This window comes from Pantherophis guttatus, chromosome 3 (genome assembly GCF_059756535.1).
Source record: "Pantherophis guttatus breed Tessera chromosome 3, ASM5975653v1, whole genome shotgun sequence".
In the NCBI taxonomy this organism is placed as follows: domain Eukaryota; kingdom Metazoa; phylum Chordata; class Lepidosauria; order Squamata; family Colubridae; genus Pantherophis; species Pantherophis guttatus.
Genome location: NC_142065.1, coordinates 186,414,407 through 186,558,585, shown reverse-complemented (window position 1 = coordinate 186,558,585; position 144,179 = coordinate 186,414,407). Strand labels below are relative to the sequence as shown.

Sequence of the window (144,179 nt, the reverse complement as noted above, 5' to 3'; positions counted from 1 at the left end):
AATTCAGAAGCATTTATGAAGTGAATAAACATTCACACGCACAAATATTCCCACTTTTTCCGACTCTTTTGGAGGGTACTCAGTATTTAGAGTACCTTCCTCAGAACCAGTGGTTGGATTCAGCCAGTTCGGGCCGATTCAGGCGAATTCAGTTAAATTGTTGGCTGGCCCCGCCCTGTCCCACCCCACCCCTTCCAGGAGTCCCCACGTGCCCCATTCTGGCTCCCAGTAAGTGCAGGGAGGCCTCCTAGGCCCAAAAAGGCTTGGTGGGCATGGCAGGGGAAGGATATTGCAAAATCTCCATTCCCACCCCAATCCGGGGCCAGTCAAAGGTGGTATTTGTCAGGTCTCTGAACTATTCAAAATTTCTGCTACCGGTTCTCCGAACTGCTCAAAATTTCCGCTACCGGTTCTCCAGAACCTGTCAGAACCTGCTGGATTTCACCCCTGGCCTGGATCATGCATAGGGAGAATTGTGTACTGAGAAAAACGTTTTCACTGAAACCAGTTGGGTTGCTGAATGCAATTTAATTGTTTTAAAAATATAACTTTATAGGAATTATTAGTTTTACTTGTTTAAACCCTTAGTTAGGTGTGGATACTACTATTATTTTGTTTTGTCAACAGACAGCAATACATTTAATTTTAAAAAGGGGTGGAATCAGCAATTCACATTCCAATTTTGTTCTTATTGGGAAGAAGCTTTGAGTTTATTATCTAGTCTCAGTAAGCCTTCTATGATGGTTAGCAACTAACAGACTAGCAAACTACATTATTTGGTAAGAACAAGGAAACATATAGGAGAGGGCTAGTGTGATGCAATGGCTCAAGTGCTCAGTTAGGTCAAAGAGACACAGACTTTAATTCTCCCTTAGGCACCGAAATTGGCTGATTGTCTTGGGCCAGTAACTTTCTGTCATCCCCATATTCCATCTCCATCTCCATCTCCATCTCCATCTCCATCTCCATCTCCATCTCCATCTCCATCTCCATCCATCCATCCATCCCTCCATCCCTCCATCCAACCATCTATCTATCTATCTATCTATCTATCTATCTATCTATCTATCATCTATCTATCTATCAATATCATCTACCAACCGGTACCTATCTACTTATCAACCAAGCCACACTGGGCAAGCATGGTAGACTGTAATCCAACACTATCCCACAGTAATTGATTTCATCTCATGATGATTATTTTTTTAAAAAAACTATGCACAGATGTGAATATATTGCTGCAAAAATCTGCATAAGTGATACAGAAATACTCTCCAGTGGAATCACTGACAGCTTTACAGATTGTGATTTCCATACCTCAGAGTACCCCCTACACTAGATAATATTTTACATATTTTTATTAAATTGTATTTATAATATTTATCTGTTTTATATTTTTATATTTGTTGTTTTCCTTGATTGCTGTATACCGCCCAGAGTTGCTTTTTGTGAGATGGGTGGCTGTACACATTTGACCAATAAATAAGTCTTATATCCCAAAATATTATTGTTTACATAGTAAATAAGCAGCAACTCTGAAGAGGGCATCTTGCCAAAGATGACTTCTTATTTAAGCTTCAATGTCAAAAAAAATAAATAAACGCAACCACAATACTTGATTCAATATATTTTGCTGCTGCTGGCAACTTCGTGCAGCAGTTGTAATTCTGAGAATAAGATGAAGCTATTCTAAATTTATCTCACCAACAATTCTGTTCAACGAAGTAAAGGAATCATCAGGAACACATTGTTATAGCACCAGTTAGGATTTCCTTCAAGAAGCCAGAAACAGGCACATTGCGAATGAGCTTCCAAACACTTGGCACCATTCAGAACAAATGTGCATTCACCTGGGAGCCGCGCTGTATCTGCCTTATGGCAGAAGCACAGCAAATGAACAATTTTCAAATGAACATAAAAATCATACTTAAAAGACTTCCAATGAAAAATATCTATTTATTTTCCAGCCTCTTTCTATAAATTAATACATACCATCTGGGTTACATCTGGTGAAATGAAAGTGTTGTCTCATGAGTAGCTGATGTGCGAGAACCATGAAGCAAGACTGAATTGTGCTGGCACCGTTCAGGCTACAAAGGCAACAGTGCTCACACTTCACGTTCAAGAAACTCGTATAACCAGCATATCGGGAAAATTCCTGCACTCTTCTACTTCCATTCCTTAGGACAACTGTGTAAGTGTTGTGGCCCGTACGCGGCCTGTGCAGCTAGTAGCTGATTCAGACAACAAGGAGGCTAGTGTGATGCTGCGCCAGCAGTCTGTGCAGCTGGCACTCGAGTCGGACAATGAGGAGGCTGGAGAAGATGTGGTGCCAGAGGCGAGGATTCAGCCAGGGCCTTCAGAACCTCCAGAAGCTCCTTTAAGTGAAGAGGACGAAGTGGAGGAGCCTCTTCTCGATGCATGGGTGCACAGAGCTGCCAAAAGGCAGGAGTGGCTCCTCAGGAGAAGGTCTCCTCGAGAGTAAAACTTGGGATTAATTGGCCACTCCCTTAGCCTATTTAAGGAGGAACGCTGACTGATGCAATTTGCAGGGAACAACTTAGTTCACATACCTTCGTGTCTTGTCTTGCTTATCTTATCAGCTTCCTGCAAATTGCTTCTGGGCATTCTGCCAACCATAGTAAGTTATTATTCTTTGAATTCTTGGCGGCTGTTAATGCAATTAATTAACAGCCATTGTTGTAAAAGACTGGTTTATTCAGTAAATTAAGGTTTGAATGGACTTTGTGTGTACTGCGTACTTTGGGGTCTGTAGCTGGGGCAGAACAATAAGAGAGTGACAAACCATCTATGACCTAGGTGCAATGGGCAGTCCCTCAAGCTAATTTTGGATGGCCTACGGGCATTTCCCTGGTCCTGCCAGAAATGTGGGTGCCTCTAATGCAGAGGTCCTCAAACTTGGCAGCTTTAAGACTTGTGGACTTCAGCTCCCAGAATTCTCCAGCTATGCTATGCTATGGCTTAGGGCCCGGTTACTTACGAGACCACCTTCTGCCACCAATAACCTCCCACCGGCCAACTCGGTCCCACAGAAAGGGCCTCCTTAGGGTGCCGTCGGTCAAGCAATGTCGACTGACAACCCCCAGGGGAAGAGCCTTCTCTGTGGGGGCACCTGCCCTCTGGAATGAACTACCCCCAGGAATACGACTAATCCCAGACCTCTGGACCTTCCGTCAAGCTTTGAAGACCTTCCTATTTCAGCAAGCTGGGCTGGCTTAAAATTTTAATGGGTTATTTTAAGGGTAATGGGTTTTAATTTTTGGGTAGCCAATTCGATTTAATTCTGCTTTTAAATTATTTTAAATTTTATATTGTATGTATTTTAATTTTGGCTGTTCACTGCCCTGAGTCCTTTGGGAGAAGGGCAGTATACAAATTTAAATAATAAATAAATAAAATAAATATGTCCTATCTGTCAGTGACTACTTCAGCTTCAACCACAACAATACACGAGCACACAATAAATACAAACTTAAAGTGAACTGCTCCAAACTCGATTGCAGAAAATATGACTTCAGTAACAATCAATGCCTGGAATGCACTACCTGACTCTGTGGTTTCATCCCAAAACCCCCAAAACTTTAACCTTAGACTGGCTACTATTGACCTCAACCCATTCCTAAGAGGTCTGTAAGGGGTGTGCAAAAGTGCACGAGCGTGCCTACCATCCCCGTCCTAATGTTCCCTTTAATTGTATTCATTTTATGTATTCAATTCATGCTTATACTTATATATATTATCTAATATGTACTCGACAAATAAATAAAATAAAATAAATAAAAATAAAATAAAGTCTTAAAGTTGCCAAGTTTGAAGACCTCTGCTCTAATGGGACTGAGTCAAGAGCTAAATCAACTGATTCAGTATCATTGAGGGGCAGTTCTCCTTTCAATAATCTCAGGGCAATTACAAATCAGTAGCAAGAATAATTGAAAATAGGGAGATCAGCAATGCAACACTCGTTGTCATTAGAGTGTATATAACACCCCTAGATGGTATCCATGAAAGCATGTATATCTATTTTTTTATTTAAAATTTAGAAATTGGTGGAATCTTGCAAGACTAAAAAATGTCACAAGACATCTATGGAGATTCTTAGTCATCCAAGTCATGGTTGTCCCAAAGGTGTTTTTTTTCCCTTTTTTTTTTCAGGAGTCAGCTGGACTTTCTTGTTTTTCTTTGACAGTGTTTCTCTTTTCATCCAAGAAGCTTCTTCAGCACAAGAAGTCAGAGATCTTAGGAGAGATTGCAAAATCTCATACATCCGTGAACAATTTCTGCCACTTTTTTCAATCGCATTTTCTTTTCTTGCAAGAATCCAGAAAATGTAATAATTATTATCTAAGAGGGTCAAAAGGAGCTGCCATACCTTCAGGGCATAGATGTCATCCAATACCAGTTATTTAGGGACCACACAGTTGGGTTTATATGTACCTTTTCACATCATTGCATTACCAGTGAAAGTGGCCAATGGAGATGGGAATGGAAAATGTTATTACGTTAGTGTATACATGACTGCATAATGATTCCTTGTGTGTGGTGTTTTGCTGGCTTGTATATGCATCTGCATGAATCATTAAGACAATATACATACTGACTTGAAATCATTGTGTCTTGATTTGGGAATTTATTATCTTAATCATGCATTTGAGTGTACACCAAGGAATGGGATACTATATATTAAATCTATGTGATATTACATTGTCATGTTGCATGTACTCCTGCTAATAACTTGAGGATTGAAAACATGATACTCGACAGCAAAATCCACTGATTAGATGTTCCAATATGTTTTCCAATACTCCAATCAATTTTTGAAACTTTAAATAAACTAAATTTAAACTTTAAATAAACTAAAACTTGGCAGGAGTTAATAAGGAAAAGAATAATCATAAAACAATGAGACTGCAATTGAAAGATTTTAAAGGGGAATGACAGGACTTTTAAATGTTCCCTTTTGACAAGTAAGCAAATTCCTAACTTACCTCTTGCATATGGAAGGAAGAAAGAGACCTACCATGTTCCCAATGAAGTCACGTCTGTGGCCTTCTTGATACTCCAATGATCCCCAGCACAGGGGAGTCCAAAGGGTGTAGTCCAAATAGGATGGTAACCACCATGGTGACATGGAAGTTCTGCCTACTCTTTATGTGCATTGTACCCATCAGGCTGAAGTCTTATCTCATTTTCAAAGACAACCTTAGTAATATTCATATTACTGAACAACATTCATATTACTGAAATTTTGTTGTTCAGTACATTACTAAGGTTGACTTTGAAAATGAACATAAGTGCAAACAATGCCAATAATGCAGATCTCCTTCACCTTTTCTTAATGAATACTAATTCCAGTAACTGACTTTTTGTTAAAATGTTGGTAAATTGCTGCTACATTTTTTTAAAATTTCTTTTTATGGGGTTGAAGAGAATCCCATTTAGTTCTCTTTCAGAGAGAGACAAAGATATCAGCCACTGAATAAGAACGCTGAGGCATTCATTTCATTTCCATATATTTTTGGTTCATATGGGGATATTTTCAGTATTCATCAGACATCAACTCTACGGTTTCAGCAGATGAATTTTTGTTGTTATATTATACCTACCTTTGTTTACAAATGAAATTATATTTGAGCTAGACGTACTTTACCAGAAAATGTTGTATGCCAAATAATAATATAATAATACAGTATAGAGAGTTTGATCTAGGGGTTAAGACACAAGGCTAGAAATAGGGAGACCATGAGTTCTAGTTCCACCTTAGGCATGAATGAGTGCCTTTGGGCCATTCACCAGGAGACTGTGAGTTCTAGTCTCTCTTTAGATATGAACATCTGCTGAGTGATTTGGGGCCAGTCACACACTCTCTCAGCCCAACTCACTTCATGGGGTTGTTGTTGTTGTGGGGAATATAGGAGAAGGAAGGTGTATTAGATATTTTCATCACCTTGAGGTATTTATTAAAATAATAAAGGCAAAATTTAAAAACAAATATTTTAAAATATGCTATTCCTATTTACCCCCAGAAAATCCCAAGTCTCTCTGTTTGTGTGGTGCAACCCTGTCAGTTCTGAATAATCAGCCACACACCTAAAACTTGAGCAGCAAAAGATAACTCTTCTTGCCTTGTTTTTAGTGTCGTTGGGTTGGGTTGGGTTGGGTTGGGCATATGAGAAGCTGAACCTTATTAAGCTCACTGCTTACAGATAAAGACTAATAAGCAAAATTATCAGTTACTCTTTCCCTGATGCTACCTGTTTTCCTTATTTGTAATGAATCTCATAACTATATTGACTCAGATACAAAACATGGGTTTACTTTGACATGAGTTCATACAACTCATTAAAGGACAACAATGGGTTATAACCTGGTTCATATAACACTCTAAATCACAATCAAGGACTCCACATTAGAGTTTAAGAGTAACATGGATCCAATTATTCTGATGGAATTTAGGTGATAAACTCTTCAGAGCAAGCACCTGGTCTCTCTTATTTTTTAAATTTTTAATTGACAAGATTGATATTGTCAGTCCTTCAAATCTGTCCAGATCACAAAACAAGATTCCCCAAGAAGCTGGGGGGACTAAACTTTATTGAAATGGGATATATTAGCAGAATTTTGAAAATCTGATTATGTTTCCATCTCTCCTCAATCCACAGACACTTGGTGAAACCAGCATAAAACTTTGCCTAATACTACGTCCTTTCCCAGACCTTAAAAAATGCTTTGCTTTTGTAACTGTTTCTAAATATTTCTCTCAAGACCATGCCTTTCTATACATATATTAACATCCACAATAGGAACTTTATTATTGTTGTTATAAGGTATCTAGACTGCCTTACAATTTAAAATAAAACATTTTTAAAATGATGCACTGTTGGTATCTGTCACCAGATGTACAGTATATATAATGGTATTTCTAATCACTGCTAGAAATATGAAAAACATAAGGAATATTTTATCATGCATACATAGGACTTGTGAAAAAGATACTGGACACAAATACCTATGATGATGCGGTTTTGAAAATTGAGATTCAGATGTAACTGGAACATTTCTTATTAGGAGTTACAGACACTACACTATGAAAGGTTCATAAACAATTGGTTTTGTATATGGTAATTACGGTGAGGTTATTATAAGCACAAAGATGGAATACTACAGAAATACCAATAATGGAAAAATGAATTGGAAAGATGGCTGAGTTTGCAGAAATGGCTAAATTGACTTATTTGATTAAGGAGGGGACTACAATTAGTTTTATAAAAGACTGACTACTATTTATAGATCTTTTGCTAAAAATTGATAAAAATGAACTGCTAGTTTCAAGTTTTATTGATTAAAAAGGTTGGTTTACAAAAAGAGGGGAACTATAATATGAATGGTAATTACTATGTTTGTAACTGTTGCAAAGATCAGAGGGCACTTCTTTAAGTATCTTTCTTTTTTGTATACTTCTTTTTCTTTTATCCTTTTATTCATCTGTTTCTATTTCTTCTTCTATGTTTATTTTATTTTATTTTATTTTATTATTCATATTTCTATGCCGCCCACTCTCCGAGGACTCTGGGCGGCTTACAACAAAGACAGTATACTAAATAGCATATTGCCCCTAACAATCTGGGTCCTCATTTTACCCACCTCGGAAGGATGGAAGGCTGAGTCAACCTTGAGCCGGTGAGATTTGATCCGCTGATCTGCTGAACTAGCAGTCAGCTGAAGTAGCTGCAGTACAGCAATCTAACCGCTGCGCCACCTCGGCTCTTGTTCCTCTAGTTTTTTTAAAAAAATCTTTGTGAAAATTTTAAGCAAAAATATTCATAAAAATATCACTGCTGATAGGTAAAATGTGACACACTACAAGGCAGAAAGTTTTGCAATGTGCACCTGTTGAGGAATATGAGCCACGGTGGCGCAGTGGTTAGAATGCAGTACTGCAGGCTACTTCTGCTGACTGCTGGTTGCCTGCAATTTGGCCGTTCAAATCTCACCAGGCTCAAGGTGGACACAGCTTTCCTTCCTTCCTTCCGAGGTGGGTAAAATCAGGACCCAAATTGTTGGGGGCAATATGCTGACTCTGTAAACCGCTTAGAGAGGGCTGTAAAGCACTGTAAAGTGGTATATGTCTAAGTGCTGTTGCTATTTTGGGGAAATTATGTATTTGTTTAAAATTTAAAATTTAAAATAAAATTAATTTATTTTTTCCTGTGGCCTTAGTCACGTGGAAAGTTATTGGGGAAGGTGCAGCTGTTTTCTTAACGATTGGACTGGTGTGATTAAATTCAACACAGAGGCATTGTGGGAAGGACATAAAAAATGCCATGAAGTTTCCACACAGATGAAATCAAAGGCCTGCCCCTTTTCCACCTGTGCCACAAAGGAGTTGGAGTTTTGATCACATGGTCCAGGTTTTGTTAAGATTTTTTTTTCAGTTTCACTTTCGCCATTGCAACTTTTTTATGCATCATAATAGTGTACAATACTGCTATTTTTATCTTGACCTGAGCAGTAATATATCTTAGGTTTGACCTATGTTTATTATGGACTAAGATTTAAAGTATTCTGGGCTTTTCTTTTCTTTTGGTACTAGGCTACAGCATAATACTTAGCAAAACCAATGGACTGATATTGTATTTGGCTGTGAGTATCCTAGTGGCATTTTCTTAATATTTTAATTGCTAAGTACATTTTACAGTATGAGCAGAGGTGGTATTCAGCAGGTTCTGACTGGTTCTGGAGAACCGGTAGTGGAAATTTTGAGTAGTTCAGAGAACCCGTAAATACCACCTCTGACTGGCCCCACCCCCATCTATTCTCTGCCTCCTGAGTCCCAGCTGATTGAGAGGAAATGGGGATTTTGCAGTATCCTTCCCCTAGAATGGGGTGGGAATGGAGACTTTACAGTATCCTTCCCCTGCCATGCCCACCATGCCATACCACGTCCACCAAGCCCACACAACCTGTAGTAAAAATTTTTGAATCGCACCATTGAGTATGAGCACTATAAATATGTATGACTGTTTGGAAATGAGTAGCTTAAAGAAAGGATTTGATTTATTCTCTCCTCCCCACCAATACCACACAAGGAAGAATTTTTGGTACTATCGTTTCTGCCTTTTATTTAGACTCAGAACTGATTCTTGGTATGATTCATATATAAGAATGAATAACACCCAAAAAAAAAAATCTTGGCAACCTCACCATCATAGACTCACCAAACTGCTGTACTGCAGGTCCTCATTAACTGATTAACATCATATGTTACACACTTGCAAGATGGTAATGCTTAGATACAACATTTTTTACATTGGGAATGATGTACACACTTTCATTTATGCTCCATCTCCTCACCCTTGGGCATGGCCCAAACATCTGGTGGCCTAGATCAGAAGATCTCCCGTCCTGGAGGCTAGTTTCGGGGTTTGGAAAGCCAAAAAGCTTCTCCAAACACAAAGGCATGGCTTGCAGAAACAAGAGACTTGGCAGCAGAGTGAGTGATGGAGAGTATTATAAAAATAAAAGAAACTCCAGGTTTTATTCTGTTTGTGCTCCAGTAAATGACGCTTTCCCCGAAAACACCAGGTAATTGCAACTGCTCCCAGCAAGACAGACAATCTGTTCCTTTGTTCTTTCACTCTTGTGCTTTCTTGTCTCACAATCAAACAAATATCAAACACCTTCACAAAAGTTTTAGGTACATATACCCACATTGTCTAATTAAAGATGTTCTGGATAAGAAGAGGCTCCAGAAAATATCTTTTGTGAATGAGAAAAAAATTTGAAGCCCTTGCGCAAACTTACAGTAGGTTTAAAGAAAACATTAGCAATCATTGGCAAGGATTGACATCTGTAGCAGTGGTAGAATTCAATTTTTTTTACTATTGGTTCTGTGGGCGTGGCTTGGTGGGCATAGTGTGGCTTGGTGGACGTGGCTTGGTGGGCATGGCCGGGGAAGGATACTGCAAAATCTCCATTCCCACCCCACTCCAGGAGAAGGATACTGCAAAATCCCCTAAATCTAACCCTCCCTACTCCTGGGGGAAGGATATTGCAAAATCTTCATTCCCACCCCACTCTGGGGCCAGGCAGAGGTGGTATTTGCCAGTTCTCCGAACTACTCAAAATTTCCACTACCGGTTCTCCAAAACCTGTCAGAACCTGCTGAATAGCACCCTTGATCTGTAGGATGCAAATTAAACCTAGTTTCTCCAGATCATTATGCTCATGTTCCTAGGGTTATTCCTGCAGGCACAGAGTCCGCTTTTCAGATCGTCTAAAACCATCTTGCACCATCAAACAAAGCATCTGGGTCATGTCTGCATTTTGGCGGAGTTGGTTGTAGATTCATTGATTGTGACCAAAAAAAAAAAAATCTGACCAATCAGCTTGTCGCCTTGGCCTGATATCAATTTGGTCTCTCTTAACTCAGCACCACCCTGACAGGCGGTCAATATCCAGCAGCACCACTAGGAGAAGCCGGTCTCATCATCAAACCTAATCTCTGGAGATGTTTCAACATTTAATGCAGAATAGATAAACAGCAAGTAGGTAGTGATCATATCAGAACTGTCATTTTAGTATTCGTAATATTTATGAGAATAACAGAATTGGAAGGGACCTTAGAGGTCTTCTAGTCCAACCCTTGTCTTAGGCAGGAAACCCTATACCATTTCAGATAAATGGTTGTCCAATCTTTTCTTTAAAACTTCCAGTGTTGGAGCACCCACAACCTATGGAGGCAAGCTGTTCCACTGATTAATTGAAGATTTAGGGGTTCAATACTTTTTGTTTTTCCCTTCAAGTCAGTTTTAGTCTCCTGGCAACTGCTTGGACCACAAGACTTAAAGTTGCATTAGAATATACATAGAGAAGTCCTTTTCAACATTAGGATTGCTAGACTTAATTCACTCTGGATGCTTTCTTTCCTAATAGCAGCTATAAGGGGCATGACATGATAACAGTGTTCCAATATCTCAGGGGTTGCCACAAAGAAGAGGGAGTCAACCTATTCTCTAAAGCACCTGAGGGCAGGACAAGAAGCAATGGGTGGAAACTAATCAAGGAGAGAAGCAACCTAGAACTAAAGAAAAATTGCCTGATACTTAAAACAATTAATCAATGGACTTGCCTCCAGAATTTGTGGGTACTCCAACACTGGAGGTTTTTAAGAAGAGATTGGAGAACCATTTGTCTGAAATTGTATAGGGTCTCCTGCTTGAGCTTGACTAGAAGACCTCTAAGATCCCTTCCAACTGTGTTATTTTGTTAATATTCAATCATGTCCAATTCTCAGAGAGCAAGTCCCTGAAATTTTATTGGCAGGGTTTTCAGAAGTGGTCCTCTGAGGACTGGGAGAAAGTGACTGGTCCAAGGTCCCCCAGCTGGCTTTTGGTCTCAGGTAGGACTAAAACTCACTAGATTCTCCAATTTCTAGCCTGATGCCTTAACCACTATGCCCTTAATTTGCCCCAGATTAACAGTGTAAGGACAGCATCCTCCGCTAGCTTTGTTACCGAGACATTCAGCAAATGATGTTGGCATACTTCTATTCTGCTGCACGCCGGGTGGAAAGCTCTTTAAAGCAGCTGTCTGAATGAGCCAAGCTCAGGTCTGCTGTGAGCTGTGAAATGTACTGAAAACATCAGAATCAGGGTGCAACTGGGAATAGGTTCAATGGCAGATTGTTGTTTGCTGCTGACAATATATTCCATGGATTGACTCACAAATACAAAGAGACAATGATTTTATTTTATGTCTCTGCTTTTAGGTCATCTTAGATTGCCCCCCCCCTCTGCTTCCTTAGAATCCATTTTTGTTTATAAAAGAGAAACAGTGACACCATGTGGGAGAGCTGGGTTTTATTTCTTCCTGGTCTCTTCTATGTGAATATATTGTACTTGATCTGCAAGAATGATCTGTTTGTGATTCTTTAGGAATTGCATCTTGGTGAACTTACCAGGTAAAACTAGATCCTAGTTTTCAGTCTTGCTATTCCTGATGACTTCCAATCTAATTACTAACTAGATCTGATCCTGCTTAACCACATAGCACATTTAAATTTAATCCATGCTAGAAAACCTTAATTTGGCATTTGTCAGGTATGGTTTCTAAAATGTTATTAGATAATAGGATATGTGCCCAAATCAATCTGTAGAAATTGTTATGAACACAGTTAGGCAATCCTATGAGCCTCAGGTGTGGGAAACAAGCCATTATTTTCCCACACACAAACAGCAGCAAGATAGTTCTCAACTTATGACTACAATTGGGGCCAGAATATCTGCTGCTGAGCAAGGCAGTTGTTAAATGAGTCACACCCAATTTTATGACCTTTTTGCCATGGCTATTACATGAATCACTGCAGTTGCTAAGTGAACCACATAGTTAAGTGAAACTGACTCCAACATCCCACCCCACCCCATCGCAATTAACTTTCTTGTCAGAAGCTGTTTGGGAAGGTCACATGATCTGGAATGTTGCAACTATGATAAATACATGCCAGTTGGCAAGCATCTAAATTTTGATAACGTGACTGGGGGGGAGGATGCTATAATTGCGAGGATCAATTCGTAACTCTTTTTTTTTCAGTGCTATTGTAATTTTGAACAGTCATTAAACAAATACCCGTGTTTTCCCGAAAATAAGACCCCATCTTATATTTTTTTGAACCCCGAAATAAGGGCTTAGCCTTATTTTCTTATTATTTTGGGGCGCGTGGAGCAAGAATGGGGCTCCTCTTGCCATCTTACCTGATTTCCAGCTCTGCGTTTAAATATTTTTGGGGAGGGCTTATTCTCGGGGGCAGGCTTATTTTAGTGCATTCACTCAAAAGCCCAGTTGGGCTTATTATCAGGGGATGTCTTATTTTCGGGAAAACAGGGTAGTTGTAAGTCGAGGACTACCTGCCGTCCCTGTGGACAAGTCATGGGTTCTTGCTGTTCTTGCTCATTGCTCCCATATCCTTCTGAGCCAGCCTGGTATCTGTTCTAATTTAGTCCTTCTTCCCACCCTTTTAGTGCATTAATGTCCTCTACAGATAATAACTTTACAATCCACATCAGATAATTTCAGAAGAAACAACAACATAAAGAGGTGGTAATTTGAAAGAGTGTGAAGAAACTCAAACATTATATAATCTGGGGAGAAACTGACCCTGGATTTACGGGGGTGGGGGGGATACCTCATCCAGTGGGGAGGGTCATGTGAAAATTCTGCAGCCTCCTCCAAGCTATTCTTCATCTTTAAAAGGCTCTGAATAAAGGGATAGCAGGGCTCAGCTGCCAACAGTTAAGAAGAATCCACATATCTCAAGCAATAAACACACATTTAATTGTTCTTACACGGATGCTGCTTTGAAAGAAAAATCACATGAATGTGGAACATAACAATTTGTTCTTTCTTGCGACACTTTTAGTGCATTCTTCCTTCATTCACTCAAAAAGCCTGAATAGTATTCCATCGTGCTATCAGGCAGGTCTGCATTATCTGTAAGAGTATTTTCCAGGTTATTCTTTATATATACAGTACAGGAAAAATGTTCAATAAAGTTATTTGAAGAATTACAAGAGCTTTCCTCTGTAATTCCCACTCTGAGGTGTAATGGTTTGCAATACATTCAACTTGCTAGAACAATGCAAACATTGCTGAAGTTATTATGCATTCGGTAGAATTTTTACCTTTGCTGTTAAAAGTATGGATCCGGAATGCAATTAGGCATAAAATGTAAATATGAAAGTTGCCCATGGAAACAGAAACAGATTTTGGATGTAAGGAAGATAGGCCAAACTCTTTCCTTACTTGCAAAATTGCTTTGCCAACTATGCAATTAACATTGTTACAGCTTTTCTTAAAATGAACATAGCAGCTCTGAAAAGGCAACCTTAATAAGAAGCAAAACCAGGGGTGAAATCCAGCAGGTTTTGACAGGTTCTGGAGAACCGGTAGTGCAAATTTTGAGCAGTTCGGAGAACCGGTAGCAGAAATTTTGAGTAGTTCAGAGAACCGGCAAATACCACCTCTGGCTGGTCCCAGAGTGGGGTGGGAATGAAGATTTTGCAATATCCTTCCCCCAGGAGGGGGGAGGAAATGGGGATTTTGCAGTATCCTTCCCCTGCCACGCCCACCAAGCCACACCACACCCACCAAGCCATGCCCACAGAACCGGTAGTAAAAAAAACTGAATTTCACCACTGAGCAAAACATTATGTGTCCCCTCTTCCCTGTGTAGCTACTTACTGTATGTAGCAAGAAGTTGGCAAGATATGAATTCTAAATACATTTATGCATGTAAGATCAATTTGCATTTGGTCCTTAAGACCAGATTTCTGCATTCTTGCAAGAGGCAAAGTTGGAAAAGCCACTTCAAAAAAGTAAAATAGATTATTTCCATACTTCAGACCAAGGCTCAATGTTTAACTTTTGGCATTTTCAGGAGGGGGAAAAAAAATTGCTTTAAGATTTTCTTGTCTTTCTTCCAGTACCTGTGACTAATAAGTAGAACTGTACTATCAAACTACTAATGGACAAATTGCAGATTTTATAAACAATAATAATGCTTACATTTGTTAAACAATGTACAAACTACTAAACCAGAAATAGATGAATGGAAGCACTTCACCCCATAATTGCTGCCAGGAAATCCAAAATATTGCATATATTAAAACTCAGCTCCCCATTTTAATGAGCCCAAAGATGAACTAAGATTATTTTTTTTAAAAAAAAGTCGTGATAAGGAAATTTAGAAACCGGGACTCCCTATAGGAAATTGAAATCAAGGCATGGTGCACTGTAAAACCCTACACCAAGATGTTGCCAATTAGCTTCGGCCTAGAGGGAACCTGAAAATTCAGATTTTCATCTCTATTTGCCGCTGCCACTTAATCTGTCAGACTTTGAGCTGGGAAACGGAGAGTGAGAAAAAAATGAAGACTCTGTTAAACAACAGCTTTAAAAACTTCCCCAAGGTCACCATGCAGACTGTAAAAGAGAACAAATGTTGGTCCCTGGGCAACAGAACAAACATCTGCATCCCACATCAGGCCAGGTGTTTTAAATCAGGACAAACCAAAGCCAGGCCAAGCATTAATAAAAGAATGAAAGCAGCAGTAGCCAAGCATGTTTTCCCAGCGTCTTTTACTGTAGTTACAGTAAGGATTTTCCAGGCAACCCTTTCTCTGATTGAATCACACCTGGAGTTGCTGATGAGCTGCGCTAGCTGCCCAACACCCAAAGATGAATGCCTAGGAGGTATCCAATGTTTGCATGACTCTCTCTCTCAAGAGGGATCTTGTTTGCTGTGCAAGCATCTCAAAGACCACAGGAAATTTGTCTTTTCATTAATGTTGTCTATGGAGATTTTCAGTCATCCAGGTGTCCCAAAGGTGCTTTTTTTCCCCAAGACAGAACTGGACTTTCTGGTTTTTCTTGGAAGACATTTCACTTCTCATCCAAGAAGCTTCTTCAGCTCTGATGGACGGTGAAGAATGGAAGGATTTATACTCCTTGCAGACAGCTGGTCATTTGCATTCTTTTAGAGTTCATTGAGTCCATCTGTGTTACCTAAGTGGTGCAAATGGGTGTGGAGCCTTCTTGGAACTGTGTTGAAAGGACTGTGCTGACAACTGGAGATAGATGATGTCATATCCTTCTCCCTTGTTGAGAGAGGACTGTTCAGTTTTGACATAGATGGCCTCTTTGGCCCCTCTTTCAAACCAGTGGTCCTCTCTGTCCAAAATGTGGACTTTGCTGTCTTCAAAAGAGTGCCCTGTGTCTTTTAAATGCAGATGGACTGCTGAGTCTTCTCCTGATGGGTTTGTTCTCCCAGAAGTCTCCACACACATTTTCATTACTCAGGTGGCCCTGATGATATAAACCTCCATATCGCCTCAAAGACTCTCTAAAAGAATGCAAATGAGCTGTTGTCTGCAAGGAGTATAAATCCTTCTATTCCACACCAGTCAGTTTTGAAGAAGCTTCTTAGATAAGAAGTTAAACATCTTCAAAGAAAAACCAGAAAGTCTAGTTGCCTCTTGAAGAAAAATTCACCAATGGAAGGAAAAGATCAGATGCCAAGGGAAAGACTTTTGATTTCTTCACAAGTCCTGTTGAAGACAATGATGCGATAACACTATTTTTTTCAATATACTTGATCGTGAGGAAAGAAAATTGGTACCTGCTTTCTCAAGACTAGAAAAATTAATGCAAACTTCCACAAGAATTCTCAGCCATTGGTTCAACACATCTGGAAGGTATCTAGCTTGGAGAACTTTGATGTAAACAATATTATTTCTCTAATTAGAGAAAGGCTCAGTAATGCTCTGAAATCACCTCTGCTTTATCTGGTCTTAATTATTCAGATTAAAAATGCATTCATTTCCTAGCTTTTTTTATATCAGATGAGGTCACCATATCTGAGGTACAAAAATCCAGATAGTGACATGAATGGTGGCAAAGCTAATTGGAAAACTAGCTCACCACTGCCATCTACTGGTTATCAAGATTTTTTTGCATCCCAGATATAATAATCCTAATATCTCAATTTGATTTGTTTATGCTCTCAGAACTGGACTTTACTATCACATCCAGCAAAGGTAGCAAAAATGGAGACACATGGAGCAAAGTCCCAAAGGTGCTTTTCAAGAGGCAACTGGACTTTCTTGCTTTTTTTAGATGTTTCGCTTCTCATCCAAGAAGCTTCTTCAACTCTGACGGGATGGTGGGGAACGTAAGGATTTAAAATGTCTATGGAAATTCTCAGTCATCCGGGTCATGGTTGTCCCAAAGTTGCTTTTTCAAGAAGCAAATGGACTTTCTGTTTTTTCTCTGAAGATGTTTCACTTCTCATCCAAGAAGGTTCTTCAACTCTGACTGGATGGTGGGGAATGGAAGTATTTATACTCCTTGCAGACAGCTGGTCATTTGCATTCTTTTAGAGAATTGTTGAGGCTCTTGGAAATTTGACTGTGTCCTCAGGATCACCTGAGTAGTGCAAATGGGAGTGGAGTCTTTTTGGAATTGCTGAAAGGGTTCTTGCAGTTAGAGGACCTTGGCCCAGCCACTTTCTCTCAACTCTGAGAAGGAGGCAATGGCAAATCATTTCTGAAATTTTGCTAAGAAAACTGCAAGGACTTGTTCAGGCAGTCTCCAGAACTCAAAACTGAACTGAAGGCACAAAAAAAAAAAAGAGAGAATTCCCTATGACACATTATAAGAGAGAAATATCCAGTATCCATGAAGTGAGCAGAATTCAATGTAAAGAACATTTTAAATTAATGTATCTTAATTGTATGTCTACCAAGCTATATCATGTCTGCATTGTCAGATATTCTCTCTTTTGCATGAAAAGAAGCTTATGTACTTTTATGACTTTTAATGGTCTGATATTTGAATTTCTTTTTTTCATTTACTTCATAATATGTTGGTGAAAATCCCAATGTAGATTCAGAATAGCTTAAACACTTTACAAAATAAAGCTATCATTTTAAAGACAGCCATCAGGGGAAGTAAGTCAACATCCAGAGATGTTTTATATTAAAACATGTCAGTGTTCTATCACTGAATATTGAGTATTAACATGGGGAGGTGGGGTACAGTACAAACAAAGTGACATCTGAAAACTCTGGAAAAGCTTCCATATTCTAATTCTGGTGAAAGGTGAGTTCAGGAAAGACAGCAACAATTTAATATCCCTCAAGAAGCAGAACCTGAGAAGGCTTCACAGGTCCTGTTTGTCTGTAGCAAGCACACGATTAGAGTCTTATCCAAGTTTTAACTTCCTTTTCTTTCTCATGTGTTAAAGCACGAAAACTGGGTAGATGATCTGCAGTTGACACACCTTTCATTCTATTGGCACAAATTTTATCTTGGAGTCCTTGATACTGTCTGTGGTTTGTTGTTTTCATGCAAATGTTTTGTTACCGGAGTAGGTAACCACTTCAAGAGAACACTTTATGGGAGCGTCATGGCACTCCCATGTAACACCTCTTCTGCACTGGCTCCTGGTGGTCCTCCGGGTGTGATTCAAGGTGTTGGTGACCACCTTTAGAGCGCTCCATGGCTTAGGGCCGGGATATTTACGGGACCGCCTTCTGCCACCGAGAGCCTCTCACCGGCCAGTACGCGCCCACAGAGAGGGGCTCCTCCGAGTGCCGTCGGCCAAACAATGCCGACTGGCGGCCCCCAGGGGGAGAGCTGGAGATACGGACGATTCCAGACTTACGTACTTTCCATCGGGGCCTCAAAACCTTTTTATTTCATCAATTCAGGCTGGCCTAATCTCTCCAATTGTGTATTTTAATTTGAATTTTAATGGGGGATTTTAACTGTGGGGCCAAATTGTTTAATTCATTTAAAATTGTTTTTATATTTTGTATTTGATGTTTTTTACTTCTGGCTGTTCACCGCCCTGAGTCCTTCGGGAGAAGGGCGGTATATAAATTTAAATATTAAATTAAATTAAAATTAAACAGTTCAACTCTGAGCTACATGTTTTCTCCTCTGTTGGTACAATTTTTCATCTCCGTATTTCTGGGCCACTACCAAGTCCCAAATGGTCTCCAGGTTGAGGAAGGAATATGCAAGTCAATCAGACAAGCTTCCTCCCAAGGACCAAGGATCCATAACATGTGGGTAAGATTTCCCAGTCTGCTCTCGTTACCTCTTTTCGGTGCCAAAGATGAGGGGCAGGGAGTCTCATCCAGGCTTGGGGCGGGGGGAGGGGGGGGCTAGAAAAGCAAGGCAGGTCAAGTGTCTTCCCCAAGTGGTTATTAAAAGCACTTTGTGTGCCACAATACCAAATTGCTGTTATTTCCCCAGCAACATTTACACTGTCTGTCAAGAGGAATTCCATTTTTGAAGACCAGCTCAAGAGAACAGAAAAAAGCAGTGCAGTGATAAGCAATAGGATGCTTACCAATATATGGTCATACAAGAATGAACTCCACAATAATTTGCAGTCCCATCACCAACACAACATACAGTTACATTTTTTCCATTAACCTTTCTCTTACAACATATCAAGATTTGATGGAAGACTGTTGTGTTGTGTTTGAAGTAAAAAATATCCCTGAAATGTACACTCGCCCACATGCAATCGAATTGTTCAATTTTAACATGGTAATTTAGCTTTAATGTATGAGATTTAATGGTGCCAGTTGAGTCATATGAGATACATAAACATGCATACAAAACCAAGACCTTAGGTGTACAATTTTATGAGAAAAACATTAGATTATTTTCACCTTTCTAAAGGATATAAGTACACTTTCAATTTGTGGTCTATGACTTTATTGGCAAGCCTAATAACAGTGGGTAGCTGTGAACTAATCGATAATAACAAGAAAAAAAGAGCAAGACTCTATCAAATGAGGCCTTAGTTACCCACGAATACAGCTCAAACTTTAAGTATGTTAATAGTTGACTTGAATGTTTTGAATGGCCCTTTCATTCAAATTAAGGGCAAGACTGCTCTATTGATATTGGTATCTGTACCAAATATTTGGAGACTTCAGTGAAGAGGAAAATAACTGCAAAATGTCCTTTTGTAAATGCATTTGGGAAAAGAAGATATTTTGAGGCACATGTGGCCCACATGGAGCCTGTCGGGATCCTTTCCGGAGAACTATAGAATGAAGAACTGGAAGAATCTGTAGCCCACTGACGATAATGTCGCTGCCAGACACCAAAGCTTGAAATCCATGTGCCAATGATTATAACTCTTCCCAGCAGGAACAAGAAACATCTGGGACTAAAGTCAGGCTTTGCAAAAAGGAAACATAGTAGAAAGACGGGAAATAGGGTGGCTTTGCTAAGGATGGGGTTTCACTTTCCTTTAAGGGCAAAGAAACTTATTTTCTTTTGTCTCATTACAGAATTGCATCTTATGTTAAAGCTTTCCCTGGCTTTGAAACTTTCAAATATATTGGGATAAGAACTTCCAGTTGTTTATTCTGATATTATTCTAGTTCAAAGAATCCAAAATTTGGAAAGAGTTAGGGTTAGGACATTTAGGCCATCAAATCTTACACTAATTAAAGCCCCCTGTAAGGAAGCTATTCTGTTCTACTTGAATATACAATGTATTCACTATAAACATTTTCCTATGAAATCTGATAAACAGATCGTAATAACTTGCCAAGCATGGTCTCCACTGTTAAGTAATGATGTACAGCTTCAATAGATATGCCTGTATTATGATAAAGTGTCACATGAGGTGTCAAATATGAAATTGAAGTGTTTTTATTAATAGTCATTGGACTCACTAATTATATGTGGACAAAGCTGTTATTTAAGGAAATTGTCAATTTGTTCTAATTCCCCTGCAGAATCATGGATTATACAGTGTCTCATATTGTTTCAACTTCACATAGACATTTCTGAAAACTAATTTAAAGGATTCATATTGCAATAAGATTTCAAAAAAAAAAAAATATCACAAAGTATCAGGCCCACATTTTTTTTTGTACTGAAATGTTTGAGGAACAAGGTAACTGAGAAAGTTTGAAATTAAAGAGTCCTGAGGGTTGATGACTGACATCAGAATGACTCTAACTGATTTCATTGGGAGTTGTGTGCAAATATCCAAAGAGAATATTCAGCATTTTGTGATTTAATATACAATAGCAGTACATTTGATGGTTTAAAAAAAAAATAAGAACGCTAATATGACCAGACAAATTAATTATGTACTATTGTTGCTAGAGATTTTGGCAAGATATCTAGCTTGCATAATATTTTGGATTTATAAACTACCTAAGTGGGAATACGAGTGGTCAAAGCAAACAAAGGTAGGGTGTTGATAAATGGGTTATAGTCCTCTAAGTCCTTCATGCAAAGACAGGGACAGCATGAAGTAAATGGATAAGGGGCCCTGCTTATCTCAGTTTCTGGTGTAGATATAAAGCTGTTCATCACTGGAAAAATATTCTACCATATCCTGAAATGTTCTTTCTCTCTGTGTGTGTTTTATTCTTTAGAATCTTCCTTGATCATCATTCATGATGTGTTGGACATGTTTGTGTTAGCCAGGCATTTCCTTGGCTGCAAGCAACGTGGCCCACAGAGACATGAATGGTTATTAGATCCTGATGGTGGGAATTTGTTTTACTTTGAAAGGTTAGACAATATGCACATATCTGGTTGTGTTTATTTTCTTTGATTAAGATCAGATGCCATGTTAATAGGTCCCAACTGCAACAAGAAGTCATATTTACTTCCTGTTTACATGTTTCTTTTTAATATAAATTGCAGACAGTAACTTTGAAACATGGTAATGACAGCTATGAGTTTGGTCTATATGGTGTCAAATGCTTTCCCATCTGGTTTTGACATGTCTGTTATATATTTACTAAATCATTGCTACATTTCTTTCAGAACCTCTCCCAAAACTACCCTGAATTTTATATTTGTTTTCCTCAAAACGTTTTCACTGAAAAAGCATTTTGGAAATACGTGTTGTGGGCTCTTTGTATATCATCATCATCATCATCATCATCATCATCATCATCATTATTAACTTTATTCATTAAATATGAAACTCAGTCAACTGAACATTCAAAAATGCATCACAAATACCATTGACTGGTGCTAAAGGTTGATACGGGTTGCTGCCAGTGTCCTAGGTATCAACCAAGTATCTTCTTAAGATGTATGATGTTCCAAGTAGCGCAGTTTTTTGCAGTTCCACTGATGTTATTTCAGGAAGCTGCAATTTCTTGATGTATTTTGTAAAATTCTTGGACATGGTACCAAGTGCCCCGATGACAATGGGTATCACTGTTACATGTTTCATCCATAGCCGTGTAGTTTCGATAGTCAGGTTGCGATATTATATTTTCATATAATATATTATATGAAAATGGGAAACTCATGGTTAGGCTTCAAATATATTTATTTATTAAAGAAAGTATAACTATAGACCGAAAAGAAAAGTAAAAAAGAAAAGAAAAGAAGAGAAAAGAAAAGAAAAGAAAAGAAAAGAAAAGAAAAGAAAAGAAAAGAAAAGAAAAGAAAAGAAAAGAAAAGAATGCTACATTACAAAATATTGAGGGTGAAAAGTCTATTCACGGCAGGAATTAAGCATATCTGTCCAGTACTTTGACACAGGGGGCTGAGGTGGCTCATGTGGTAAGACGCTGACCCTGCGCACCGCTGAGGTTGGCAGCTCGATTCCCGTGAACAAATAAACCATGTAGGGACAAGAAAGGAGCCTCCCCCGACTGCCTACCAACATTCAGGTATCCCAATGGTAAAGATAACACTGCCCGAAAAAAATCCTTTCCCAGAGGCAGCCAGCCATTTCAGTAATCTCTGGCTAACACGTGCCATACGCTAATAAAAATTCCCTTACCATTCAGCAGCCGTCTTGAGGAGGAGTCGTGTAACCACATTTTATGACTATTTTGCCAAAACCTGGCAGTAACTGGGCAGGCTCCATTACAGTCATATGTCGAGGACTATCTGCATCTTTGATGCGACTGAGTGATTATTTGATTTGTGTTTTATTATTATTATTATTATTATTATTATTATTATTATTATTATTATTATTATTATTTATTAAATTTTTATACCTCCCTTCTCCCGAAGGACTCAGGGCGGTGAACAGCCAAGATTAAAATACATACAATATGAAAATTAAAATAATTTAAAACATAATTAAATTAATTTGGCTTCCCCAATTTAAAACCCCTTACCCATAAAATTAACCAGTTAAATTTTTTTAAGCCAGCCCGGCTTGCTGAAATAGAAAAGTCTTCAGGGCCCGGCAGAAAGTATGGAGGTCCGGGATCAGTTGTATCCCTGGAGGTAGCTCGTTCCAGAGGGCAGGTGCCCCCACCGAGAAGGCTCTCCCCCTGGGGGCCGCCAGTCGACATTGCTTGACCGACAGCACCCTGAGGAGACCCTCTCTGTGGGAGCATATTGGCCGGTGGGAGGTTATCTGTGGCAGAAGGTGGTCTCATAGATACCCAGGCCCTAAGCCATGGAGAGCTTATGTATTTGGTTTCTGTAAGTTGTTAGGGGTCTTTGCAATTGAGCAGTATATGCATTTATGTATATCTATTTTCTTACTTCTTCGTAGGATTTATGTGTGTTTTTCCTTTAGCCATTTATGTATATGCATATACATATGCATCTTGACAAATGTATCTTTTCTTTTTATGTACACTGAGAGCATATGCACCAAAGACAAATTCCTTGTGTGTCCAATCACACCTGGCCAATAAAGAATTCTATCTATCTATTTACAAAAGAATAATTTCAATCAGCTTCCTGCTTAATCTTCTGCACAATCAGATATAAACTTCTGTAAAGAATAATTAACTTGCAAACACTGACCTGAAGAATCCTTGAAGCAACTTACAGAAATCAAATACATGCCTTTGTGATGACTCCCCCAGACATGTCCCCAGCAGACAGATGGAGATGATGCTGGAACAATATGTTTATTTCCTAACTGTCTGGTTTCTGGTTGTTGTGATTCCTGCCTTGCTTTGGATTGACACCGTGCCTTGACTTTGGATTGTGCCTTGTGAACTCTGGATTTTTCTGGCCTTGTGAATCCACTTGTGTTGTGAATTTAATTTTTGCCTAATTTTGTTTATCTTAATTGGGAAACTTTCAAGTGCCTTGTGGACTCATTGGCCATTGCTCCATAAACTAGCATTGGTTGGCTTTTGGCTGGATTTAATTGGGACAGTTTTAAATTTTTGGTGAAGGGAATTTCTGGGGAACATTAATAAACCTACTGAACCACCATTACATGTGCATGCAAGTGAGTGGGACAGCACACAGCCTCATGTTATGGAGAAAACTTGCTGCTGATTCCCGTTTTTCCTATCTTATCTTGAGGAGGCATGCATAATTTTGAGGTTTAACTAATGAAACTTTCAGCCTTTGGATCCTGATGCTGTGGATGATCAATCACAAGCAATAGCAACATATGCTGCTCTCTGAAATGCCAGAAGAAGAATCTCCAATTAGAATGGAGATGATCTGCACATCAGCTAAACTGCTATAACTGGCACACATAGAATATCTAAGCTAATTGTGCAGGCAGAAAACCTACATAGAAATCTGCACAATGCAAAAATGGGTAGAGAAGATATCTTCGGTAAAGGAAGATATCAAAATGTTTATATTTCCTCCTTTTAATGAGCAAGTAGTCTTTTCTTCACATGTTAATATGGTATTTCTGTCATCTGCCTCAAACTTACTTTGCTTAGAGAACTGAAGAAGACATTTGGCCTTTGGGAAGTGGTGAAATCCAAATTTTTTTACTACCAGTTCTGTGGGCGTGGCTTGGTGGGTGTGGTGTATTGTGGTTTGGTTTGGTAGACATGGCTTCGTGGGCGTGGCAGGGGAAGGATACTGCAAAATCTCCATTTTCACCCCACTCCAGGAGAAGGATACTGCAAAATCTCCATTCCCACCCCACTCTGGGGCCAGCCAGGTAGTATTTGCCGGTTCTCCGAACTGCTCAAAATTTCCACTACCGGTTCTCTAGAACCTGTCAGAACCTGCTGGATTTCACCTCTGCCTCTGGGAGAGGCTATCTGAAAACTTGTGTGTGTCCTGAGGAGAAAAGTAGCTCTCTTGAGAAACTATAAAGTAATGTTGTATAGATAAATGGTTGGAATGGCTGAGTTAAATTTTATGGAGCAGATATTGTGTCCTAGGGATTCGTAGCAGCATTCCGTTTATTCAGTATCAACCCCCTTGGTAACTGGGTTTTCATAATGAATTTAGCTGATAATTTGCACAGAAAAATCCATGTTAGAATAATGTTAAAGGATTGTTTCAGTGTACCAAAGCAGCATTCCTCTGACAGCTTATTTTCAAAAGCATTAAAACTGAAGGCTGTTACTTATTTATTTTGGGGTAGGGGATTGATAAATAAATCATATCAATTTAGTTATTCAATTATTTGATACTATAACAATAAAAGAAACTGGAGATAGACAACATTCTCCCCTTAATTGCAGGGAGTGAAACTGGCTGGACTACTGTTCTGAATTACTACAGGAGAAGGAAAAATTCATCAATAATTTTCTCAAGGGGATAATTTCCTCTTTGTAGATACCAGAACTGCTGCTGAGTCTTCTCTCATAAACTCTTTCCTTAGGATGTCATAAAAGTGTAGAAAACATAGAGCCTCCTCCACACATGCGCATGCGTAGAGGGTCAAAAACAGTACGTGTTGACGTCCGAGTGGGTGGGTGGAGCCTCCCACCACTGGCGCTACAGGAGCGCACGATCTGGATAGATCTGGCTGAATTTCACCACTGATTTCATACCCCCAAACCATGGGTTTCTTCCTGCATAGTATCATTGTCTTTGACTATTCTCTAAAGCTTATTTTAAGCTTCTATTACATTTTTATAATAAAGCATCTTAAATGTATTTATTAAACTTATGTGGCCACCCATCTCACCTGCGTGTGTGACTCTGGGCAGCATGCTCAATTAAAACATGAACTCAATCATTAAAATTAATTAAAACCAGTCAAAAACTATTGTTAAAAATATAAGCAGGATTCTCTTGGTTTAAGATGGATTTTACAGAGTCTTCTTATGTTTCTCTTATCAATGTGTGGACCATCCTTTCAGCTTTAGTCTATGTGATGTGAAAAGCACAGATCTCATGGATTTTACTCTGCTGTTATAGTGTCTTTGGCTCAAGGCACAAACATCTTATCTTTGTATTAACTACTAATTACCTTTCTTACATTCCTGAGGCTCATTCCAGTGGCTCAGTGGCTAAGATGCTGAGCTTGTCGATCGAAAGGTCGGCAGTTCAGCGGTTCGAATCCCTAGCACCATGTAACGGAGTGAGGTCCCATTACTTGTCCCAGCTTCTGCCAACCTAGCAGTTCCCTTTGGTGGGAAGGTAACACCGTTCCATGCACCTTTGACGTTTAGTGATGCCAGCCACATGACCATGGAGATGCTGGCTCTTCGGCTTTGAAGCGGAGATCAGCACCGCCCCCTAGAGTCGAGAACGACTAGGATATATGCGTGAGGGGAACCTTTACCTTTACCTTTACATTCCTGTTTCCTCCACTCTGAAGGTAAAGGATAAAACATTCCTTTGAGATAGACTAACAACAACAACAACAACAAACCACTCCCTTGGACATTTTAAACTGATAGGATCGGCACTGGAAGAGAATAACTTATAAGAGACTAGATAGTGTGAGATTGGAATGATGTGTGCCATTTTTCTTTGGCTAATTATTTCATCCATTATTGGCATGTGGGTCTCCTGAGCAAATTTGGCCTTATTTATTATCCTACCATAAAAATGGTGATTCTCTTCAAATGATTCCTGCAGCCATTATGCATGCCTATATAACGATATTTGCACACACATACATATAGATACAAACACACCAGTGGTGGGTTGCTCCCGGTTCGGTCCGGTTCTATAGAACCGGTAGTAAAACCAGCGGGAGGTTCTGCCTACCCACCATGATGTCATCATGGGTGATCTGCACATGCGCAGAAGCGCGCTCCCATTGCGAACTGGTCGTAAAGGTAAGTAGAACCCATCCCTGGCGCCACCATATATACATATACACAAACAAACCACATGATTTTATGTCCATTGTCACTTTTTGTGAAATATTGGCTTAGTCCATAATAGAATTCCTGCTAAAACTCAGTGACATAATGTCCTAAAGCAAGTTATAGATTGTTTTTCAATATATAGCAGGTGCTTATCCTACCATCGTGGTTTATTAGGATGTTTGCTGTATAATCTCAGCCAATTTTGGTTTATTCAATAACCCACGTTAAAATGTCTATGGAGAATCTCAGTCATCCGGGTCATGGTTGTCCCAAAGGTGCTTTTTCAAGAAGCAATTACACTCTCTGGTTTTTCTTTGAAGACGTTTCACTTCTCATCCAAGCAGCTTCTTCAGCTCTGACTGTATGGTGGGGAATGGAAGGATTTATACTCTTTGCAGACAGCTGGACATTTGTATTCATTTAGTGGGAGGTTTATCTGTGTCATCAGAGTCACCTGAGTTGTGCAAATTGGTGTGGAACAGTTCCTTCTTGGAACTGTTGAAAGGACTGTGTTGTAGATTGGAGATAGATGATTTATTTATTTATTATTTATTAGTTCAATTTATATGCTGCCCTTCTCCGAAGACTCAGGGTGGCTGACAATGCACTTATAGCAATAGTCTTCATTCTTTTGTATATACCTGCTTATTAGGGCTTTTGGACCCCCATAAGCGGTTTTTCTACAAAGTCAGCTTATTGCCCCCACAATCCGGGTCCTCAATTTACCTACCTCGGAAGGATGGAAGGCTGAGTCAACCTTGAGCCTGGTGAGATTTGAACTCACACTAATTGCAGGCAGCTGGCAGCTAAGTGCTGCATAACAGCACTTAGTCCGCTGCACCACCAAGGCTCTTGCATTGGTGATGTTGTATCCCACCCCCTCTGTTGAGAGAGGGCTGTTCAATTTTGACATAGATGGCCTCTTTAACTCCTCTTTCAAACCAGTGATCCTCCGTCCAAAATATGGACTTTGTTGTCTTCAAAAGAGTGGCCTGTGTCTTTTAAATGCAGATGGACTGCTGAATCTAGTCCTGATGTGTTTGTTCTCCTATTTTGGACCTTAATGACCCGCTAAAAGAATGCAAATGACCAGCTTTTCTGCAAGGAGTATAAATCCTTCCATTCCCCACCATCCAGTCAGAGCTGAAGAAACTTCTTGGATGAGAAGTGAAACGTCTTCAAAAAAACCCCAGAAAGTCCAGTTGCCTCTTGGAAAAGCACCTTTGGGACAGGTTAAAATGAATGATGACTGACCACACTGTACAAATCCACCAATAATCTGTCACTGCATGTCCAAATATCTGTGAAAAGATTGTAGGTCTAATTATGTCAGAGATGATAGCTAAATTTTATTTTGCTTTCTTCACAAGTGATCTTTCCTCATATCTACTCTAATTAGACTTGTTCTACTTCTGTGAATTAAAGCAAGAGAAGGAGTTAACAGAGTCAGATCCTATGGGAGGGTGGGGTTTCTGGTTGTTATTGTTTTAATTTATACCCACCTGTCAGGGGTGAAATGCTCCAGGTTCGGACTGGATCGCCTGATCCGGTAGCAATGGAGGCGAGTGGTTCGGAGAACCAGTAGCAGAAATCCCTTCCCCCCCCCGCCCCATTGCCCAGCTGACCCGCGCAATCATCAGAGGCTTTTTTAAAAAAATTTAAAAGCATTTTTTCTACAACCTCTTTGGCTGAAAAAAATGCTTTTAAAAGTTTTTTTTAAAAAGCCTCTGATGATCGCACGGCTCAGCTGGGATCATCAGAGGCTTTTAACTGGCCGAAGAGGTTATAGAAAAAATGTTTTTAAAAGGAAAAAAAGCCTCTGCTGATCAGGCAAGTCAGCTGGGATCGTCAGAGGCTTTAAAAAAAAAAAGAAAGCCTCTGCCCATCAGGCAAGTCAGCTGGGATCGTCAGAGGCTTTTAAAAGCATTTTTTTTTACAACCTCTTCAGCCAACCCCCCCACACACACCAAGCTACGCCCACAGAACCGGTAGTAACAAATTTTACATTTCACCACTGCCACCTGAAATTTAACTGACCCTTCAAGAGTGCCAATTTAGAAAATGAACCCTATGTTCTTCAGACATCATCAATGTAAACAACTGACGTAATCAAACACAATATGAGGCAACAATTTTAAGTGTGACTAACTGGCGCTCTCTGGGCAGAACACAGTTCTACATTCTTGGCACATTGACTCATCTTAACCACAATGAGGCTAGCAGGGGAAAATTATTGAACTGCCCGTGGTTGAAGTCTCAGCTAACTTGACTTTATACTGTACAAATGTTTTTGGGGTTGCTAGCTATAATTTCTATGAAGGATTTAAATACATTGTAGATAAGACCAAATTAACTAGCCAACCCAGGGAAAATACATGTTAACAGCTATTAAAATTATTAATTGCATGTTATATAAAAGCTAATTCTGTACACATAACACGTTTATATATAAACCAAGAAACCTGACTTATCCTTGCTTACTGTGAAAAAGCACCATGCTAGCATATGTACAATCTATTCTCTTTTTATGCAAACAGAGAATCACAAGGGTAGAAGGGACCTCAGAGATCTTCTAGTCCAGGGGTGTCAAATTCGATTTAATTGAGGGCTGTATCAGGGTTGTGTTTGACCTCGGAGGGGGATGGTGGCCAGGGTGGGCTCAACATCTTTCATCAAGGCTCTGTTTTCGGCCATGACAGCCTCCTGCAGCCCTCTGACAGTGAAAATGGAGCTCCCTGAGCTCCGTTTTCCCTGGCAGAGGCACTGCGGGCCGGTCCTTCGTTGTTTCCAGGGCAGCCCCACGGGCCACATCTAAGTACCTCACGGGCTTGATCCAGGCCACGGGCCTTCAGATTAATACCCCTATTCTAGTCCCTCCCCCTGCTCAAGGCAGGAAACCTTATACCATCCCAGTCAGTGGGATGTCCAGTGCATGCTTTAAAACTTCCAGTGATGGAGCACCCACAACTCCAGGAGACAAGCTGTTCCATTAATTGCTCAGAAAATTTCTCCTTTCTTCTAAGTTGGAGATAAAACCAATGATAAATGGTGCAGATATACCATATAATATATACTTGCTTTAATTTTTATTCCTGGATACAGATACTAATAAAACAAATCATGTAATAGTTATTTAAAACTATACCATAGGAATATAAAACATGTTGTTTTACTGCATCAAATGAAATGGAGTTGCAACGATTACAAAAAATTCTATTGTGGATAAGTATCCCAGAGATATATTGCCAATGCAATAAAGGCTGAAATTTCTACTTGCTACATTTTCAATGCAATTTTTAATACGGTGCAATCTAATCTTTATTGATTTCATGTGATAAACCAAAATCTCTCTATATTTGAAAAGGGAAGTTTTTAAAAGTGAAGATAATCATGTTGTAATAAATTTAATCATAAACTGAATACAATTTGTTTGCAAAAATGTGATTATCTGAAATTAGCCTGGTAAAAAAAGTAGCCATTCTATTTTACTACACCAAAACCTGTTTATATCTGATTAGTAACATTCTTAATGAAGTAGTATTCTTATTTTTCTTTGCAAAGTGAAGAGCTGTTACAGTACATTTGTTCCTAATTGGAAAAACAATGTTCAAACTGATGTACAAAATATTTAAGTAAAAAAAAAAAAGAATTAAATCCATGGCTGTTTTGTTCCTTGTAATAATGGGAGGGTAAGAATCAGTATCAAGAACAGAGTTTTTAATGTAAGTGAAAACCACATAGCAATGGTTACATCAATGCTTAAATATCATAACGTATATCTAATTAAAATGTACACCCCCACACCATTCCATAGCTTGTTTCGTGTATTGGCATATGGAGGGGTGGGCTTCTAAAATTTTAGCAAGGGGTTCTCTGCCTAGTTGCTGGGTGGCCGTGGCCTAGTGGGCCTCTTGCATCGGGGGGGCATTTTTGCCCTCCCCAGGCTCCGAAGGCTTTTTTCGAGCCTCCGGAAAGGCGAAAACGGCTTCCCTACGTTCTGAAACGGTTCACCCTCTGGAGGCCAGAAACGGGCCTGTTTCCAGCCTTCCCAAACTTCTGGTAGGCCTGTTTTTCACCCTCCCCAAACCTCCACGCGCGCCCTGCACTTACCTGCATCCAAAACAGGCAGCGTGGGGACTCCTGGGATGGGCAGGATGGAGTGGGTGGGGCCAGCCAGGAGTGGGATTTGGGGGTTCTCCAAACTGCACAGAATCTTAGCTAGAGGTTCTCCCGAACCCCTGCGAACACCCAGCAGCCCACCCCTGGACATATGGATTTTATAATTAAGCTGACAGTATTTCCTAGCAGGTAACTCCAGCCATAGTCCCTTTGCCCTACTAAATAATAATAATAATAATAATAATAATAATAATAATAATAATAATAATAATAATAATAATAATTTTATTTCTATACCGCCCTTCTCCCGAAGGACTCAGGGCGGTGTACAGCCTATTTAAAAACACAGACAAAACAATGATATAAAATTTAAAATAATTAAATAAGTGGCTCAAATTTAAAACCCCAATAAATTTAAATACCCCAATTTAAAACTATTGTGTTGATAGTCCGGCCTGGCGGAACAACAGGGTCTTCAATGCGCAGCGAAACACCCGGAGGTCGGAGATCTTACGAATTTCCGGGGGCAGTTCGTTCCACAGGGCTGGGGCTCCCACAGAGAAGGCCCTCCCCCTGGGCGTCGCCAGCCGACAAGTATACATTTGCTCTGATAAAAAATCTGTCCCCCAAAAAAACTTCATTCAGCTTTCAAATTAGCAACACTGGGTTCCGTTTCCCGAGTACTCTCCACTACTAAAACCACTTCAGCAAGTTGTTATTTTTGGTTTTGCTAAGCCTTCCCCATTATGCCTGCAGAACTCTGGATGGGTTTCAAAAATATGGGATGTTGGTAGAAGACTACAATTGGGGAATTGGCAGAAATTGGACACTTTACTGTATGCACTTTTTATTAGTAACAGCTGTTACTGATTATAGCTCCATAATGAAAACTGATGTGAGACGCTCACCAACTCTAAATCAGCTTCAGAAGATAAACAAAGTTTCTGATATGGACAATAGTTCAGATTATTCCATGTCCATCTTGGATTATGTTACAGTTCTAATTGTACCTGTACTGGAGTGATTCTTTCCTTGAAAGACCCCTTCAACCGACTGACAGGTTCTCCAGAGTATCTCCTCTGCTACGGGAATTGTAATAAGACAAACTGAAGGTTTGGAAAAAAAGAAGCCTAGGGGACAGTCTGACTTCAGTTTCTGAGCCCTTCCTTACCTGCAAATCTTAGTGAGAGTTTTTCACCATCAGCAACTTTAAAATGTGTGGACTTTCACTTCCGGAATACTGGATGGGCAATTTTGGGAGTTCCAAAATATCCACATATTTTAAAGCTGATGATGAGGTTGAGAAACACTGCCTTAATGGAACCTAGATTGGGTTACGGCATAAAATAAACTGTTGGTGCACAATGCCTTATCCTCTTACTCTTCTCTTTTGTATTTTGCTGGTCTTTTTCAGAATGTAGGAAAACCACAGTTTGGGGATAATGCAAGGCCCAGAATTGTGAGACAGGGAGCAAATTGAATGAGCTAGCCCTCCACATTCAATATAGAAATATATTTTTCCTTGATTGGATTTTAAACAATATTATACCACTAGTTTTACAAGTCACACAAACTGTTTTCAAAACAGCAAACAGAAATCTTGGGTTCATTGCTGCTGAACCCTTTTTTGTGGACTGTGTTCAACTGAACTTCATCTTCGGTAGCTTCAGCCTTAAAAAAAATACCAATGTAAAAGATTTAATTGGTGGACACCTGCAGGCTCTTGGGAATCACTCCCCCCCCCTCCTTGCTGATGAAAAGTAATACAGCCCAATGGGGGACCAGACGATAACATTTAACTAAATGAAGAGACTACTAAATGAGGCATCTCAAGCAAATGCTTTTGGGGAAGGCATTTTTTAGGTTCTCCCAAGAGTTGAGAAGAAAGTACTTTTGTCTTGACTGCACACAGAAAATGTTGATGTTTACATATATTTACATATATTGTCTGCATACTCACCACATCTGACCATAAGACTAGATCAAAAGGCATCTCCTGTTTTAAACAAACCGTGGTTTCATTCAAACTTAAAGCTACACCACAAGCTTTTGATTACTTTTTCACAGTTTTTCTACTGAAGGGAAGGTCTTACGGTTATAATAATTTTCCCTGTGTATGCAGATCACTTTAACTCTTCTCTGCAAAATATATTGATATCAAAATACAAACTCTTTCTTTTACAATATAGTTTTAAAATAAGTCTCATTTAGATCCTCTCACTTTAAATTTGTACATTCCAACGAACATAATGGTGCTAATTTAATTTACAGTCACAACAGTCCAAAATTAAAAAGTAGCAATATATAATTTTGGGGAAAGGAGCAATACATAATTATGTGGAAGAAAGTAAAGTAAAACAAAGATAAATAAGACATGGCTCTGTGCACACTAAAAGTGCACTGTTTTTATTGCTTGCTTTGGTAAGGGCATTTACTAGCTCAGCAGTTTTAGATGAGAATTTTTTTAAAATTAAAAGATACATTAATATGAATGCTAGAAGCTTTCGTCCCATGCTAGATCCATGAAATGCTAGATGGGGAAATAAGTCTGGCTTTGCTATAGCTGCATTTGGCCTTTAAAGGTTGCAACAGTCCCTTGGCAACTTTGTGTGTGTAAAAATAAGAGCAATCTTTATAACCTTTCATATATTTTTTGATAGAAGAACAAATGCTAGTTAGCCTTTGTTTATGGCAATGGTTTTTCCTGCCAGAATTCTACTGATATAGAAACTTAAAAGTTATTCTCAAAGGAATATATAATGAAATTCTTTTATATCTTTCATTTAAAACAATGCAGTAAAGAGACAAAAATCAAAATAATAACTTCAATGTATTTAGCAGAATGTGGAAGTGGCAAGATATAATTGTTAATTCCAGGCATTTAACAGGGGAAAAATGGCTTTTTATTGCAGTTTGCAATTGCAGATAAAAAAGGACAGGTTTTGGATTAGATACATTGCACTACAAAATCCAATGATGTTGCATTCTCTTCTGCACAAACTTATACTTTTAAATTGTAATAAGACAGCTAAAACACCACACATAACAGTAATATCTTAAATTGCTTTCTATTTCTTAGCTCTTCATGCATAGAAAAATATATGATCATTGAAGAAGAATCTAAGTTTATAAAAATAAACCCTGTTGCTGAAGTTAACTTTCAGGAAATCTTCAGGAAATATAGGCAGAAAACACTGCTGTTGTTGAATTTGTTAAATATGCTTGGCAATTATCACCAACAAAATCCCATGTTTAAACATCTGAAGAAATTCTTTGGCACCATTCCTTCTGCAAGTGAGCAGTTTGATAGACAGACTGGAATCAAACTGGCATCAAATCTCGGTACGTTCATTAAGCTTGCAAAAGTTCTGAAATGTAAAAAAATAAAGCCATTTTACTGTGTGCAGCTTTGTTCATATTTCATATTTCTTAACCGCCGGTCTCCCTCAGATATACATGCATATTTCTATCTATCCTCTCCTCTCTCTCTCTCATTATCACTTTGAAAAATGAAAGAGTGCTAAAATCAAAGCTTCCTATTTACGTTCTTCTATCAATGAAAGAGAGTGCGTATAGTCAAGGCTATGGTTTTCCCAGTTGCAATGTATGGCTGTGAAAGTTGGACCATAAGAAAGGCTGAGCGCCAAAGAATTGGGGCCTTTGAACTATGGTGCTGGAGAAAACTTCTGCGAGTCCCTTGGACTGCAAGGCAATCAAACCGGTCAGTCTTAGAGGAGATCAACCCTGACTGCTCTTTAGAAGGCCAGATCCTGAAGATGAAACTCAAATACTTTGGCCACCTAATGAGAAGGAAGAACTCACTGGAGAAGAGCCTAATGCTGGGAAAGACTGAGGGTAAAAGAAGAATGGGATGGCAGAGAATGAGGTGGGTGGATGGAGTCACTGAAGCAGTAGGCGTGAGCTTAAATGGACTCCAGAGGATAGTAGAAGACAGGAAGGCCTGGAGGAACGTTGTCCATGGGGTCGCAATGGGTCGGACACAACTTCACAACTAACAAAATCAATGAAAGAGGTGCATCCTCTATTTCAAGAACAAAAAAACATAGTATTGTAACATAAACCATACTTCTCCAACCTGTTGTCCTCCAGACGTACTGGATTACAGCTCCTATAATTTCCAGCCAGAAAATGTTCAGAAGACTTCCAGTTTGTTTGTTTGTTTATTTATAAAATTTACTGGCCACCCATCTTACCATAAGGTAAGATCTTACCATAAGGTAACTCTTATCCTTACAGACATAAAAAATATGTCTACATTAAAACCTGAATAGATTAAAACCAAAGATTAAAATCAAGGAAACGTGGGGCGAATGGGGGCAGAATGGGGAGAGGTGGGATCTGTTGTTAATCAATCAACCACCTCCACTATGTTGTTCCTCCATTGGGGTCCCAGGCCAATTGGCATAGCCAGGTCTTTATGCCCTTACAAAAGGATAGGAGGTTTGGGGCAAACTTCACGTCAGGGACAAGATGTTCCAGGGGGCAGGAGTAGCAGCAAAGAAGGCCCTCCCCTTGGACCCCGCCAGCTTTCTATTGGGCTGACTTGACCCACAGCATGCCTCCTCTGCTGGTGCAACTGGGAAGGGCCAATCCCAGTGGGGTGAGATGGTCCCTCAAGTAACCTGGGCCCATACCATGAAGGGCTTTAATTCAACATCTTGAATTGCACCTGGAAGCAGACCGACAACTAATGCAGCTTGTGGAGCAATGGTGTTACTGGGGCCATTCTTGGGGGCTTCCTAACAGATTTGAGAATTTCAGTTCCCAGAATTCTCAGCATTGGCTCTGCTGATAGTTAAGATTTGAAACCCACAATCTGGGGAAAAAGCAGTAAGATCTTGTATTTTGTGAACAGCTATCAGAATCAGCCATGCATCATCGATACCTAAACCCAAATCAAGAATATTTTATCTTATTTTATTTTATATTTTATTTTATTATTTATTTATTTTATTTTATTATGTTATTTATTAAATTTATTTGCCACCCATCTTGCAGTTCAAATTCATGACGTCAATGAACGTGGTTCCTGCATTTCAAATCTTCAAGCTGCAAACCCTGAACTTTGCTGAGAGTTATTTATCCGCTAAGAAATCCATCATTGGTATGTTTTACCTTTCATTCCCATCATCTTGTTACCTACCGGTTGGTAGGCAGATCATGTAGCCAACTGTGCTACTGAGTGAATTCATTCACACTTTCCAAACCTATTCCAGGGCTGTTTTGTGTTGACAACAACCCTTTCTCAAATTTTACACTCCATTTGCTAACGATACACAGAAAAAGGCATAATAAAAAAAAAATTCAAAAATAGTGCACAAGGAAATGTGTCTATAAAATATATATAATCAGGAAATGAGCACATAAATCAATAGACATTTTCATGTTTGTTTGTTTTTTCACTGAAATTGATGGAGAAACAAGATGGAATAAATATAACACTGCAAAAATGAGAAATTGAGTGAAACCCAACTTGGCAGATGTACAGTATTCACATCAGTTGCAGTGGGCCCTAGCACTTGATTGGCATGGGGCCTGTTCATTAAATTAGGTATCTATCTCTGGAGTCTGACAACAATTTACAATAATCATAATTGTGATTGTCTAATTTGGGAAGGAAGGAATAAACCATAGAGTTAATTCCAATATTATTACATGGGTATAAATAACCTGTTCTTATTTTTTTGCTACTAAGGGAATATTCAAGAAATATTTATGTTTATGTAAGGAAAAGCAGAGGCAAGAATGGTTGAATGATTAAGTTTAACATGCCCTTCCTTCTGTAATACATTTAAACAAATGTCACTTAATTTTTTAACTTTGGTTGATCAAGTAACTTCAGTGGGGAAAGCATAATAGTTGGGTTTGTTTGTTTGTTTGTTTTAAATAACAGGAATGTTTATGGTAATAAGGTGGATTAATTAGTTTTGCATTTTTCTTTTGGAGGGGACTCTGTCTTAAGCTCAGACCAACTCGTATATCTAAAACAATAAAAATGGAAATGCTCTTCATAGCCTAGAGATGTGGTTTAGTTACAGAAAATGAGTTTATAGGAGTTTACATTCCAAAGTAAATTTACGCTTGTAAAACTGCAAACACAAAAGCATACTTTATATCCAATTATAGGGTTCCAACAGAAATATGCATAATGCTTTTTTTTTCCCCTCACAGAAGTTGTAAACTACTTTTATCATTTGATGGCTGAATTAGAAACATTAATGAATGAAAGGGCAAAGCAAAGGAGATGATAGATCCAAGCATCCAAATTGAGATCATGTGACTCTGGGAATGCTACAACAATCATAACTTGGAAGAGGAGGAGTCATAGGTCACTATTTCAAAAGCCATCATAACTTCAAACAATCATTAAACAAACAGTTGTTAAGTGGAGGACTAACTGTATCCTTCTGATCAGTTCTTCAGCCAGCTGAGCGGTGCTGGCTGTGGGAAACCCTGTATTTCCCTGTTAGATCTCTGATTGTATGGTTGTAAGGTCCGGCCTCTCCTCCTCTTTCAAGAAAGTAAAAACTCTTGAAACTTTTGCATTTCAAAAGAAACCTTTTATTGAACTGGAATGATAATAAGACGAAAGAAAAGCAGACTCTGAATTCCCTCAGGCAATACAGTTAGGATGAAGGAATTAGAAACCCCTCCCTTCAGTCTAATGTGGATTCAGCCAATTCATAGGTGTGAAGATTGTAACAGCAGTCCTGAGAACTTGATAAGGGAACTTTCTCAGTGCCATCCTCTGCCAGCTTGAAGTGATTCAACCCACATGGCCCTCCCTCCCCTTACATTCCCCAAAAGGTGAGAAAATCTCAGGGCACCTAAGCACCGGAATAAAGATTATAAATCAATGGGTTATAGGCTGCGAGGGATATAAGGAAGAAAGTAATAAACTATATAATAAATCCAGGGGGCCCCTCTTACCCTGAAGAATGGCAGCATCACGATAGGGATCTGACAATGGTTCAGCCCTATGCAATCAGAGACTGGTAGCAAAATCGTCAACTCCCCCAACCAGAGCTCCAGTGTTGCCAAAAGAAGCAGATAGGAGGAGATGGTCTCTAATCCCACACTTTTCTTGCCACCCCTCCTAGACTGGGAAAAATATTAGGGAAAGTGGCAAAAGGAAAAAAAAAGGAATGGAATTTGAAAATACCCACTAGCTCTCCAATACCACAATGTAGCTCCTGGTAACCGAAGAATTGATGAAAAAAGAGAAACCTGGTTCCAGCTCTTAGAGGAGTGGAACAGAGATGGGTTTCAGCAGCTTCTGACCAGTTCTGGAGAACCGGTAGTGGAAATTTTGAGTAGTTCGGAGAACCAGTAAATACCACCTCTGACTGGTCCAGCCCCCATCTATTCTCTGCTTCCCAAGTTCCAGCTGATGGGGATGAAATGGGGATTTTGCAGTATCCTTCCCTTGGAGTGGGGTGGGAATGGAGATTTTACAGTATCCTTCCCCTGCTACACCCACCAAGCCATGCCACACCCACCAAGCCACACCCACAGAACCAGTAGTAAAAAATGTTGAAACCCACCACTGGAGTGGAGGTAAGGTGGAGAGAGGTGGCTTTTTGTACAGGAGAAAATTCTAATTGGATAGAACTGTTATCTGTTTGCTTTTGGTACCAAAAGCAAACAGACCTGGGAACTGTGCCAAGGAACCAGGTGAGAGAAGGCATATCCACAGCCACCTATCATGGCCAATTGGAGATGAGTAGTTCTCAGTCACTGACTGCATCAGTAAGCCTACCACTGATGAGATGTAGATCATTTGTACAGCAAGGTAAGTGCCAGGAGGAGAAGAAAAATATTGCTTTAACACAGGGGTGAAATGCTCCCGGTTTGTACCAGATCACCTGATCCGGTAGCAATGGCGGCAGGTGGTTCGGAGAACCAATAGCAAAAATCCCTGTGCCCCCCCCCATGCCCAGCTGAATCGCATGATCATCAGAGGCTTTTTTTTTTTTACTTTTAAAAGCATTTTTTCTACAACCTCTTCTGACGAAAAAATGCTTTTAAAAGTAAAAAAAAAAAAGCCTCTGATGATCGCGCTGCTCATCTGGGATCATCAGAGGCTTTTCAAAGCATTTTCTGCAACCTCTTGGCCAAAGAGGTGGTTAAAAAATGCTTTGAAAAGTCTCTGATGATCCCAGCTGAGTTGCCTGATCAGCAGAGATTTTTCAAAGCATTAGAAAAAATGCTTTGAAAAGTTAAAAAAAAAGTTGGCCAAGCCCACCCAGACACATTACCCCCCCACCAAGCCACGCCCACAGAACCGGTAATAACAAATTTTACATTTCACCCCTGCTTTAACATCAGAAAGATAAGCTGCTTCTATGAGAGCCTGGAAATGAGACAAAGGGGATGCCACATTCTTCAACACTATGTCTTTTAAGTGAAATATGAGGATGAGCTCATAGATTCAGAAGGTGGTTCAGCAGGACAGAGTGAATTGGAAAGCCATAACTCATCCTTCTTAACTCATAAAATTTCAAGCCACCCAATGAAATTAGCAGGAACAGGGGGATTTTAAAGTTCACATAATCTTTAATTCATGTCTGAACTTCGGCTATTGCAGATAGCTACAGTCCCACTGTCAACACTCTAATGAGAGATGAAAAGATGCTGTCAGGGGCAATAAACTATGCAAGCTAGAAACAGATCTGCTTTCTTAGAGTTCCTGAATATTAGATGATGAAAATAAACAAGTAAACATATATATGCACATACACAAACAATAAGGGCTGAGCATTTCCCGTTTCCCCTTTCTATCTGTAAATTGGGTGTCCAGTTTAGAAAGAGGAACTTGACCTCTTAGCATTTGTTTTTCTCATAGACTGAGACTTACCCTGCTAAACTGAATGGCAGCAACAGCTGAAGAAACCGACTCATAGAAGACAGCATTCTCTAATGCTAGCTTTCCGTTGAGTTTCAGTGCCTTTTTCAAAGAAGCTGCAATAAGAGAAGGCGGCTTTGTAAAAGAGGAGCAGGAACACCACAAGTTAAACATAATTCATAAAAGTTATCTTCACTGAAAATTGATACCTGCCTTTGCAATTTGCCAGAGAAACATTTATATTATTTTTTTGAGCATCCGTATAAATCTAAGAGAAAGGAAATATGGATATATATTATGGAAGTTTATGAAGCATTTTAAAACTGTTTTATGTAAATAAAAAACATTAATAGAATTAATTCTTATGCCAAGTAGACAAAGGAATGAGAACATAACCCAAAACCCCAATCTTATTTGCCCTTCATTTTTCAATGGCATTATTAGCAATCTTTTTTCCCAAGTTTCATAATATTCTTGCTATAGATAAAAAGCTCTTCAGATTTTACTAGATTCTAAAACGTTCAGCTCTCTTTTTTTTTTACTCATACTTTAGGTGCCTGCCTTATTTTATTTTGGTGATAAGTGCTTGATTTCTAAATCTAATTTTCTTGTTAATTGTGAGGATTTCTTTTTTAATTACATTAAAATTATTATTTAATTACATTAAATAATTGGTTTATTTATTCTCCTCATAATACCTTGCTTTCATAGCCTCCTATCTCATTTGCTTTGCATCATTTTCTTTCAGAATATTTGTTTAAGACTTAAGATAATTTTTGTTCTGCTGCCTAAGGGCTAATACAGGATTTTTATTTTTTACTTTCATACCAATTACCTGGACAAGTCCACACATTTTCTTGACACATTCAGAAGTGCTTTGCCATGGCTTTCTTCCTAGGCCTGAGAGAGAGAGAATGACTGCCCCAAAGTCATCCAGATTGTATAATACAATGAATAGGTGTGTTTCAGTAGTGGGTTTCACTTATCTTTGCTACTGGTTCGGAACTGTGAGTGTGCACGTGTGCGCACTCACTTCTATCACGCGCAGCACTTCTGCACATGCACAGAACCAACTGCACATGCACAGAGCGTCCGTGATGACATCCAGGCAGGTGGGCAGAGCCTCCCACTGCCGCTACCTGTTTGCCCAAACCAGGGTGAACTAATAGAAACCCACCACTGGTGTATTTGACAGGGAAAATGAAATGAACAATTACAAGTTATGCTAAAAATCAGAGTATTTTACCTTAGTAGAATGTAGACTAATTTTAATATATGGAAATTCTTACAGAAACGTACAGGTAGTAGGTGGCCTGTTGTTAGGAAAGAATGTTTGTCAAAGAAAAATGGCTATTATAAAATAAGATTGCGGTTCGGCCCCTTGTTATGTGAAGTGACAATTGGGTACAACAAGAAAAGCATAGAGGTTGAGGCTGTGGGAATTCAATTCAATTCAAATCAAATCTTTATTGTCAGTGCACAACATATGTGCAATGAGATTGGTTGAGCTCCCTCAGTGCAACACCACCCCCAACACAATCAGATGCTTAACCAGTGTAAATGGTGAACAACAACACCGGAGCTCAAGAAGGAATGGATGCTGAATGTATGTGAATTAAATGCAAAACTAAGTGATCAGTACCCCCAAAAAAATCATTGAATGATCTGGTTACATGGAGAAAATCAGTGACGAGTGAATGACAGTCAATTATATGAGATGGATGGAGTGCATAAAGCAATAATAATTCTTTTTAATGTCCTCCTCTCAAAGTTAGATTTTGGCAAATTAGTACCTCATTCTGCACGAAGTTTATGCCATAATGAGACTCTGAAGAAATGCTTCAGCAGTATCTCATATATCTAACATAATCTACGTTTCCTATCAGAATAATGACAACTCTACTATTCCCTGCTGTATTTGCTTTACAAAATCTTTTTTGTTGGTTGGTTGGTTGGTTGGTTTAGCAATGATTCATTCAACAAATACCCATGAATTTCAAGGCAATGAGCTGAACAGACTCATTATCACCAGTCTAAAGTGATAATGGCATCATTCTACAGTACACCTTATCACATGCTTTAACTTCAGGAGTCAAAGAACAAAAAAATATATATCAAGAAATAATCTATCTGAAATCAGTTCTTAGGTGCAGAAGAAAGAAAGGCATACCAGCATTAGGAAGCATTAATAGAATGCCAAATATGTAGCTACTAAATGAAATCCAGAGAGAGACAAAATCTAGCAAAATATTAACAATCTGAAAGAGTAATTTGAATGGTGGAGGGTTATAAACTAAAAAAGGATGCAGTAATTGATTCAACTTTTATGTGGCCCACTAATTTTTTATATAAATGTTGAAAACAATTAACATTTGTTCTGGACTTGTTCGAAGATTTTACCAAATACATTGCAGATTAAGGGAGTCACAAACTGTATTCCAAATAGCCGCTAGGGGGAGATGTTCTATAATTCCCTAAAATAGCAGGGTTTTGCAACTCACATTAAAACAAATGCAACTTTGTACAGTAAGTACAGTACATGGTTTGATGGAGGAAGGTCTGTCCTACATTTTGTTCCTCAATGACTACCTTTCTTGGAAAGCCAAAAAGGGTGTGTAATTAATAATTATCCTGCAGTTGTCCTCTACCTAATCTGCAATTAATATTCAAAATGTGACTTCTCCACTGAGTGACTTTAAATGCTGACATAGGTTGTTGGTAGCTGTGCTGATACATAAGAATACAATTGAAAAAAGTTTGAAAACGGATTACACTTACTCCAATGGCATACCAAGAATTCCCTCTAGTTTTCTTCCCTGAGTTAAAACCAAGCCTAAAGGGGAATTTTAGAGAACTTCTGCTGGGACAATATATTCTTGAATGTCTCCAATGGATGGGAACTGACAGATATCAGTTACTTCCCCACGGGAAGTGAGGGTTACTTCCCCACGGCCTTGAAAGAGGCGGTGGTGAGGCCTCTCCTCAAGAAGCCTTCCCTGGACCCGGCAGTATTAGCCAACTATCGTCCTGTCTCCAACCTTCGCTTTGTGGCGAAGGTTGTCGAGAGTGTGGTCGCATGACAGTTTCCGCAGTACCTGGAGGAAACGTCTTATCTAGATCCGTTCCAGTCGGGTTTCAGGCCCGGGCACAGCACGGAAACGGCATTGGTCGCATTGGTAGATGATCTCTGGAGGACTCGGGACAGGGGTTGCTTCTCTGTTCTGGCCCTGTTAGACCTCTCAGCAGCTTTTGATACCATCGACCATGGTATCATGCTGCACCGGTTGGAAGAGTTGGGGATGGGGGGCACCGTGTTATGGTGGTTCTCCTCCTTTCTCTCAGACCGGTCGCAGTTTGTGTTGGCCGGGGGTCGACCTCGAGGCCTCTTATATGTGGAGTGCCTCAGGGGTCGGTCCTCTCGCCCCTTCTGTTCAACATTTATGTGAAGCCGCTGGGCGAGATCATCCGTGGCTTTGGGGTGAAGTACCATCAGTATGCTGATGACACCCAGCTGTACATCTCCACCCCAGGCCACCCCAACGATGCCCTTGAAGTGATGTCCCAGTGCCTGGAGGCTCTGCGGATCTAGATGGGGAGGAACAGGCTCAAGCTCAACCCTTCCAAGACTGAGTGGCTGTGGTTCCCAGCATCCCGATATAGTCAGTTGACTCCATCACTGACTATCAGGGGCGAGCCTTTGGCCCCTGCGGAGAGGGCGCCTTCCCTGGGAGTCCTCTTGTATACGCAGCTGTCCTTGGAGGAACATCTGACGGCTGTAGCCGTCAGGTTCGCCTGATTCGCCAGTTGCGGCCCTTTCTTGATCGGGATTCCCTGTGCACAGTCACTCATGCCCTCGTCACCTCTCGCCTGGACTACTGCAACGCTCTCTACATGGGGCTCCCCTTGAAGAGCACCCGGAGGCTCCAACTGGTCCAGAATGCGGCCGCGCGGGTAGTCACGGGAGCCGCATGGCGCTCCCATACAACATCTCTCCTGCGTGAACTGCACTGGCTCCCAGTGGTCTTCCGGGTGCGCTTCAAGGTATTGGTTATCACCTTTAAAGCGCTCCATGGCATAGGACCTAGTTATCTTCGAGACCGCCTGCTGCTACCGACAGCCTCCCATCGACCTGTGCGCTTCCACAGAGAGGGCCTCCTCGGGGTGCCATCAGCCAAACAATGTAGGCTGGTGACCCCCAGGGGGAGGGCCTTCTCTGGGGGGGCACCTACCCTCTGGAATCAGCTGCCCCCAGAGATAAAACCTTAAAACCTTAAAACCTTCTTTTTCCAGCAAGCCGGGCTGGCCTAACACTTTTTAAAATGTTTTTAATTGTCTGTTATTGTTTTTAATCATGGGGCCAAATTTATATATATCTTTTTAATTGTATTTTAATGTTTGTAGTTTATGTTTTTTCTTGGCTGTTCACCGCCCTGAGTCCTCAGGGAGAAGAGCGGTATACAAATTTAAAAATAAATAGATAAATAAGTAAGTAAGTAAGTAAGTAAGTAAGTAAGTAAGTAAGTAAATAAATATATAAATATATAAATAAATAAATAAATAAATAAATAAATAAATAAATAAATAAATAAATAAATATAAAAATTATCATTTTGAAGGCTAATGGTAAGTTTGCAAGGAAATGTGCTTGGCTCTTATTATTACCATTGCTGATACTTTCAGGGAGAGTAGGCGAAGTTGCTTAAGGGGAAACTTTACCATCTTTAACCTGGCAAAGGTTTTCAGAAACACCCACCCAATATAAAGTTCTCCACAAAAAACAAATAAAATAAAATACAAACAAGATGTGTCATATGGCTTGACTCTTTGACTGTTTCTCTCTCACTCAGTTAAAAAGCAATGATAAGGAGCAAAAAATGGCATGTTTCACTCCTCAGATTTTATTATGTAAACTTCCCAGCAGCTATAAATCCAACTCAAGGGGAAAGGGAAGAAACTCTGGAACAGAAACTGGAAAAAAAGAACAAAATTATACTTTGTCAAAAAGCAGAAGCCATCATCATCCCGAAAAAATGAAAAGATCACTTGATAACCTATTTCTGTGATCAGTTTCATGTTCATCCATTCCTGCTTTAGTTTTTGAAAAAAATATTAAAATATGTACTGTATCTGATAATGTACTTGGATAAAACACGCATTACAAAATATGTTCTATTTGCACTATGTTCTAATGTAAATTGTGTCAATTGTAACTGCAAAATTTGTTAATAGTGGAGTTTAAAAGAAAAAAGTTCTGGTATGCATATTAATTTTATAATGTGTAGATTTACTAGGATTCAGTCTAAAACCACTTTCTAGAGAAGGTGGCTGAGAAACAGCTACACTGCAGCTCAAGAGGATTCCTGGATGAGATGGATTTTTACAGATTAACAGAATTGGAAGGGACCTTGTAGGTCATCTAGTCCAACCCCCTGCCCAAGCAGGAGACCCTACACCATTTCTGACAAATGGCAGTCCAATCTTTTCTTGAAAGCCTCCAGTGATGAAGCTCCCACAACTTCCAAAGGCAAGCTGTTCCATTGGTTGATTGTTTTCACTGTCAGAAAATTTCTCTTTATTTCTAGGTTGAATTTCTCCTTGATCAGTTTCCATCCATTATTCCTTGTCTGGCCTTCAGGTCCTTGGAAAATAGCTTGATCCCTTCCTCTCTGTGGCAGCTCCTCAAATATTGGAACACTTGAGTCACTCAAGTGATATGGGCAGTATATAAATGCCCATAAATAAATAAATAAATATGGGCTATTTTTTTATGGGTATAAAAATGCCCATAAATAAATAAATAAAATCTAGACCAAAATTAACATAAGGAAGAAAATAAAATACAGAGTGAAACTTTAATTTAACAAGTCTCCAATTAAAACCCTTCAGTTGCAATGAACCAAATTTCTATCTGGAGGTTATTTCAAAATAAAGTCCTTTGCATCTGAAAAAGAATTCCTTTCTATTAAGTGTATGTAATTTTCTCAATGATACTACTAGGCAAACTATGTAAATTGTCACAAGTATTATTCTTTGGGTTATTTGCATAATAATGACAGTATGCAAACAATATAAAACACTAAAATAATGTCATTTCTGATTTAACCCTGCAATTGGTCTGCAAAATCAAATGTAGCTCAATATGTAAATATACCTTTTAAATTAAGATTTCGTTTCCATGTATACCCTTGTCAATTTATGCCATGAAATGACTCATAGCCTGAAAAGTAAATTATTCTCTTGAAACATATTTTACATGGAAGAGCTAGTTTAATATTGTGATCATCAAGAAATGAATCAGACCTTCTCTAAAATCCAATAATAAGGAACATTACAATAGTTCTATGCCTATTTCAGGAACATTAAGAAATACAGTAGGTGGTTCTGAATTGTGGAGTTGCAATATCCTTGAAGTAAAAAAAAATATTTCAAAAAAGGGAGGCAAATCTATTAAGGTACTTAGTTTTATGTACCAGTCTTCTGACTTTGTTGGCAGCTTCAACCAACTAAATGTAGAATGGGTTTTATTTAAAAACGTAGATGAAAGTGAAGACATAGAAGATCATAAATACCTGAATAAGTACAGAGATACCAGTGTAGTCAAAGAAAGTCAAGCCACTGCAGTCAAATATTAGATTGTGTCTTTCACTGGGATGCTGTTGTAAGGATGAACGTCTTAGATCAGCAAATGCAGGATCTATATTCCCTTCTGGAAGAAGTAGAAATTTCAATATGAATAAATCTTTTGTAGAAATGGAAAAATATGGGCCTTTCCTTCCAGAATAAATGCCAACCTGTGTTATTTTGGGTTTTCTTCCAGATCGTGGACTCTGCAAGTTTGTTAAGCTGCAGAGGCCGCAGTGTGAACAATGTTGCAGACATAAGCCATTTTTCTAATTCTCCACAAGGTCAGTGACATAGAAGAACTGAAGGATTAACAAGCAACCCACTGCTCCTAGAAGTGTAACCAGGGATGAAATCCAGCAGGTTCTGGAGAACTGGTAGCAGAAATTTTGAGTAGTTCGGAGAACCGGCAAATACCATCTCTGGCTAGCCTCAGAGTGGGGTGGGAATAGAGATTTTGCAATATCCTTCCCTCGGGAGTGGGGAGGGAATGGGGATTTTGCAGTATCCTTCCCCTGCCACACCCACCAGGCCACGCCCACAGTACCGGTAGTTACTGAGTGTAACCCATGAAAATAAACAAGATCCAGGCAAATATCTGCTTTAAGTGTGGAGACATAGCAATAGCAATAGCACTTATATACTGCTTCATAGTGCTTTATATCCATCTCTAAACGGTTTACAGAGTCAGCATATTGCCCCCAACAATATGGTTCCTCATTTTACCACTTTGAAAGGGTGGAAGACTAAGGCAACCTTGTGAATTGAACTGCTGGCTGTTGGCAGAATTAGTTACAATACTGCATTCTAACCACTGCGCCACCATAGTAATAGTCCAAAGACATCAGATATTGATACTATTAGACTATTCTAAGCAGTAGGATTGTTCCACTAAAAAAGGAAATACTACTTCTGAAATTACTCTGGTGCACAAGCTAGTTTGTGGGTTATATCTTATTGAAGTCCCCACTTCAGAATTGAAGAAGCTTCTTGGATGAAAAGCGAAACATTTTCAAGGAAAAAAAGCAAGGAAGTCCAGTTGCCTTTTAAAAAGCACTTTTGGGACCTCGTACATGCATGTTGCTCTTTCAGTCTCAGGATTCTCCAGTTTTTATCATTTAAGAAAAACTTTAAGAAAAGTCAAGCTCTTCTTCCACAACTTTTTCCTCAGATACAATAGGGATATCAGTTATAGGTCTACGGTACTAAGGGGGGGGAAAGTCTCAATCAGAACATAATGGGTCAATACATCTAAGATAAACCAATCTAGGAAGATAGCATACTTTATTTATGTTTTACTTTACCATATAAAATCCATTAAATTACAGAATGAAGCATTTTTGAAAATCTTGTACATTTATACTTAGAAAATTCCCTATGTTGCACTTCGAAAAACTTCGAGCCAACCTTGTAAATAAGCTCACAAAGATATTTTCCTGGAAGAATGTTGATTGGCCTCCTGAGAGTTGGCATAGGAGGGACAGCAAGTTTTATAATCTTTTATAGAACTCCATTAAATTCCTATGTTGTGTGTCTAGGAGAGTTTCCCTTTCCACAACAGTCTATTTGGATTCTGGACTGCACACAATGGAAGAATGAATATTAGCAATAAGCAATAACAATAGCAACAGAATTATATACCACTTCACAGTGCTTTACAGCCCTCTCTAAGAATAGAATAGAATAGAATTCTTTATTGGCCAAGTGTGATTGGACACACAAGGAATTAGTCTTGGTGCATACGCTCTCAGTGCACATAAAAGAAAAGATACATTCGTCAAGAATCATAAGGTACAACACTTAATGATAGTCATAGGGAAACAGTCAATATAAATCTTAAGGATACCAGCAACAAGGTTACAGTCATACAGTCATAAGTGGGAGGAGATGGGTGATAGGAGCGATGAGAAGATTAATAGTAATGCAGACTTAGTAATTAGTTTGACAGTGTTGAGGGAATTATTTGTTTAGCAGAGTGATGGCGTTCAGGAAAAAACTGTTCTTATGTCTAGTTGTTCTGGTGTGCAGTGCTCTATAGCATCATTTTGAGGATAGCAGATGAAACAGTTTATGTCCAGGATGTGAGGGGTCTGTAAGCAGTTTACAGAGTCAGTCTCTTGCCCCAAACAATCTGTGTCCTCATTTTACCAACCTTGGAAGGATGAAAGGCTGAGTCAATCTTGAGGCAGTGAGATTTGAACTGCCGAACTGCTGGCAGTCGGCCGTCAGCAGAATTAGCCTGCAATATTGCATTCTTAGCACTGCGCCATCACAGCCCTTACGTTAACTGTCTTCTACAGTTTGCTCACCTTTGCATTCCTTGTCTCCTATGGCTTCCACATAAATTAATAAATCAAAGGCCCTTTAAATTAAATGATCAGCACAATTCCTTCCTTCCATCAACTGGGGGTACATGAATTACACTACAGGGAACAATCTGATACCCTTTTTGGGGGGGATTCATACCACATAGACAAGCCTTCTATGCCAGTGTTCCCCAACCTTGGTAACTTTAGGTTCTGTGGATTTCAACTAAACTTCCAACATTGCTGGCTGGGGAATTTTGGGAGCTGAAGTCTACAAATCTTCAAGCTGTCGAAGTTGAGAAACCCTGTTATACTCCTTTCCTTTCCTATGCAAGATGGAAGATTTTATTTTTATTTTTTATTTTTATTTATTTATTTTTGTCAAGCATATATAAGATTACAGATAAAGTATAAACATGATTGTGAATACATGAGATGGTTATGAATAAAAGGGGACATTAGGACAGGGATGGTAGGCACGTTGGTGCACTTATGCACGCCCCTTACAGACCTCTTAGGAATGGGGTGAGGTCAACAGTAGACAGTCTAAGGTTAAAGTTTTGGGGGTTTGGGGAAGAGACCACAGGGTCAGGTAGTGCATTCCAGCCATTGCCCACTCTGTTGCTGAAGTCGTATTTTCTACAATCGAGTTCGGAGCGGCTTACCTTAAGTTTGTAATCTATTGTGTGCTCATGTGTTGTTGTCATTGAAGCTGAAGTAGTCATTGACAGGTAGCACATTGTAGCAGATAATTTTATGTACTATGCTTAGGTCAGACCGAAGGCGGCATAGCTGTTGTCTAAGCCCAAAAGTTCAAGTTTGGTGGCATAAGGTATTCTGTTGCGAACAGAGAAGTAGAGGACTCTTCTCGTGAAATATCTCTGGACTCTCTCAATTGTATTTATGTCCGATATGCTGTGCGGGTTCCAGACAGATGAACTGTATTCGAGAATTGGTCTAGCAAATGTTTTGTATGCTCTAGTTAGTGGTACAATATTACCATATTAATATGTGGACAGCAGTAAATTGGATTCTTTCCCACGATACAACAACCTGACAATCTCCTTGAGGGAAAAGAGTCTAAAATCTAAAACATGAAATCTAAATAAATAAATAAATAAACAGGAAAATTAAGCACTGATTATTTCTTGAATTATTCACTCACCATGGCAGTTTCCATTGGATAATGATGTGAGCAAAATGTTCTGTTCATACTGAAACAAAAAGCAAAGCAGCATGGTTTGATGGCAATGCTATTTCTTATTTTCTGCTTCAAAAATGGTTATTCTGACTGTTATGAATACAGTGTGTATTTGCCTTGCTAAGGACCCTGACAGTTATTTTTACACTATTTCTGAAATTGTCGAGTTTCTTCATGAACTTGGCTGCCAGAGCAACAATATTATCATTTAAAAGGGCATATTATATACAGATTAAACAAAAAACAAAAATTTGAATACAGTTTCCCTGGAAGCATGTTTACAGGAACAGGTTTCCAAGAATTGCTAAGGCTATGGGGAAAATTTACAGCATTGTTATTACCTGGGATGCAAAACTAATCCATAATGAAACATAACAATGTGAAAGCTGCAAACTTCCCAGGGTATTATTATTATTATTATTATTATTATTATTATTATTATTATTATTATTATTATTTACTGGCAGCAGTGTTGAAACAGAGGCAAAACGCAGTCATTTGTATTTGATTTCTTTCATTCACTGTAGTAACATGGATGGAAAGTGTTGATTAATTTTAAAGTTGACTAAGAGACTGTGCGTGAAATAAGCCAACATGCTTCCCTCCAGATGTAGAAATATCAACATTCAGGCATATGCACACATACATGGTTGACTCAAAGGTAAAATCATGCTATTGTTTTTAGATAGCCTTCAAAAAGCCTAATGTTTATATATCCCACTTTCCACCAACATTGATTTCCTAGTTTCATTCTTGCTTTGAGGCACAATGCTTGATGCATTTCCTTTGCAAAGGAATTACATTTTTATTCTGGTGTTTAGTCACTGTTCGCAGGTAAGTTCAAACCATATCTTATCAGATTACAAAGAACAAAAAACTATTATTTGCTTTAAACCAGGAAGGGAGAGATTATTTGAGAAGAAAAATGAAAGGTAGAAGGTGTGCATGAGCTCAGGAGGCATTTACAGATAGTCCTCACTTAACAACAACAAATGGGACAGCCACTCCATTGCTAAATGACATAGTCGCTAAGTGAGAGACACATGACTCTCACTTCAGCTGCTGTTAAGTGAGATATCATATGATCATGTGATTTTACTGCCAGCTTCTCTACTGACTCTGCTTGTCAGAGGCCTAAGAAGTATGCAAATGATAAAATATGGCTGTGAGGATGCTGCAATAATTGTAAGTGGGAGACCAGTTGTAAAATTAATTTTTCAGTGCTGCCATAACTTTAGTTGCTAAATAGGACAGTTAGTAAGCAAGGACTAGCTGTATGTGTAGAAAAAGGAGTAGCAGAACCTGGGGGCGGAGTTAAAAGAGGGATCAGCCTAGAATCCTTACATAGCCACAAATGAACTAAGCCCAAATCCAACCCCCTTTGAATACCATTGACCCGTATGTAACTCCAAGCAAGCGCTGACCTTTAGTTGAGAAGATTCCTGTGCATAGGTTTTTAGCAATAAATATGTTTAATTAAACATTCGTATGTAGACCTGGTCTTTCTAGCCTGACCGTATGCCTTGTCTGACAAGATGTGTATCTTGCATCAATGCTAACTGCATTTCAAGGGCGCTCTTTTCTAGACAGAAAGGAACAATAAAGTTGTGCAGGCAGATTTGTATTTGTATTGATGGATTCATATTTTGCCCTTAGTCTCTTTTTCGAGAACAATATGCTTTCTTTGGTAATAATTGGACAATTGAAGAGCCACATCTAAAACTGTTACACTCAAGTTCTCAAGCTTTAAATAGAAAGGAACTTGCTTCCATTTGATTCCCTCGCTTCTATTTCTATAGCTATCTACTATATTAAACACCAAATCCATTAAGGTTTAGAAAACAGCTAAATTGTTTCTGGAAGCTCTAAAAGGTTAGAAAGCACTTATTGTTGTCTCTTTAGTAGATAACATCCACTGATATTATGCCTGAGGACTACTTAAAAGGACACTGACAGCTCCTGGTTCTATGAATTTGCCTAATAATCTTCAGAGGATAAATTCTGCCCATCAACCCATCAACTCCCAGCATACGTCATGTTTAATAGAATTCTAGACTTCTACAAGCTCTACAACTCATAATTTAGACAGTTTCAACAGAAGCCTTTGTCAGGTCTTGAACCTAGGCTGTCAGTTTTCCAGCTGACAAGCCCATCATCTTAACTGTGGAGCCATTGCACCCCTCACACCTCCCTTAGTCAGATATTTCAGAAATAAAATTTGAAACTTTTATTGGAGTAGGATAGGATGAATGGGAGGAGAGAAAATGCCTCCAAATGAGTCTAGCTTCAATACTAGACAGAGTCATGTAGGACTCTTTTCAGAAACTTGGAACCTGCTATAGGTCACTGTAAGCAAAAGTGAGCTGGGGGAGAACAGAAGTCCAACTCAGCATTGTATGTCCCCTTTTGACATGCTGTGAAATTCTTAGTCATGATTTCTTCCGAGCAATACAAAATACAATCAGTTAAATGCAAATCTGGAGCCCAAATTAATTTTCATCTTTCCCTTCCCTTTATTAAGTGGATCTTACCTTGGTGATATCTTCTGACAGCTGCTGTGCACATGTCCACTCCTTATAGATTATTTCTAATATATTGGCGTAAAACTTCTTAGCATTCAGAAAGACTAATGGGTTATTCACTGACACTATTTTCACTGGTTGTGAAGATTCCTTTAGAATAAAAAAACCCCAAACTTTAGAAAATAAAATATTTTAAATGCTTTATAACATACAACACCTGCATTATCCACATGAATAATTAGGAGCACAATCAAATGCATTTTCAAATAGATCAATGACAATATGATTTAGGTTAGTACTGGTTGATCTAACAGATCTGAGCTACAATAATGGGGAACTTCTAAGCCACAGTGAAGAAGTTTTTGTATTTCTTGGACTTCTGGATTTTTGAAGCTCTGCAAAATCTGATATCTCTACAATTGTTGACTTTGAGCAATTGTTCTTGATATATAAATTCCTCCATAATATTGTTATTCTCTCAGAATTTGTGCTTGCAATCCTACATTTTTATAGAGCTGCTTTAATTTCATATGTAGATCTGCTGTTTTCTTGGAAATTATTGCTTGTCATAAAGTTCAATAAACTATAATGTACAAAATAAAATATTATCATCCAAGCCCAAAGGAAATCAAGCAGAGATATCAACTCACAGCAAGTTGACAGCCACAAGTTAAGAGATTCCAGACTTCTCCCCAATAATTTTGTCATACTTTAAGTTAAGGGAATGCCATGGGTATGCCTTGAATTGCCATGAAATAGGATTGTTACTAAACTGTGAGTGAACAGGTGAGATAAATAAAAACACATTTCTCTCGTGACTTTAGACTACATATGAGCAAAGCCTGAACACACAGCCCTCACATATTTGGCCATCTGGAAAAAGAACTGAAACCTTTACATTTCTACTCATAACAACTTCAGAGAGAAGGAGCAAAGAAATTTTTCCAAAGATAAAAAAGAACAAGAAAATTAAGCTTACAAAGTCTACTTCTGTTTTGAATCTGCATTCTGTTTCATTCATGTGCTTCAAGCTCAGTGTTGTTGCTCTATGACAAATATATAGAAGAATGTGTAACAAATACATAAAACAGAAAATCTTTAAAAAATCAAGTGTTTTTCTTGTGGTCCTATTCCAAGTGGACCAGATGCTGTAAATTACTTCCTAGCATAAGGTGCTTGCATGTTTAAACCATTGGATTCATATTATATTCTAAGAATGCTTAATATTTAAGATAATCATAGAAGTAGTATATTTATCTAAGTTGTCTTGCTGGTCATGAAAGATAAGCATTCTCCTGGTAGATTTTACATAACTTTTTTATATTTCCATGACAATTGCTAGGGTATTAGCAATAGCAATACCACTTGCAATTATCTTTTCTTTTTATGTACACTGAGAGCATATGCACCAAGACAAATTCCTTGTGTGTCCAATCACATTTGGCCAATAAAAAATTATATTCTATTCTGTTCTGTTCTGTTCTGCTCTGCTCTGCTCTGCTCTGCTCTGCTCTGCTCTGCTCTGCTCTGCTCTGCTCTGCTCTGCTCTATTCTTAGACTTAGGTACCACTCCATAGTGCTTTACAGCACTCTCTAAGCGTTTTACAGAGTCAGGACATTGCCCCCAACATTCTGGGTCCTCATTTTTTTACAGAGTCAGCACATTGCCCCCAACATTCTGGGACCCCGGAAGGATGGAGGGCTGAGTCAACTTTGAGCCAGTCAAGATCGAACTCCAGGCTGGTTTCACTCACCCCAAAATAAGTATAAGTAGTCCTTGGCTTACGATCACAATTGGAACCAGAATTTTGGTGCTAATTGGTGCAGTCATTAAGTGAGCCATCATGTGACCAGATTCAATTTTACAACCATTTTTTACTGCGGTCCTTAAGCAAATTATGTGACTGTTAAGTGAATCACATGGTCATTGAGTGAATCTGGCTTACTCAATTGACTTTGGTTGTTGGAAGCCAGCTGAGAAGGTTGCAAAGGACTGCAAGACATGGCAACTGCTTGAACAGTCATAAGTTAAGGACTATCTGTAATTTCTAACCTCTTTTACGGAGCAGGTAGGAGAAAGAGGCACAGGAATTTGAACACTTATTGCAGTATACATAGAACTGGCATTTGATATACAGCAGCCACTGGAATTTTTTTGAAAATACCCTCTTGACTTTGGTATTATCAATCAGAAGTTCTTGAGTCCTTATGGGCCTATTTATCTGTTCTAATCAAACCTGTCAAGAATAAATCTGACTGAAATAGCAGAATAATTATACTTCCCACTCATTAAAACTTCCAAGATTATTTGTAGGAGGTTACCAAAAAAAAAAAAAAAAGCTGAAGAGTTATACATAACAAAAGCAATTTGTGGTATATTTGTCATGAGCAGAAGAGAATCATTCAGCATTTCCAGAAATCATTTGCTTCTAAAAACATTTTAAAAGGCCTGACCTTGAAAAGCGGAAAACCACTATGATTATTGTGCAGACGACACCGTACAGTAACCCTACATTAGCAGCAAAGCAAACTGTAAACACGTAAGTGCTGACCCATATACTCTGAAAGATACAAAAGATGGAAACATATTTCATAATTAGATACACCAAATTCTTTCTACTGGTGGCTTTGTTATATAATTAACATTTTCATTGCTTTAATTGGAAACAAACACATGTAAAATCTGAAAAGCTATTTTACAAGATATATATATTTTAAATTTAAATAATTTAACAACCGCGTACCTCAGAAGATATTGGCCTTCTAAACTGGTAATTGAAGAATATTTCATTCTTCAGAATGGGGGTGTCAAAACTTGATTTCATTGAGGGCTGCATCAGGGTTGTGTTTGACCGCGGAGGGCTGGGATGGGTGTGGCCAAGGTAGGCATGGCCAGCTCGACATCACTCATGTTAGGGGCACCTGTGGCGGCCCGAGCACTCTGCCAGCAAAAACAGGCTCCTGAGCTCTGTTTTCGGCTGCAACAGCTTCCTGCAACCCTCTGCCAGGGAAAACGGAGCTCTGGAGGGCCACCTGAGGCCCTCCCAAGCTCCGTTTTTGCTGATAGATGCATCATGAGCCGGTCCGCTGTCTCCAGGGGTGGCCCCACAGGCCAGATCTAAGCACCGTGGGGGCTGGATCTGGCCCACGGGCCTTGAGTTTGAAACCCCTGGTCTAGAAAACTGAGCATTTGCTAAAGCATATATGAAATTAAGGCTGTGCAAAGCATTCATAAGGAGTGCTTTGCAAACCAAGTTAATGAAGCCCTGCAGCCGTCCTTTTCAAAGCACTGAAACGATTGCATCTTCTGAAAATTAGAAAAGCAGATGTGGACCCACATACATGTGGAAACAACCAGGGAAAGCATGATTTTATATATTTCAGAATATATTTATATGTATGCCTCTTTGGCTTTCTTAGATCATGTCCTTATAAAGTTAACTGCTTGTGCTCAAAGACTATAGCATTTTGACATCCTTTTGATTTCTTATGAAATAAAAATATCATAGCATGGAAAAGAAGAAAAATCACGAATGCAAAATTAAAAGTGCCTTTTAACAAATCTGGAGTTAAACCATATTTATTTTTTTATTTGCTTGGAAACATTCATACATTTCTTATTTTAATACTATTGTATTTCAGAACCTTGCTTTTCATTTCAAAGCATAATTGTAATGTAGAAATTTTGCTGTAAAGTCAGAGAGAACACTGAGTAAAACATTATATTCTAATCAGAAAAACCAGCTATTTGTGTTTAGAAACAAAACAGAAGCTGGAATAGTTAGGAATTATGACAAAAATCCACTTCATCCCTAGCATATGGAATTTTAAGGAAATCAAAATGATGGGAAATTATCCTCTGGTGACTAATTGACATTTGAATGAGGCAGCCTGATTATTTTCAAACTCTTCTATTGTGGATAAATTCTTATATAAATCATATCACAATGCTTAGTCCTTAGAGCAAATTTGCCAAATTGAAATTATAATCACATCTGGAGTGAAGTCATTTCTTTACAAAAGCACTGAAGCATAGAACTTGGGAAAATGACTGGCTCAGCACTTACGGTACATATTAAAATGTTGACTATGAATTTCAAGTGGAAGACAAGGAGACAACAAACAGAGGCTCAGGAAAACTTCATATAAATTGTGAATAGCAACAAATAAAAATCATAGTTTGAAACAAGAACCCTGGCTAAACACTCTAATGATGAACCAAAGGAGAATGCTAATTTTGCAGCAATATTCTAAGTCTTATATACGGGATGGGACCAGTGGTAAAATCCAAATTTTTTTACTACTGATTCTGTGGGCGTGTCTTGGTGGGCATGGCAGGAGGATACTGCAAAATCCCCATTGCCTCCTCACTCCTGGAGGAAGGATATTTCAAAATCTCCATTCCCACCCCACTCTGGGGCCAGCCAGAGGTGGTATTTGCCAGTTCTCCGAACTATTCAAAATTTCCGCTACCGGTTCTCCAGAACCTATCAGAACCTGCTGGATTTCACCCCTGGATGGGACCTGTAGTAGCTGCTACCTGATGTTGAAAAAAACCATTAAAAAAGTAACTTTTGAAGCCTCCCAGTAATGTCCCAAAGGTGCTTTTTCAAAAGGCAACTGGATGAGAAGCAAAACAACTTCAAGGAAAAAAACAAAGAAAAGTCCAGTTGCCTTTTGAAAAAGTGCCTATGGGACACAAAAGGGAGGATTTATTTATTAAATCTACAGGCCTTCCAGGGCAGCTACAAGGATAAGGAAATGAAACTTTTAAGATTACTCCATATCAGGGGTGAAATGCTACCGGTTTGAGCCAGTTCGCCTGAACCGGTAGTAAAAAATGCTACCGATTCACCCAAACTGGTAGTAAAAAAATGCTTTAAAAAAGTAAAAAAAACACGTTCCGACGATCGCGCAGCACAGCTGATTGTCACAGCTGATCATCGGAACCTCTTTTTTTTACTTTTTTAAAACATTTTTTACTACCTATTCACCTGAACCGGCAGTAAAAAAATGCTTTAAAAAAGAAAAAAAAGGTTCCAATGATCGTGGGCACAGCTGATTGTCACAGCTGATTGTCGGAACCATTTAAAAACTTTTTTTAGTTAAAAAATGCTTGAAAAAGTAAAAAAAAAAGTTGGCCGTGCCTTACCCAGTCACCTGAACCCCCACCAAGCCATGCCCACCAAGCCACGCCCACAGAAGCGGTAGGGAAAATTTTTGAATTTCACCACTGCTCCATATCCTGAAAAAATTGTGCAATAAAGTTCAACTTTACTTACCCATTCAGTTTTATCCACACTCCAGTATTTTTTTAAATCTCGGAACTGCATCAGCATTCCCTTCAGGCCCACCACAATGATACTTGCTAGCACACCCTGGGATGACAGAGACATTCATTATAAGACAAAGTTCATTATTCTGGAGGGGGAATTATTTTGGCAAAAGGACTGGCAAGTCATAAGGCAGGAGCAGATATTGTTCATATATATTTCATTCCCTTTCCCAAATATACATAATGCAAAATTAAAAATTAACCCAATAACTAAATATGTTTAGTTGAATGCAATTGTTACACTTGCATCTACCATGTGTCCCTATTTCTCTCCTAGCCCAGAACTCTAATTGTTGTTCTTTAGGGGAAAAAAAAAAGGCTTTCATCAGAAAGAGGTTGATGCAGAGGTGGTATTCAGCCGGTTCACACCAGTTCACACAAACTGTTGACAGAAATTTGGCCAAGGTCGCTGAACCAGTAGCAATGGCTGGCTGGCGACACACCCAAACTGGTCGCCCAGTCGCCTGCCCTGCCCACCATGTTCGTCGCCATGTTCTTTGTGCAAGCACATTCCATTGCCTTGCAAGTCCAATGGGATGTGCATGCGCGAAGAACATGGTGGCGACAGCAGCAGCTTTTTCTGCGATCTCCAGTACTTTTCAGTGGCTTGCGGGAGGCTTCTTTGCCAGCTGCTTTCCAGCAGCGGCGGCTGGCTGGGGGCCGCTGAAAACTCCGGTCAGCTTGCCTTCCGGACTCTAGACCAGCTGCCATGGAAGGTAAGCAACCCAAACAAAGAGGCAGTGGTGGGGGAAGAAGCGGAGCTAGGGCCAGGGCAACAAAAGGAGGGGAAATGGGGCGACTCGCAAAGGGAGGGTGGGGGTGGATAGGTGGAAATTCTAATTTTTTCCCTACCTTTTCCTGTGGGCATGGCTACGTGGGGGGAGTCATGTGATTGAGTGGGCGTGGGTATGAGTGATGTCAAGTTGGCCATGCCCACATAGTCATATGCCCCCCCACCTAGCCACACCCACTGAACCGATAGTGAAAATTTTTGAAAGCCACCACTTGGTTGATCTGATATTCAGGTTCACCTATTTTCCATACTTCTTTAGGATTCTTTTTGGTTTTGAACTATTATAGGCATACAGTATCTGAACTACATTTTCTTTTCTCTGTCTGGACTTTCAGGACTAAGGTAGAAATACAAAAAGCTTAATACTTCTAATACATAGAAAAAACAAGTAAGATAGACTTTCCCTGGAAGCCTGCGTGCCAATTTCCAACAAGCAACAATTTCCACATTGCAATATGGAATGTCTGGATTCAATCACCTTAAGAAAATCGAGATTATGGTTCAATGTGATAGGTGAACCATATCTAGCTTTACAACTAAAATTTGATCAATGTTTGTTTTAATCCAATTGTTGTCTGCTGCTCAGAGCTGCTTTTGGTGAGATCAGCAGCTAGATAAATTTGATTAATTAATCAAGTAAATTTTTATAAGCTCCAGTTATATCCTTTCTTCAGTGGTGGCCAACCAAAAGCAATTCATGATTAAGATAATGACCTGCTAGCAATCATATCTTCCACCTATGCATGACAGCCTTCTTAGACTTTATGATTTTTCTTGAATGAATCTGCAATTTGTGTGCATTTATATATGTAAAAATAAGCTCCACAGAAAGCAGAGGGATTTCCTTCTGCATATTATAAAAAGTAAAAATTCCTTTGAATCAAATCTGGCTATTGGAGTCTATATTCAGCGCACCTTGATTTCTGGCAACAATATTTATTTTTTCCTTACAATGATGTCCAATCTTTACACCAGAAACTTAAAACTACATATGACAAATGGCCATATCAGGGGTGAAATGCTATCAGTTTGGGCGCAGTTCTCCCAAACCAGGAGTGAAAATGCCTGAACCAGTAGTAAAAAAATGCTTTAAAAAGTAAAAAAGACCCTGTAGTACAGTGGACTAAAGCATTGTTATTAACATCTGCTGCTTGCAATGACTGCAAGTTCAAATCTCACCAGGCTCAAGGTTGACTCAGCCTTCCATCCTTTCAAAGCTAGGTAAAATGAGGACCCAGATTGTGGGGGCAATAAGCTGACTTTGTATAAATATATAAAAGTATGAAGGCTATTGCTTAACGCATTGTAAGCCGCCCTGAGTCTCCGGAGAAGGGCGGCATATAAATTAAAGCAAAAAAAAAAAGTTCCGAGGATCGCAGCAGCACAGTTGATTGTTTGAACTTTTTTTTACTTTTTTTAGCATTTTTTTACTACTGGTTCGACTAGGTAGTAAAAAAATGCTTAAAAAGAGTATAAAAAAGGTTCCGACAATCAGCTGTGACAATCAGCTATGTCGCGCTATGGTCGCAACTTTTTTCTTTTTACTTTTTAAAGCATTTTTTTACTATCTACCCTGTTTCCCTTGAAAATAAGACATCTCCTGATAATAAGCCCAATCAGCTTTTGAGCGCATGTGCTAAAATAAGCCTCCCCTCCGAAAATAAGCCCTCCCCCAAAAATATTTAAACGCAGAGTTGGAAATCAAGTAAGACGGCAAGAGGAACCCCGTCTTGCTCCACGCATCCCAAAGTAGTAAGACCTCCCCGAAAATAAGGCCAATTGCTTATTTCGGGGTTCCAAAAAATATAAGACAGGGTCTTATTTTTGGGGAAATACGGTATTGCCCCAACCGGTATTTTTGTGTAAAGTGTGATAGTTTGTTTTTGAGCTCTCTGTGAGGTTCCTACTTGTTGCAGGGGCCATTTTGTGTGAAGTCCAGCTCCTTTTGCATTGTGTGTGAGTCAGTTGTGTAGCTTTTGTGTTATTTTTGTGTAAAGTGTGATAGTTGGTTTTCCCGGTCACCTGCCCACCAAGCCACGACGACCAAGCCACGACCACAGAACCAGTAGGGAAAATTTTTGAATTTCACCACTGGGCCATATGGATGTGGTGAACCACTGCTTTCTTCTGAGATTATTGTTTTAAAAAATTTCCCAATCTAGCCTATAGCTCGGGGATTTTTTGTGGTGTCTCATCAAAGTTCTAAGCAGATCCAACCTAATAGCTGAAGCAAATTACCCTACAGTTGCTTTCCTTTCTCCTGTTCACCTAAGTCCCTGTGCAAGCACTTTTGTTACACAAAAAGTGTTTTCTTTCTTAAGCAAAAAAAAGGGGAGGGGAAGTGCTTCACGGTTTATACACTGGAAGAATAAATTGTGTTCTTGTGCTGGGGCCAAAAACCCCAGCTCAGTCTTACAGCCTATTTTAATCTTATATATTAGGTGCACAATATCTAAGCTTCTTATCCAAGCAAAATAAAGAGTACTTTTTCCACATATTTTTTGTTCTTGGCATGTAGCAATGGAGTATCCTTTAATGGAATCCTAAAGAAAGTGGAATGGTCATTTTCAGAAATAATAATTTCAGCTAAATAGCTATGCAATTCAAATAATAATAATAATAAACTCTAATAAAAATAGAATAGTAATTAAATAAGCACACATTAACAGTTAAACTAAATAATAATAATAATAAAAAAAAGAATTGTACCATGGGTAGCCAGTATAACATTGGTCCTATTGTATAGATAACCACAAGCACCAATATACAAGATATCAGACAAGCCACCTAAAAAGAGTTGGAAAGAAAAATATATCATATTATTCAGATTCTAAAACTCCTACAAATAAAAGTCCTTGGTTTTCTCAAAATTGCTGAGCATAACAAACCACTGCAGACATATAAAAATTAACAGAGTTGAGAAAGGGACTTTTGTCTCTCTCATAATCTGTAGTTGGAAACATTTGAGAATAAATTAATATTTTTTCTTGTTATAGGGCAGTGATGGTTAACCTTTTTAGTGCTGAGTGCCCAAAGTACACACACACACAAATGCAAATACACACACGTGTGCCCAAACCCCCAAAATGCAATGTGAGCACCCCCGTGCATGTGGCCTGGCCCACCCTGCACCCTGTTTTGGGCCTGCAAAGCCTTCTGCATCAACCTGCACCCACGCGCATGGGCGCGCGTGTCCCCCAGATGCGCCCCATCCCCCGTGCATGTGCAGCAGAGACCAGAAGACCAGCTGGCTGGCGGAAGATGCACACGCATGTGCAGTGGAGCTGGGCTGGGGTGATGGCTGGTGTGCCCGCAGAGAGGGCTCTGCGTGCCACCTGTGGCACGCATGCCATAGGTTCACCATCACCATTATAGGGTATTTCTACATTACTCAAGAAGAAAATGCATGTATCAAATAACAGTATATGCAACATAAACTCAAAAGTGGCACATGTTATTTCAGATATACTACCAAAGAACAGCTTTAAAGAAGAAAACTCAAAGATGTAAAGTTGTATTTTTACAAAAATAACAATGTGTTCACTGTCTACTTTGATCTGTATAAATGTTGAAATCCAGAGATATTGATATATACCCTCATTTCATTTAAATCATGTAGGGTGGGTTTGCATTTGTACAGATGCACACGTAACAAAACCATCTCTTGAAAGCTACCATGGCTTTTGATCGTGGGGGAAATCTGAGAAAAATTGTTCTAATATATCTATCTGGAAGTCTTCAGATGGAGAACTTGGCTCTAGTTACCCCAGCAAACTAATACCAGAGCTATGCAATGTTTCTGTATGTTAGTGAATTAAATCTTTACTTTCAAGAAAAAATTATGCTTCAGATTTGATTTGTATGAGCATAATTTACATTTTCTTAAAGAAGTTTCCCTTTTCCTTTCTTTTACTCTGTCCAAGAATAGAATAGACTTCTTTATTTGTTCAAGTGTGATGGGACACACAAGAAATTTGTCTCCAGTGCATCATAAGCTCTCAGTGTACATACAACCCACAAGTGATAAATCATGATCAAGCTGTGTATCAAGCGGTGGAGTATGGTATTACTCAGGGGTGAAATTCACTTACTTTCCCCACACGCTGTAGTCTGTGCATGCGCAAAGCCTTTTGCACATGCACAGAGACTTAAAATCATCACAAAAAAGTGATGTCATGACATCCACGCAGGTTGGCGGAGCCTCCCGCAGCCGCCGCTATCGGTTCACCCGAGCCGGATAGAACCGGCTGAATTTCACCCCTGGTATTACCTAGTTTGATACTGAAATGCCTGCAAAAGGACAACCAAGACCAGAAAACACCAAGGACCCTGCAGACTGTAGAGTACCAACTCATTCTTCATTTTAAGTAAACTTTCTTTTGTCTTCAAGAATTTTACATTGGATGATACATTATTGAATATACATGACTGTCATCAAAAACAAGTACCTCTTGTCACTTTTTTCCTTCCTCTTTTCTTCTTTTGCATATTAAAGGACTATGTGATGATTTTTGTGTCAAAAGTTTCTCCAATATACGGAGCATCATTTTGGCAAAGAAGTAAGAAAAGGAAAGGAATTGCTGTTTTCCACAGCAATACATCCCTTCATAAATATGACTCTGCTCTAAATGCCCAATTAATAAATACTATAAATTTTAAAGTTTCTTCCCCATGCTGATCTGGTTCTTTAATCACACTAAGATTTGCAGAACTTTTAAAGATGATGTATTAAAAGCTAATACTTCTCTCTGAGTTGAATAGTCATTCTATATAGGCCACTGTCTCCACCCATCCAGCATGGCAGTAGGAATACCTGTGTTTTTGCTCCAGTGTTGTACAGAAGTACGGTTCGTCCCATGGCTGCTGCACTTGGTATGCAAAAGAAAAATGAAGGGATCACATTGCTGAGGCCATGAGCCAAGAACTCCTGAAAAAGTTTATTTAAAAAAATAAGGAAGAGGCTAGATCAAAGACCCATAGAATCAAATATCATCAACTTGCCTTCCCATCTCTTATACCATCATCCCCAAATAAATGCATCCCAAAGGCAAATTATTATTTTTTACCTGATTATCATCCACAGAGTAATGAAATCTCTGAGCAGAGTCATGGGCCAGAGCTAGAGATGCCACATAACCAACTAATGCAACTCCAAAAGCCTCTGTCACTATTTCAGGGAGGATTTTCAAAGGTGGAGACCTTGGAGCTGGAATACTGCAAAAGTAAGGATGCTTTTAGGTGGCAGAAAATGTCACCCTGAAGAATGTGGCAAAACTGTTGTGAATATTAAGTGAATATCCTAGAGAAACCAGCTGTACTGTACATTATTCTACTATTACAAATATCATTAGAACCTACAAAGGGCCATGCATTATAGGTACTGAATTTTTTTGTTCTTATTCTGTTCAGTCGTGTCCAATTCTCAAAACTGACTGAATTTATTTAACAATCATGTGCTCAGTTCTGTGCTCTTAAAAACTGTTAAACTGTTAGCATAAGGCTAAGAGCATGATCTGGATCAGGGATGTCAAACTTGTGATGACACATTGTCATTGTGTAACATATCACAACTTTTTTTCCCTTCACTAAACCGGGGGTGGGCATGGCCAGTGCATGATGCAACCGGCCCACGGGCCATGAGTTTGACACCCCTGATCTGGATTATGCCATTTAAATTTGAGCTCAGGCATCAGTTTAATTTCTTGATATGCAAAAAATCATGTATGCAAGCCTCAACCTCAAATGCCACCATGTTTTTTGTAACGTTAAAATAATTTAACTGGCCTATCTTGCATCTTGCTTGTTTGTTGATTGATTAGTTTTGCTCTGTTTCATGGGTGTCCCCATAGTGATTCTGTATGAAAGAAGTATCCCATTAGTACAGATAATCCTCAATTTACAATAGTTCTTTTAGTGACCATTAGAAATTACAACGGCACTGAAAAAAGTGACTTATGGCCGTTTTTCACATCTACGACTGTTGCAGGATCCCCATGGTCATGTCATCAAAATTGGCAACTGACTCATCTTTACGATGGCTGCAGTGTCTTGGGGGTCATATAATCATTACCTTTTGCAACCTTCTGTCAAGCAAAATCTATGAGGAAACCAGATTGTTTTCCAGGCCTGACACAGATTCAGTTAACAATCGTATTATTAACTTAACAACTGCATTAGATTCACTTAACAATTGTGGCAAGAAAGATCATAGAATGGGGCAAAACTCACTTAACAAATGTCTCACTTCGGAACATAAATTTTGGGCTCATTGAGCCCAATTTTGCCCCATTTTGCCACCTTTATTTGCCACAGTTGTTAAGTGAACCATTGCAGTTGTTAAGTTAGTAACACGGTTGTTAAGTGAATCTGGCTTCCCCATTGACTTTGCTGGTCAGAAGGTCGCAAAACGGGATCACATGGTTGTACATTTGAAAAACAGTCATAAGTCACTTTTTTCAGAGCCTTTGTAACTTCGAACAGTCACTAAATGAATGATTCTAACTCGAGGACTACCTGTACATACAGACAGTATATGTGATTTGAAATAAAGTGGCCAAGCAAGCCACGCAAAGGGCACAAGGTTTTTAAGAAGCCAACGCTTTAACTCATCTCTTTGAAATGCTGAGCACAACTTTTAATAAAAATTGTATTCTTATCTTATTCTTTGCCAAATATTTTTTAAATTTAAAGTGCCTTTTAACAAAACCTAAATGTGGGTGCTGGGAAAACAAAATGTTCTGATAAATGCAATCCCTCGTCCAGTTATGTTTTTCTCCTTTCAAAAAACATTCCTGCCCCAACAAGGCGCAATGAAAGGAAATATATTTATAGCAACTCCTGAACTTATTTCAATGCATTTCAGGTACTGGGTATGTGCGGGGGCAGAGAACACTGCATAGCCTTCAAATTTCCCAACACTGAAATAAATTACTGTGAAAGTAGCAGAGAGGCACAAGAGGTAAATCTGATGTCAAATTTCTCCACCCAAAATTAAGCCCTATCTGTGACCCGAGAGAGAATAGTCTATAAGTGAAAAACAAAGGATAGATTATTTTATTATTGAATGCATAAATTTAAAAGCATTTGATTTATCCCTTTGAAAACTCTCTGTATGAATTACAGAAAGTGCACTCAGAAAGATGCAGAAAACATTTACCAATAGGGATATGTTATTAAAAACAAAATTATTAGGTACCATATTCTGATTTCATTTCTTCTCCTGAGATGTTATCATTTGTAGTAATGCAAACTGTGTACTTTTATTTTCAACTGTTTTGTTGCTTAGTTCACATTAACAACTGAAACCTACTGTATAAAATCTGGGTAAGAAATAACTATTTCCATACATGTATATAAACACAAAAAAACTTATTTATAGAAGACTCATTACCCTTTTGGAATATGTCCCACAACTTCCAGGCCAAAACTGTGCTCCATGTCAGCAGAATAGCAGATGAAAGAGGTAGCAATTACCTATTGTCAAGCAACAATAAAGATTAAGTGATTTGAAACAAGGTTATTTTTTTTAAAAGTACAAGAAGTAGCGTAACTGTTTTTCTACTTTCTTAGACATATGGATTAAGATCAACTATACAGCCAACTATGAGATGGGATCATTTGTTGAATACCATAATTATCGACTCAGATTATGGGTTCAGGGGAGACATAAAGGAATGTTCTTTGATCCAAAGGCCATATTGTTTCTTGGAAAACACAATGGGAGTCTTGTAGCCATGCCTCCTTCAGTGACATGTCTTAATATATTTTAGAATTCCAAATGTGTTCCCTCCAGTTCCCAGTTGCAGGAACTGGGTATGTCTAGTTTAATGAAATGAAGCACTAGGGGAGACATGATAGCAGTGTTCCAATAACTCAGGGACTGCCACAAAGAAGAGGGAGTCAAACTATTCTTCAAAGCACCTGAAGGTAGGACAAGAAGCAATGGATGGAAAGTAATCAAGGAGAGAAGCAACTTAGAACTAAGGAGAAATTTCCTGACAGTTAGAACAATTAATCAGTGGAACAACTTGCCTCCAGAAGTTGTAAATGCTCCAACACTGGAAATTTTTAAGAAGATATTGGATAACCATTTGTCTGAAGTGGTGTAGGGTTTCCTGCCTAAGCAGGGGGTTGGACTAGAAGACCTCCAAGGTTCCTTCCAACTCTGTTATTCTATTCTATTCCATACTCAGCACCATTTTATATAACTCATATTATTAAGAGAATCCCAAGCAGTGGTCAGTTGCTCCCAGTTCGCACCGGTTCGCAAGAACCAGTAGTAAAATTTGTAGTAGTTCAGAGAACCGGTAATAACATTGGCTGGCCACACCCTCAAACTGGTCCCCGGCCCGGTCGCCACTCGCTTGCCCCGCCAACCTCATCAGAGGCTTTTTTTTTCTTTTAAAAGCATTTTTTCTGCAACTTCTTCGGCCGAAGAGGTTGTAGGGGAAAAAATGCCTTTAAAAGCTTCTGGCGATCCCAGCTGAGTTGCCTGATCGTCAGAGGCTTCTAAAAGCATTTTTTTCTGCAACTTCTTAAGGTTGTAGAAAAAATGCTTTTAAAAGTTAAAAAAAAAGTTGGCCATGCCCACCCAGTCACATTACCCCCCCCACCAAGCCACACCCACAAAATAAGCCATGCCCACAGAACTGGTAATAAAAAAATTTAGAACCCACCCCTGGTCCCTAGCCTTCCAGAGATACTTTCTGGAGTCCAGGTGGTGGTGGGACCAGAAAAAAAAAAAGGTAGGAGTCATATAGTGTATCACCTTTCTAAAGATGTAAAAATCCCGGGTTAGGATATAGTAAACTCTCTGCCTGGGCAGCCCTAACCTGCCTGGAGATGGTGATTTGGCATTAAATTTATACATCTTTACATTGGAAACACAGGATATATATTGATTTAAATAAAAAGTATTAATGTAGCTAGCTCATCTGACATTTTTAAGAGAAACAAATTGGGGCATTCTTCAAATTAATTACCCTATCTTATATATCACAACATTGTCTGACTGACATTAATGGGCACAAACAGTATTGATTAAATCTTTATTATCTTTTTCTTTCATAAGAACATAATATTTTTCTCAGAAGTTTTATGAGAAACAATATACAAATTTTGTGGCAGTGGGCTTTGAGACATGCAGCATATCAACATCATTTTGTTTATTTGATTATTACAGGCAGAAGAAAAAGATTTTTTTAAAAAAACATGGTCAAGTTTTCTAGAATTATTTACTTACGGTGCTTCCTGGGAATTTTAATTTTTAATTATCCTGTAACATGATAAATTATATTATAAAATAAAATTGTAGCTGGTTTGTGTATTTGTTAGATTTTTTTTATTCATGCCTTTCCTTTTAGAAATGATACATAGCATACCACTCCCTTCTTCTTTCTTCCTGCCCTGTTGCGTACCTTCATATATGTCCATGTCAGGGATGGGCTTCAAAATTTTTAGCAAGGGGTTCTCTGCCCGGTTGCTGGGTGGGGATGGCCATGGTGGGCATGGCCTAGTCGGCTTCCTACACTATGGCGGGGGGGGGGCGTTTTTGTCAACTCCAGGCTCTGGAGGCTTTCCTCAAGCCTCTGGGAGGGCGAAAATAGCCTCCCCAGGCTCCAAAGGCCCCCTGGAGGCAGGAAACGGACCCGTTTCTGGCTTCCTGAACTTCCAGTAGGCCTGGTTTTTGCCCTCCCTCAGCCTCCGCACATGCCCTGCACTTACTTGCATCCAAAACATGCTGTGTGGGGACTCCTGGGAGGGGTGGGATGGGGTGAGCCAGGCCAGCCAGGAGTGGGATTTGGCGGTTCTCCGAACTGCGCAGAATCTTAGCTAGAGGTTCTCCCGAACCCCTGCGAACCCCCAGCAGCCCACCCCTGGTCCATGTGCATGTATGCGTGTTGGTCATCCTACCAATTGCCCTGGCTGAGAATAGACTTGAACTGATTCACAGCAGATTTACCATAACATCATTACAATGCTAAATCTATACACATTTGTTTCATGAAATAAGCAGAAGGCATCAAGAACTGTAGCAAATTATCAATACAGTACCTACCAAAGTCATACTTACCAGAACCAAATCAATAGGAACCACTATTTTAATTTTCTTCTTAAATTTTTCATTTAGCTCTTTAACAAGAACTAATATGGCAATACTAGATATAGACAATAGCACAGTTTCCAGCTGAATGGATCTGATGTTTTCAAAAATGTAGGCATAAATCTATATGGAAAGAAAGATCATACCTTATAAATAAGCAATATTTAAAGATACATTCAGTTATGAAGAAGTTAATGATACTGATACTGAGACCTAATCCTGAATATTATAAATTGGATCCAGCAATGTCCTCCACAAACAATAGAATTTCTTTTGTTTTCTGAAGAGATACATACTCAGTTCAAATCTTTATTAGAGAAAAGTGGGGGGCTTCTGCTAAATGATTCATCTTTCCTGTAATTTCCAGGTGGTTTCTTAAACTTCTGGAAACAGTATGAATCTTTGATATTTGCTTTATATACCTACAGAAATCTAGATGATCACAAATATATACTATTTAATATGTAAAAGATATAAGGTAGACAACTGGCATAGTAAGTTGAGTCAACTATGCTTGTAACAGTTTCCAAAATTAATATTAATTTTAAAAACATCAATAATTATGACATGGAATATCAGTACTCATAGCCAATGAGCTACAGAAGAATCTGCTATTAATGACAGAGACACAAGTCAAGGCCTATTTTAAGAAAGGCAGTGATATCAAGTTCTAAGGCTCACCTTCAACACACACACACACACACACACACACACACACACACACACACACACACACAAATAGGGTCTAAGATTCTCCAAGCAAAGACAAAAGCTTCATGGGAATTCAGAACAAAACAGAATAATAGAGTTGGAAGGGACTTTGGAAGTCTTCTAGTCCAACCCACTGTTCAAGCAGAAGACACGATACCAATCCAGACAAATGGCTGTAAAATGAACCTAGAGAGTCCTAATGATAATTCCACTGAAGATGACCTCTACAAATAAAAAGGTAATTTGGTGGGTTTCAGGTTGCTGTGAACTCTACCATCAAGCTTAACTGCTTACTCTTCTTATTAGCCATTGCCCTTGTCCAACAACATAAAGAAACTGAGACTGCCATTTCTAGTTTTCCAGAACTGAATTATAGAGGGATTAAATCTCTTTGTCAGCCCATGCAAGTTGTTGTGGAGAATTTTGGACTTTTCAACAAAAATGCAATAAGACTCTTGAGGAAGACACTTGGTGATACCAAAGGACAATAAAGTTCTTTTATGTTCCTTGTTGACATTTAATTAAATCATAATCAAGTCAACAGATCGTCATAGCAGCACAAAAAGAATCACCTGTGGCATAGATAACATTTTCAAAACTAATGTAGACATGTGACATTCATCCAATCAGCAAAGAAAAGCAAATTCATCACAGGACCCCAAATCAAAGTTTATTTTTGGAATGGAAAGCTCAAACAGATTTTCTGAACAGATGAAGGATGAAGCAGTGGCTGATGAACATGGCAAGACTGAATTGGCAGAGTACACCCCCAACAGAGATGCACATTAGAGCTCCAACAATTATATAATTCAGCCACATCATTGAATAGTGCATACTAAGACATACAAATGACATCATAGAGTTAGCATGCCAAAAAGTATAACTGCAAAGAAAAGCAATTAAGGTTGAAGTTTTAAATGGGTGCAGCTATCAAAGCAAACAGATTTATTCAAAAGATTGGAACCTATACTGACAAATCCAATTTTACAGGCAGAAAGCCCCCATTAAATTGCTAAAAAGTGCTTTTCTCCAACATTTGGCAGGCTAATGCAACACCGATTTAGAATGAAATTGCTTTACAAACATAATTTAAATCTAAGTCTTGAATCATCTAATTCAGAAACTTGTTCGTAAGAAAAATAAGAGATCAGGTCCTAAATATGAGCATTCACTTTTAAAGAATTATTTATATATTATTTAGCTTGTTCTTATTTTCAGAAAATGTGCTACACAGCATTTCAGCTGTCAAGTGGAATCCTGCCATGCCTTGTCTTGAACAAGCTGGTTTGGAAGTTGTATACTTTATTTTTAATATTGCATATTTCAACATTCTGCATAGCCAAGTACAGCTGGAAACAGCTACTTTGAAAAATGGATGTGACACGATCCTTTCCCATGTAAGTGTGATATCTATCTGGAAGATACTTGCCAGGCTAATGGACTCATATTTTTCTTTTCTTATATATATCATTTTTATTAAGTCTTTTGAGACAAAGATAAAAACTAACAGGAACTAACATAAAGTAAAGAAAGAAAAAAATAAAAAGCCAAAAGTATAAAGTATAAGAATTTTATTTATTTATATTTCATATTTCTTAAGCACCTGTATGTCTCTTAGAGAATGAAAAGAAATAGAAATAAGTTGCTTTCAATTTTCTTTACAGCAATTATATCTAAGATTATCTCTTACTCTATGATTACAACAAAAAAATCACTCTTTTTTTTCTATTATCTCTTTTTTCTAATCATTAAAATGATAAATAATGTTTTTTTCTGTTTCCTGCAAAATGTCTATAAAGACTCAGTAAGTCTATAAAGTCAACAGTGAACATAGATACTGTCTTTTCTCTAAATAAGAAGTCAATTTAGTCATCTTGAAGACTAATCAGTAGAATGTAGCTAGGCTTCAGAACTCACAGCAAGTTCCAGATAGCATCAGATAACAAACCTAGAATTGCATCCAGAATTGACTTCAATTATGGATAACAGAGTCAGGCCTGATCCAAAAAGTCACAATAGTATTTAGAGTTTATCCTGCAACTTTAATAAGCATGCAAATATGAGCAAAACAGCACAACAAACATTTATCGATATACTCACATAAAAGAATCCCAGAGGTCCTGAGATATACGGCATTTTCATTCCCAGGAGATACTTCACTTGCGAAGTCACAACGTGCGTAGCTGCACCAGTTGTCATTGCACTTATCACTGGCTCTGTTAGCAAGAAGGTAGCACTGCCCAAATGTAGCATAAACATTGCTACCTGAGAAACCAGAAATATAATAGAGATTGCATCCAGATGCAGTTACTGATTCTAATGTAGGAACGAGAAATGCTAACTTGCATTCTTTTTTAAAAAAAAAAAATAGCAGATGAGAAAGATCCATCAGCTAATCAAGTAGAAGTTATTTCATTACTCATTGCACCCATGAATAGCCTTTCAACCCATGTTAACTTTCATACATTTATTAAATGCTATCTCTCTTGTGTTTACACAAATATATATTTTTCCCTAAATGAATTTACCACCCGGCTCTGTGCTGAGGTTAGTTATAATAGCTGACTCTGGCCATTTGTCTTCATTGACTTTAGGTTATTCCAATGTACAAACATAAGCTCTGTGGATAGGACAAATATTAAGCCAAAGAAGTCACATGAGTTACCCTTAAAAGTTACTATACAGGTAATCCTTACAACCACAATGGAGTCCATAATTTCTGTTGCTAAGCAAGACCATTGTTAAGTGAGTTGTGCCCCATTTTATGAATCATTGCAGTTTTAATTGAATCTGCTTCCCCTGTTGATTATGCTTGTCAGAAGTCAGCTGGGAAGGTTACAAATGGTGATCATATGACCACGAGGCAGTACAACTGTCATAAATAATCCAACAGATAATGATAGGGTTAACAAAATCACAAATGAGGAGGTGATAAGCTGCCCGGGAAAGCAAAGGGAAATAATCAAAGCCATTAAAAAGCGAAAGTTAGAATATTTTGGACAGGTGATACGACTCCCAGAAAAATATGGCATCCTTCACTTAATCCTCCATCTATCTGTTTATAGTTAAAATATGAAGATCATAGTCTGGGAAATAAAGGTCAAGAGCTTTAGCAGCTTGGATTTGTTCCTGATCCTTGCCATTCTTGAATTATTTGATACTTTTTAAAAAGAAAAACTCTCAGCAGAGCATGAATGCAGCTATTCAGAACATTTCGACAAGTTTGGCTATCGGCCTTCGTTTAGAACAAAAACATCATTTACCATTTGTGCATTGGGCTATCTAGGCAATGAGCAGTTAAAACATGATTTGTGATACAAGCTGCAGTTGATCAGGTTCGCATAACAAGGTTAACCATGAAAATGATGTCCAAAACAAATATCAGCAGGAATTAGTGAATATGATCCCTCGCCAATCACATGTGTTTAACAATTTCTTTTGCTGCGTTAAAAACTATGGTGTGCTATCAACTTTTGGAAATCTCTGGGAAGATGCACTGTAGCTGATGAAAAAAGACAGAGTGAGATAAAAAGAAGAAGACCAAAACTGCTGAGAGAAGAAAGATTGAATAAAACTCTGAAAGGAAATAAAGATTTCCATAATTCCGTACCCAGTGTAGGTCAATTCAAAAGCATGTGTTATTTCTCCATTGGATAAACAAAGATTAGAACAAAAAACACTGATTAGTTTTTGTGTTCGTGCTCAGTGAGAATAAAATACGTTTTCTTTCTGATAATATTTATCAGCAAGTAATGAGAAGTCTTTTAAACACACCAGGAGCTAGTATAGAAAACAAAAAAGATTGCCAGGTCTACTGCTAATATATGTTCAATTTCTATTACAATAACATTTCATTCAGATATTACATTCAAAGGTGATTCAGTTGACTCTCATATTGGAAAAACTGAGTGCCTCTGAAACCAATGTAGAGCTGCCTACACAAGTACACTTTTTTCCCAAATCAATTCTAAATATTTCATAATTCAATCGATGATTTGAGCTGGATGTTGTATAATTTGCAAAGCCTCTAACTGACCAGAAAGAAAGCATATAAGCTGAAGCTTCTGAGACTCGCTTAATATGTTATACGATTTGTATAAAAATCATTTTTGTTACAAAATTGGAATACTCCAATAATTCACTATGGATATGATCCATGCACACATTTCTATTTTGCCATAGACTCTTAAAGATAAACATGCAACATTCAGCAATACAAATTATTCTTCATCGTTCACATGTTCACATTTTTAAAGACTGAATTTATACAGGGTGAAGTGCTCCCGGTTCTACTGGATAGCCCGAACTGGTAGCAATGGTGGCGGGTGGTTCGGAGAACCGGTAGCAAAAATCCCTGTGCTCCCCCCCCCCACCATGCTCAGCTGAATCGCAGGATCATCAGAGGCTTTTTTTTTTACTTTTAAAAGCATTTTTTCTACAACTACTTCTGACAAAAAAAATGCTTTTAAAAGTTAAAAAAAAAAAAGCCTCTGATGATCGCGGCTCAGCTGGGATCCTCAGAGCTTTTCGAAGAATTTTTTTCTGCAACCTCTTGGCCAAAGAGGTGGTAAAAAAAATGCTTTGAAAAGTCTCTGACGATCCCAGCTGAGTTGCCTGATCCGCAGAGAGGCATTTTTTAAAAAGCCTCTCTGGCGATCCCAGCTGTTGCCTGATTGCCAGAGGCTTTTCAAAGCATTAGAAAAAATGCTTTGAAAAGTTAAAAAAAAAAAAGTTGGCCACGCCCACCCAGTCACATTACCCCCCCACCAAGCCACGCCCACAGAACCGGTGGTAACACATTTTACATTTCACCCCTGATCTGTACCAATGGAATGAAAATGGAAGAAGCATAATTATCATTTCCAGATATGAGAGCATACGTGCAACTGATTATTTGAGCTTATTTATAAATGATATAAGCAAAGTCACTAGAGTTATTGAGATGATTGACTTTTTTTATGAAACTGTGCATGGTAAGTGTGGAACATGCAGCCATACAGTACACCAGTGATGGCTAACCTTTTCCAGACTGAGTGCCCAAAGCGCACGCCCAAACCCCTCAAATGGAATGCGCACACGGCCCCTGTGCATGCACCCCACCCCTACGCATGCAGATGCACCCCGCATGTGCCCCGTGCATGCGTGTGCGGGCCCCCCACATGCACCCCAACCCGCCCATGCATGTGCAGGGCCCCGCAAGCACCCCGCCTCCTGTGCATGTGCGACAGAGACCTGAAGACCAGCTGGCTGGCGGGAGGCACACATGCATGCGCAGCAGGACTGAACTGGGGCAACAGCTTATCAGAGAGGGCGCTGTGTGCCACTTCTGGCATGTGTGCCATATGTTCGCCATCACTACACTACACTAATATTTACTATGCAAGGTGAAGGAGAAGATGTCTTTTCCATTCATTTCATATACAAAAGTCATCCAAATTAACATTGCTGATACAGCACTTCTTCTCAAACACAGTCGCCCCCTTTGTGGGTTATAAATCATGCTAAACCAGAGAATTGGCTTAAAAATATACAGAGCCGAGGCATTTGGGATATTGAGAATTACAGCTTCCATCATACCTCATCATTGGCTATCTTCCCTAAGAATGGCAGAGTTATCATTTATTAACCTCTGGGATGCACAGATTATCTACTCCCACCAAGCAGACTTTGTTCAACGTTGAATCAGTGTGTTGTGAAAACCTAAGTACTGTGATTTGTATGCCATGTTTATATTTATCATGTTAAGTGAAACAAATCAATTTCAACTTAAATTACAAATCATGATTAAATAATGTTTTAATAGAATATGTGAAATATAATCCCAAATCATGTGGAAATACATCCTTCCATGTTGGCCTCCTTCTCCTGGAAACTGTGGTGGCGCAGTGATTAGAATGCAGTACTGCAGGCTACTTCTGCTGACTGCCCGCTGCCAGCAGTCCGGCATTTCAATTCTCATCGGCTCAAGGTTGACTCAGCCTTCTGTCCTTCTGAGTTTGGTAAAATGAGGACCCAGATGTTGGGGGCCATAGGCTGACTCTGTAAACTGCTTAGAGAGGGCTGCAAAGCACTGTAAAGCGGTAATAAGTCTAATTGCTATTGCTATTTTAGTACAAGAACTACGTACTTTTCTACTTATAAAATTCAGCTATTCTGAAAAACTTACTTGAATCAGCCCTCCTAGTAGTGAAACTGCTGCAGCAACTCCAATCCTCTGCATCTCAAACTCAGATAAGCCCAATACTTCAGATGTATTGTCTGAAGTGAAATTGGTGTTTATGGGAGGAACAAGACGCTCAACAGCATTTGCAGAAATCAAGGAGGTCAGAGCAAAGGTTCCTGCAAAAGAAGAAAGAAGTTTTCATTTCCTATCAGATGACTCTAAGTTGCTTAGGAAAAAAGAAATAACTTTACAGCTAAGCCATGATTCAGTTTGCTTGGTTTGGACATGACATGTTGTGTGAACCCAACCTCTGCATTTTAACATGTCTTATTATGATGATGTTTGATCTTTTCTCATTTATGGCACATTTAACAAAATCATGGTTAAATAAACCATAGTCCTATGATTCCAGACTATGTCCAACTAATTCTAATATGAACTTGAATTCTTTGAACATGTTATGTTTTATAACCATTTTGAACTTCTGAAAGTTGTGATATTGAATTATTAACTGGTTGATTGAATTCTAATTATTGTCAGAATGCCATAGCTATATCCAGATATCCTAAGCACTAAGTCTTCCTGGCATATTTTTCTTTCCACCATCAGAGCTGATGCCAGCCAGAGCGTAGAAGTAGGGCAAAGATCAGAAGATGTGAAGAGACCTGGCTCAGAGAATCACCAAGAGTAAGACAAGACTGAATGGATAACATCATCATCATTTTGCTTTCTGCAAACATCACCTTTATACATTTCCTCTTGTGGTGAGCATTCATTTCCATATTGAGAACTCCATTGTACATTATACAAATTCTAGGCAACAAACTGTTCACTGTTTTTTTTGTATATACATGAGTCATATGACTGCATATATATGCAATCCTTGTGCTGAAGCTTATTTGAATTTTTTTTTTAAATTCCAGGGATAGTTTGATGTCCAGCAGTGGTCTAGACTGCATAAATATTAGCATAAAATAAGGAGAAAAGAAATAGTTTATAATACCATAGGTGGAAACTGGTTCTTTGCATGAGAAATCAGTTGCTGATTGTGTGTATAAAAGAAACAGCATGCAACAGAAAAGACTTCTATCTCAGTTTTTAGAGGGTTCAGGCACACACTACAGACCAAGGTGGACAAATAGTTTAGCCTGAAAAACACACCTTTCCCTTTTCTATGGACTAAATTTGCATCCATCAGTCATAGATGCAAGAATGTCTTCTTATATGGTCCCTTCCTAAAGGGTGGAGCTATTAACTGCACAATTTTTATAGCACAGCAAACGAGTATGCTAACTGAAAATTATGAAAACTGTAGAAAAAAAGTAATAGAAAGATTTAATTTAATTTATATTTGCTTTATTTAAAATTAAATATCATTAATATGGTCATTCTGTAATCTCCTTCCTTCCTTCCTTCCTTCCTTCCTTCCTTCCTTCCTTCCTTCCTTCCTTCCTTCCTTCCTTCCTCTAGTCAAACAGTTACAATTTAGTAATTTTTAAAGTTATTGAGAAGTAAAGTCAAGGATTTTGAAGCCCCTGTATAGCCCTGAGGCCAGAGGCCTATTCATCTCTGATATATACTGCTGATACAGTTCTACAGAGGAATTACTGAGTCTGTCATCTGCACCTCTATAACTGTCTGGTTTGGTTCTGCAACCCAACAAGATAGACACAGACTTCAGAGGATAATTAGAACTGCAGAAAAAACAATTACTACCAACCTGTCTTCAGTTGAGGACCTGTATACTGCAGGAGTCAAAAACAGGGCTGTGAAAATATTTACAGACCCCTCGCATCCTGGACATAAACTGTTTCAACTCTTACCCTCAAAATGCACACCAGAACAACTAGTCACAAGAGCAGTTTTTTCCCGAACGCCATCACTCTGCTAAACAAATAATTCCCTCAATACTGTCAAATTAGTTACTAAGTCTGCATTACTATTAATCTTCTCATCATTCCTATCACCCATCTCCTCCCACTTATGACTGTATGACTGTAACCTTGTTGCTGGTATCCTTAAGATTTATATTGACTGTTTCCCTATGACTATCATTAAGTGTTGTACCTTATGATTCTTGACGAATGTATCTTTTCTTTTATGTACTCTGACAGCGTATGCACCAAGACAAATTCCTTGTGTCCAATCACACTTGCCCAATAAAAAATTCTATTCTATTCTATATCTGAGACTTTTACAACAAACACATCCTTAACAAACCAACAGATACTTAAGAAAACATAGCAATTAAAAACTTATCTTAATATTTGCTTATCTGTTTCCACTACTGTTTCAGAACGTGGCTTTCAACAGAATTCTTTCATCCTGCTGATTCCTATTTCATTTAAATATAAACTAAATACTGTAACAGCAGCAGAATCTGTAAATATCTACTCAGATATTTACCACTTTAAAAAATCAAAGTGCCTCCAACATTTTTTCAAAGTATAAGATAATATAAATGTCTTTTTTAATGAAACCAATAGTGCATCGTGTCCCAGTTGGGCAATTTTTACACTTAAAATGAAATAACTACATAACATGTATTCTGCTGACTCAACATTATCATCACTTCCAAGGAACTCGCCACAAAATTCAAATCCAGCTTGCCAGTGAGCGGCAAGAGAGCTTTAATAAAATGCTTTGGATACATTCCGATGCAAATTCTATGTACTTTGGATGGGAGGTTGCTATCCGAGCAGACCACATGGCTCCCACATTGTTAAATGTAATGCTGAATGCACTTTTGGCACACAGGCTATTTGCAAAGAGCCACACAATTACTCAAAAGAACACAACTGCTTCTCAGAAAGCATAATAACAACCAAGGAGAATGTGCATGTAGTTGAGATTTTCAGCTTTGTGTGAGGTTCCATACAGCTCTGCATTTTAAGTGAAGAGACACCGTCCCCAATATCAGAAAGACACAATTCTTTACCTTCCTCCTATATCATGTTCAACCCATATCGAATTATGGGAGACATGACCCCATACCCAGCTCCATTGTTTTCTATAACTAAGACCAGATGGTTTCTTCTATGAAATAAGCCTGCTTCACATTCTAAAAAGTCAATGTCTTTAATTATTAAGTTGAAGACTGTCATTGTTTTAGAATACATAAAATAAAATAAAAAAGAAGAGTGCAACAAACTAAGATATCAAAAGAGAAGTAAGATTGTTACTCAGTGGAAAAGCATACAGCTAATCCTCGACTTATGACCACAACTGAGCCCAAAATTTCTGTTGTTAAGTGAGACACTTGTTAAGTGAATTTTGCCCCATTTTACGGCCTTTCTTGCCACTGTTGTTAAGTGAATCACTGCAGTTGATAAGTTGGTAACATGGTTGCTAAGTGAATCTGGCTTCCCCGTTGATTTTGCTTGTCAGAAGGTCGCAAAAGGGGATCGCCTGACCTTGGGACACAGCAACGGTCACAAGTATGAACCAGTTGCCAAGCATCTGAATTTTGATCACATGATCATGGGAATGGTACAAAGGTTGTAAGGGTGAAAAATGGCCATAAATCAGTTTTTTCAGTGCCTTTGTAACTTTGAATGGATACTAAATGAACTGCTGTAAGTCGAGGACCACCTGTACTGTATTCACTGTAAGCAAGAGAGTCAATATCTAAGTAGGGCTGGGTAAGAGCGCAGTCTAAAACTTTGGCATCTACTGCTAATACGTTGACTGACACTTTTGAGCTATATGAACAACTTCATAGGAAAGAAAAGGGGGGGAAAAGAGACCTAAATAAAGGATCTCATGAACCTACTATTGACTTATCATATAAAGTGAATAGCAATCCTATACCTCAACTCCAGGAATTTTAAGAAGGAAATATAATTTTGAATATTTTAAACTTGTTTCACATATTTCCCCCAAAATTTCATAAATAGGAAAAAGGAAAAAGAAGGGGGATGAAAAAGGGAAAGAATGTTGATATAAAGCAGGGCTGTCAAACTCCCAGCCCGCGAGCCGGATGCGTCACACGCTGACCACGCCCACGCCCAGTTTAGCGAAGGAGAAAAAAGTCCCAACACGTCACGTTATGACGTGATGACTCGAGTTTGACACACCTGATGTAAAGGAAGTACACAAACTGAACCACTAGGATTTAGAAATAACTTACCTGGGGCAACATGACGACCCATTCCAAATATGGCATAAATAATAGCAGGAAAGAATGATCCATATAAACCAAACACCGGATGCACTGATGATAGAATAGCAAAAGCCAGCCCTGTAGAAAAGGTAAATTTGGAGAACAAGATATAATATAAGCCATTATGAAAATATAAACATAACTGATGGGAAGAATTCCCTTCTAGGGCTATTTTAAGAAGTCATGCAGTATAATAGTTGTATTATAATGATGAGAATTCACATTTCCTGCAATCTGGCCCTTTCTAATAAAATATCATTTTTGGACCTTGAAAGCTTTTGTTATTTGGAATAATTAATGGCATTGCATGATATTGCTCACAAACATTCCATGACTTACACCAGATTCCAATATGTTTATATATAAGGCTGCAGTGCACCATTTCTCAAACTAGCTCTATATTTTTTTACCATACATTTGCAACCCAGATCTAATACCCTAAATGCAATATTAAAAAATACAAGGACAGGTTATGTAAAAAAGAAAAAGAAATTATAGTTACACTTTATTTGGTCTAAAGAAAGACACATGCAAAGTTACTCATTCTGTCAAGATCTAAATGAGTGAATGAATAGTCTAAATTACATAATGGAAAAGCATGTAAATTGTTTATATAAATCATATAAAGGAAAAGCAAAAAGAGAAAGTAATGCACAAATCAAGAGTTCCATTAGTGTACACCAGAATATCACACTAATATGATGTCAGTACACAATATGTTCCTTTGTTATCTTGGAATACTTAGAATGCTATTACTTACTGCTGTATTATATGATAGAACACTAACTGTAGTATACCTGCCAAGAAAATAACCTCTGGCTATATTATTGCTAGTTGCAGAAAATGCCAAGTAATGAACTTTAATGAAGTTGGGACAGAAGCAACAACAGAAAAAGAAGGGGGGGGAAAGGGGGGGAGGCTGTGGTAATCAGGACAATTGCCAAACCAAATTCCAATGCAATTTGCTGAGAAATATTTCCAAGTTGCCCATATTCAAGGTTATAACTACAAGAACAAAAAATCTACAATACTTAAAACAACATCCAGGGTTAAGGAACACATTAGTCATTCTTATAATCTGGAATTTGGCCTTGTATTCTATAATTTTTTAAAAAAATCAAAAGCTTAACTAGGTATCATTTAGGAGCAAGGGGAATCTTCTAAATTTGTTTTAAAAATACATTCAATCTCTTAATGTCTATAGAGATTCTCAGTCATTCAGGTCATGGTTATCCCAAAGGTACTTTTTCAAGAGGCAACTGGACTTCTGGTTTTTCTTTTTCTTTTTTTTAATTTGATTTATATGCCGCCCTTCTCCGGAGACTCAGGGCGGCTTACAATGCGTTAAGCAATACCCTTCATACTTTTGTATATTTATACAAAATCAGCTTATTGCCCCCACAATCTGGGTCCTCATTTAACCTACCTTAGAAAGGATGGAAGGCTGAGTCAACCTTGAGCCTGGTGAGATTTGAATTTACAGTAATTGCAGACAGCTTGATGTTAATAACAGTGCTTTAGTCTGCTGTGCCACCAGGCTCACTTTGAAGACGTTTCACTTCTCATCCAAGAAGCTTCATCCAATCTCTTAATTGGTACATGCTCCAGGTCCTTCCTGAAACATCGCCTCCTAGTGGGACTCATCCTGTGGAATGCCTTCCCCCAATTGATCCAATAAAACCCCACCTTTTAGACTTCCAGAAGGCCATAAAGACCTAGTTGCTACTGCTGGAACTGAGGTAGACTTTGATGGGAGTCGGTAAATGGTTTGAGGGAACCCCAGGAGGATGATTGAGCTATTTATGAAAAATAATAAAGGTAGGATATGCATAAATAAATAAGGGGCTTATTTGATCTCAGGCTCTTTGATTTTGGCCCTGGCCAATTTAACCCTCTAAAAAAAATTGAAAATCATCTGGGAGGCACCCACAATTCTTTTTTTTTTAAATTTGATTTATATGCCGCCCTTCTCCGGAGACTCAGGGCGGCTTACAATGCACTAAGCAATAGCCTTCATCCTTTTTGTATATTTATACAAAGTCAGCTTATTGCCCCCACAACTGGGTCCTCAATTTACCTACCTTAGAAAGGATGGAAGGCTGAGTCAACCTTGAGCCTGGCGAGATTCGAACCTGCAGTAATTGCAGGCAGCTGGTCTTAATAACAGGGTGCTTTAGACCACTGTACTACCAAGTCTCTATTTTGAACAACTAGTGCACATTAAGGACATCAATTTTAAGAATCCAGTTAAAACCAAGCTCAGTTTAAGCTAGGGCTCAGTCCAATGGAGTATATCTAATTAAATTTAACAGCATTTTTTTGTTTGAGTAGACAAGTATAGAAATGCACCGTTAAATATTTAATCCAACCAATTTTAGAAAAATGTAAACATTCCTAACTTCCTGCAGGTGATGCACTGAAGAATGAGAGAGCCAGCAGAGCTAACAAAAATGCTAGTATTTACAGAGAATATTCCTCTCCAGTTTTAACTCAAATGATTCCCCAGCTTTTTAGTCCTTACCTTCTAAAATTTCAAGAAGTTTCTAGACAACCCATGTCTTGTTCAGTCATTATTTCAGAGATATTTCCTTACCATATTCCTCAATGTTTTCAATAATGTCAGAATTTCTAATGTACTGTCTCCATTGGATATACAAAAATGCCTCTACCTTGAAAGTAGTCCGTGATGAATTGTTTATCACAATCAAACATCAGGAGTTGATCATAATGTTTTATGATATTTTGTATTATAAAAAGGATTTTATAAAATTGGTTACATTTCAGTTCCACCAGTCATGGGTTCTAGATTTTAGACACATGCTGTAAATTAATCTATTTGAGGAAATTTAATTCAAAATTTCAACGATGCATCCTTTCTCCCCTTGCAGACAAACTGAAGAGTTTTAGTGGTATATAGATTGAATGAAGCTCTCATGAATACACATGATCCATTTCTTTTTTTTTTTTAAAGTACACATTTCAAGCATGTATATTAGTGGCCCAAGAAATAATGCCTTTGCCAATTTATGAAGCCTTTAAATTCATTGGCTTTCTAAGAAACCCATAAGAAGAGATAGAAAAGATAGAGAGGTTCATTAGGTAGCTGATGAGCTCTGTCCTATAGATTATGACTAAATCCTTTGCTAGAAAATTCTATTGTGAAAGCACAGATTAAGTGCTTTTAATTTAGTGGAAATTACTAAAGAGCAGGGATAGGAACTCTATCCCTTATTTAAAATGAATAGCTTCAAAGGAATCTGGGGATTAAAATAAACTTCTCTCTCTGACACCTATAGCCTATAATGTTGGAGAAGGTGATTAAGAGCAAAATCAAAAAGAGATATAAAACAATTCTATTTTATTCTCAAATCAGAACATCTGGTCAAACAACTGTTTAAGAATCTAGTGAACTCCAATCAAGTTAACATATACAATTAATTATTTCTCTAATCATAGCTCAATAAATGATGCCACAACACAAATCTCTCAAACAATTTACCTTTATCATTCTATTGGAACAGTTTGTATAGTTTTTCCTGGATAAGAAAATGGTTCAGAGATTTATAGAACTGTATAATTGGAAAAATCTACTTAGTTAAAAGTAAAATAATATATGATAATAAAAAAAGTTAAAATAATATATTTATTCTACTCCGTAATTCTGCCAGGAAAGCAAAAGAACTGACCTCACAGTATCTTTAATATATGCCTTAAATCTCAATTATTTACCAGTTATATTAGCAGAACACATGCTTAGGCTGGGAGAAAGGTAACTATTGTATGTGTTTGATTGCTTATCAACATTTGCAGCAGACAGAGAGAGAATTTGAAATATAGTGGGTGGCTATGGTTCTTTGTGTTCAGAAGCTAATTTGGATGATATCAATCAATGGTTCATCAGGTTAGAAATACTTGAAAGGGAGCTGTTTTAATACAGAAAAGGGCTTGGGAGGGCAAATATTGGCAAGCAGAAAAAACACTACTTAAGACATAAGTGACTGTGGTCGACAAGAACAGATGAGGATACTTTAACAGACAGGAAAGATGTGAAAAATTGAAGCACTGAGATTTAATTACAAGGGGCAAAATGAATAAGTTGTTTTTCTACAGTTTTTTTTTTACTTGCTCCCATGAACATTACCAATTTTCTTTGGAGAGAGGATTCATTTCTACCAGTCTCTTAAAGAGAGTGTCCTTGCAACTTGTTTTATGTTACAGATTTGAGAATTAATGTTTGAGGTGTTTTAATTCCATCTTCCCACATTAACTTTTCATTGTGGTTCATTAGCTTTTACATATTACACATTCTGTGCCAAGACTGATAAAGATATACCCTCCTTGCTACCCTATTCAAATTGTAAAGGCAGACAAATTACACTCCAGCCATTGGGGAAACTGGAAGGTGTAATCTAATAATCAACAGCTGGAATTCTCTAGATAACAAGTGAGATGTCAGAAAACTAGAGAAGAAACATAATCCTAATATTCCAAAAAGGGGAAGACCTGAAAACTTCAAATCAATTACCTTAAATATCTTTACAGGACAATTTATTAGGATAAATTGTCAAGCACCACATCCATGAACGTTTAGAAAAGGATAAAATTATTATTATCAGGAATTAGCTTGAGTTTATCAATAATAGGTCACGGCAGACTGCCTTCTCTTTTTTTTACAAGCGACTGATTAGTTTACTAGACCAAGATAATTATATGGACATAATGTTCCTTGATGTCAATAACACATATGAAAAAATTCTGATGATATCCTGATGAGCAAGATGCATAAAGTAGTTATTACAGACCAGCATATGATACTGCAGGTTAGTAGATTTACAATTGGTTTTTTTTAAAAAAATATATCCTGAAGGAGCTCATTAACCTGCATTCTGGATCATGGTTCTGGGAAATATCCATTGGGGTCTCCCAGCATTCCATCCTCAGATTTGTGTTATCCAACTTTTTAGAGCAGGGGTGTTAAATTCAAGGCCTGGGAGCCAGATCCAACTCATGGAGTGCTTAGATCTGACCCGCAGGGCTGCTCTGGAAACGGTGAAGGACCGGGCCATGGTACTTCTGCCAGTGAAAACATAACTCCGGAGGGGTGCAGGCGGCCCTCCTGAGCTCCATTTTCACTGGCAGCGGGTTGCAGGAGGCCATCGCAGCCAAAAGCGGAGCTCGGGAGCCTGTTTTTGCTGGCAGAGTACCTGGGCCACCACAGGCACCCCCAATATGAGTGACATTGAGCTGGCCATGCCCACCCTGGCCACGCCTACCCCAGCCCGAGGTCAAACACAACCCTCATGTGGGCCTCAATGAAATCGAGTTTGACATCTCTGCTTTAAAGGATATAATCAAAGCAATGCTTATTACATTTCAATGATACCAAACTAATTATATTAGCTAGCACTTTAATACCTTATCTGAGTTTAATACTGTATGTCTTCAACAAACTTGAACAGTGGGCCAAATTCAACAGGATGATAGTCAGTGATTTTTGTAAGAAAAATCATATGCATTATCACAACATTGGGGAGACCTGGTTTAGCAGAAGTACATGCGAGGAATATTCAAGAGTAACAGCTAAATATAAGTAACTTATGTGATTCAACAATTAAATAGCCAATATGGTGGTAAAGTAGATGATTTTCATGAAATTTCCCAGGTTTAACACGTGATATTTTCAGATTTAACGAAAAAGGTAGACTGCAATTGATGGAACTAAATTTCTGCTGTAAAGTGTATTGCCAGTCAGAGGACACAGCCAAAGAATTGCACTCTTCAATCCATCAGTTTTTGATTTGACAGATATATATGATAATAAATTATGCAGTCCCAATGGATGAGCCCTAGACTGCCTCATTAATGAGGCCAGTAAGTGATGCTATCCTTAAAATGTTTAATGTGGGACAAGTTAAGGAAAACAACTAGCGGATTCTACCAAGCATCAACTGCAGGTAGGAAAAACAAACACATATCACTCTCCTTAACAGGGCTGGTAAAGAACAGTTAGGCAAGCGTAGGTGAATGTTTTGAATAGGTTAGTCACCTGTCAGATCTTGAGAGTCTGGCCATTTCAGAAACACTTATTTCACAGATCACAGGGGCAGAGAAGGGATTGCAAGGTGGTTCTCTCTCTCTGCTATACAGCTCCCTCCTGCTTTATCCCATGTCCATCTCTATGCCTGCAACCTGGCAAGAAGCATAGAGAGAAATGGAAACAAACAACTTGTTGCAATATTTCCAGGATCAGACTCAATAAAGATAATAGAAGTTAAAGCTTTAAATATATTTCTTTTTAATTATGATAGGCATTCTATATTCACTGAATATTCAAGGTAGAAGCGCGAGAATGGTGAGGGTGGCTCCTTATATATACAAGGGGTGGAGCTAGGAATGGGAGTGGTAAGTTATGAATACATTAAAGTCCAAAGAATAAGTTAACCTCTGATGATCCATATATACATTATTTACACATTGGAGAATAAGGCATTTACATCTGACAAATCCCCCTCTAAATGCCGGTTCGTTACACAACACCAATTACATTCTGATTCAGGACAATATAATACATATAATTTAGAAGTTAAATATTTGTGTTGTTTAGAAGGTAAGGGTTTTGTTAATATGTCAGCTAATTGTTCAGAAGTATCGCAATGTATTGCTTTAATGAATCCGTCTTGAGACAGTTGTCTCACATGCTTAAACTTTATATCAATATGCCTGGACCTTTGTCCAATTGCATCGGATCTGGATATTTCAATGGCCGCTTTATTGTCTTCATGCATAATAAATGGTAAGGTGGGTTTCTTCCAAACATCAGTGATCAGATCATTGAACCATACAAGGTTATTTGCAGCTTTGGACAAACAAACATATTCCGCTTCTGTAGTAGAAGTGGCTACTAGTTCTTGTTTACCAGTATACCAGTAAACTGGACAATCATTCAATAGAAAAACATAACCAGAAGTACTCTTTCTGCATGATGTATCACCAGCCCAATCTGCATCAGCATAACAAGTAATTTTTGGTTCTCTGTCATTATTGGGTTCCAACATTAAACAAAAATCTAATGTACCCTTCAGATATCTTAGAATTCTTTTGACAGCTTCCCAATGATACAAGGTTGGTTTACTAACATATCTTGACAATAGATTGAGAGGTAATGCAATATCTGGCCTAGTCCAATTAGATATATAAAGGAGTGAACCTATAACTGATCTGTAAAATGTGTTGTCTTTAAACTCAGGGGAAGATTCATCAGTGTTTCTAAGAAAATCAGTTTGCATAGGGGTGTCACAGGTTTTAGCATTATTTAAGTTACATTTGTTTAGGAGTTCGATGATTTTATCTTTCTGTGTAAGTTTGAATCCCCTTTTAGTTTTGTTAATTTGCACACCAAGGTATTTATTCACTTTACCCAGAGATTTCAGTGAGAAGTGTTCATTTAACTTATTTACAAAGATTTCCCTGCTCTCTTTATGCTTTCCAATGTATAAAATATCGTCCACGTAAATTAATACAAATTCAATATGATCATTACTCTTTTTTACAAAGAAACAGTTATCAGCAGTGGTGGCGTTGAAATCCATGGTCTTAAGTACTTTTACCAAGCAATCGTACCATCTTTTGCCGGATTGCTTTAATCCGTACAGACTCTTATTTAATAACCAAATTTCGTTCTTATTAGTGTATTGACTGTGTGGTGCTCTTACATATATTTCCTTATCTAATTTTGCATGTAAGTATGCGGTCTGTATGTCATATTGGAATACGTCCAGATTGAGTGCAGATGCTACTACAAGGGCTGTTTTGACACTCTCTGTTCTCACTGTGGGTGAATATGTATCAGTATAGTCTTCTGGATATTTTTGTGCATAGCCTTGTGCAACTAGTCTAGCCTTGTATAAGGTATTGCCTCCTTCTAAGTTCTTAATTTTATAAATCCACCTGGTACCTATAATTGTTTTATCCTTAGGTGCGATCGCAGGTGTGAATACATTTAATCCTTGTAAACTTTCCATCTCTTTTTCCATAGCTAGTTCCCATTTTTCTCTTTCTTCATGTGGAAGTTTCAATACTTCTTCATATGTATTAGGTGTTATTTGTTCTCCATTCATATGCATTATGTAATCTTTGTATTTATTTGGTATTTGGTTTCTATTGTTTCTAATAGTTCTTTCAGGCTTGCTATGGTTATCATGCAAATATCTAGCTTCCTTTTTTGTTAATGTGTCTGTCTTTATTTTATGCTGACTATTAGTCCAAGTTTTGGTTTTGTTCTTACTTTTGTTAATATTTTGATTTTCTGTTGTTCCTTCCTCGCAAGATATCGTATCTTTACATTTATTAGGAAATATTTCATTAAGGTGCAATTTTGACCAATTGGCCTGTTCATGGAACACAGCTGTTCTGGATACTATAAATTTGTTATTACTATCAATAAATCTGTACCCTTTGGTTCCAGTTTCGTATCCCATGAATCTTAATCTCCTGGATACGTTTTCTCCCTTTCTCCTCAATTGTTTAGGTATGTGTACGTCTGCAGTGACTCCAAATATGTGCATGTGTGATAATTTGGGTTTTCTATTGTACATCACCTCATATGGTGTCTTATTCACAATACTGGACCAGGTTCTATTTTGAGTGTAATTCGAATAATGTAATGCCTCTGACCAAAATTGTTTGCCTAAACCAGCATCCTCTAATGTGCACCTAATCATGGTTTGTAGTGTGGAATTTTTCCTCTCTGCAACTCCATTTTGAAATGCAGAAAAAGGATTGGACGTGAAATGTAACATTCCTCTATCCTTTAACCATTGGGAGAATTCTTTAGACATGAACTCACATCCCCTATCTGTCATAATTTGCTTTATTCTGATATTATGTTGTGTTTCTATGCGTTTGTAGAATTCCTTAAATTTCTGAAATGTTTCATCCTTGTGCTTTAATGTGTAAACAAAACCATATCGGCTGTAGTCATCCACTATTGTTAGGAAGTAACGTTTTCTATAGGTAATTGAGGGACTTAATGGACCAACTAAGTCCATATGTACCAAATCAAAAATATTGTTAGTTGATCTGTTAGATTTTTTTGGTCTGGGACTGGTTTTTAGTTTGGTGGACTTACATACTGAGCATTCCAAATAATTTTCACAATTTTTTATTTTGACACCTTCTGCGTGTTCAGTCATTTTTTGTACTACAGGAAAGCTTGCATGTCCTAACTTCCTGTGTAAGATGTGAGCACACTCATCATGAATTGGTTTACCTATTTTTGGTTTCTTTTCCTTGTATGTGTTTTTGTGATCATGAGTTATTCTACACTCATCATTGTCACTGTTACTGACACTTTCATCATCTGCTTCAATACAATCTTCCATATTTGAATCAATGTTATGTAAACATCTTTCTTTAGTTATCAGATAGGGTAGACCTCCTTTTATCATTACAGTACCTACATTTGTTTTGTTCTTTTCTATAGTTGCTTTCCCCTTTGAGAAAACTATATTGATATCAGATTCTCTGCTTAATTTTATGGCACTTAGTATGTTGTGAGGTATTTCTGGGATTAATAATACCCCCTCTATTTTCCCTAGACCAGGCAAGGTCACATTTCCTTTGCCTAGTACTTGAACCTTTTCTTGATTAGCTACCTTTATCACAAACTTATCTTCTATAAATGAAGATAATATACTTTTGTTGTTGGTGGTGTGATTTGTTGCACCAGAATCAATAAGCCAATTGTTATTCTCATCCTGCTGTGTTCTGGTGCTGTCTTGTTTATTTAGCCCATTCAGTGACCCAGATTTCCTCTCTTTTGAATTTTCTCTACCCCCTCTACCTTCTTTGTAATTTGGTGGGCTTCTATATTTGTGTCTATCTGTGGAAGATTGTCTGTAATTATATTTGCTCCTATATTCTGGTCTATGTCTCTCTCTTGAGACTTTGGGGCAGTCTCTTCTACTATGTTCCCTGGATCCACAATTGTAGCATCTAAAGGCCTCATTATGTTTATCTTGAAAGACTACTTTCCTAAAAGGTTTGTGGTCTGTTTGGTTACTGGATCGATTTTTTCTTGAATTGTCTTCTGCTATCAATTTGTTAGATAGACTTTCTATGGATAAATATCCCAAATTAATGGTATCTAAGTGTGACATAAAGCTATCCCATGATGGATCAAGTGAATTGATAATAACACTTTTCATTGTTTGATCTGAAATCACTTCCCCCCTCAATTGTAGCTCAGCTCTTATTTTGTTTAGATTTATCAAATGCTCACTTATAGAAACCCCTGGTTTTACTCTAGAGGAAAAGAAATCCTTAGACATTCTTGTGGTTGTAGCTACGCTATCGCTGTGAAATAGATTAAACATGCATTGAATTATTTCTGATACAGTTAGGTTTGGTTTGATGCTATGATACATTGCAGGAGACACGCTAGATATTATTATGAAAAATGCTCTATGATGTAAACAATCTATTTTTAAAGTCCAAGGTCTTCTTGGAGGGCTAGTTATAAAGAATAGTAAATTTTCTTTCATGAAAATAACCTGAAGCTGTTGATACCACTCTTGTAAATTAATGCCATCAATTCTAAGTTTTGGGAAGTCACTGGGTAAGTTACCTACATTATTCTGTCCATTACTTACAACCTGGGGCAGTCCGTGATCTCTCAAGTGCAGGAAATTACAGAACGGCATTGGGATGCTTGCAATGAGTCTGCGCGGTTCTCTGGCCAGTTCAAGTCCTTCTGGGTCGTCTACGTAGTTTCGCACATGCGCGTTGTTCATTTCTTCTTTGGTGGCGTCGTGGAAGGTTCTCTCCCTTTCAGCTCTCTCGATCCGCTCCTCCTCAGATGAGTCGGTCTCTGGCTCGGTTTTTGGGGTTCTGGTGGTGGTGACGGTTCTTTTCTTCTTTTTGTGTGCGTTGGTATTCGATTTTGTCTGTGGTGTAGGGCGAAATCGGCATGGCTCTCTGGGCTCGGGCGTCGTCGCTTTCGAAGTCAGGATGGGAGCGTGCAGGTCTTGAGTCGCCGGTTTGATTTCTTGCTTCTTCGTAGATGTCTTGGTAATTTTCAGTCTTGGCCCAAAAGCAGCAAAAAGCGTTTTCATTGCTGATTTTACTTGAGATTTTGTTAAATCGTCTTCACTTTCTGATTTTGGATCATCTGAAGAGTTTGAGACTTCTTTCTCACTTTCTTCGTCTGATAGTGTTTTTCGCGCCAGAAATTTTGAACTGAGCGTTTTGATTGGCTCTGCTCCATTCTCTTTTGAAGTTCGTTGAAACCAAGATGGCTGCCATTCAAAATTTCGCGCGGGATCACATCTTTTCTTTTTAACAACTATTTTCTCAGTAGTCATCTCACTTACGATTTTTTGATCTTTGGGTTTTTCTTTAATGACGTTTTTCTCTCTCGCTGCTCCGCTGTTCTTCAGCATCTCCTGGAGGTCCGCGATGAGACTTTCATCATTCTTTTGGCTTTTTAGTATCTTTAATATCTCTGACCTGAGTTCGTTATTTTCTATTTCGATTTCTTTCTGGTCATTATTTTCACTCATTAGTTCTTCTTCTTCAGTGGTGTATTCTTCGGATTCTCTCGAAATCGCATTGGTGGATTCGTTGATCATCTCTTGATCAGTTTCTATTTCTTTGCTGTAGGCCCTGGTGTTGGGCCTATCTTTCTTGGACATTTTTAATTACTTATTGAGTCAATTAACCATCCTCTGCTACCAGCTTGTTGCAATATTTCCAGGATCAGACTCAATAAAGATAATAGAAGTTAAAGCTTTAAATATATTTCTTTTTAATTATGATAGGCATTCTATATTCACTGAATATTCAAGGTAGAAGCGCGAGAATGGTGAGGGTGGCTCCTTATATATACAAGGGGTGGAGCTAGGAATGGGAGTGGTAAGTTATGAATACATTAAAGTCCAAAGAATAAGTTAACCTCTGATGATCCATATATACATTATTTACACATTGGAGAATAAGGCATTTACATCTGACACAACTGATAACTAGTGAGTTCTGTTCTGAACAACTGTTGTTGTCAGCAACATCACATGGCAGAAGCAAAAGACAGGCCATTCTGCTCATCTCCCCAAAGTAATAAAAACAATACAAGCTACAAACATAAAACCTATTTTGGGGGTTAGAAACCCGCGCATGCACTTGCTTCACTCGCACATACGTGCACACACCGTGCACACACTCGCTTCACTCACGCATGCATGCACACATCATGTGCATGCGCAGACCTTCTGCGCATGCACAAAATCTTCTGCGCATATGCGGAAGGTAAAAAACACATTACTTCCTGGTTAAAACCAGGAAGTAATGACACCCGGGCGGGTAGGAGGAGCTTCGCTCCACCATCGTTACCAGATCGCCGAACTAATGGCCAAGATCACTACCGGACTGGGTGATCCGGCCAGATCCGTGAGCATTTCACCCCTGATATGTGTGTGTGTGTGTGTGTGTGTGTATGTGTGTGTGTGTGTGTGTGTGTGTGTGTGTGTGTGTGTGTAGTTCTCAACATATGACCATAACAGAGTCTTCCCAGTAAGGTCATAAGTTGTGACAGTTGTAAAATAGGTTGATCATGTGACCATCCCAATTTTACAACTTTTTTTGCAGGAATCATTAAGCAAACACCATGGTTTGCTATGGGCATGGTTTTGCCAAAATTTGGACGTGCCCATTTTCAGCACAACCATCATAAAATGTGGTCACCTGACTGCAGGATGCTGTAAACAACTGCAAATACATCTGTGATGCTGTGTGCTCAAAATGCAGTCATATAACCAAGGGAGGCTCAACTTTCAGAACTTTTGATCTAGGTCTTAATAGCCCCAAGGTATGTCCGTCATAACTTTAAACAACCATTAATCAACCAGACATAAGTGAAGAACTACTTGTATAAGGAACCTGTATGTTTTGGTACCTACAATAACCCAAAGCAGCAACCCAGTTGCCAAAAGTTAGATAAATGCCAATCCATGACCATATTATTAATCAATTTGAATTATTTTAAATTGAGTTCACAGCAAAAACGCATGTTGGGGATAAGAGGGAACATGCTACTTCCTAACTGGGCAGCTAAATATAACTTTTGGTTGCATTAGCTATAGGCTGGTTTATAACAAAAAGCAATGTCATGGGACATATGATATAAAACACTTATTGGGGAATGTTTATGACCTGGTTAGGAAACAAACTCAGAGTAAACAGCACTGAACTAGATAAATCTAAGTACATAAATCAGTCTCTATGTTTTTAAGGAAATCACATTTTTTCCAGTATCACATACATTTTTTTAAAGTTTAACTCTTCCATTCCTCTGGTGCCTTTCTCACTGACTGAGAATTCTGGGAGTTGTAGTCCCAGCACATCTGGAAAGAATTAAATTGGGGAAAGCTGCCATAACTAGTAAAAATCCTGCTCTGTGGAAGTTCACAGAAAGGACAGAAATAAGTATCCATGGTGCCTTTCTTTTAAAGCTCATTATTTTAGTTGGCTTCTAAAATGTCATTACTAGCACCACTTAATGTGCTATTCTTTGTATCAATATATCAGGGAACAAGATTCTTTATAGTACTACAGTATTAAGGTCTTCAACTTAAATCATGCCAATGCAGATGTTACTAATTATTCCAAAAGTACAAGTACATACACAAACTGGATGATTCCAGCTGCAGAATAATTCAATTAAAGGAGTGCTTATAATTTTCAAGGCATGAATGAAAACTAGACCAAGCTGTTAAGGAGTCTGAAAAAAACAGCCATCAGAAAGTCTTTGCTTCTGAAGGATTTATGTTCCATTTTAATATGTGATCCCATGCAGAAATCCCCCAAAATGCCATAATGTGAGAAATCTTTAGCTATTGTAGCAGTTTTTGATCTATCACCTGCACACACACAAAAATGGCCTTATATATAAGCCAGGATTATTCTTATCAATGGTGATTAACTGAATTGGAGTGTTATCTTTGTTTAGTTCTCCAAGAAAAGATATCATAAAGAAGATGATACAGGGTAGTTCAGGATATTAAAAATAAGGCATGACAACCTTGGCCTTTTACACTCAAAAAGTTTATGGCTTGAAGGTTATCATTTTCAGAGGAATGCCAGATAATGCTCAACATAATAATTTTTTATTTTATTGCTTTCATAATTTGAGGAAGAAAAATTATATTAAGGATGAAATGCTGAATATTCATAAACAGTATTTTACAACATTCACACACACACAAACACTATTTCAGAATAATTTCAACCTAAAGCATAAGTCTTTTCACTAAGGTTTAAATCAAAGGGCATAATGCTAGATATCTGCAATCCTCTTTTCGATGTTGCACAATGCAGTTTTTCAACCACAAATAAAATATAAGTAACAAGATTATGTAACTGGTTGCCTAATAAACTATTATTAAAGTGGGCCTTTCTTTTATAAAAACAAAGCTAAACCTCTTTGCAGATATGAAAAGAAGAAATGGAAAGACTAGCCACATCAACCACCACAATGAGCATAGGTGTGTACATGTGTACACATAAATGTATGATCAACATTGTTTGCAAGTTATAGGGGACACTATAAACTGTACCCATAAAACTGTTTTAAGTTAGCACAATCAAAAGTAATTATTCCCACTTAAAATTAAAATCGCCCAAAATAAGCCCCAATAAATATAATGGGAGATGCTTCAAGACATACATAGAGGTTTGGAAACGCAAAGGTGCCCATCTCCTTCGTTAAAAAAAATAATAACTAAGCAAACAGAACTTCTACTTTCTAGGCGACAGCAGTTCAATTTAAACAATAAAAGTCACTGACACAGTTTTTAACACAGTACCTTGCGTCACCTGTTGAACTGCCAACATCATCCCAGAAACTATATCAGGGAGCAGGTCCATTTTCCAACAATAGTGTGGTGCCCACTCCAAAAAAGGCAGCCTGCTTACACACCAGAGTTTGAAGTTTTTGTAGCGAAAGGCATGGATCTTCCTCCATATGGCATTTTCCTGTTTCCTCTTCGCTCCTGTCATGCTTTCCTCCTTCCCTTTGTATATTCCTTTTTTCTGTGAAGAAGAAAAAGACACCTCTATGGAATTGCACCAGATTTGTGTGAAGCTTCTATCAGATTATAGTTTCAGACCACAAGAGAAACACAGCCCATTTGCTTGCTTGCTAAGTATATTTTCAACTGTGTAAGTATCTAAAGTCTTATAGACAGCATTAGTGCAGAAATATATCCCAGTGCTATTACAGTTTATGGCTCTCTTTGCAATCATTCTCCTCCTTATATTCACTGTAGTGCTTATGCTTTTGGCCTGGATCCAGAATTAAAATGAGGTTGTGCTGGGCGTTTGTTCGGTGTGGGATGGGCTATGCTAATGTAATCAGGAAGTGCCCAGCTAGACATGAGTTTTCTTGCCAACGATTATTTTTTTAAAAAAAAAACCTGTTACTGTGAGAAAAAACAAACCTGCCTGTCTCTGCCCATAGCAAAGATTCATCAGTGCATTAAATTCCAATGCTACTAAACATATTCTGCAACTTTAGCTGGATCCAGTTTTCTTGGATTTTTTTTTCTTTCCTGCAACATGATAGGCTACTTAAAGCATTCTCTTTTGGAAAAAAAGAGTTGAGATTTGTTCTTGGCACAGTTGATACCTGTTGAAAAGGCACAGCAGTTTCTCTGGTAAATTGGCAGAGAAAGCCAAATGAAGACAAGGTGATTGCTGTCATTTGGACAGAAAAGATGAACTCTCACCTGGCCTGTTCCTGCTGCTTTAAAAAGGGCTTGTTATGAAGAAATTGTCAGGTGCTCTGATCTTGACCAGTTCAATACTAATATAGCCATGCATATATACTTGCCACTGATTAAAGTATCAATAAGGGAACAGCTTGAAAAGCTGCTTCAGAAGCTGCCAGGACAAGAAGTCACCTTATGCCAGAATCTGACTCTTATTTTGCCATATTTGCCAGTTCTGACCAGTTCTGGAGAACTGGTAGTAGAAATTTTGAGTAGTTCTGAGAACCGGTAAATACCACCTCTGGCTGGCCCCACCCCCCATCTATTTTCTGCCTCCTGAGTCCCAGCTGATCGGGAGGAAACAACCTTAAGAACAACCTGTCATTTCCTTGAGACTTGGGAGAGAGAAATCAGAAAATAAAAAATAATTGTGTATGGAAGATAACAGGCATCCCTATTTATTTTGGCTTCAACTCTGTGAAGCAGAAAAGCAACTTCAGTATAACAATGGGAGGGGATTAAAGAAATGCTCAAGAAAGATTTTTTTGCATAAGAGGGTTCATTTTTTAGTGTTTTAGCCCATGCTCTGTTTCTTGTCAATTCTGGAGGTATTTCTAACTTGAAACTGTCCACCATAGGATATACCTGTTCTGTTTTAAATCAGGAGAAATATATTATCACAAGGTGTAAATGTCTCTCTCTCTCTCCCTCCCTCCCTCTCTCTCTCTCTCTCTCTCTCTCAAACAATGCTTTCAAACTGGTAGGTCGGCAGAGCTAGGGACAAGAGATAGGAACTCACCCTGTCCTGCAGAACTGGACTCAAACCACTGAAGTGTTGTTCAGCACATCCAGTGTCTGCATTTCCTGCATCAGATGAGGAGAGCACATCTTTCTCCCTCTGTCCTGGCCAATTTTTATAGAGGCACAACTGAGAGTGTTTTAACAAACTGCATCACTGTTTGGTTTGATGGCAGCAGTGCCTCAGATAGAAAGACCATACAGAGAGTGGTAAGGACATCCGAGAAGATTATAGGAAGCTCTTATTCAGGATACTGCTTATAAGTGCTATGTGCTTAGAGCTCAAAGCATTGTTAGAGACCCCAACACACCCACTTTACGGTCCGTTTCTGTTGCTCCCCTCTGGGTGGAGGTTTCAAAGTATTTCTAGCAGAACTACCAGATTCTGTAACAGCTTTGTTCCCTACTGCATCTGTCTGGTAAACTCGCCAGATTCGTTTTTCTCGCCATGTACATGTATACATCCGGACTAGATTATGTGGTTTCTCTGTGTCATATATGTGGATACATTTTGTATTTATTTATTTTGTCATGTTTATGTAGTGTAGCTTGAAGGTGTGACCCTTTGAGAGCTGTATGCAACGAAATTTCATTTTAATGTATGCCAATTAGTGTACATTCAAAGTGACAATAAACTTACTCTAAGTCATTAAGTCTCTGTGCCACCATGTCCCCCAAAACTTTACAAGTACGTGTACAATGTCAATTTCTATGTCAGCAGCCATAACCCAGTGTACATGGCTTAGTTCCTTCAAACCCACTGGTTTTTCCGGATTTGAAATTTGCATAAAATAAGAGTGCTAGCATGTGATAAATTGTAAAGTATGCCTTAAAGCAATTACAACACATTTAAAACTTTTCTTCAATACTACATATTTAAAGTATGTACTGGAATGTTTTTTCTACTCTTATTTATCATATTCATTTACAGTATTTACTGAAGCTTCTATGTTGCTTCAATCAAACTGACTATAAGCAGCTTACAAGCTGTTGATAACACAAGTTAAATGTCAGCTAAATATGGCAAAATTATAATCTGAGGACAAAGAACATAGAAACATTGTAAGCTTCCCAGAGATTTTGTGGAATCTGGCCATCTTAACAAATCTAACAAATAAATACATTTTTTTCTAAAGCAAAGCAAGATGAAATTAGATGACTACCTGGATGAAGTGCCTATGAATTACATGCATAAGAAGGCACACAGAATGTAAGCAATGTGTAAATGATACCAGTCACCCTCACCTTGTACACCTATTTAACAACTAGAGTTTATTAGGATTTTTAATTTTGGGGAATATCTGTAGCCATAGAACCTAATGTGTTTAAAGGGATAAGCTTGTAAAAGTAAATATCAGAAAATGCTGACATATTACTTCATCTGCTTGAAGAGATGGATATTGTATCTGTACCTTGAAATAAATTTATAACTGTTAAGAATTACCAGGAGTTTAAAAGACATACAGTGGAGAGAGCAATAAACTGCATTTGTTACGATGGAAAAATTGGGATTTACATAGTATAATAATGTAAATAACTGAAGATACAGTGTGCCTTGCAGGGTAACTAATCTAGCCTTAATAAGTACAGCTACCTAGCTACACAATTTCTAATATGCAATTTGCACCCAGCATGTCTTATTTTATAGCTATTTAATCTCCTCTCCCCTACTGGAAGTTTATACAGCTAATATGCTTTCCATGGAGACCATTCTCTAAATATCTTTGATGCCTAGCGATTTCTTATTGTCCCCAACTTAAATACTTTCTTCCAGATGTTATTCTATTGAATATAAGATTTTATTATAAAAGCCTAGGCATTTAAGCATTGTACATTGTATACTACCATCAAAGAAAGAAGAAAATAAAGGCATTATGTTAAAAGTATATACTATCCTTTTGTATTTACGTGTAATAGAAACGATTAGGTAACTTCATGAATGTCAAATAATCCAGGATATAGAACTCATTAAGGATTCTCTCCACCATCCCAGTGTGTAATGAACAACATTCAAACTAATCTGCTTTGCATAAAAGTCATTCATCTTTTTCTAAACTGCAGTTTTTAATTTTGACAAACTTCTAATCTTAGGTTATAGGAAACACAAGGCATCACTGATGAATGCACACAAGTAACATTGCAAAAGACAACAAGAGACAGATTATGTAATATAAATGCAAAAAGAATCTGAAGTTTCCTCAGTCCAGGGATGACAGAAAGATTTATGCTAAATGCAATTTTACATGTGGAGAAAGCTGAAGATGGACATCCTAGGTCTCTTTCAATCAAAGTTCAGACCTGGATACTGGGTAGAAATAACACTAATTGGGCTTATATGTGATTTCCAAAAGAACCAGGCTAAGGAGAGGGTTGAGCCTCCTAGTACTTTTAAATTTCTTAACAGCATGCAGTATAATTGACTGTAGCACTGTTGGGAACCTTGGGAACTTTAAAATGTGTGGACTTCAACTCCTGGAAGCTGGCGGTAGAATTCTGAAGTCTACACATCTTAAAGTTCCCATGGTTGAGAAACACTGGACTGAAGTATTCTTCTGAATTGCCTAAGGATTAGGAATTTATTTTATTTCTTCCTAAATTTATGTAGTTCTATTGGCATTAATGGAAGAAGAAAGCTCAAAACTATGATCCAGTAAGGATCTTGGGCATTCTAGATTACTGTAAAAATTTACTTAGTTAAAAGAAAAGCTTTCTTATTGGAGACAAAAATTCTCCTTTTAAAAATGAAGCATTACAAAAGCTTTATTACACAATAAATAGATAGACAGATAGATAGAAGTTTAAGTAAGTGATTTAGATAAGGATTTCTTAATATTACTTGTATGTGCAATATGTACAGTTGTTGTATTATAATGATTGAATCCCAACAGACTCCACAATCATTTTAAAATTTCATTTCTTCTGCACAGCGATGTGGTTGCATAAGGGCACATATTTCATTTAACCAGAAATTATATGCTATATGTGTTGGTCTATTCACCCTTAGTCAAATGCCACCAAAGCAGGCAAATATGTCCAAGTCTCAATCAGAAATTATTCTTTAATGTTTCCATTAAAGCACATTCGCATATCGCTGTCATATGCTCTTTTCATAAGTGACTTGGATGTAAAACACCTAAGCACTAATTATTTACACAAGTTATGTAAGTATCAAAATGTAAATAGCTCAGCAGCTTGTTCCATTAATAGCTTAAATTATATCACAAGAGAACATAATCTATGCAAATACATCTCCCAAAATTATTTGTTCATTGTGCCATTGAGGAAGTCCTTTTCTGATAATGAAAGCATTTTTACATACAATTACACAAATACTTGATAACTACCTACAACATTTGTTCAGAATGCAGAATCTCATGCAAGACTACATGACTTCCAGTTTTGATTATAAAAGTAGAACCAAATTAGACATTTTCCTGTCAGTTTAAGGCAAAAATATGAAAATATGTCCTAGATATTAAATTTGGACATAAATATGTCCTAGATATTAAATATCTAACGTTAAAGGTATCTGCCTTTCTACACTGTAAGCTTTCATTAGAGATGAGCAACAGTGACATCCAGTGGCATTTACAGATAAACTGATCATTCTTCTCTAAATCAATGTGATTTCTGCTTTTCTGAATCTTGAATAAGATTCTCCAGGTTTGACAATGTATTCTCCAGCTATCCAGTGTACTACAATCAGTTGATACTGGAGTGTGAGTTATAAAAAAGAAAGAAGTATTTACTTTTTTGTTGAAGTGACAGTCAAATAAAATTAGTTGGCATCCTGCTCCCCACATCCAGGGAGAGAAAATGACTCTGAGACTTAGCAGGACAAAGAAAGAATCTCTGGTATTTTTTATACCAGACAAATAACATGTTAATGGGAAAAAATGATCTAAATAATAGGATGGATCAAGAAATTTCACCTAGCAAATTCTGATTCTCATGGGCAGAACACTGCAGGAAGACAACTAACACAGTTTCTTTTAATTAAGGTAAATTTTAGGAAAAAAATGCAAGGACTGCAGAAGAAAAGGGGAATTAATGAATTATTTTCCTATTTATTTCTTCTACAATTTCATCTGGGTGCCAGAGTCCTGCCCCTCATTTAATGTCTACTGTTTGATTCCAATCAAAGTTAATCATACATCCTTTTTTTAATACAAAAACGTATTTATGGCCAAACAAATGTTCAGATTTCTCTTATTAAATCAATGTGCATGTTTAAAAAATATCTCTTGGAGTCACCCCCAGGGTCTGAAATGCTTTTGAAATCCTTCAGCAGAATTTCTGCATGTTTCTTTTTTCCTTGAGATCTTGGATTCACCTGCTCTTCTTCATGATTACCTCATACAATGAATCACAAGGTCAATTAAGCAACAGGAACAGAAATCCACAAGTGATTATTAGCCTTGTGAGAGTTAAACAGAACCTTATTATCTAATGAGATTTTGCAGTACTGTTACACATGGTTGTAAATAGCCACATTCCTCTCTTGCAATGATCAATGATGCTGGTCAACATTTATTTAGCACTTCAAAATTCAAAATATTTTCTATAATTATTTAGGTAATGCCTTTTCTACAGTTTTGGATGTCAGATTAGTCATGCACATCTTCTTGGAAACAGTGAACTGAGGCTGAAAACAATAACTGAGAATGATTTAACGTCTAGTATGCAGAACAACTAAAATCCTCTGGGCTCACAGATCTTCCTGTTCTGTTGATAAGTGTAAAAGAAGACCAACTAATCTGGAGTAGATTAAAACATTTGGCCGTAGTCTGCTCATTTATGCACATTTGCAATTATCTTGCCCATCTAGGAGAGGGTGTATTTTCTTTCTGTAAGCAGAGCATGAGATTATAGAGTTAAGAGAATGTCCATGGGGTATGGTTAAAAAAGTAAAGATGATAATCACAACAGCGTAATACTTGTAAAAAACAAGAAACTTTTAATTGCTTCATCATGGCCACTATTTTTTTTAAATCACCTCCTGTGAGCCCCACTGATAGGGTGTGAGGTACCAGAAATTATATGGCCTTATAAATCAAATGATGGTGTTAATGATGATAATAACCTATTCTAAAACCTCTTTAATATAATATCTCAGGTAGGCAATGGTTTGAAACAATAATTCTTTCTATTTGTTCTTTTAACGTCCTCTAAATTTCCCTCTACAGAGAAAATGACCCCTTAATTGTTCCTCCCGGAGAAAATATATCAACTATCTCAAATAATTTATATTAATGTGAATATGGCAGATCCATTCCTCTTCCAGCTTCACCAAGCGTAAATGGAGAATACGAACTCTTCTTGAATAGCAAAATCCCCCACACATGGAAAACTAGTTCTTCAAGCAATCGGCCATGGAGAACTAGTGTCCTCAAATTTTCTCCCAAATTAATTTTGTAACTCAGTCTTCCTTATCTCTCTGTTACTCTCCCTCTTCATTCCATTTTATTTTGCACAATCATAGTTAAAAAAAAAAAAAAAACCAGAGATCCAGGACAATGAGGGGAGGGGAGTCCATCATATTTAACTCTTGATGTCAGCCTGTTACCTTTCTTCACATGGATGGTCAGTGGCAACTTCTACCCTTCTGTCCTGGCTCAATATTGCCCATAATCTGATACATGCAGTCAGCTGACCCCAACAAGCCAAAGTTCATTAGGCCTTATGAGCATGGGGAATTCTGGGAGCTGAAGTCCACACATCTTAAAGCTGCCAAGTTTAAAAAAAAACATTGGCCTATTTATTTATTTATCATACTTGTATGCCACCAAAGTCTCAACAACTCTGGGTGGCTCATAACAATTAAAACAAGGACATTACAACAAACCAATAAAAGTAAAGGAGGAAAAAAAGAAAGCAAGAATGACAGAGAATTATATTTGCATACATTTTAGCATAAGAGCTTAGGCTACTTTGTGTTAGGTGTCCTTCACTAAACCGGCTTCTTAATAAGGCATCACATTTGATGAAATGTTTGTTTTCCAATTGCAAAATAAAATATTGGTTGTTTTCCTATTGTTCTACTGTTGCTGATAAATTGAGACAAGTGTGCTTCTGGGTCCCAGGAAATAATATTATTTAATGCAATGCTTCTTAAAGAACTCCTGGGGGCTTCCCCAAGATTTTTTCAGGGATCCTTGAAATCAAAATAACTTGCCACCGCATGTTGAAAAATAAAGCATTATTAAAATCTCATCAGTTTTGAGAAGCAGTAGAAGCAGCAAATGTGTCAATTTTAATTTAAACAGTAAATACTGATAAATATAACCTCTACAAACAAAAGCTTTTTGGGGGTCCTCCATAATTTTTAAAAGTGGAAAGTGGTCCAAATATTAAAAAAAAAACTCTGGTTTAATCAAAGGGAACCAAAGTACATCAACCTGCAGGATTGAATCAGCTGGGTAGATACTATGGGAGACAGGTGGTCCTTTCAGTAATCAGGCCTTGTGCCATGTAGGCCTTAATAGGCAATAACAGCATCTTGAATTGTACCTGGAAGCAAACTGGCAACCTATGCAACTTGTAAAGCATAGGTTTTGTTTTTTTTAATTTGATTTATATGCCGCCCTTCTCCGGAGACTCAGGGCGGCTTACAATGCGCTAAGCAATAGCCTTCATTCTTTTGTATATTTATACAAAGTCAGCTTATTGCCCCCACAACAGGGCCTCAATTTACCTACCTTAGAAAGGATGGAAGGCTGAGTCAACCTTGAGCCTTGGCGAGATTCGAACCTGCAGTAATTGCAGGCAGCTGGTCTTAATAACCAGCTTAATAACAGGGTGCCTTAGACCACTGTACTACCAAGTTTTATTATTACATGAACCTACCAAGGCATGCCCTTCACTGCCTCTGTACCAGCTGGAGTAGCCAAACACTACTGTTTCTAGCAAAGCTTAATATTATCTTATCTGAATTATTCACAACTCTCTAGATCCGTCATGGCGAACCTATGACACGCATGCCAGAGGTGGCACACAGCACCCTCTCTGTGGGCATGCGAACCGGCGCCCCAGTTCATGCGCATACCTCCTGCTGGCCAGCAGGCACGGGGGTGGGACACGTGAGGGGGGGTTGCTCACGCATATGCAGGGGGGCATGCAGGGGGTGTGCATGCATGCATGGGAGCGGGGGTGCAGGGAGCGCATGTGCATGCGTGGTGTGTGTGCATGCGGGGTGCCACGTGCGCATGCATGGGGGGGCGCATGTGCATGTGCTTTGGGCACTTGGTCTGGAAAAGGTTAGCCATCACTACTCTAGATCAAGGGTGTCAAACTCAAGGCCCGCAGGGCCAGCCTGGAAATAGCAAAGGGCTGGCCTGCGATGCCTCTGGCAGCCAAAATGGGGCATGGGGAGGCACATGCAGCCTTCCCCAAGCCCCAAGTTTTTGGCCTGGATGGCCTCCTGCAGCACTTTGTCAGCCAAAATGGTGTGCGGGGAGGCTCTTCTTTTTTAATTTCAGATTTCAAAATCAGGCATATTATATATATTCATGAAGATACGTATAGTGACCACACTGGTTTATTAAAAAAGAACAGTGCCTTATTTCAGGAAGTCATCCTTTAGATTTATTTTTCAAAAAATCACTTTTGTCCTTTATTTTGCTTGTTTTAACTTTTTTTATCATACAAATGGTACCAGTACATGCACACTTTCATATTCAGGTGAAAAATACAGAAAGTAATTGTATTTTTAAAATAAATTTGAATGTAGTGTTTGATTTTAATAGAATATGTATTTCTTGGTTTGGTCCTTTGAAAAGCAAAGTTATAAACAAGCAAACTTTTTTATCCTTCTGAACCTCCTTCAGGTTTGCCCCCTTTTCAGGTTATGTTTGGCCTTTATTTTTTTCTAAGAAAAGATATGCTCAGTCCTTTTGATCAATTCAGTTGCTTCTCAGCACATTCTCCTGTTCATTAACTCTGTCCCATCAGGTCAACCGTCCTCAAGAAACATACTATTCCATCAGACTGTAGTAGACCCATACAGGGTGGAAAGCTAGATCATTCCACGAGCCCAGCTGAGGGAGCAGAAACGAACATACCTTTCTCCTTTGCAATTTTTTTCCTCTTTTCCATTAGATTACAAGTTTGATATTACAAGCATCTTTGATTTCATCAATACCACTTTGAAAACAACTGTGGAAGCAGAGATTTTCTGTGGAAAAATTTTCCACAGGCAAATTTACCATTTTCAATATTATATATTTTAGTGCTTCATGCCTAGCGCACATATTCACCCATTTCCTATCCAACATAGTTTTTATTTTATTTTTATGGAAAAAGGAAAAAGGGAAGAAGCAATGAAAAATTAAAAGCAGAATAAGCAGCTATTTAAGTTTACCCAATTATTCATTTATTGCATTTACAATATATCAAACCTTTCCCAGGAGAGTTCAAACCAGCATATGTGAAGTCTTTTCTAACTTTATCACCATAACACTACTCTCTGTAAGATAGATAAGACTGATAGTAACTAGCCCCAAATCATCCAACGAGCTCTGTGGTTGACTGGAACTTGCTGGTCTAAGACCAAAATCTGTTTTGCAATGGGGTTTGAAACACTGAGCCCCCAATAGGAGTCCCATGTTTTGGAACTTCTTAAAATAGTTGGCAAAGCAACAATAATGGTGAATGTGCACTTATTTGACCTTGCTGAGAAACCATGGTGATTCATGACACCACTTTCAGTTACAAAATAGAACAGCTCTGTGATTTTAATCCATACCTTTGCAGTAGGCTGAAAACAACTTGGGAGAAACTTTTGCATTCGTTTATGGTTGCTTGAGTTTTGCAGTGGCTCTTTTGCATAATTTGCTGTTCTGAAGGTGTAGTTTAAAATATAACAAATCTAATAACCAAATGTTTAAAAAATAAATGCAATACTGTTGTATGAGTTTTCAATAGGAATTCTTTTACTTTTATTGATTGATTGAGTAGAAATTATCGTGGAAAAATAAAACTTTTGCAGAAATTGTCACTAACATCCAGACAGCTTGACTTTGTGCTTAAGGATACAGCAGCTATTAGATTGTTTTAATTCCTAAGGCCACAAAACAGTTTGTACAGCTGCAACTAACCCTAACCCTAAGCAAGGAGTGTGTAAGTGCAGATGTCTGTTTCCGTAGAAGAGAAAGGATCCAAACTATTCAGAAGGAGCTTTGGAATTATTTCCAAATTATTACATTGCAGTTATCTGTTAGCTGGATTATCTGAATGGTAACTTTAAATTTGCTTGAGAGATGTTTTTGACATTTTTTTCTGAATTCCAATCAAAAATGTCCATTCAGAAGAATGGATTAGTTTAACCACCATGTGATTTGCTTAACAACCACAGTGACTCACTTTACAACTGTTGTAAAAATAGTCATAAAATCGAGTCTAGTCACATGGTGTCTCAATTTATGACCCCAACAATTTACAACTGAAATTCCAGGCTCCATTGTGGTTGTAAGTCGAAGGTTGTGAATTCGATCCTAGGTAGAGGCAGATGTAGGGTCTCCTGCTTGGGCAGGGGGTTGGACTCGATTACCTGCAAGGTCCCTTCCAACTCTGTTAATCTGTTAAATCTATTAAATCTGTTCTTACAGTAGGTAGGGATCAGCCGACTGTTTTTGTAAGTTTGGGGAAGTGGAAAAATCATTCAATGCATTCTACAGATATCTATAATTTTGTATGGTTATCTCTTTCCTAATATAAATGCTGAATACAATTTTATTTTTTTTTTAAAAAGTCTGTATTGCTGCATAATTTTTCAATAAAGTTATTGTGCTAAATGGAAAATGTCCACACTTAAGGCAATCACGTGTTTCTACTTATCCTTTCTGCATGACCTCTATATGTAAACTGTAAATGTTTATATTTAAGGTAAGCTTGGTATTCTGTGAGACTATAATTAGTGACATGAGATGAGCATGCTAGTTAAAAATTTGGAAGACTTACAATATAGAAACATTCATAAGAATTTTAAAACCCTTCATATAATAATTGGAAAAGCAAGCAAACAGGCAAATATCTTTAACTTCCTGCTTCCTTACAGAATTTTCCCCCCCAAATTTGTCATGATACACATAGATTTTTGTAATCAATGCACCTAAGAGTGAAGAAATCTCTTATACATGCCATTTCTCTTTAAAATCCTCCAACATGTTTTCTGCAAGTATTGAAAGTTCTACATGCCAAATGTTATAGCCAAGTTATAAACATCTAAAAAAGAAGGATTTAAAGTAAAAGTCAATCACCCCACATATGTTAAAAGAGTCTTTTGCATCATTAAATGCTGACCTAGATTTTCAGAGAGAGAAACACAGAATTTCACATTAGTTTGGGTGGATAGAAGCCAAAAGAAATAATATAACACAGATCAGTTAGCTTACATTATAAAACTTTACCTGAAAGTTAAATAATGCTGCTTGCCCAACTAAATCTACTCTCAGAGATGGAGTCTAGTTTGCCAAAACACATTATCAGCCATCACTTCTCTGAAATTACACTTCCAAAAAAAACTATTAATTTTTAATTAAATACTGATGTAGCAATAAATACTGGCTTCAGGTTTTAAAGGTCTTTGGAAAACTACGATAGCTGCAAGTTGATTGAGGCACTGTTTCACTGTGTGCTCTACAATACAGAGATTCCAAAGAGTTCATGATCACGTTGGTAAAAACAGTTGTATGAACATAGTAGTGACCTCACAGGTAAAAGCTGCAAGTTTTTGCTTGTTTTCATTCGCTTCTAAAAATAAAGAGAAGAAAATGTGACATTTAGGTTACAGAATTTTGCATTTCTTTTTTTGTACATTGTAATTTACTACAAAAAAAATCCCCTTTAATCCCTCTCATAATATAAACACTTCCAAACTTCACATTTTCTGATAAACGATATAAATCATATCTGCAGTCAAGGAGTTTTCTGAAGTTGCCAGGGATTCTGAATATGTAAAGAACAATCTAGTCTAATATAATTAGGCAAGGAAAATGGGCAGTGATGGGATTCAGCCAGTTCACACCACTTCAGGAGAACTGGTTGTTAACTTTCTGAGCAGTTTGGCAAACTGGTTGTTGGAAGAAATCATTAGGGCAGAGAATCGGTTGTTAAATTACTTGAATCCCACCACTGAAAATGGGTCAACAAGAGTCAGAGAAAACAAATTTACTGAATGGCATTTAAAAAGTAGCAATTATCTTGTTTCTCCCAAAATAAGACATCCCCTGATAATAAGCCCAATCGGGCTTTTGAACACATGGCAATAAGGCCAAGCACTTATTTCAGGGTTCAAAAAAATATAAGACAGGGTCTTATTTTAAAGGAAACATGGTAGAAGAGCAGAACCTAAACCTAGAAATCAATATTTCATATTCTGTTGAGGTGGTGTTAAGAAATAAAGTCAGATTTGTTCAGGGTAAGCCTCCAGAATCTTCTTCCTTTTACAATTCCTCCAAAGGGATGTCAGTTTCTATTGTGAAGTACCATACCACATGTGTATGGGTACTATCCATGTTAGTTCCATCCATTCATCCATTCATGTTTCAGGTTTTGCTATCTTTTGTCTCTATTAGAGATTAAATCTCCACTTTAAAAGGACAACAAATCATAGAGATGTTGTTTTTGTGTCGTGTCCTTTCTTGGACAAGATATGTAGTGTACAACAGGACTGCTAGGTCCTGATATGTTTGCCAATGGCTGTGTTCCTTGACCAACACATGAGCTAGGCGTGGAGAAGTACTGAATGGTTTTTATGAAGCTCACATAGATACAAGAATCAAAAGATAGAACACCAAAATATGTTTTTGTCATTCTGAATCAACACCATTTGAAAAAAACTCCAAAGATTAAGAGAACAGCTTTTGAGTCTGAAATTGAAAGAACAAAATTTGAAGCTGATTTTCAAACCATTATTTTCAAAACATTATTTGGGTTATGTTTAAATAAACTATTATTTGAAAAGGGCCACTGCCTGGGATACTATTTGGAGACCAGCTATTGTTGCTGCCATTGTTTAAGGCATTGACAAATCTGGTAAAAAAATATTTCTGAAATGATGACTCACGACATCATGGGTTATCTAGCATCTACTAAAACTCATGTGACCTCAGATTAAGAATCTGATAGACAAAGAGAAGGCAGAGTGATATACACAGAGACACAATCTTTAACCCTCTACATATCTATACTCTACTGCCTTCCTGGAGTCAGTAGATCATGAGCTGCTGAAAATTCAGTCCCACAACTGTATAAATTTTGTTGCTTAGGGAAAGGAGCAAATAAATACTGCTCTCTTTTTAGCCACCATTTAAATGCATGAGGATTATCAACAAATCACAACATACCATGAAGATAGCCTGGACATTTCTGAGGGTTGTTCTAATCTAAATTGTAGGACAAGCAGTTTATAACCCATAACTGGTTTAATTCAGATAATCAATAGGATGAAAAGGAGGAGCAGTTTGGGGCAAAGAACTGAGTAGGCTGGAATGATGTATGACAACAATACCTAGCTCTATCTTGAATTTCTGTAAATGGATGTCCACTTCTTCTATATTAAGAGTAAATATACAATCCAATCAAATAAAAATACATTTCTTCCTTATGCTGAGTAATGCTGCAAATTATTATAATAATAGTTTCCCGTGGTTAGTATAATCACATACATATTAAAACCAGTACCTGTTTTGATTTACTATATTTTTCCTCAGCTTTCCCACAACAACCCAAAGAAGTATTTTGTCCTTTTGACAACCATAGAAGGCCAAAGTCAATAAGCTTTGAAGCCTAATGGAGATTAAATCTGTTTTTCTCACATCTATGTCCAAACTTTTAGTTATCATTCTATTCTACAGATGATTTATATGAAAAATAATACCATTGTTTCCCCCCCCTCCCCATTAACTTGAAACCAGTAAGAAACCAGTAAAATTCAGGATTTTATATTTACAGTGTTAAATATGAAAATGAGTTATATTTTTAGAAATGAAAAATCCTTCAAAATGCCATTGTGTGCTTTCCACTTTATTCACACAAAATGCCAACTCTGCAAAATGAGAACTGAGATATTAAATAAATATTGGTTGGGTCAAAAGAAATTAAGTGCTTGCCTGAGGGAATTGTTTGTTGTGTTTCACAAGCAACTCTCCCATATGGAAAAGACACTCAAATATACCTTGCAAAATGGCATGGAAGGTTTTTTTTAAAGAATCCCATGTGTTCTTGGGAACTTAGCCAGAGTAATTGGGCTGCTTCTCATAAGAAATGTGCATTTGGTAAATGGATACTGAATATCTGTAACTGAGAGAAAATAGATAATTTACAAAAGAAAAAAATATTTTGTTTACATGACGTCAGTTTTCAACTTAGTCCAAGACTTTGTTTATAGAAGTTGTTGTGTAAGACTTTAAACCCCTACTAAAATGTATACATTATATGGGTGGTACTGCTCCTATTCATTATTTCTTATGCAAGAATGTAATCTCTGAAATTAAACAGTAATGTTCTGCTTGTTCTTGTACAAAAGTTCACAAACGCACTGATGTATTTTCACTTCGGGTCGCTGAATTCAACCTCCATTTTGTAATACCCATGTTTAAATTACATGGGGATAAGCCCAAAAATATAAGCACTGTTTGTTTATTTTTATAAAACATTTTTTACTGTAAAACTTATTTCTTGTTATAATTATGTATAAAGTTCAGTGTCCCAGTCAAAGAAAGTTTTGGTATTCCCTGATTTTCTCCCAGAATTTTCTTTTCTGCTCGTTCCCAGTGTTACAGACATGGTCCAGCCATGAAATTGGTCATATAATCAATTACAATATAAATTTAATTTATGCTTGTTAAACTGCTTTCAACTGAATGTATAACTGAACCTTGTGCTATTACTGTACACAATTACATTAATTTTCCTAAATAGACTTCTCCAGGTCCAAAACTTTAAACAACATTGTCTTTCAAAAGCAGTTTTTGATTATATTACTAGATTTTCTATGGAAATGAACGCCCTCAGGCAAGCATATGTATAATTTATTCCCTGTAGAGTTTTTACAACTGCAAAACTAATCAGAATAACCATGAATAAAGAAATGGACTTAATGATAAAATTAAGGCAACTACCCACATAAGCAGGCTTAAGCTTCTAGAGAAAATGATATCAATTTAACAAATAAAATAAAAATAATATTATTTCCCTGTTTTAGATTCTGGTCAATCAGATTTTGAAGCATACTTTAATGTTAAACCCAATTTTTCCTTTATTTTCCAAACATAGTTTTTCTGTTTTCAGGTTCCCTTTTCTACATTTGCATTCACTCCCTTTATATTCTCCTGGGAGGGGGGAAAATACCATATTGCCTAATTTGTATTGCTTTCCAAAGTTTATCCTATATTTGGTGCAGCTACTAAGGTGCTTTATTATTTATGCAAAAATAATACATTAATTTCTATGAAATATCAGTAAATATGATCATATGATCAGCTTTGTAGCATGTTAAATTTTGCCCCTCTATTTGTAGAACAGTGCAATTACTGGTACTGTCATCATCTTCATTCTTGGGTGCTAAGATAGCAATATTAGAATGTGAATGAAGGAATGGTTTTTCTGTACTCTTATTCCAAATCTGTAGAGATTCTCAGTCGTCCAGGTCATGGTTTTCTGGAATGGATTTCCAGAGAAAAATTGCAGACTACAGAAACCAGGAGCATTACTCAGGTGACCCTGAGGACACAGATAAATCCCCAAGTGCTTCAATGACCCTCTAAAAGGATGCAAATGACCAGCTGTCTGTAAGGAATATAAATCCTTCCACTCCCCCTATCCTGTCAGAGCTGAAGAAGCTTCTTGGATGAGAAGCGAAACATCTTCAAAAGAAAAAAAACAAGAAAGTCTCGTTGCCTCCTGAAAAAGCATCTATGGATCTTATTCCAGATGTTAAACTGTATTTTAAGAGCCCTATTCTTAATTTTAGACATACCCCTGCATTCCTAATGACAGGATATTTAATGGAGTTATGCCACCTAAATGTTCCTCTACTTTATTTATAGTTGTACTTTTAAAAAATGAGAAAATCTTTAAACCATTATGTTTTGCTCGTTTTGCAGTTGTATTGTTTTTGCACTGTGTATGTTAAGCCAACTGCTGCTTTCCTAGCTTTTAATCTTTGCCTTCATCTTTGACCAAACCTCTACGCTATTGCTCTTCATTCTATGGAAAAAAGAACGATGGTACCACTGTTGCTATATATGCTGACGGGTTATTTCAAAATTGATTGTGTTACTCATAAAGCATTGTATCCATCTTCTATTTTAATAAACATATTCTGAATTGACCGAACTGTGAAGGCATCAAGGCAGTGGTGGGATTCAGCCAGTTCACACCACTTCGGGAGAACCAGTTGTTAACTTTCTGAGCAGTTTGGCAAACTGGTTGTTGGAAGAAATCATTAGGGCAGAGAACCGGTTGTCAAATTATTTGAATCCCACCACTGCATCAAGGTTATATAAGGGTTCAATATCAGTCTTCTGATTCACATTTGTAAACATTACCAGTGATCTTTGGCATACATTAATGTTTTTTAAACCTCAGCAACTTTAAGATGTGTGGACTTCAACTCACGGTATTCCTCAGCCGGTATGAGTTCACACATTTTAAAGTTGTCAAGGTTGAGAAACACAGTTGTACAGTAATCTCAAGGAAACCATTATCTCAGTGTAACCTAAAACAAGACTATAGGTAGCCTCGACCTATAGTGAGTTTTGCCCCATTTTACACTTTTCTTGCCACAGTTGTTAAGTGAATCACTGAAACGGTTAAGTTAGTAACACGGCTGTTAAGTGACTCTGACTTCCCCATTGACTTTTCTTGTCAAAAGGACACAGAAGGTGATCACATGTCCCCAGGATACTACAACAGTCATAAATATGAACCAGTTGCCAAGCATCCAAATTTTGGTCCCCATGAACATAGGGATGCTGCAATGGTTATAAGTGTGAAAAACAGTCTTAAGTTACTTTTTTCAATCCTGTTGTTACTTTGAAGGGTCACTAAATGAACTGTTGTAAGTCAAGGACTACCTGTATGCTGTATCGATAAATTGCTACTCTGGAGAATGTGATAATGAAAAACAATATAAGGTCCAAATTAAGAAATTATGGCTGCACTCATACTTACCTGAGAGTATGTATGATGTCAGTGGAGCTTACTTTTGAGATACTATACCTATTTTGCACTCCTAACTGAATAAATCGATTTTTAAAAAGCACAGAATAATCAAAAAGAGCAAAATTTATAGGAGTATAAATAAGATCTGGTTGGCCATTGATAGAAAATTAGTTAGCAACCATATGGAGTCTTTCCTTAATTTGTCAGGATTCTGCTTATGTTTGGAAGCCAATTATTATTATCAATGAATGCAGAAGAGAAACTAAGCATTTAGAACTGCATAAGAAAAGCATGCAGCAATAAAATCTAGTTAAAGTCTTAAAATTGCAGTGCATCCATCTTTAAAAATGTATAGTGAAGAGCCTTGGTGGTGCAGTGGTTAGAATGCAGTACTGCAGGCCAGTGGTGGAATTCAATTTTTTTTACTATCGGTTCTGTGGGCGTGGCTTGGTGAGCATGGTGTGGCTTGGTGGGCGTGGCAGGGGAAGGATACTGTAAAATCTCCATTCTCACCCCACTCCAGAAGGATTCTGCGAAATCTCCATTCCCACCCTACTCCAGGAGAAGGATTCTGCGAAATCTCCATTCCCACCCCACTCTGGGGCCAGCCAGAGGTGGTATTTGCCAGTTCTCCGAACTACTCAAAATTTCCGCTACCGGTTCTCCAGAACCTGCTGAATTTCACCCCTGCTGCAGGCTACTTCTGCTGACTGCCGGCTGCCTGCAATTTGGCAGTTCAAATCTCACCAGGCTCAAGGTTGACTCAGCCTTCCATCCTTCCGAGGTGGGTAAAATGAGGACCCAAATTGTTGGGGGCAATATGCTGACTCTATAAACTGCTTATAGTGGGCTGTAAAGCACTGTGAAGTGGTATATAAGTCTAAGTGCTATTGCTATAGTATCAAAGTAACTTACCTGTTTTATATCTATGAAGCGCACGCATTCTAGCCACATACTCAGAAAGCTGTGTCCACAATGTGCACATTCTTGTCTCTGGGAAAGCAAATTCTGTGCTTGTGGGTTTTGTTTTACTGCTCTGCATAAAAAAGGGTTTTTGTTCTCCAGCTGAGTAAAAATAAACCTTGCTGTTATTTCCTGTGGATTTAAAAGACAAAATAGTAAATATTATTGACAAGAATTGTAATAGAAATTTAAATATGTCACTTGAAGTTTTAATTTAGAAAAATTATACACCCGTCTTTTTAACTGCACAGTGCAGCTGAGGAAAAATACAACAAAACCATTATTAGAACATAATTAAGAAGGAAGACAAAAAAAAGTTGAAAACCAGTAGAGACTTCATACTAAAACATCAAAAATTCTGCATCGGTATGAATGCTTGTAACCCCCTTCAAACTTAATAAGGAGACAGATTGTAATTTTTTCCAGCAGCAATTTGTTTCTTAGCATGGTCCCTGCTAAGGGAAAGAAAAAAGTAACTACTAATGTTAAATGCATCTGTGCTGAAATCTGCAGAATGTGCTCCAATCAGGGGTGGGATTCTACCAGTTCACACCGGTTCACTAGAACCGATTGTTAACTTTCTAAGCAGTTTGGAGAACTGGTTGTTAGAAGAAATCTCCTTTTGTTTTTTTCCACTTTACAGGGTTAATTCTGTAAGGAATTACAACATTCTGGTGTTGCTTCTAGCCTAATCTTTATTTCCCTGCTTACAGAAACTGCCTCTCCTTTAACCCTTATTACATTCTAGGCGTACGCCTAGACTTACTGTCTCCAGAGGTTTTTTTTTCCTTTGCTTGACTTTCTTAAAGGGGAAGGGTTGTTTTAAGCTTTTTAAACTGCTTTTGGGAGGAAATACTCCCCTGTTGGAGTTCTTCTAGTCGATATGCAATGATCAGCACTTTGAAGAAATAATTGAATAACGAATCAGAGCTGGCAGAAAGATTTTAATGACAAAGAAATAAGATGAGTGACATTCAGCAAGGCTTCTTGGCTAGCTAGAAAGATTGACATTCAAACTTCAAAAGAGTATAGATACCCTTTCTGACTTTTGGTCTAAAACTAGTTTTTGGTGAAGTTTAATTTTGTGCTTGGTGATGTTTAATCCTGTGTTTATTGATGGGATAATTTTCCCTATTCCCTTTGTTTGGAAGAAAAAATGTTAATCTCTAATCCTGAAAAGAAGCAGCTTCAGAAATCTGGCTAGTTCCTGTGTCTATTTGTTCTGGTAATTGGTTTAACAAGCAACAGCTACTGTGTTTGCTCCTTTGCTTCATTCTGGAAAGCTTAAATGACCTCTCTGCTAAAGGGTTTCACTTTATGAGCAAGAGTTGGCTGCTGATAGTTATCATTGCATTTTAACTATCAATTACTAAAGGTACTCTGGCACCCTGCCTGATTTGTAACTCTAGCTTGCAGGTATTTCTATTTTCTAATCTAATGTTTGATATTTTGCAAGCAAAGTAGCTTTTTGTATTTTTGTACAGGTAATCCTTGATTTACAACAGTTCATTTAGTGACCATTCAAAGTTACAATGGCACTGAAAAAAGTTTTTCACACTTACGACCATTGCAGCAAACTGTCATTAGGGCAAAGAAGTGATATCGAGTTGGCCACACTCACCTGGTCACATGAAGCACCACAGTTGTGAAATGAGTGACACGGTTAAAAATGCTGCAACGGGCATAAATGTGAGGACGGTCATAAGTGCAAATCCCTATGCACATAGGGACTAGCCAGAGGGCTGAAAAAAGTGATTTCTGACTGGTCCTTGCACTTTTGACCGGTCCTCACACTTACGACTGTCCTCATATTTTACGTATTGTGCCCTATCTTGTCACAGCGGTGAAGAAAAGCACCGCAGTTATGAAATGAGTGACATGGTTGTAAAGAATGCTGCAACAGGCATAAATGTGAGGACGACCGCAAGTACAAGGATCGGTCAAAAGTGTGAGGACTAGTCAGAAATCACTTTTTTCAGCCCTCTGAGTAGTCCCCAGAAACATAGCCATGCCCAACCGGTCACATGACCATCTAGCCACGCCCACCCGGTCACATGACCACCAAGCCACACACACCCCAAATAAGCCACACCCACAGAACCAATTGTTAAAAAAATTGAATCCCACCACTGGCTCCATTGATATCTAAAAGCGTGGAGCAGACTATGTGGGAATAGCAATAGCACTTTGACTTACATACCACGTCACAGTGCCTTACAGTCCTCTCTAAGCAGTTTACAGTGTCAGCATATTGGCCCCAATAATCTGAGTCCTCATTTTACTGACCTTGAAAGGATGGAAGGCTGAGTCAACTTTGAACCTGTGAGATTCAAGCTTCTGAACTGCTGGCAGTTGGCAGTCAGCAGAATTAGCCTGCAATACTGCATTCTAAACACTGCGCCATCACAGCTCTTAGAATACGTAGGTAAATCTGTAGATGGCTGGACTTTAAGCCATGTAATGTTTTACGCACCAGTGGGAATACTTTGAATTGAGGGTGGAAGGCAACCCATATCCAATAAGGCTGTTTCAATACATGGATTGTGTGGGGCCTTTGAGGGACACCACTCAGCACTCATGCTGCTGCATTCTGAACAATTTCCAGGCTTTTTTTAAAGGAATGCACACTTGATTTAATAGGAGCCCATTTGGTGTAGTGGTTAAGGTACCAGGGTAGAAAACAGGATACCATGAGTTCTAGTCTTGCCTTAGGCACAAAGCCAGTGGGGTGACCTTGGGCCTGTCATTCTCTCTTAGCTCTAGGAGGAAGGCAAAGGCAAACTATTTATGAAATCTTGCCAAGAGACTTGTTCAGGCAGTTGCCAGGATCAAGACTGACTCAGATATAGTCATTGTTCCCTCAAAAAAATAACCACCCAATTTATCAGCTGAACCTGATAAAAGGTCCTCTAGGGACACGGTGGCTCAATGGCTAAGACGCTGACCTTGTCAATCAGGTGAGCTCCTATTACTTGTCCCAGCTTCTGCCAACCTAGCAGTTCGAAAGCACGTAAAAAATGCAAGTAGAAAAATAGGGACCATTTTGGTGGGAAGTTAACAGCGCTCTGTGTGCTTTTGGCATTTAATCATGCCGGCCACATGACCATGGAGACGTCTTCGGACAGCACTGGTTCTTTGGATTTGAAAGGGAGATGAGCACCGCCCCTAAAGCAGGAAATGACTAGCACATATGTGTAGGGGAATCTTTAACTTTACCTTACCACCCATTCCTTAAAAGTTTTCTTCCTCCTGAGAGGATAGCATTTACATTTAATAAATAGTGTATAGTGTGTAGCAGGGGTGAAATCCAGCAGGTTCTGACAGGTTCTGGAGAACCGGTAGCGGAAATTTTGAGCAGTACAGAGAACCGGCAAATACCACTTCTGGCTGGCCCCAGAGTGGGGTGGGAATGGAGATTTTGCAGTATCCTTCCCCTGCCACGCCCATCAAGCCACACCACACCCACCACGCCACGCCCACAGAACCGGTAGTAAAAAAATTTGGATTTCACCACTGGTGTATAGCAAAAATGCTCCTTCCTTCTGAATTATTGGCTTATTCATACATTTTACTGAGTTATAAGATGTCTTCTTTTATTTTAGTGTGAACCCATCTAGTTTATTTCATAAATCATTATTTATATGGTTTGGTGTTACATGAAACCAATTGTTCACTGGGCCATGTTTAAAACAAAGGATAATTTAGGACTACACTTCAACCCAACCACTGTTTTAATTGATGTTTTAATCATCTCAAACTCATACAATTAAGGATTTTAGTACTATGCTAAATCATTTCAATCCATTTAACTTGAAAATTAATATACAGTACTCATATAATTAACAATAACTTTCAACATATACTACTACAGGCTACAAAATAGTTATCTGAAATTGTTTGAATGCCAAAATATAAATTTGAAATCTAGGGAAAACATCATGCTAAACAGGGGTGAAATCCAGCAGGTTCTGACAGGTTCTAAAGAACCGGTAGCGGAAATTTTGAGCAGTTTGGAGAACTGGTAGCAGAAATTTCAAGTAATTCGGAGAACCGGCAAATACCACCTCTGGCTGGCCCCAGAGTGGGGTGGGAATAGAGATTTTGCAGTATCCTTCTCCTGGAGTGGGGTGGGAATGGAGATTTTACAGTATCCTTCCCCTGCCACGCCCACCAAACCATGTCCACCAAGCAACACCACGCCCACCAAGCCACGCACACAGAACCGGTAGTAAAAAAAAATTGGATTTCACCACTGATGCTAAAACAATAGTTTCTTGAACATGTACTTCTGTATTAATAACCTTAAGAGTGAGAATGTCCTCTTCTTGTATGGCACTAACTGGTTTTTTCTGAAGCAATGGATTATCTTCACAGTAAAGTTCTTCAAGCTGAAGGTATCCCATCTGTTTAAATAATAAAATAACATTTTAAATATAAAACAATATATTTAGTGTTTTCCCATTAACATCATTTATTTGCTATACATCTTAGGCCTATAGTTTGGTTTTGCCCCCTGACAATTTTCAATTTGTTTTAGCAAGCCTTTGATCAGGCTGATTTTATCTGAAATTCTTTACCATCTAATTTTGTGTAAACTTATTAAACTTTACTAAGCAACTGTGTCTTTCTACAACAACAAAATGGTAAAATTCATGTATAAAAACAAATTGGTGAGACTCAAATGCAATAACAGCATAAACATAATTACAAAAGTATAATATCAAAAGTCAAGTAAGGGTCCTTGATATATTTATATGGCACTGTTGGAAATGCATTATACTTGAGTATTTTCTAGGCCAGCCATTAGACTTCAATAGAAGACTGGTTGGAGAGGTTTCCACCAAAGAGATTAACAATCGTACTTACTGCTATGGGAAAAATCTGAATATTATTTCCTGCAACATCAAGAATCTTAAGACTCTCCAGCTTGCAGATTCCCTAATTAAAAATGATAAATATGAATTAATAATATTAAAATAAGTGCCCTTCAGCGCAAACCTAAGTAGACCTACTTTGATGTTCTGCAGTGTTCCCGAGTGAATGTGCATAAAGTTACTGAATTCCTGGAATGTATTTCTAGAGTATCCCCAGAAGTAATCATCAAATTTTAATTTTAATGTGAAAGAAGGAACAATTATCATTAAAGATTGAAGAATAACATGGAGAATAATTACATGGAGAGTATATAATTATTAATTATATACAATTTAATTATGTTTAAATGTAACCTAAATTATATTAAATTTAGTTTTTTTGCTGTACAGTATCATTATTTGGTCCAATCATTGTCTAGGGGTGCAGGGGTGTCAAACTCATGGCTCATGGGCCAGTTGCATCATGCACTGGCCATGCTGACACCCAGTGACAATGTGAGTTTGACACCCCTGTTTTAGAGAGTCGCTGAGGCCACCTGGAGGGTCACCTCAGTAGTGCAAATGGGTGTGGAGCCTTCATGGAACTGTTGAAAGGACTGTGTCATAAACTGGAAATAGATGATGTCATATCTGGTCTGGGCTGAGGATTGTTCTATCACCTATGAGGCCATCTATGTCAAAATTGAATAGCCCTCACTCAACAGAGGGGAGGGCAGGGTTCAGACTGGATCGCCCGATCCGGTAGCGATTGTGGCGGGTGGTTCGGAGAACCGGTAGCAATCGCGGTGCGAGGCTCTGCCCACCCGCCCGGTTGTCGTTACTTCTTGGTTTTAACCAAGAAGTAATGTGTTTTGTACCCTCTGCACATGCGCAGGTGGTTTTGCTGTTTTGCTTTTAAAAGTAAAAATAAAAAGGCTCTGACGATCACAGCTGAGCTGCACGATCGTCAGAGCCTTTCTTTTACCTTTTAAAAGCATTTTTTTACAACCTCTTCGGATCACAGCATCCTCTCAGTCACATGATCAAAATTCAGGTGCTTTGGAATTGGAATGTATTTACAACTGTTGCAGCATCCCGGAATCATGTGATCTCCATTCAACACCTTCCCAATCAGGTTCCAACAAGCAAAGTCAATGAGAGAAGCTGGATATGCTAAACACCACAGGTTTCACTTAACTGCAGTGATTTGCTTAAGAAACACAGCGAAAAAGTTGTAAAATTGGGCACCACTCAGTTAATAACCGCTTTACTTAACAATGGAAATTCTAATCCTAATTGTGTACATAAATCAAGGACTACCTGTACTTTGCATCAGGGGTGTGTTCTACTTACCTTTACTACCGGTTCGCAACGGGAGCGTGCATGTGCATGCACAGAAGTTTCTGCGCATGTGCAGATCATCAATTATGATGTCCGGGTGGGTGGGCAGAGTCTCCCGCCACTTTTACTACCGGTTCGATAGAACCGGACATAACCAGGAGCAACCCACCACTGCTTTGCATAAATAAAACCTTTGACTGTTATTTCCCTAAATTGGGCAATATCCCCAACCTTCTGGGCATCAGGGACCAGTTCCATGGAGAGAGGTTTTTCCATGGACTGGAGGGGGCGTGGTTTTGCATGCTGCCTGCATCCCGCGGATGGGCTTTCGCTTGTTTTCACGGCCCAGATTCTGTCATGCTGCAGCTCGGTGCTGGTCCATGGACTGCTACTGGGGATTCCTGGTTTAGGGTATACCTGCTGCATATTTACATACCAAATAACAGAACTGATCATTGCAACTTTTAAGATGAGTTAACTACAAGAATAGACAAAAGATCACCTTGCAGTAGAGTGAAAAACTTCACCCCTCCAAATGTTGCTGAAGAAGAGTCTCCAAGCTCCATCATCATTGGCTCTTTCAATTGAGCGTCTGAAGGCCTGTTTCATTTCCCTATCCAGTTCCTAAAGGCATGGCTTTTTTAATGATCACAATATAGTACATTGTTTTCCAAGCATAGCTACTCACATCAGGGAGTGATTCTATTTTATTTCTTGATAAAATCAAGATCTTGAGTTTTTTCAGATGTTGGATGTCTTCAGGTAATGAGGTGATGAAATTGTGGGATAAGTGCAGTTCATGCAAATTCTGAAGGTAACAAAATTCCTTGGGAATCTTTTCCAATTTGTTATTCTCTAAACTCACACATTCAAGATTTTCAAGCCTATTGGAAGAAAGTATTTGAGGATATTGGCTTTTAAATATTTAACAACTGTTTATAAATGATGGCCTCTAATGTTTGCATATAAATCAATTTTAATGAAATTACTTATAGCATATTCTCAAATCAGCCTTTTTAGCCTTCAGCAGATATCAACTCCAATAATTCAACTCCACCACCTTGGCTGGATATTATGGGAATTGATATTCAATTTACCACTATTGAACAACCTATCTATATACTACTTGTTTTGTTCCTGTAACCTATAACTAGACAAAATATTACATCATAGACCCACAATTTTTGAACCAAAATATCTCAAATGGGCTCACTTACAGAATGGGTCCAAAATCTAGGACTCAAGACTTCTATAGAATTGAAATTTGACAAATTTTATAAAATCTTTTATGATATAAAATGGTCATAAAACACTTTATGACAGAGTACAAAATGTCATAAAACATTTCCTATATCTATGCTTATGACTGTTCTATACAGCAACATGGGCTATTTTCAAGGCAGATACATCTTTGAATGTTTCCCAGTTTTTCCAGAGAAGGCAGGACATCAGAAGTTCTGCCATTGTTGAAGGCATTGAGGAATATGGTAAGGAAATAACTCTGAAATGATAACCCAAATGTTAGGAGTTGTCTAGCAGCTACTAAAACTCTTGTTCCTGTAATATTTAACTGGATGAAACAATGCATCATAGGGCAATCTTTTTTCAACCAAAGTATATCATATAGGCTAACTTACAGAATGTGTCCAAATGTGCAACACATGGCTCCCATGGAATTAAAATTTGGCAAATTTTATAAAACAGTTTATAAAAATTATAATATATTATATGGCCTCACCTTGGTTTACAGTATTTAAGCAACAGAAAAGTGATCTGGATCAGTGTTTCTCAATTTTGGCAACTTTGAGTTGTGTTGACTTCACCTTCTAGAAATCCCCAGCCAGCATAGAGTTATAAAGTTGCAAGGTTGAGAAGCACTGATCTACTGTAGATAAATGGAATGATGTATAAATATCTTTTTTCAGCTACCATCTGAAACTCTGGACGTAAATAATTTACTATATTCTATTGTTAAATGTAACATCAAATATAAACTTACCTCACATTTCATTCAAAAACAAAGGGACCTATTTTCCCCCCACAACCACCCTTTGAGGCAAGCTGAGCTAAGAGAGAATGACTGACCCAAAATCATTCACTCAGATTGTATGACTGTTCCAGGTTGTTTGGAAGATCCAAACTTGGATCTTCCTATTCTAAACCCAACACTTTAGCCATTACATTGCACTGCCTCTTGTAATATGGCTCTCCTTTAATGCTAATCTAAGAGTTTGTGTCCTTCCTATTGCCTTAGGAAAAGTATTTATATTCTTTGTTAATAGCTTTTCTTGTAAAATAAACATATATTCCCTCAACCACACACATACAGTCCAGTCTTCAAAATGTTAATAGGAATTACAGCAAGATTATAGCTATATACGTATAATATTGTTATTCAATAAAAGAAAGCTCCTACAAATCAAGTGTGCCTACTACAGTAAAACAGTCTGGATTAAATTATATTTGAAAATTAAGCAAAGATTGTAAAATGCATTGTATGGTGAAATAGTATGAGAAAGATATGGACTTATCTCAACACAGTGGCATCCATAGGTGGCAGCAATGAGGGTCAGACTGTTATAAAGAGCAAGAGAGATCATCCCACAAGCCCTGTTGTACCTGCCTTAGAATCAGAGGTGGGTTTCAGCAGGTTCCAACCAGTTCTGGAGAACCGGTAGTAGAAATTTTGAGTAGTTCGGAGAACTGGTAGTAAAAATTCTGACTGGCCCCGCCCCTATCTATTCTCTGCCTCCCAAGTCCCAGCTGATTGGGAGGAAATGGGGATTTTGCAGTAACCTTCCCCTGGAATGGGGCGGGAATGAAGATTTTACAGTATCCTTCCCCTGCCACACCCACTGAGCCACACCCACCAAGCCACGCCCACAGAACCGATAGTAAAAAAAAATTGAAACCCACCACTGCTTAGGATGTCTCACACACATAGAGGCATAGCAACAAAAGGGGTGGAGCTTGCAGCATCACATTGCAACACTGCTTTCATCATTCAAATCCTGCTTGCTGCTGCTCACAAAAATAGTGACGAGTTATTAAAACTAACTTATCCATTACAGCCAATTCAGGCAAAACCTCATCCTGATATTTATCAAATTTACCTGCAAATCTCTGGAGGAAGATAATTTAGTTGGTTCTTGTTCAGATTGAGAAGTTCTAAATTCTTCAATTCATCTATAAACAAACATGGCCTTCAAATAAAGCTTTTGTAGAGATACGAAGTCCTATATTATACCTATTCTCCTAATGTTCCATTTTATTTGTATATCCCCTTTGTTCATAATACTATTTTTAAGTAACCAAGAGTACATTTAATTAAATAATTTGATGTAAGTACCATTTTGCTATGTATTTATCTTTTTGATCTTCATTTCTACTAAAAAAAAATCTATTTTGTAAGAGCAGGTGCAGAATTCTGAGGACTACTTTTGGGAGTTTCAAGGATCACACAGAACCTCTGTTTATCTGTTTCTGTTTCTGCATCTCTGCATAAGCTTTGTTAGGACCAGTTTCAGTTGAAGATGAACTACTGGCAACAAAGAATGCTTAGAGGATGGAGTCCCCAGTGATAGACAGATAAAGCAGCTTACAAGTAACAACAACTGTTAAAAGGAACATAATAAACATTTTAAAAAAAAACCAGAATCCTTTTCAACAAGCATAGACATGAATGGGGAAGAGTGAATTTGGAGTAGATTTTTTTGGGATGATGACTTTGTAGTTTTTTTTCTTTCTCTCATAGAAGATTCTTTAAAATCCCCCAAAGTAGATATCATTTTAGAAAATGCATTTCTCTTTTCTCATGATGGATTTTTTTTCTGAGATTGCATCAGTTAAAACATTGATAATAAAATATCTCTCTGTTAAAACTATTCATTTCCTTCATATGCTAACTTACACAACAGATGTTATTATGCACTTGAATGGACATGTAAATTAAAAGTTATTTCAGTACAATGGGATGAGGAGAGAGATTTCATTTTATAGATTTGTGGCTGAGTAAATAGTATAGCACATATGTGGCTATATATCTGTTGTATAGTAGATAGAATATCTGACTTTGAACACATGATATGCTCTTACCAAATATTAAAGGTGATATTTTGGTGATCTTGTTTCCAAACAAGTAAAGCTTTTGCAGAGATATGAGATATTTCAATTGCTCTGGAACTTCCTCAAAATTATTATTTCCCAAATTTAGTACCTTCAACTACAATCAGATATTTGATTAAATAGTGTTAATCAGTTCTCTAAGGTTGAAAAAAGACACTCATGTACATTAGTAGTACCTAATTTTGAACTATCATGTTAAGAGCTGAAACTATCCCGTGATTCAAGTATACAACAGAAATTCTCTCTCTTAAAACAAAATTGGGCATTATTGTCAGTTAGCTTGAAATTGAGAAATGGGCCACAAGCAAAATCCTACATTATTATAGCAGGATAACCAAGTGGCATGGAATTATCAGAAAAAAAGATTTTGTATAGAATAGAATGGCATGCAAATTCCTTTGAATACTTCTTATAATTTTATTAAAGAAATACCCTGTTTTTCATTCAGGAGCTCAAAGTATGGATGAATACAGTATTTATTTTTTTTATTTGTATCCCACCTTTATTATTTTTACAAATAACTCAAAGTGGCAAACATTATTCTACTATTTTCCCCACAAGAACCCTGTGAGGTGGGTTAGGCTGAAAAAGAGTGACTAGCCCAAAGTTTCCCACCTGGTTATCATGACTTAAGTATAGTTAAGCACCGGTATTATGTTTGGTACAATGAAATTTTATATCAAGTAATACTGCAGGGTTGACATGTTGCCCTAAATCCAAGTTTGTTAATAAATTAGCTGGCTCACACAACATAGTGATCTATAAGCTATGAATTGCAAACCATGATAACAAAGGAGTCATACATGCAATGGATGAAGGTATCTATCTTAAGCTACAGTAATATGACTTTGCTGAATGGCTGTGGAGAATCTCAACCATTCAGATCATTGTTGTCCCAAAAGTGCTTTTTCCAAACGGCAACTAGACTTTCTTAGTTTTTTCTGTGAAAACGTTTTGCTTCTCATACAAGAAGCTTCTCCAGTTTCAGATGATATTTAGATTTTTGCAATCCCCGTAAGTAGCCTTTATTTAGAGGAGATGTTTAAACTGAAACTTTAACAATGGTCAAATGTTGATTCTGCCATGGGTTTACACTATTACAATTACAGCATATTTATTCGCTCACAAAGTAACATTTTATCACACACACACAAAATGCTGTGCAGCAAAATGGTTAAAACAGTACTCCGTAGTTCTCAATCGTTCCAAAGATGATGCTCAAAAGTGCTAAAATCATATCTGTTTTTTTTTCAAAAGGAGAAACACTCATTTTAAAATGCTTCTTCATTCCATGTCAGAGGATAACTATTCCTGCCTTCACCACAGTCACATTCTCCCGCTTTAACACTACACAAGGAAACTAATTTTCTTATTTGGAAAAAAAAAATATTACAAACTATATTAATTTTTTTTTCAATGAAGATTTCCAACAGTGTGGCTTACAAAGCTGTTCTGGATTGAAAAAAGTATCCATTCAAAATTCAGCAGTACCTTGATTACAGCTGAGATTACCGAGATCGAAATTATGAAACAATTTTGTTACAACAGCAGTTCAGTGTAATAATTAATACAGATTGTTTTTTTAAAAAAAATCCAAGAACGGCATGAATGTTTTTCCCCCCTGTTCTTTCCTTGCAAATATCAGAGCTTCTCTAGTATGGAAGAACGGTGATTGCTGCAGGAGATCATTCCGTAGCAATGCAAGAAAAGCCTGGCTGGACCAGTCACAGACCTCTTAAACCAGCATTCTGGATAACAAAGCTTACAAGCAGGGTAAGTGAGTGATAACCCTGCTCCACAAATGCAGTCCCAAGCCAGGATCTCGCCCTCGATCCACCCACCCACCCTCACCCGGCTCAGAGCCTCCATTTCGTGAGAGAGACTGAACAGTTGGTTGTCTCGCAGGCTGAGGCGCTCCAGGTTGCTCAAGTTGGCCAAGCCCCGGGGCGGGTGCTGCAGCCCCCGACGTGCCAGAGAGAGCGAGCGAGTCCCGGAGCCGCCCCGCAGCACGCGAAGCAGCTTCCCTTCCGCCATCTGCGGACTGTCCTCCAGCCCGACCACGTCGCTGTGGAAACGGTAGAACTTTAAAAAGTTCTTTCCTCCCGTTGTCGTGGAAACGCCGAAGCCTCAGCTCGTTCTATGGGCGGGGACAGAACTGTGGCGATTGTTAGCTCGGCGATCATCTGTCACAATCATTCATCAGTGTTAATTCATGACGAATACTATATATTTATTAGTTTGATTTATATGCCGCCCTTCTCCGGAGACTCAGGGCGGCTTACAATGCTTTTAAGCAATAGCCTTCATACTTTTGTATATACCTGCTTAGTAGGGCTTTTGGCCCCCCCTAAGCGGTGTTCTATTTTATACAAAGTCAGCTTATTGCCCCCACAAACCTGGTCCTCATTTTACCTACCTCGGAAGGATGGAAGGCTGAGTCAACCTTGAGAATTGAACTCGCAGTAATTGCAGGCAGCTGGCAGCTAAATACTACTTTAACAATAGTTTAGTCCACTGCACCACCAGGCTCCTATATATAATTCTATACTATATAATTCATGGCGCGCTACGAAGTGTTGGAGAGTGGGGAACACACCCCGTGGGAACAGAAACGTGGGGTGTATGGATTTAGCTGCTCTCGCTTGATAACGTTAGAAGGTCTGGTCAGAATCCGAGGAGATAAATACATCTGTGATAAATAATGGTGTTAAAATGTATCAGATTATTTTCTGAACCACAGCTATGGAGTATTAGAGTTGATTTATGTTAGCATCCCGGTGCAAATAAATTCAAGCGTGATCTTGGCCAATTTAGAGAGCCAAGTAAGAGTTTTGCTGGTTAGATCTTGGAAGAACTGGTCTTAAAGGAGACATTGCTTTATAAATATCAGCGTCATTTCAGCATCCCAATTTAGTGGGGTGTTGAAAATGCTGGCCTGGAAATTTAATTCTAGGTCACTCAGGCATGAAAATTGGCAGGGTGACTTTGGCCTAGTCACACTCCTTCAGTCTGACCCACCTCACAAGGTGGCTGTTGTGGGAAAATAGGAAGTGCAGAGGTATTAGGTTATGTTCCCCATCATGATTTGACCAAATATAAAGATGGAATAAAAATCTAATCATCTCTTGCCTTTAGTGATTTGTATTTTGTAATACTAAAGTTAATTAGTGAACTTTGGGCCTTTACAAAATACTTCACTGCAGCATTAAATACATTCACACAAACAGTGACCACAGTATATAACCTGACAAAATAGCTTGAAGGGGGCCATTCCCAAATGGACAATACAGAGGTCAAGAGGAAAGGACATACAACATTTAAGAAATAATACTCATAGCAAAAAAAAAAGTCTGTTTCTAAATATCAATCAGTTCTGAAGACCACTTGAACTTTCATTAAATACTGCAGGAAGCACAGTTTACACTGGTCAAATGGAGGGAAATGGAAATAAGGTTCAAGGTAAAATTACTACCATAGTAGTTATGTTTTCAGTTATATAGTTTTTCATTTTTCAGATGCCAGTAATATTTATCACAGTAATAGTAATTGTTCCTTTTTCCCCCCAAGAAATTCAGACAGAAACCTCTTTCAAAAATTAAGGGTTTTTTTTTTTATCAGCAAACAGTGTACCTATATAAACTCACAATAGATCACAAATAAAAATCTATCTATTCCTTGGGTATTAAATGCACATATTAGGTACAATATATGAGTGATCAAAAAAGTATTCATTATGAAAGACAGACTTATTATGAACAATTTTAATTATAAGAATATTTTAAATGATGTATAAAGCAGCACATCTCAATGAAAGAGATGAAAATAATTTAAGTGAAGTTTTATATACTGTCATTATTACCTCAGATATGAAATGGCCTGCAGGATCATAGTATATTCATAAATCATGCTTTACAAGGGAAATTGTTTCATTTCTTGAAATATATTATTGTGGGATATATGTGGCGATATGTAATCTATAGCAATCCACTCTTCCCGTTTTCAAAATAATGGGATAAGTAAAATACCCACGTGGAGGCACTATTTCATTTTAAACTGGACAGCATTCAATATACCAGGTTTTTTTAACACCTATCTAAAATAAATACTAGCACGAGTCTCTGCAGATATTCTATTGACATGTTGCATAAGGAAAGGATTATCCTGTTAACTAAGAAAGATCAGTTCAACAGCCTTGAAAAGTAAAAGTTCTACTCTGAAAAGGAAGTATTTTAATTTATTGGAAAAACGTGCTTTGCCTGCGAAAGGTTCCTGGCAATTCCAAGGTGGGTTGGCAAAGTATCTCTTTATACTGATTACTATTACTGTAAACTGAGCTAGAGGAATCAATATGGTAAGACTGCTTCCTATACTTTAATGATCAGAGATGGAGGTTTTTGCATTTCAGAATCAGGTACTCTTCTGCCACAACCCAAAATAAAAACAATATGAGTGTTTCAGTAAAGGGGATTCAATACTCAGAACAAATCACCTTGAAAAGTATTATAACAGCATAGCAATTTCAGATAATCTATATGTCAGGGGTTTTTATAATTATTTTATGATTGGTGTCCATAACAACTGAACCGCAATGCAATATTGCATGTATGTATTGTGTACACTGGCTTTCCTGTTAAAATAAAAGAAGTAAAACAAACAAACGAAGTATAACCCACAATTTATTATGAGATACATTAGAAACACGGCAGAATTTTTTAAAAAAAACATGATTTAAACGGAGTAGTGCTGATAACAGATCTCATATATACAGACACACATACCATATATGTGTGTATTTGTATAACCCTGTATGCCTTATTAAAGAATTGAGAATTCGTTTTAAGACCTATATAGAGACACTTAGTAAAATTGTAGCCATCATTCATGTCTTCTGATGAACTGTATATTAGCTTTCATTTTCTGCAGTGTTCTCCAAAAGAGTTTTTACAGAATTATAATGTTCACCTAATCCGTACGCATGTCTCATGTACCTAAAAGAAAAACATATGAAAAATATAAAGACTTCCACCAAATTAAAACAGCACATGCACACTTGATATAAGTTACCACATTATTTATTCAAAAGATTGTATGGCTGCCCAAAGTTGCATTCTATGATATGGGGGTAATAGGTAAAGGTAAAGGTTCCCCTCACACATATGTGGTAGTCATTCCCAACTCTAGGGGGCGGTGCTCATCTCAGTTTCAAAGCCGAAGAGCCAGAGCTGTCTTCAGACCATCTCCGTGGTCATATGGCCAGCATGACTAAATGCCAAAGGCACATGGAACGCTGTTACCTTCCCACCAAAGGTGGTCCCTATTTTTCTACTTCCATTTTTTACATGCTTTTGAACTGCTAGGTTGGCAGAAGCTGGGATAAGTAACGGGAGCTCACCCTGTTACACAGCACTAGGGATTCAAACCGCTAAACTGTTGACCTTTCAATCGACAAGCTCAGCGTCTTAGCCACTGAGCCACCACATCCCTTTTATTGGTGGTCATACAAATATCTTAAATAAAAAAGTTCACAGAGTAAGTTAATAGATAGAATGAGAAAATTCAGTTTTCGTCACTGAAGGTTATTACTACACAAACTGAAAGACATTGCTTAAATCAATATTCTCTTTTCTTAAACTGAGTTCATTTTCTATAAGAAAGTAGACACTTTTATTCTTGGAGTGGATTTTTATTTTTTATTATTTTTTTTTAAGAAAACAGGTAGCAACCACCGATTTCTGTTACTTTATAATATTATCAAAAATATAATGAAGTTGGTGATCACAGTGATCGCAAATTTGAAGGCCAATATTAAACTTCTGCATGTGTTTCTAAAATAGGATTACCAACATGATCGCCAACGTCCGATGACGGATATGGCACAAGAAGAAGAAGAATGTGTTTCTAAACTATGAAAAAGGTGCCAAATTAGAGCTATGTGGTTTTATAATTTGTAGTTCATTTCTTAATTGTATTTCAAGTATAAAGCAAATTGTATTTCAAGTGTAAAGCAACCAAACAAAAATTGTTTTGAAGTTCAACATTTAACATATTATACTCACACAAGTATTAGTGGTTTCCTACTGTATTCTTCACCAACAATAATAGGAGGGGAATCCATCTGAATTACTTCAATTGGTGTTTGCAAGATATGTGATAAAGCTCTTAGCTGTAAAGCAAAATTACATCTTAATTTACATTTTAATCTTATCTTTTTCACTTCTGTATCTCTACAAATGATTTTTCTACAAAAGCATACACGATGCATAATTCTACTAGCTCCAGATATTTAAACATCCAAATTACATCTTTAACTAAAGACTACCTGTATTATTAGTAAGAGCCTCAGCAAACATCTAAACATGACATATGTTTCCAAAAATTCTCTGTGAAACAATATGAAAAAATGCTCTTTATTTTCAACACAATCTTCACTGCCTAACAATTTTCCCTATTTCTTTTAAAGATCTTGGAAAATTCTAAAAACTGTAGGTCTTCCTCTCCTGGAGAAGAAATTCAACTCACTAGTGCTTTCTATAACACAGAAAGCATTCTCCTATAATATCATAAATATTTAATAAGAAAGTACAGCATGTCATACTTACTTCTAACTGACCACCCCATGAAGCAGTGTTTGCTATATCGGAACAGTATTTTTCAAATTCCTCTGCAGGAAAAAAAAAGCATCACATTTTTAAAAACATAAAAATTGGGGGGGGGATGATAATAATCTAAAAATAAAAAATAGAATGGCAAAAGGAAGCTTGTGGAATATAAACACTTGCAAAATAAAACACAAAGGAAAAAAAATCGAAGATTTATATACACTATCTCTCTCAAAAAGACAAAACAGATAACAACAGATAATGACAAAGGTATGAAACAGAAAAAAAGAAAAGGTTTAATTTGTTAAAAGTTTAATAGTAAAATTTTATTGTGCCTAATTAATAAGTTTTCATATTATGAGATGTTTCCCTACTTCATAAATATGGTTCAGAAAAAGTACTACAGAGATAATTTTTACCATTTTTGGTTATGAACAAAGATAAGGCATGCTGAGATTTGTTTTTACTTAAGACTGTAAATGTTTGTTTTTTAATATTTTACACAGATTAATTCATTTACCTCTACCCTAAAGATGCTGGGTGTGTATATATGCATACATATTTGTATGAATGTGACAGAAAAAGACAGAGAGGAAGAACATCAATAAACATAGTAAAACAGAAAAGTGGGCTGCGTATTTATAACAGGTAGTTGTATGCTGGCTGGGGAATTCTGGAAGTTGACGTCTACACATCTTAAAGTTGCCAATTTTGAAAAATGCTGCTGTGCAGATTATATAACACAGCTAAGTATCTGAAACATACTGAAACTAATATTCTCTGTAATGCCATTTTTTAAGCTGTTATTTTGTAATTAGGAGACCTTTACTTACCTTGGCTATACAAGTCTCCTGTATTTGGGTTTGTCAGAAATGGGAGAAAGTCATCCACGTGACTTCCCATATACTCTGCAGTCTGACTTCTGAGTGTTGAAACTGTCCACAAGTTTTGTTGTTCTTTGAGCTGATCTTCAATAGCTCTATACAGGCAATGACCATCAGATGGGATTTGCTTAATTTCCAATTGCCTTAAGGCTAAAATGTTTGCAAGTTTCTGGCTTTCAAGGTGCCTAGCACCTGTTAAATTTTCTATCTCAGCTTCTGCTATTCTTTCTTCTCTTTCCTTTTCCAGGGCAGCTTTTTTATCCTGTGATGAAACACAGCAAAACACTGCAGTTTTACATTAGTCCATGCCATATTTTAATACAGCCTATAGAGTTTAACCTTCTCGGGTGTTTATGATATTATATTAGACAACTTCGTCTAAACGAGTCATCGTTTTAGAGATATTTCCTTACCTAAACAGAGAAATAGAATAAGAGAAGGCCAAAAAGCAAGAGCAACTTCTGACTTCCTGCTGGCTTCCCCATTGAGTTTCTTTGTGGAATATGGCAGGGAGCAAGGAAAACCAACCCTCCTTCCTTCCCTCCTTCCCTCTCTTTGCAGGAAGAAAAGTGACTGCTGCTGGGTGTGGAGAGAGTGAGGGATTGCAAGACTGGCTTGGAAACTGTCACAGAATGTTGAGAATGAGGATTAGTGTCAGCCAGCAGCACTAAAGCAGCCATAACTTTCCCAAATTTCATTCCCTCAGGAGTCATGGCTTCCAGATTTTGATACATTCTGAATGTTAGTTCATCTAAGGTACCTTAGTTCAAAAACTGTTGCCCTATGACAGGGGTCTGCAACCTTAAACACTCAAAGAGTCATTTGGACCCATTTCCCACAGAAAAGAAAACACCGGGAGCCACAAAACCCTTCCTGTGCCTATTTCTTGAGTGGCCACAAAACTAGCATATGTAGTTGAATTAAATGTTCTGTTTTCTTCTGAAACTTTTCTTTTCTTGGATTTATTTATGGTTAGCCTACCAGAGGTTGAAAAGCTCAATAAACTGCGTGCACATTATGCACATTGTGATGCATATTTTGAGTGACAGGGAGCCGCAGCAGAGGGGTGAAAGAGCCATATGCGGCTCCAAGCCGCAGGTTGCTGACCCCTACCCTATGATGTACTGCCCCAGTTAAAGGTCATGACAACAAGAGTTTTAGTAATATATGGATTCAGTTTGGCTAACAAGAGTTGAATAAAATACCGTATTTTCCGGCGTATAAGACGACTGGGCGTATAAGACGACCCCCAACTTTTCCTGTTAAAATATAGGGTTTGGGCTATACTCACCATATAAGACTACCCCTCTTCCAATGCACACCAAATAAAAATTAAAAAACATCAACTGGCTCACCTACAATGTAAAAGCAGCTGTGCTAGACCCAAAATGGCCCCTGCAACAAGCAGGAACCTCACACAGCCACAAAAAGCCCCCCCAAAAAACTTTCACACTCTAAACACACACAACACAACACAACTGGCTCACCCACAATGTAAAAGCAGCTGTGCTAGACCCAAAATGGCCCCTGCAACAAGCAGGAACCTCACACAGCCACAAAAAGCCCCCCAAAAAACTTTCACACTCTACACACACAACACAACTGGCTCACCCACAATGTAAAAGCAGCTGTGCTAGACCCAAAATGGCCCCTGCAACAAGCAGGAACCTCACACAGCCACAAAAAGTCCCAAAAACCAACTTTCACACTTCACACACACAAAATTCCACATACAGCTTTGTGAGATTTTGTGTGTTTGTGTAGTTAAGAGTGAAACACTACAGAAACACACTAAATCTCAGAAAGCTGCACAAATATTATTTTATTTTATTTTATTTTTATTTTTATATGAAAGCTAAATTTAAAACTTCCTAAACTTTAAATGGCTAGGTCTAAAAAAGAACAACTAAAAAAAACCCAATTGACTATTTTTTTTAAAGCTCCCAAAGGGGAAAAAAACTTACCCAATAGAACAGGGGTCTCTAACCTTGGCAACTTTAAGACTTGTAGACTTCAACTCCCAGAATTCCTCAGCCAGCTTTGCTTTGCTGGCTGAGGAATTCTGGGAGTTGAAGTCCACAACTCCCTGCTTGCTTGATTGCTGATTGCTGTTGGAATAGATTCAGGCAAGCGAAGCAAGGCAAGCGTTGGGACTAGCAGCTGAGGTAAGCAAGCTGGAGGGGGAAAACTTTTTATCTTTTACATGGTTCTGGCGATCCCAGCTGAGTTGCATGGAACTCAGCTGGGATCGTCAGAGCTGGGATCGTCAGAGTAAAAGGGAAAAAACTTTTTTCCTTTTACATGGTTTCTGGCTATCCCAGCTGAGTTGCAGGGAACTCAGCTGGGATCGTCAGAGCTGGGATCGACAGTCAGAGCTGGCACCGTCAGAGCCATGGTTCTGGCGATCCCAGCTGAGTTCCCTGCAACTCAGCTGGGATCGTCAGAGCTGGATCGTCAGAGCTGGGATCGCCAGAGCCATTTAAGGCTCGTCAGAGCCTTTCGGGCTGGTCTGCCTGGTTACAGGAGAACGACACCCGGTGTATAAGACGACCCCCGACTTTTGAGAAGATTTTCATGTGTTAAAAAGTCGTCTTATACGCCGGAAAATACGGTAAGCAAAATACTAAGTCATAATATTGTATGCTCAATACTGTACAGACCTTTTATCAAGACATTTCAGTTGCACAGTCTGCTTTTCAAAAGAAACTTTCAAATAAAAGACAGTCATATGCTTTCAAGTCCAGCTTGCTGAACTGAAGAGCAAAACCAGCTTGCCTGAAGATTTATCCTTTGCTATTCATCTCAGAATAATATTTCACAGCATTTAAAATACAATTTCCAGAAGGATTTTAATGATATAATGTGTTCTGTTAAATGTGTTTCATAACAATCTTACCTTTTGTTATTAATCAGTGGCATTTATTTGGCAAACTAGTATGTTTGTCACCAGTAAAGTACAAGCAGAGTGCTGTAGAAATTAAGCTATCAGATTTTGGCAGTTCTGTTATAAGTAGTTCTCTTATGAAAAAAAATTGGAAACATTTGATAGAATCCAGAATCATGTTTAACAGAAATATGCCTTTGGAATTGAAGGAATTTCTCCTTCATCCTACAGTCTCTAGACCGCTCTCTGGAGGCATGGAAAATAATCTGGAATAAAACGAGGGACAGCATAATGGGAAAAATAGGAAAAAGTAGATCCTTGCCTACATACCTCTAACCCTCAAATATGGCAGTTGTAGATTGGAAAGTATCTATTTTACAAGTAGTCCTCAACTTTCTACCACAATTGGGACCAGAATTTCCATTGCTAAATAAAATGGCTGTAAAGTGAGTTGCACCTCATTTTAAGAGTTTTTGCCATAATTATTCAGTGAATCACTGCAGTTGTGTGAATCGTGTGGTCCTTAAGCAAATCTGTCTTGCCCTATTGGCTTTGCTTGGCTTTGAAAGTTGCAAAGCTGTGGTGGCGCAGTAGTTAGAGTTCAGTACTGCAGTCTACTTCTGCTATCGGCCGGTGCCAGCAGTCTGGCAGTTCGATTCTCACCCGGCTCAAGGTTGACTCAGCGTTCCATCCTTCCGAGGTCGGTATAATGGGGACCCAGGTGGTTGGGGGCAATATGCTGACTCTGTAATCCACTTAGAGAGGGCTGTAAAGCACTGTAAAGTGATATATAAGTCTAAGTGCTATTGCTATTGCAAGGGGCATTCACATGACCCCAGAATACTGCAACTGTCATAAATGCATGCTAGTTGCCAAGCACCCAGATTTTGTTCCCGTGATTATGGGGATGCTACAATAGTCATTAAGTGGGAGGATTGATTGTATATCACTTTTTTCAGTACATTGCAAGTCTGAACGGTCGCTAAACAAATGGTTGTAAGTCAAGGACTATCTGAATTTCAGATGGACAAATGCAGGCAAAACCACACATAATTTTACCTACTGGTAATTATTCCTGTGCATATTATTTTTCCCTTTAATTGTGAAACAATGCAAACAGATCTAGGGAAACCATTACATATTTGTCTCAACATGAATTCAGTGTCTTGTAGAATAATCTGGATGGCATAATATGGAAGGAGGCAGCCCTTATTCCTAAAACAGAAATAATTTGGCTTTCAAACTGAGAAAGTATTTTTGAAAATCCAGTGCCTCACACAGCATCCCATCTGATGGATGAGTATGCATAGTGCGTGTCTGATCCTTCTCTGCCCAAAATATTCCAATGACTTCTATTGGCCCTTGGGACTTGAATCAGGTTCTAGAATCATCCCACAGATACCACATTAAAGATTACACCTTGCACTTTGCTGTAAAACCTACTCACAGTCTAATGAATTAACACTGAAATAATCTTACCCGCCTCTTCTGTGCTTTTGATATTCTAGCAGGCTGGGTCTGTTCTCTGTTCTCAATCTCCAGTTTTGCAATATTTAGACTTGCCAGATATTCCTAAATAATAAATAAAAATTCCTTAAAATATTTCACAAAGAATTTCTTATAGCCCTTCAATTTTAACAGAAGCTATGTTTAAAATTTCATAATCTTCACTGTCTCCTGATATTTTACACCATTTCTACCACAGCCATCATTCTCTTTTAAATGATTCTGTGCTAATTCTACTTCCCAGTTAGTTTGAGAGACTTTTTCCTCTTCTGGTAAGTGGCCAACCAGAGAACCCTATCGATCAGAAATTCTATTAAATCCCATTATATTTGGGATAAGAATGAAATAGACAAGTTTTACATTTCTGATGCACCTGTTCCCAACCTGCAGCACCAAGTTCCTACTAAAATCAGAAGAAAAACCATAATCCCAAGGTTAATAAATATAGGTTGTCCTCAGGTTACAACAGTAATTGGGATTGCAACTTCTGTTGTTAAACAATGCAATCGTAAAATACAATGGCACATGACTGCATCACTTAGCAACAGAAATCCCAGCAATCCGTTGTCATCCTTGACTGAATCCCATCAGTGGTTAGTAAAAGATCCACCCTGATCCAACCATTCTTGCTTTGAGCCCAACCAGCTCTGAGACTCAATAAAATAAGAGATTGCCTCCTCTTCAATCCCCCACCCCCTATCTCCCACCCAGTGGTGAAATCCAATTTTTTTTACTACCAGTTCTGTGGGCGTGGCTTGGTGGGCGTGGTGTGGCTTTGTGGGCATGGCAGGGGAAGGATACTGCAAAATCTCCATTCCCACCCCACTCCAGGGGAAGGATACTGCAAAACCCCCATTCCCTCCCCACTCCTGGGAGAAGGATATTGCAAAATCTCCATTCCCACCGAACGTTGGGGCCAGCCGGAGGTGCTATTTGCCAGTTCTCTGAACTGCTCAAAATTTCCGCTACCGGTTCTTCAGAACCTGTCAGAACCTGCTGGATTTCACCCCTGCTTCTACCCATCTATGCCCTTTTAGCTGCCCTGAGCAGTGGCACTTCTAGGCAGTGGTGATGCTAGATACATGTGTCCTTCAAGTCTAAACCAGCTGCCAGTGCTCTCATACTTCAATCTGAGTACCACCAGCACTGCCACTGTCGTTGAGTGCCACCTCATACCCCATGCCACAGCCAGCCACCCCAGTGCTACAGCACAAAGGCCCCATTGCTCTGGATTCAGCCGGCCCTACTACCCCAGCTCTCCTGCCCCAGTTTCCTTCCTCCTAAAGCTGACAAAGTGCACCCAGCCTGGCCTTATGTGAGGTAGTAGCTGGCTGTGCCAGGCTTCTTCCTGATTCCGTGTGCAGGCCTTCTCTGAATCTCTTTCTGCCTTCTTGCAATGGCCAATTCTCTCATTCTCTTTCAGTTAGAGAGAAAGAATGTTTTACTAACAACAGTTGCTTCTGTCTAACCTTGAGGTTCCATCTTGGAGTTCTAGAGCTATACGACCACTCTTCCACAAAAATTACCTTATTCCCCCAAACTCATTTAAATTTTATAGAAAATCACTGCAAAGTGTCCAACTATATTTCCCGGTGATTGCTCATTTATTTTACTTAAAACAAGTTGCCCACAAACAAGTTCAAAACACAACAATTTTCAGAATGGAAAAAGTCCTTAGCAATATTTACTTTAAAAACACAAGGCATTTTTAGTAACTAGAAATACAACCAACTCAAGAGAACTCAAAAATAAATGGAGCACATACTTTATTCTGTTCAGGTAATGTTTCTTTTAACTTCTTTAGTTCCTCTTTGTGCTTCTCTTCCAATTCAGACTCCATCTTGGCAACATCATCCAGCAGCTGTTTTCTTCTCTTTTTATCATTCTTTGGAACAGTATTTTTCATTCCTTGGATTTTGGCTACAGAAATAAAAACAGGTGAGATAAATGAAAAGCATCTTAAATTATTCTTGTCATTATTCATGATTTCAGTTTAGCAAAATAACTATCTTACACATGCATATTAAATCAAATAAAACTGCAGTAATTGAATTTCAGAAAACATCCTCCCCAAAGGAATGAAAAATTATCTTATTGTCTTAGTACTATATTACCTCCTACTAACACAATTCAAAACATTAAATGAAATTTAATCCACACTGACCCCAAAACGCTTACTTTTCAAAAATCAAAAGAAAATTGACATGCAAAATTAAAAGTAGACTGAATTATGTAGCTCTGCAGTTATGTAGTCAGAACACAATTTGGCTCATTAGTTTGAGGTGCTTGTGTTTTGATGGGAAATAATTTATTTTTTTGTGAATAAATATGCCACATGTGATACTGTAAGTCCATGTAGTTGTGAGTCATGCAAGACTTGATCTGGATTCTTTCCGCCTGTCCTATAAAGACAAAACTGTAACTTTGGCTACAACAGTTGCTTTTGCTACTAAACTTGCAACTAAATTAGAAAGAAAGAGAAGAGATAGTAGCATATTAGATGGATTCAATTACAGCAACATTGGAAGCCATGAAGGACCAGGCTGGTGTCTGTCAATTCATTGATAATGAAATCCATCTACCGGTATGTGGTTGCTAAGACTTGACATGACTTAATGGTGCATAATCAACAGAAAATTGTAAAATCAAAAGGGCTGCTATTAGAAGTAACATCTTGTTCTAAATAAAATATTACATTTTTTCGACAATTTGTATTATTCCTAGTTTTTGTAATTCCCGTACTTATTTTAAAATTTGAGTTTGAGCGGTATATGTATATACAGAAATGGTTATTTATTTATTGAGCAATGCAGGCCGCCTAATTTATTCCACAGAATAAAATTCAAATTACCCTGTTTCCCCAAAAATAAGATATTCCCTGATAATAAGCTCAATTGGGCTTTTGAGCGCATGCCCTAAAATAAGCCTCCCCAAAAAATAAGCCCTCCCCAAAAATATTTAAACGCAGAGCTGGAAATCAGGTAAGGCGGCAAGAGGAGCCCCAACTTGCTCCATGTAGCCCAAAATAAGACCTCCCTGAAAATAAGGCCAAGCGCTTATTTCGGGATTCAAAAAAATATAAGACAGAGTCTTGTTTTTGGGGAAACACAGTATGTACTTTTGAATATTGCAAAATACTTGGCTCATGGTTCCTACAAACAGTGGTATGCATATAAATATAAGGATTTTCAAAACCATATTCTATTCAAAAGATTGTTTTTAAAATATTATATGGAAAATCTGATTAATCAAAACTAAACTAAAGGTGTCACTTTTGCTCCAAGTATTGCATCTTAGGACAGCTTCTTATGTTCTCCTGACAGCAAGAAAGCTCATACAGCAGCAACACTGCCATCATTCTCTCCCTTGCCATGCATGGAAGCAAGCTGTATGGGACAATGCAGAATAATTGACGATGCAACAACATAAGTTTCTATTATTTCAGTCCTATCATATTAGTGCAATAGCTCAAGAAAATGCTTGTAATTGCAGTTCTGACAGCATCAAGTTAATTTAGGATGCTATTTTTTAAAAAAACGCTCAAAATACCTTTAAAGCAATTAGTAATATTTCATGATTTAAATATTTTCTAGATTAAAATAGAGTTTAACTATTTCACACTGCAATTTAGATTTGGAGTCCTAGAGCCAAAAATGGCTATTTCCATTTGTACCCAGAAAATCTGAAAGGGTCTACTGGCTTTTGAATATTGTCCTTAAATCTTACATTAAGATTTTTATCAAAACATTTGTTTCTGTTACATTTATCCATTACAGGTATTAGATATTAGGATGATGCTATAATCAATGCATTTCTGCTGTTTTTCGCATGGTCTCACTTGAGACCTTCTATACCATTTCCTTTTGAGCCTGGACTTTATGTGTAAATCTGTTTATACATGTACAACACATACGTTGTACACTCATTGTACGTTCACAAATGCTCTGGTGAAACACCCTCCCAGGAACCTTTTTTGCACAGCAACACACTTTTTGCTTATAAAAGTGAAGCAGCCAGCAATTGCTGGTTCAATTCACACTTGCAATTATTGGAAGCTGCGGCTGCGGCTGCAGATGTGCCGTACGAGATGTCTACATGCCGAAGCATCCAGAAGTTTCTTCCAGATTTTGCAAGTGTCCTTTCAAACTATGTCAAAAGCTATGAGATGATATAAAGCGCCTCACTGAGGCGTATCAAATCCCAATGCAGAGACTTCATATACAGTATACACCTGCACATTCTCACTCATAACAACACTCCAGGCATCTCATGAAGAGGCTGAAACCCGGAAAAGCTCATTAGCCTTGGTACACAGAACTATGCTTACGTGACAAACGTGCCACAAATAAACCAATTACAACTGAGTTGTCAGGTTTCGAGGTCGTCTCAAATAAATTGCGTTTCAAACAAAGTCTTTGAAGAAAAACTCCTATTTATTAAGCACGACATTCTAAATCTGACTCCATCGAAGCCAACACTGACTTCCAGACCCAAACCCCTCCCTTTCCGTTCCCCATTCCCCTGCATTCATTGGCCATCTTCCAAGTCATTCTATCCCTTATCTACTGCTCCAGCTCAAGGAATTTCCCCCCTCCCATCCCATCTCCTAGGGGATATTATCTCCAGGGAAAAATAAGTAGGTGAAAAGTCAAACGTCCCTTTCCAGACGCCTCCGCTTCTCCTTCTTATGTCAGCACTAGAGTAAATGCAGCTTGAAGTGCTGACATCAGTTTTCCATATGATGCATCCAACCAACCAACCCATGGTTAGTTTATAGCAGAGGTCTTCAAACTTGGCAATTTTAAGACTTGTGGACTTCAACTCCCATAGCTATGCTGGCTGGAGAATTCTGGGAGTTGAAGTCCACAAATCTTAAAGCTGCCAAGTTTGAAGACCTCTGGTTTATAGCTTAGCGTGTCACATTATGATTTTAGCCAGAGCGATACTATGATTAATGTGGTCAGGCAGATCTGGAAGGACTCCAAACCATGTGTCCCCTAAACCCTGGAAGCCCACAGGATGTCAGGGCTGTTTGTTCTCCCTGACCAACCTACTGTGCCAACCTACCTGTTCCTACATTGAAGAGGAAATGCTGTATGTACCAATTTGAGCTCCCAGATGAAACAAGGTAAAACGTCCTTCACGTTGTGCCCAGGTTTCACATGCCCATGTCATCATCTTGCCAACCTTACCTGGTTTGTGTCCCTGCCTTCTTCCTGGACGTGTTTCCTATCTAACCCCGATATGGTCTTCCTTATGGTCTCTCAAACCCAAATACTAACCTGATTCAACCTATTAAGTTTTGGGGGAACCAGCCACGGTCATCTTAGAAGTTGCCACCTTGGAAAAAAGCAGGCTATCAATCTGAAAAAAAAACTGGGTGGAGCAAATCCTGGCTCAGCGTGTCTTGCCAACATAAGCGCAGCAGCTCGCTTCGGGATACAGGTTTCCCCTGCAAAGCTTTAAAGACTATTTCTGCAATCCTCCTCCCGCTGCCCGGATTTCTGCCGCCGCCGCCGCCGCCGCCCTCACCCTGCAGCTCCCGCTTCTCCTTCCGCTGCCGCCTGGCCAGCAGCTCCAGCGCGCCGCCCTCCTCCTCCTCCTCCTCTTCTTCTCCTTCTCCCTCCGCCTCCGCCTCCTCCTCCGCCGCCGCCACCGCGGCTGAGCCGCCTCGCCCGCGCCCGTCCATGGCGGATTCAGCACCACCGCCCGGCTGGCTCTGCTACCCACGTGCGGGGAAAAAGGGGGCGGGGCCGGGCGAAGACACGCCCCCTACGCAATGTCCTACCCCAGCCGCAGTGCAAAGAGATAAGAAAAGTGGGAGGAGCGAGGCTGGGGGATTTATAGAGCTACTAAGCTGGAGGATAAACTTCAGCACACGTTTGGGAGGAACTGGTACACTTCAGAGAAAGTTGTCTACCAAGAAATCTAAAAATCCATAAAACTGGGGAGGGGGTTTAGGGGTGGCTAAAACAATAACGTTATTCTATTTTATTTCTATTCTATTCAACTGAGGCTTTCCCCTCGAAGGTGGGGTGTTTTTCTGCAAACGATTAATCTGGGTGCGCTGCTGTGGAGCTGTGACAAAATTAATTGTGATGGTGACATGGTGGCCAACATTTCTCCTCCTTCAAACTTTGTTGTTACTTGAAGTGAAAAACTAGGGAGATTATTTTTTAATGTTCGACGGTCTAAATTCTTGACGAATGTACCTTTTTTTTTTACGTACACCGAGAGCATAGGCACCAAGACAAATCCCTTGTGTGTGTGTTCAATCACACTTGGCCAATAAAGAATTCTATTCTATTCTATTCTATTCTATTCTATTCTATTCTATTCTATTCTATTCTATTCTATTCCATTCCATTCCATTCCATTCCATTCCATTCCATCAATGTTTTTCAACATTGGCAACTTAAAATGTGTGGACTTCAACTCCCCAAATTCCTCAGCAAGCATGCTGGTAGTTGAAGTCCACACGTCTTAAATTGGCAATTTTAAAAAAAAACCACTGGTCTAATCTTATTTGAGTTTATATATCTATGACGAGAAAGGAAGAAAGAGCGTATGCGGCTAGAAAAAAGCACTCTGACTAAGGCGGCGCGCCACCGTATGGCTATTTGAGATATTGCACCTTCGAGTGGTTTTTCGGCCGCTTCTGCTCTCCACCTTCAAATTAAGATTCCTTAATTAAGGAGATGTAAACGTGGCAATAGATTTACTGAATTTGAGTTTAAAAATACTTCTTCTCCGAACCAAACTAGAAGGCGAGGCAGGTGAAGAAAGCTAAAACATGGGCATTTTAAAAGGATAAATAGAACTTGAATGTTCAGCATTATAATCCTAGATGGATCTCCTAAGAAAATCCTAGTGAGCTCAACAGGAGTAGAATTCTTACTATAATTTTGTATTTATACAAATTCATAACAAGAATACAAATCCACATTCTAAAAAGAATTTAAGACAACGTTACTAGCCCATGGCCCTTCAGATGTGGTAAACATTAAAGCCAATACAGTTACCCAACTCTATTGTATGAATAGCAAGAAATGTATTAAAATCATTAGAAATAAGAGTGGATATACCAAGCTTTAATGGGGGGGGGGAGTTGGGTGAATAGGTTGACTTACATAGGGGATGTAAGTCAATGTAGAAGCAGTCCCAGAAATATTTTTAGATCCACTGTTGCAGTGTTAGATCCAGTACACATTTCCAATGAGAACACATTTAAGCCTCGGGACTGAATGTTCTCACATGTATCTAAAAATAAGTTACGAAGAATAACAGAAGGATTAAAAAGCCATGACTGAAGTGCCATACAGAATAAATAATGGAAATGCTACCAAAAGCTATAGCAGGACATGTCATAATACCCTGGCTATCTTATGCTTTGTTGTCAGAATGATATGACATAGTCCTGATATGGGGCAGTGAGGATTTGGGGAGAAAGAACTTTAGGCTTTACTCCCTGCCAGCATTTATACTTCAAACAGACAAACTTCCATCCTGGTTTATATAATGCATCCTTACAATAACTACCAAAACATTGGCTTATCAGGTGATTGTTATAATGGTGACTTGTGTTGCCATTGCTGATAACTGGGAGATGAAGCCTAGACTAGTGGAGAGGATGAGATTATGAAAATTAGTGCAGTATAATAGCTGTGACAAACTTTGTTCCTTGCTCCATGGTGCCATGGCAGAATAACTCATTTCTCTACAGTAAAAGGATAGTAAACTCTTGCCCATGAACCAATAGGACAATGCCATAAGACATACAACAACTTCTATACATTTTATTTTTTAAACTTCTTACCTCTCTTTTTGATGATCTCAGCTCCAACCACGGCTTTTTCAGTTTTCATGCACACCACTTCCACGCCCTGGTTCTGAATGGCTAAAGGCCCAGTAAGTGGATTGCAGCCCGGAGACTGGAGACCTCTGATCTATCATATCTATCTAGTAGATAGTCTACAATCCATCCATCCATCCATCTTTGTCAACACTCATTCCCTCTTTTCATCTATTTGTCTTGTTCTTTGATTCCATTTTTTTATAAATGTAAACAATTCCCTTCCCTACCCAACATTCACACGTGTTTTTTATTTATTTATTTATTTTTATTTATTTTTATATGCCGCCCTTCTCCGGAGACTCAGGGCGGCTTACAATGCGTTAAGCAATAGCCTTCATACTTTTGTATATTTTATACAAAGTCAGCTTATTGCCCCCACAGACCAGGTCCTCATATATTATTTATATAGGACAATAATGACCTTTCTTGTTTTGCCAAACCCACCTAGATTAAACAATCTGTAACCCAACAGTTGCAACATCTATATATGCAACCTTTCTATTTTGCAACATTCTCACAGCATTTATGGTTTCCCTTTCCTCATGTATTCCTTTTTGTCTGATATTACTGACATTCTTTATCAAGCAGTACTGCAGTGTACAGTTAGCCACATGGAAAGCCTGATATGCACATACAGTATTAAATGGCTAAAGTTTACAATTACTAATGAATAATTATCCAGACTCTTGAGTTTAATTAGATATGTGTTTTGTTGTGACAAGTTCTTTGTAACTTCTCTATTTTTGACATTATGTTGTATAGTACCTTGTAAGAAGATCGAGACAAGAAATATATTTAATATAAGTCTTTAGTACAGTGAAACTTTGATCTCACATTTTGAAAAACATGTTTGTTCGCTGGGATATATATTGGTGGTGTACATAGGATATTTATTTAATAAAGAATATAATATGAATTAACTGGGATAGTTGGACAGCGACTCAGAAAACAATACTGCATCAG

The 144,179-nt window shown here is 38.2% G+C and overlaps 3 protein-coding genes across 4 annotated transcripts; all 3 read right to left on the bottom strand.

Moving 5' to 3' along the window:
• Nucleotides 1-33,584: 33,584 nt before the first annotated feature.
• On the bottom strand, nucleotides 33,585-94,804 carry SLC26A7 (solute carrier family 26 member 7). The gene is made up of 18 exons (XM_060681906.2): nucleotides 94,342-94,804; nucleotides 79,454-79,564; nucleotides 75,328-75,500; nucleotides 71,262-71,426; nucleotides 68,421-68,573; nucleotides 65,739-65,821; nucleotides 63,415-63,562; nucleotides 63,162-63,275; nucleotides 61,058-61,135; nucleotides 57,503-57,598; nucleotides 54,675-54,781; nucleotides 53,200-53,266; nucleotides 52,230-52,370; nucleotides 49,663-49,711; nucleotides 46,140-46,276; nucleotides 39,784-39,838; nucleotides 39,583-39,686; nucleotides 33,585-34,072 (listed from the first exon to the last, which is right to left on the bottom strand). The coding sequence occupies exons 1-18, from the start codon at nucleotides 94,532-94,534 to the stop codon at nucleotides 34,037-34,039; spliced, it is 2,010 nt and encodes a 669-aa protein (XP_060537889.1). The 5' UTR covers nucleotides 94,535-94,804; the 3' UTR covers nucleotides 33,585-34,036.
• An 11,774-nt stretch (nucleotides 94,805-106,578) lies between these two features.
• On the bottom strand, nucleotides 106,579-125,551 carry LRRC69 (leucine rich repeat containing 69). Its single transcript, XM_034422422.2, has 8 exons — nucleotides 125,340-125,551; nucleotides 123,459-123,585; nucleotides 122,477-122,549; nucleotides 120,052-120,247; nucleotides 118,036-118,107; nucleotides 117,471-117,572; nucleotides 113,122-113,301; nucleotides 106,579-106,791 (listed from the first exon to the last, which is right to left on the bottom strand). Exons 1-8 carry the CDS (start codon nucleotides 125,520-125,522, stop codon nucleotides 106,678-106,680), a joined length of 1,047 nt encoding a protein of 348 aa, XP_034278313.2. The 5' UTR covers nucleotides 125,523-125,551; the 3' UTR covers nucleotides 106,579-106,677.
• A 2,600-nt stretch (nucleotides 125,552-128,151) lies between these two features.
• OTUD6B (OTU deubiquitinase 6B) lies at nucleotides 128,152-141,126 on the bottom strand. Of its 2 annotated transcripts, none has more exons than XM_034422420.3 (7): nucleotides 140,894-141,126; nucleotides 137,127-137,281; nucleotides 135,335-135,427; nucleotides 130,921-131,233; nucleotides 130,088-130,149; nucleotides 129,545-129,651; nucleotides 128,152-128,476 (listed from the first exon to the last, which is right to left on the bottom strand). In XM_034422420.3, the coding sequence occupies exons 1-7, from the start codon at nucleotides 141,048-141,050 to the stop codon at nucleotides 128,392-128,394; spliced, it is 972 nt and encodes a 323-aa protein (XP_034278311.2). In that variant the 5' UTR covers nucleotides 141,051-141,126; the 3' UTR covers nucleotides 128,152-128,391. The 2 variants fall into 2 exon arrangements, with proteins under 2 accessions (XP_034278311.2, XP_034278312.1); XM_034422421.3 differs by having other exon boundaries at nucleotides 140,644-141,120.
• Nucleotides 141,127-144,179: the final 3,053 nt, after the last annotated feature.

Excerpts from the sequence above, each read along its gene's own strand:
- SLC26A7 (XM_060681906.2), bottom strand. The coding sequence starts at position 94,534 with ATGACAGGAGCGAAGAGGAAACAGGAAAATGCCATATGGAGGAAGATC. Across the intron at positions 39,839-46,139 it reads GTATCTCTGTACTTATTCAG|ATTTATACGGATGCTCAAAA; the intron begins GTATTTATGATC and ends CCTTTCTCTTAG. Across the intron at positions 34,073-39,582 it reads CTGCCATTCAGTTTAGCAGG|AACTTTTGCAAGCTTAATGA; the intron begins GTAAGTCTCAGT and ends TTTACATTTCAG.
- LRRC69 (XM_034422422.2), bottom strand. The coding sequence starts at position 125,522 with ATGGCGGAAGGGAAGCTGCTTCGCGTGCTGCGGGGCGGCTCCGGGACT. Across the intron at positions 123,586-125,339 it reads AAATGGAGGCTCTGAGCCGG|TTGAAGGTACTAAATTTGGG; the intron begins GTGAGGGTGGGT and ends ATCTGATTGTAG. Across the intron at positions 118,108-120,051 it reads AAATAGAATCACTCCCTGAT|GGAATCTGCAAGCTGGAGAG; the intron begins GTGAGTAGCTAT and ends ATTTTTAATTAG.
- OTUD6B (XM_034422420.3), bottom strand. The coding sequence starts at position 141,050 with ATGGACGGGCGCGGGCGAGGCGGCTCAGCCGCGGTGGCGGCGGCGGAG. Across the intron at positions 137,282-140,893 it reads GGAGAAGCGGGAGCTGCAGG|CCAAAATCCAAGGAATGAAA; the intron begins GTGAGGGCGGCG and ends TTATTTCTGTAG. Across the intron at positions 128,477-129,544 it reads AGGAAACCACTAATACTTGT|GTACATGAGACATGCGTACG; the intron begins GTGAGTATAATA and ends TTTTTCTTTTAG.